The sequence below is a fragment of the Sturnira hondurensis genome, unplaced genomic scaffold (genome assembly GCF_014824575.4).
Source record: "Sturnira hondurensis isolate 20B ecotype Veracruz unplaced genomic scaffold, ASM1482457v3 Scaffold0022566, whole genome shotgun sequence".
NCBI lineage: Eukaryota > Metazoa > Chordata > Mammalia > Chiroptera > Phyllostomidae > Sturnira > Sturnira hondurensis.
In genome coordinates, this window is record NW_028095197.1 from 160,770 (window position 1) to 304,948 (window position 144,179).

Genomic DNA, 144,179 nt, shown 5'->3' on the forward strand with positions numbered 1-144,179 from the left:
TGTTTTTTAGCACATGATAATATTATCTAACTGGTGATTTATCTTAATGTTTCTCTGCCCCCACAACAGGGGTAAAGGCCAGCAGCAAAATCCATTTCAGCATTTTTCTTATTGAGTCATTCAACCAACTCTTCATCACCTCGCCCTTAGAAAATGCGGTAAGTTACGGCTAGTGGGAAGGCGTCCCCGGCTGTGGATGCTCAGAGGAACACGGCTGACAAAAAAAGGGTGGTGTGGACTCGGGGCTGAGCTCATGCTACAGGGCGTTGTCCTGCAGGTGTGTTTTATCAGAGACTAGGTTTGTGCTAAAACAATTAAGAGCTTATATATTTCATACCACCGTGAATAGGTAGCAGTTGGTATTTACTATGTGTAAATAATTGATTGAGGTTTAAAACTTAAACAGTAAATGTCTACTCTATTTAATACAAATAATTTAAGTCTAACATTAATAGAGGAGCTCAGAGTAGTTGGCATGCTGAATGATACTTCGATTTTAACAAAAGCTGACTACAAAGACAAACACTCATAAAATGAGTGATGTAGCATCTCTAGCAACAGCGAGGATTGAAATCACTTGAAAGCAGTCTGCTCCTGTCTGCAGTCCCTTCTGCTACTAAGTTTTCTACGTTCATCCCATGTTGTAATGTTCGATTGAATTACAGCTGTGACAGGACATGCTTTAACAGTATGGCGCTTACCTGTGGGGGATTCGCTCCGCAGATGCTAGGGACTACCTAGAGCTTTTCAATTATTTAAATGTGAATGTTAAGATTTCCAACTATTACATCCTGAGAGTCCATGCAGGCTGACAGCTGTTGGGGAGAAGAGAGGGGTGCAGGGACTGAGAAACCAAAAGGAAAAAAAGAGAGAAAAAAACTCATGAATACAGACAACAGTGTGGGGATTGCTGAGGGGAGGGGAGGGGCGTGGAGGAGGGTATGGGGTGGATAAACGGTGATGGAAGGAGACTTGACTTGGGGTGGTGAACACACAATACAGTGTACAGGTGATGTGTTGTGGAATTGTGCACCTGAAACCTGTATAATTTTGTTAACCAATGTCACCCCAATAAGTTCAATAAAAAGGAAAATAAAAGATTTCCAACTATTTCATCCTGAGGGTCCATGTCTTCTAGAAAGCAAAACATCTAAAATGGCTAAAAATCAGCAGACAGTGTGATCATCTATTTAGGCACTCCTGCAGAAATTAAAAGCAACACTTACATTTATACTTCTGTATACTAAAGATACAGAAATTCTGAATGTCAAAATATCTGGTATAATAAATTACAGCCCAGAAGAGATGGTTATTGTGCTGCTAAGTATCAGTCCTGAATTTAGAAAGACAAATGTGAAAATCAAGGTTTGCATATTAACAAAGTATCTATTATGAACAGTAATAATAATAAACTGGACCAGATTTCTGAATGATTATTTGTTTGATAAAACATAAAAGGACAGATTCTTGGCCGGGTACATTCTATTTTATTCACTCTTTATGTAAGAGTGTCTTCCAGCCCAATGCTATGTCACAGGATTGTACAAATTGGCATTTGCAGATATCAAAAGGATGCCTACCACCTAGGGAGATAGTGGAGTTTACTGTCAGCTGCTGGCTGTCATCAGCCTTTCTGATCCTGTTTCCATGGAAATTGACATTAGCTAGGTGAGGGGAGAGGGAAGTTACGGGTTGCGTTATTTCATCACTTCAAACAAGAAGTTTGAACCTTTTACCTTCTTTGCACCCATCGGAACCTGGTTTCCCTGGTAACGGAATTAGGGATGCCACCCCCCAATTGCTGACAGCAGGAACTCTTCCTCTGCTGATCTCAGAAGACAGCACTGAAGGAACGAGCCAGCGAGTCCTGGGATTAGCTAAAACGCGCAAGGAAGAAAAGAAATTGGCAGTGACCTAAAACTTCCTAAGGTTTTTAACAAAACGCGAGTTTTTAATTCAGTATCTAGTCATTCAGGTAAAACGAATATACAGGGGCTGATGGTCTGCCAGAGGCCTTAACCCCTGCCATCCTTCCTCTACCTAATATCGCCGGTCCACACGGCTGCTCTGCCCGAGGCTCAGACCACCTACTCGAGCATTTTCCTATGCAACACACTTACTCTTCTCAGAGGGCTAAGACAGAAAGGAACATTCCAGACAAGGGTTCGCTGGGTCATTTTTCCCCCCAGAGATCGATGTTCTCTCATCCCGAGTGATTTGCTTTTCAAGGGACTCTAGTTGTTTTTAAAAGGATTTTCATTGCAGAGAAAATATAGTGAATGGAGACTGTGGTAGCACTAACATGGCTCTCTGCTTAAAAAAATAATAATATACAAGAAACCATAGGGGGAAAAAGAACAGTGGCCATTAAATGGAACTATTAAGAATGGCTGTGCTTTCCATTCCGAACGTGAAGTTATGTATTGGGGCTATTACGGTCTCAGAGCGCTGTGTGCTGGATTCAGTAGAATGGCCATGTAAATTGAAAAGCAAACTAATGTCTCTTCAAGCTCTGGAAATCACAGAAGGAATTTGCTCCCAAGTGGAAAACGCTAGGCAATCAACCAATGAATCACTCAGCCAAAGAACAAGAGCTTTGTCTTTCTCATCCACTGTCCTTTATGCAGAAGTATGATATGGGTCACTTCACACAATATCAGAAAGAAAACCAGAAGGGCATGGGTTTCGGCCCCACAGACCTCACTTGAGGTCTGACGCTTTGTATCACGGAAAGGGAAACCGTGTATTCCTTTCTTTCATTTTGCCATTTAAACATTCCCGAGAAATAAAACACCCAAAATGCTCGATGAAAACAAAACCCTTGACTGAGATGCTGGTGTTTCAGGTGGAGGGAAGAGATTTCACTTCTATGCAAACAAGAAAGCCAACCACAGAAATGAAAAACAGGCGGATGACGCATTCACACCCTGTGCTCTGGCAATCCCATTCTTGAGATTATTCCAAGGATATAGTTCAAAAGAATAAAACAGTTCTGAATCTGAAGATTCTTAACACAGTTTTGGTTATCGGAGTTAAAATGTGGTCATTTTCACCACAGGACGGAGCAGAAGTAGTCTGACAAATGGCGGTGCGTCGTCTGATGGAACCAATAAAAAGAACTGAAGACAGTGCAGAAATACGGGGGGAGGACTTGCAGTAGCTTAAAGTGAAGAGCAGGACACAAAATGAAATGAGTGCTGCACTTACATATGAATACATGTAGAAAGAGGGAACTATATCAACAAATAAGAAATACATCAAACACAGAAATATTAAGATGAAGAAATGTGGTACCTTTTTGTTTTTGTTTCTTTTACACTTCGTAACATCTTCCTTCAGTGATACATAATTTCGTTTCTGGACCCTTCCTGCTTCATTTGTGCCAGTGGCTTTGCTTGACTGTCACTTAACTGCATCAGTTTGGTAGCGTAAAACTGGGTCATTACACCAGTTACTTCTCTAACTAGATGTGGAGTGGAGAAAATAAAGAAAGAGTAGCATGCCCTGCACTCAGCAAGGGCAATGGCTGCGTGCATCAGAAAATGTTGACAACTGACAATGGAACAGGTGAAAATGGTGCAAACCTCACAGCTCACTGCTTTTGAGTAAAATGCATAGTATTGTCTTTAAACTAGCAAGAGATATATGCCATTCAAACTGTAAGGGGTATTGAAACACACATTTCCTCCTGCAGAATAGTCTGAATGAGCAGTGCTCTAAGAAATGAAGGGTACCCTTCCCAACGTAACCTATTAAGTTAAAATCCGCTTACCGACGCCACTGGTATCTTCTTCCGGAGCCAAGAGATGCTCTGCACTAGTAGGCAAAGCCCAGTGGTCAGCGGATGGTGTCAGGACTGAAACACGTCTGCAGCGCCCCTGCAATCTGGGCATGCTGCAAAGAGAGTCCAGGTTTTTTTAGAAATTGCCTTTTTAAATGGTGACAATTTGGTTGGGCCATTTCTAGGCAAAGATGCCAATTTGGAGGGTCCTGGATGCAGAAGGCTGACCCTTCACGATCCAGAGATGCGCATGAACAGGCTAAGCCGGAGCTGCTGACCATGCCAGTTCCCGATGTGCAAGTTCTGCTTCAAGACCACCCTGGGACCATGTCCTCACTGCCCCAGGCAGTCTCGGGTAACGGTGGTCAGCCACACTGGCCCTAAAGGGGCCACTTCTCAAAGAGAAGCGTGACCAGCACCATGCTAAATTTTGAAAACGGTTGATGTTTCAAAAAAATTGAAATATGTCCTTAAAATGTTTAAAAATTGTCAGATCCAATTGGTGAATTCTCAAAAAAGAATGGTATCTCACTGAATCCTTTAACAACTCTGTGAAGTAGGCATTTTTATTCCAAATTTCCCCTTGAAGAGAGATGCTGAGGGCCGAAGGACTGCCCAAGGGCACGAACAAATGGTAACCCTCGCCCCTGGGGGCTGTGCCCCACTGGGTTGGTTCCAAACACAGCACTCTTTTAACACACCGTGGTGCCTGTGGCACTCTCATGACACGTGGGATATTGTTCATGCAAATACAGAAGAACCTTATTTTAAACACAAAAACGATATAGGTCTGAGCTATACAGTTCCTTACTTATAACTCATCACTAAGGTTTACCATCATTAGGGTTTCTAAACTACTCGTTGAGGCAAACAAAGGGTAACGATGGAAAATAACACAATTCCTGAGAACTATAAATCCTCAATATTAAAAATAAAATGCAAGTTGATACAACAAAAACTCCTCCTGAAGAAATGAGACATACCATTTAAGTGTCTAAAGGAAGGTATCAGGGGTCTGTGGAAGGTTTTCTAGGAATTGTTAACAGGGCAAGACGCCTTGAATGTGGAGAAAAGATGATCCGTGAGCTGACCTCTCCAGGATCCTTTCAAAGAATGGATCTGTTAGAGTAAAACTAGATGGGAAGGTATCATTTGTTGCCCGTCACTAGCAGATGGTTTCTAGAGTAAAAACAATGTGATCAGCCCAGGACGAGCTAGTGCCGCTGTGCTTGTCTGGGGGTAGCATCAGTGGACATAGCATCTCTGGAAAGCGATTGGGCAGTGCCTAACAATCAAAGATCTGAAATAACATTCTATCTTCTGATGCAGTCATTCCATTTCTTGGGATTAATTCTAAGAAAAGGAGCAGAAATAAGGAGAGGATATATGAGTATTTTCTTTACAAGGATTGTAATATCTCAATGTTTGAAATAGCCTATATTCCTAACAAATGAGAAATGGGAAAAGTATAGTACACCAAACATTGTAAGTTATTTGTGAATAGATTTTAATCATAAAAATAGCCCTGGGTGGTGTGGCTCAGTGGACTGAGCACTGGACTTCAAAGCAAAAGGTCACCAGTTCAATTCCCAGTCAGGATGCATGCCTGGGTTTTGGGCCAGGTCCCCAGCAGGGATTGTGTGAGTGGCAACCACACATTGATATCCCCCCCTTACCTTCTCTCCCTAAAAAGAAATAAAATCTTTTTAAAAAAGAAAGAAAAATAAAGTGAACTCAATAGCGAAAAAAAAAAAAGCCAAATAATCCAATTTAAAAATTGTCAAGGGACCTAAATCCATGTTTTTCCAAAGACATATAAGTGGCAAATGGGTACATGAAAAGGTGCTCAACATCACTCATCCAAACCTCAAGGAGGTACCACCTCAATACCTGTTAGAATATCTACTACCACAAGGATAAGAGATAAATACTGGCAGGATGTGAAGAAAAGGGAACCCTCATACACGGCTAGTGGGATGTAAATTGCTGCAGCCACGATGGAAACTATGAGGGCTTCTCGAGCAATTAAAGAGAGAACTGCCACAGGATCCAGCAATACCACTTCTGGGTTTATATCCAAAGGAAACAAAGGGATTCTCTCAAAGAAATCTCTGCGTTCCACATTCATTTTAGCACTACTCACAATAATCAAGGTATGGAAACAATCTGTGTCCCCAAACAGATGCATCGGTAAAGAATGTCTCACATATACACGCAGGAATATTATTCAGCCTTTAAAAAGGAAATCCGGCCTTTTGGGACAACAGGGAAAACTTAGAGGGCATTATGCTAAGTGATAAAGCCAGACAGGGAAAGACTACCACAGGGTATCCCTTACAAGTGGATTAAAGGAAAAAGTTGAATTCAGAAACAGTAGAATGGGGATTGCCAGGGCTGGGGGAAAGGGAGATGGGGAGACATTGGGAAAAGGTATAACCTTAGATGAGCAAGATCTGAGTCTAACACTGCAAATCTGTTGTTTAACTGAAATTTGCTGAAACTGGAACTTGTGTTGTCACCAAAAAGGTAGAGATATGAGGTGACAGATTTTATTTCTGTGGAGGAAATCCTTTCATCAGGTATATGTATGGACATATCCAATCATCATGTTGTATGTACTTTTTAAAAATTTTTAACTTATTTTTAGAGGGGAAGGGAGGGACGGAAACATCAATGTGTTGCCTTTCATGCCCCCTACTGGAGATCTGGCCTGCAACCCAGGCATGGGCCCCGACTGGGAATTGAACCAGGGACCCTTTGGTTTGCAGGCCAGCACTCAATCCACTGAGCCACATCAGCCAGGGCTATATATTCACTTTAAATAGTTTAGGATTTTGTGTGTCAACTATAACAAGCTAATTTAAAAAAAGAAAAGAAAAAGAAAGTGTGAAGCAGGTTCTAAACCCATGCAGATGAGGTAGAAAAGTAGAATTAAGACAAGGAGCTTTGGAGCATGACCACCGGGTTAAATCAGACTCCACCAAGTAGCTGTCTCATCTCAGGCTGGTTACTGAATCTCTGTGTGCTTTACTTTCTCATCTGTGAAATGAGTATGAAACCAGTAATGGCCTCATTGGGCTCTTGTAAAGATTCAGTGAGATAAAAGAGCTCAACTGTCCTTGACACATGGTAACACTCAACAAATGCTCACTATTATTAATCATCTGTGTTATNATAACAAGCTAATTTAAAAAAAGAAAGGAAAAAGAAAGTGTGAAGCAGGTTCTAAACCCATGCAGATGAGGTAGAAAAGTAGAATTAAGACAAGGAGCTTTGGAGCATGACCACCGGGTTAAATGAGACTCCACCAAGTAGCTGTCTCATCTCAGGCTGGTTACTGAATCTCTGTGTGCTTTACTTTCTCATCTGTGAAATGAGTATGAAACCAGTAATGGCCTCATTGGGCTCTTGTAAAGATTCAGTGAGATAAAAGAGCTCAACTGTCCTTGACACATGGTAACACTCAACAAATGCTCACTATTATTAATCATCTGTGTTATGCTTGATGTAATTGGCATAAACTACCTAATTTTTCCTAGATGGTAAAATTGTGGGTTTTTGTTTTCTTCTTCATACCTTGCCATATTTTCCTAACTGGGAACTAAGAGGTATATGAGACTCTTATGGAATAAAAAAGTAGTTTCATGGAATACAAAAAAACCCCAACAGAGAACACCTGGAAGCCCTTGGCGGAGGGCCGGGCACACAACAGCTCTTTCAGCCACTTGTTGGAATGGCATCGTTGGTTGTCCTACCCAGCTAATGTCGACTCAGAAGCTCACACTCAAGACTGCTGAGAGCTGCCTGCCCTCACTGGTGGCTTCCTCGGGGCAGTGCCTTACCCACATCCTCCCATTACTGTGCGCAGATTCTTCCCCAGTCCCCCGCACGGGAGTAATTCCACCTTAGTCACCAGCTAGTGGCCACCTTGGCACATACTGAGTGAGATTACATCCTGCATAAATGCTGGCTGATAGAATGTTGTATGACAATTTCAATAAAAAAACAGTCTATGAAAGTCAGCAGCTTATTGTTCTATACACAGTAAGTGTTCCAACTTTTCAAAGAACAATTTCTAACTTTTAATTACGCACCATCACTCCCATTAAACACTGTTTATTCTCAAGGCTTCCACGTGAGGTCATCACTATAGGTTTCCCAAGCCGTATAAGACACACAACTCACACCAAATTATGGCAAAGTTAAAAAGCAACATTTTTTAAAAAACTCAAGTTTTTGTTTTAGATCTAATATAATATTCAGCTTCAAAAGTTGGTTTTGGGTACAAGAACCACATGGTTTCACTCATATGCAGGATATAAAACAAAAAGCAACAAACAGACAAAACAAACACACAGAGACGACAGAACGGTGGTTACTGGAGGAGGTGGGGTGCAGCAGGATGAAGAGGGTAAAGGGGTCAAACGCACGACTAGACCAGGGTCAAGACTAGACTCGGGGCGATGAGCAAACAGGGCAATAGACAGATGATGTGTGATACAAGTGCACACCTGAAATTTACATAATGTTAACCAATGGTACCACCCCCCACCCCCAAATTTAATTTAAGAGGTTCTGGAAACAGACTAATGCAAGAACAGCAACTTCAAAACAGTATGCCTTGTGTTTTATTGTCGTTTTACTTTTAATCATCAGGCCCAAAGTGTAAACTATGATAGGGTTCTAGTATTAAAATATGGATATACTCAAACACCTTCTGATGCCACGGAGAGCTCGACTGACAAGATCACTGCCCCGGGTCAGCAGTTCGCACTGACCCCTGACCAGGCGCCTCAGCACCACCTGGCAACTGGGTTGAGAAGTGCAAATTGCTGGCTTCCACCATGGCCTACTGAATCAAAACGGAGATTGGGGCCTAGAAGTTGGACTTTTAACTGGTCTTCCTTGTGATTTGGATGCAGATGAAAAGTTTGAGAAAAACTCCTCTAGAAACACGAACCCAATTAAAATCACTGAACTGTTTAAGTGTTACAAGTCTGGGGAGTAAGTTCCCCTGGGCAGAAGATGACCCTTCAATCCATGCTTCGTCGTGCTCAGGGAAGCCCGAAACTGGTGATCTGTCGATTTCATTGCTGAGCGAAGAGTGAAGAGACGACGTCCTTGAGGAGCAAACCACCCGTGAACCTAGAGCAGCGGGGAGGGTCTGAAATGTCACACGCAAGCTGCAGCTGGCGACAGAGGCAGCAGTCTCTGGAAGGAATTAAACAGTACGCTGAAATTAAGAATCTGATCCCTAGGTCTGATTTGCTGGGAAACTTCTGGGAGAGTCACAACCTCGGTGCGCCATTAGCAAAAATGCAATTTTTAAAATCCCTGTTCTTAACACTCCACAGCTTTGGAGCCAGCTGCTGCCTGCCAGTCGTGAAAGCTGAAAATAATCAACCCATCAGAAGTCCCATCTCTTGGCCATTGTGGGGATTATTACAATTTGACAAACATTTCCTTATCACCTCTGGTAAATCACAGGAACTTAATAATTGTTAATGGTCACACTGATGAAATATTTTGTCATTTTTATAAGAGGTAGAAACATTTAGTTATGAAAAAGGCTTTGCAGAAGCATATCATACTAGAAGAAAACTTCAATTTTTACCCAATGAACTTCAATTCCATAGAAGAACTACATGGCAGAAACCTACACTCAAGGTGTAAGTAAACACTAAGAAATCAAAAAAAAATAGATATAAATCTGTGAGGAATGGAGAAAACAATTACTTGCATCAATCAAGTTATAAATTATCAGACACAAACCTATCTACACTTATAATATTGCACCGACTAGGAAGCATATGAGTTATAAATGTTTCAAACGAAGTGGAGAGGAACTTTGGCTAGCTAGGAAAAGTCACAACCCACTCTGAGATCCGAAAGAACACAGATGGGACTCATGGTAAACCTGAACTTGGTTGTACCTCCTACGAAGCCATGGAGTCAGTTCCCCAGAGCCCTGGTTACTTAGTTAAGGATAATGACAATTACCTCACATTTTCATATGCAAAACTGCCTAGCATGGCTCCTGGCCAACACTGGTGAGGTCTAGCTGCACCTGAATTTATTGAACCCTAATTTGTAATCCATACTCAAGGCAAGATGTACAACACTGGTGAGGTCTAGCTGCACCTGAATTTATTGAACCCTAATTTGTAATCCATACTCAAGGCAAGAGGTACAACACTGGTGAGGTCTAGCTGCACCTGAATTTATCGAACCCTAATTTGTAATCCATACTCAAGGCAAGAGGTATACAAACATTTTGCTTACCTGGGTTTCAATGATCATGATTTCCACCTCTTAGAGCAGAGTACAAATTCAGTTACTTCCTAAATTCACAGCTTAAAAAAGCAATCTCCATTCACAGTCCTGCTTCACATACTCACTTCTGATCCTCAAGACCCCGAAAGGCAGGCACAGTAATTTCATCATTCTCATTTTTTTTTCTTTTTAGAATTTATTTATTTATTTATCTTTAGAGGGGAAGGAGAGAGGAAGAGAAACATCAATGTATGGTTGCCTTTTGTGCGTCCCCTGCTGGGAGTTGGCCTGCAGGGAACCTGCCTGCAACCCAGGCATGTGCCCTGACTGGGAACTGAACCGCGATCCTGTGGTTCGCAGGCTCGCGCTCAATCCACTGAGCTACACCAGCCAGGGCTTCATCATTCTCATTTTATGAGTGGCAGTTCTCCAAGATTCCAACCCCCCCTGAGCAGAGGGACTAGTTCTGGCATGCCTCTCCAGGACCAAACTAGTGTCTCATCCAAAAGCAAATGGAAGTGGTTTCATCACACTTAAAGATAATCCTTCCGTTGATTAGGAAGGTCTAGCCCCAGACCCTCAGAAAACCCCATTACAGAAAGACTATCAGAGGCTTGAGAACCTATAAAGCATGAAGGGAGAAAATGCACAACAAAAAATGGGACTATTTCTTTAACTCAGAATTCTTTCAACTGTGTCCACCCTCTTCATAGACACGTGGCCGTCCAGCTAGAGGCCACATTTTCCCTCCTGGGAAGGAAAGTAGTCCCTGCTATGCACTGGGAAAGAGAGAGACTAACCAATTCCCAGTCGCCTGATTGAAAGCACATCCCTTCCCGACTTCCTCGCTTTCCCCATTGGATGGGACTGGGGACAACGAAGCCACCAGGGCAGCACAGAACTGCGCTGCTGGCCTGGGTCTCTGGGTTTCCCACGGGAGAGACACAGGCCTTCGTGGTCTCTGAGCTGCTGCATAGTCGGGTCTCTGTTCTGGGAACTTAACCTCTACCTGTTATTACACAAAAAGGGAAGCCAGGGAAGGAGAGAGAACAGAAAAGGTCAACATTACGTTACTAAGTCATCAGGGTCTGTAGTATAGAAACCCGCTTCATTACACAAGGAAAGGATGAGAGAAATTAGCTTTAGTAATGAGGGCCTTGCCGTTTGCTTAATGAGAAGAGAAAATATTTAACAAACTGTACACAAACGAGCATGATTTTGGCAAAAAGCAAAACAAAACAATGTTGTTAAATGTGTAAAAATAAGGTCTGGATAACCAATGAAAAAATATTAAGACAAACTGCCAACAGCGCACTGGATCATAAGAAAATTAAAAAGCCCTTAGATGCTATTTTTAAATAGCCAGGAGACTTGGCTTAAAATTATTATTCATTATCTTCTAAAATATCACAGTAAACAACAGGTATATCAGGGATGAGCCTTTTTGTCTTCAGGAGGAAACATGCATGGCAACTTATTACAAGCCCAGGGTTAGATTTCATCTAATCGAATTGTAAAAGCTTGTCCACAAAGACCAGGCCAAACTAATGACAGAGCGCGATGGCTGGAGCTTCAGGGGCAGCCTTAACGAGGAGAATGAGGCTAAGTGCTGGGTGTGGCTGGCTTAAGTACAGTAAATTCATATAAGAGATCAAGTAAGTACTAATGAAGACAAAACCAGCTGAGAGACCGTCTTTCTTTTTACAGGTTAATAAACTCTACAGCTTTGTGAACATCATCAGTCTTAACACTAAACCCAAGTCATCTTCATTTCTTGAGTCGTGAAGCTGGTGAAGGACAGTGTAGATTTGAAAAGGCCAAGCCTTTTCTGTTTCCCAATGAATCACCGAGAGCAAGCAGAGCTTAACTCTGAGACCTCAAATTACAAGAGAACCCTAACAAAAGAATGCATGTGGGCCAAGTTATTTTAGCTTTCCAAATAAAACTTATTAATATACCTTTGATTCACCCACAATTCCTAGTCCCGAGCATCCAGTAACTCACAAGTGTTGATGAGGTTCTAGTGCAGCAGAGGCCTGTGACCGAACATACTTACAAAATCAGAAGTGCATTTTAAAACCCTCTACAATGTTTGGGCTTTGCTCATAAAACCCACATCAATGATCCCAAAGTGTTGAGAAAAACAAAAAAGAATGAAAAGGAAAACCACTTATTGGTACTAAAGCCTTTACTGTAATAAACCAAATATATTTACAATTTATACAAATGTTTAACCTTCAACAAAAATACAAAAAAACATTTCACAAGATGCAAAACCAGGAAACAAGTTCATTGGAGACACCACTGCGCTACCAAGGACGGAACGTGAGGGGAACGGCGAGGAACAGGAAGGTACTGTGGGCAGATCACACGGAAAGAACAGGCCGGCTCTGCCCAGGTCAGCAGGCTCTGCTCTTTGAGCCCACGGCCCTTGGCCCCTCTGTCCACCTTGCCTCGGTGCTCCATTTGGTCTAGGCAGATAGGTGCCCTTCTGTTGATGGACTCATAGCCTCCTCTTTAGAGACTCAAAGTAGTTTTGTGTCAAGGTTTAAAAACAGGTTTTCTTGTTTTTCAAGTTACAACTTTTCTATTTCTACAAATTCGAAACATTTTGGCCCAATTCAACTATAAACATTAAAACACATAATGTTTTCAGTAGATGACTTCGTAGACTGTAGCCTTCTTGTCCCCTGAGCCAGTGACTATATACTTATCATCCACAGAGATGTCACAGCTGAGCACAGATGAGGACTCTTTGGACTGGAAGAGAAAAAAGAGTTGGGGGCATAAATAACGTGGGACAGAGACACTCAGCGGCCCCGCTCCCTCCAAGGTACCTTCGCTCTGGTGTCACTCTAATACCACGGTCAAAATGTCACTCTCAGCAGGGAGCACTGACTTACCTGGAATATGCTAGCTCCGTAGGGGGTCCGCCAAGCGTTGAGGAGGTTATCTTTTCCCGTACTCACAAACCATTTACCTAGAATTATCCAAGGAAGATGAAGTTTAATAAGATTAAAACCCCTACTATACTTTTAGCTACATGGACCTAATCAAACTTAGAGACATTTTCAATCATGAACCATTTTGTCCAAGGGTTGGGCTATGACACAAGTAGAGAAAGCAGGTTTTAAATCCAGGTTCTGCTGTGAACCACCTGTGAACCCCGAGTTTAATGAAAGCAGCAACAGGGACCAAGTCAGCCCCCTGAGCCATGACAGGTAGCATCACACCCAAGCATACAGTGGGTCTTCAAACGGTGCATCATGAAATTGTTTTCCTGGTTAGCCTCCCCATGACAAAATGGGGCTAGGAAGGATTAAATAACAAAACAAAGTAAAATGCCAGACACAGTAACATGGCACACAGAGTGTGGTCAGTAAGCCATGGCTACTCATTTGGCCAGCACCAGCCCGGTGAACATTTGATTGCCTGTGAATTTCTTCCCTCTTTAGCCTCACCGAGCGTGACAAGTCAGGTGCAGCGAGAGTCCATTCTCTGACTGTGGGCTCCTCGTGCTGGCCCATCCCTAAGGACTTCCTCTGCTCCTGCCCAGTCTTCAATAAAGCCCACCACCCCTCTTCCACTCATCGTGCCCCACCCTCACCCCAGACTCTCCCCAGTAAAAACAAATGTGTCAAAACTTTGTATGAGGCAATTTCACCACCTGCTGACTTTTCTCAAATTAGGAAAACAGACCAAAACAGACCTCACTGTGCTCTGAAGGACATATTAAGACAAGAGAATTACTGCATGCAGCTGCTCAGAGAACAACATTTTTTCCAGATACAATTTCTACTGTATTTTTTTAGATGTCTTTCCCATTTAGGCCATCGGTGTCCTCAGGTTTCCTTTCAGCTGGACTCACCACAATAAGCAAATTTGAGGGACAGCACGCAGCTCTCGTGCAGATGCAGCTGGTACTTGTCGGGCTTGTTCACATGGAGAACTTCCACGTTGCTGCTTTCCATGCCCACAGCTAGCCACTCCCCCGTGGGGCAGTACCCAAGGGAGAAAATCTGCGAGAAGCAGAGAGGCTCACTGATGATTCTGCCTGGTAAACTGAGGAAGGAAGACGGCAACGAGAAGGGGGGGAAGAAACAGCAAGAGGAGGAGTACGGAGGCAGCAAGCTCCAGGCTGTGGTCCAATCCACAGGACAAGCGACCCAACCCAGACGAGCCAAGCGTCAAAAATCGTTATGAAGACAACCAGGAAAACTGGAACACAGGCATGTGACGACGTTAAGAAGTTATTCTTAATATAAGGGTATTTATTCATGTGCTTTGTTTTAAAGGGATCCTTGTCTTTTACAGATACTGAGAGACTTCTGGCTGAAATGACAGAATGTCTGGGGTGTGCTATAAAATAATCCCGTGCGTGGGGGCAGAATGACAGACAAGACTGGTCACGTGTCACTGTGAAAGCTGGGTGATGGGCAGGTGTGGTTTACTGTACGACCCTCTGTGCTTTCATATGTGTCTGAGCATCCTCTGTGCTCCTATATGCACTTGAGAATTTACATAGGAAGTTTTATTTTTTTAAAAGGCGGATCAAAAATAGTATTCTACTCATACTGGGAAAAGGGTTAAAACAGAAAAAACTGTAAGAAACTCAAAATTTTAACAGGGACACAAAATTTAGAAGTATGTAGAAGTAAATTTAGAAGTTATTTTTCCTATTTTTTCTGAGTAGAATTATTTCCACTACAAACAAATAAGTAAAGGAGTAATGATGAAAAGAACAATTCTGTCATCAGAAAGCATTCAAAATGGCAGTCTTTCCCAAAACAGGTCGACTCGTCATCTAAATGATCTTCACAATCCACAAAGTTGAGATTTTTATATCATTTCAAAACTCCATAAATGTAGTCAGCCATGAGTCCATTTTCTAAAGGATGAGTAATAAAATGGGCATGCACTGAGATCCTGCTGCAGTTTTTTATGCTCCCTGATGCAAGAAAAATGAATTAACTTTCAGAGCTGTTGTGATTTTTCTCTACTCCTTGTGTTACGCCTGCATGTTTTTCAAGCTCTGTTTATATGTGAGTCAAATAGTCCCTCCTCACCCCCACATCAGATGGGGAGAACACACAGAAAGACCCAACACTGCTGAAGGAAGACGGCGTATTCCGGACTGCGGTGATTCCTTAAACGAACTCATGTATGAATATGAGTTTAACATGGCCTAACCTACAGGAGTTGAGACATCACTCGAAGGGTTTCAGGGATTTTCTGCTTGGGGTTAAAAAAAAATCAGTATCTCAAATTTAAACCCGGTTTGTCTGTATAGCTGCCACTACTGTGGGGGTGGGATGGGAGGGAGAGCACGCACATGCACACGCACACACCACACACCACTGCACAGACTCTGGGCAGGAAGAAGCCAGGCACCTGTGACGTGAAGTCGTGCTGCTGCAGCTGCCGCCCTTCGCGCAGGTCCCAGGAGCGGACCGTGTTGTCCAGGCCGCCCGTCCAGAGCTTGGTGCCATCGTTAGAAATGTCAATACAGCTGGCCCCGTCTGTGTGGCCCTGGAATTGCCTGATAAAACAAACCAGATTGAATAATGATTTCCTGCCAGAGCTCAAGGTAAACACTGATGTGTTGTTAGTTTTGGACTCAGGGTGTGTGTGTCAGTGTCTGCTGATGTGCAAGATCAAACTAACCTTCCCCCGAGAAGGAAGAGAGCACACCTGCATTTTCTCTCTTTCTTTTTTCACGATCCAAGTGCTAAAGAAATGGAATGCCATTTCAGGTCACTACACAGGAGTTAAATGTGCTCCTATAGCTGGCCTTACAAGCCCATTTGGAAGGTAAAATTTCTCCCAGATCTGGAAAAGTGTTTAAGTTAGGGGGAAAACAAAAGAGACAAACACACAAAATCCTAACCGTATTCTTTAAAGAAAAATGGAGGCACAGCCTTGAACCGCACGGGCCTGTATCACCACATTACAAACTCCGGGTCTAGAAGCACTCAGGTTTCCACGAGTGTGTCAGCACAATGATGGCCTTCGTGCCAACGGCACGAGCTCACGTAGGTGCTCAACCTTGCTTTCTGTGTTAGAAGGAGCCTTGCATTCGAAAATCTGGACCCCCAGGGTCAACAGGTCATGCCTACCTTCTGACTCGGAGGTGCTGAGCACAGACAAAGCTAACTGCTGAGGTCCAGGACCTGGTTCTGCTGGCCAAGAGGGAGCTGGCAGGACAGTGACCAGAACAGGTGAGAGACCCAATCACCATGATAACAAGCAGGGCCCATTAGAGAGCTGCTTGGGAATTTCAACACCGAGAGGAGAGTTTTAACACCCGTCCTTCCCGTCACCTTATTATTCTCACAGAGCTCCATACTCTCACGCTGAGCTCAGAATTCAGTGGGTGTGTTAAGAGAAGAAAAACGCCCCACGGCCGTGCTCCCTTCAAAAATCTCCCCTCTGCACGAAATTTCCAACTTCTGCCTCGGTCCTCTGCCCCCACACCCCAGTTCTTCCACACTCCGTCACCACGCACGCGCACCCAGCCACCCGTGTGCCTCTGAGTCCTCCCGTGGGCCACACAGGCCAAGCAGACCCTGCTTCAGCCGCTGCAAGTGCGGCTTCCCTTTCCTCCAAACACTCTTGAAACCCAGTAACCACCTCTTCATTCTACCCTCTGACCTCTTTTTACTTCTAGAACATGAAGTACGTCCACTCCTGGACTATAAATAAACGTCTTTGCTGACTTACAGTGATCCACTGGTACTCCTCCATCCTCTGTGCACACGTCTCTGCCCAGAGCCCAGGACGGTTTGGAATGTGCCGGGTCACAGCAGATACAAAGATACTAGACAGACTCTAGACTGCCCTGTCACACAGAGGAGCTGCTATCCACGTGTGGCTGGTCCAACATGAGGGAGAAATTTATAAAACACCCTACGATATATCCGACAGGGATGCACTTACAGGGGGCTGGCCCAGAGCAGGAGTTCAGAACACCAAATCAAAATGCCTGCACCCCGACCCCCGCTCCACCACACCCAGCTGTGTGACCCCCAGCAGGTAAACTGAACCTCCCTGAACCTCAGGCTCCTCATCTACAAAATCGATGGAGTAATGACAGGGCAGACACTATGAGGATTAAAAACTGAAAAGCACTGAGAACTGGTATATTAAAAGTGCTATTTCCAAAGTTAAAAAGAATGGGGGAAAAAAGGGAAAAATCATGAATCCTTGCTAGGTTGAAAGTCTGAAGTAGGTGTCAGCTCCAGCTTCCCTAGGTGTCCATTTTGCTCAATCTGAGCTGCCCAGTGAGTGGCAAGAGAAAAGCAACCACCACACTGTCATGTACACACAGGAACAGGCTCGGAGACACTTACTGAAGGGGCAGTGATGGCGTCCACAGTCTGTCTGCCCTGGCCCCTGGCACACAGGCCCGAAAGCCTGAGGCGGTGGCCTGCTAAACAATCCATGAGACTGAAGTCACACCGTAAACAGTGTTTCCGAGTGACACTGTGAATGATGAACTGTGAAACCAAAGGGCGAAAGACATTCTAATTCTGCCTTGGATGTTTCCTTAGTGCTTACATTTTCAAAAACTTTTCTGTGACATCACAGAATCGGGTACAGGGAGCAAACTGCTGGAACCAAGGAGAGACACAAAAGCAGCAGAATGCAGCTCTTCCTGCGGTTAGTGGGGCAGGTCCCAGGAAGCCAGCTCACTCCTGGGCGAATGACCCCTTAGCTAGTTACTGAGAAACACGGATACTTGGAAACCACTGTGCGTGAAATTCGTGAAATCTTCTCTTCTAATGTTCTTTTTCCTGATGTTGTTATCCTTTATTAGCTGACTCCTGTTTGCACAAACAAGGATCTAGCAAAAGCCAAAAATATCTAGCACTGGGGACCCTTCGTACTACTATGTGACACGATCCATAATGTGCTGCCACTTGGCAAAAACCAGGAATATTTTTTAAACAGGTCTGGCATCTATCTGTGCCTGAAGAATGATAATTGGAACACAAGAGAGTTAACTATAAAGTCTAGGGGACACCGAGCACTCAGTCAACATGGTGAGCACCTCGAGGGAAGTGACACAACTCTGTCTTTGTACTCCCAGTATCCAGCTCCAAGCCTGGCACACAGTAGGGTCTTAATGTGTGGGCTGAGTGACTGGGGCAGCTGGAGAAGCAAGGGTGAGAGGAGGCCTTCTACCCCCCACCACGGGAAACCACCTGCGCTCACCTCACCAGCGTCTGGTTGTGCAGGTCCCACACGGCGATGTTGCCGTCGCTGCAGCAGGAGAAGCAGACCTTGGAGTCGGGGCTGATGGCCAGGGCGTAGCAGGCGGGGGCCGAGGACGTCAGCTCTGCCTTGATGCGCGGGGTCGGAGCGGCCAGGTCCCAAATGGACAGAGTGCTGGCTTCCCCTCCCACTATCAGAGTGCAACCATCAGGGAGCAATTTGCAGGAACGGATGTAGTTATCTCTATTCTGTGAAATGAACATAATTCAATTATTGTAATGCATTACACCAAGCAGTAACAATGCCATGTTTTCTAACTGCTGCTATCTTGGTTTTTGACTTGAAAAAGTGGTACTTCACAGACACTAACGAGCAAGAGTTCTGTAGTAAAAATCAGGATCCGATTGCAGAGATCTCTTTTGAAACAGTAAACAAGACAAACTCCTAGGATCGCATGCTTAGACACAACTGCACCTCCTGTCCAGTTCTCCACTGAGTAGACAGAACAAAAGTACTGGCCCATGTAAGTTAGGTAAATACATGTACTTCTCTTTGAAGAAACCACTGTTCAAAGCTAGTTTATAAATCTTTGATCTCATCATTCTCCACTACTTACTTTATGGAACTGTAGAACCCCTGCCTACGTTGTTTCGGTTTTCAATACTCTTAACGGCACCTAATATGCAGCACAGGGTCTCTCTTCATTAGCCAGATGGATCCTCGTCTAAGAATTTCACAGAGCTGCTTTCTCTGGAATATGGCTTCTGTCATTATTTACATTTCTCAATCCAAAGGTCAAATAAACTGACAAAAGAGGGCATTTCTCCATCAAAATCAACACATCTTCAAAAGGGAGGTGGGACCTAAAGTGACCCCCCCACCACCAAGAGAAGTGACTGCTATGCTTCAACCCAAATAGATAGAGCTCAAATTTTTTACTATGCTTTAACCACGTCCCATCACTCAATGATTAGAGAAAATTTAAGCAATAATTTTTTTTTAAAAGGTGATGAATGTCACAAAACACTTCTACAGAATTCTGGGCTGCCTGTAAGTATGTTGAAGTTTTATTAATGGAACTAATTTTAAGTTTTTTCATTAAAAAATAAGCCAATGACGACACTCCCAAAAGTCTCAAAAATACTGCCATTCTTTTTAGAAGCACTCTCTTCAGAATCCAGATAGGCAGTGGTGAACCACACCATCTGCGATTCCCACTCGTGGCGGACACCGCACCCCAGTCAGGGTGGCCTTTCGTTGGCCTCAGAACAATGGCATGTGGTCTGTAAACCCTGGGGTTGAATTTTGAGACTGAAACATATCTCAGTGTGTTCCATGATCCTCAAAAATGCGCGGCGGTGTTCTTGTACTCTGGGAGGTGGACTGGGTACCTTGGGAAAGCATTCTCACCAGCCCTGGTTTCTGCCTGATTTCTTGCAGTGGGATCCATTAACCCTTTCCTGAAGTTAAGGTAATAAAACATAGCTAGCTCCCCTAGGCCTCTCTGAAAACACAGACCCTGTTCAAAATGGTTTTAATGCCATGTTATCAAATGTTTACTATTCAATATTTATCCGAAGGCTGCAGGGAAATTAAAAGTTGAGTGGATTGCCGGGCTCAGAGTCCAGGGCTAGCTGAGCTTTCATCCATTAGCTGGGAAACCCCCTTTGAATACACACTCAAACAACGACAGCTTCTGTAAACGACTCTAAAATACTTTTTTAAAAGAAATCCATCAGGGGATTTAACCACAGAAAGAGCAACAAATGAAACCTTCACGTTTAAGGGAGAGGGTGGGGGAGCTAAACAGCTAACACAGGAAACAGAATGGGCTTCCATTTCCTCATAATGGGAATAAAACCCAGGCCCGGACAGCTATTTCCTTATTGAGTCTCCAGGGAGAAATTACCCTTGTGCACCAGTTCCTGTTCACTCACCAGACAGTCGAGCTGAGAGACAGGGCTCTTATTGCCGGGGTGGCTGATGTCCCAGACCTTGACACAGCCCTTCCCCCCCGTGTACACGTGTCGCGTGGGGTTGCTGATGGTCACGGCGCACACCACCTCCCCGTGGTTCAGGGTGTTGATCTGGCGAGCGTGTCGGGGGATGCCGGGTCCAATGAGGGCGTCGGGGGGGAAGGGGACCGGCTGCATCTGGCCATCGGCCGTCACGTGGAAGGAGTATGCACTTGTGGACAGGGAATGAGTGGAGAGAAGATAATGACATGCGAGGAAACAGAAAAAAACATTTATCATAGAGCAATTAGTCACAGCCTCAGCACACTTCTATGAGAAGGACAAAAGGAAATATTTGCTTGTTAGGATTTCCTTTTAAAATCACATATAAGTTGAAGTATTTACTGATGAAATAAATTTAAAAGAGTAATAGAAACCTAAGGTGTACCAAAAGACACATACATTGAATTGCATTTAAAGTTTTTAAAATTGTGTTTATCCATTCCATAAAGATTCCCTCCAAATCCCACGATGAAAAACTAAATGTGCCTCCAAATCAACATAAAATACCTCCTTCAAAGTACCTTATATAACTATATCATTTCTTTGTATAACTTGAAATGATTACTTTTTTAAAAACATTTTATTTATTTATTTTTAAAGAGAGGGGAAGGGAGGAAAAAAGACAGAGGGCAAAACATGGAATCAAGAGAGAACTATCAATCAGCTGCCTCCCACACCCACATGTGTCCCAACGGGAGACTGAACCCACAACCCAGGCATGTGCTCTGACTGGGAATTGAACCGGCGACCTTTCGGTCTGCAGGATGACATCCAACCAACCAGAAGCACATGGGTCAGGGCAAAATGATTATTACTGATGACTATGACTAGAGCTTAAGAACTCATAATAATTACAAACAGCAACAGTATATCGCAACACTAACAAAGAGAAACAGCTTTCTCAAAGTTCCAGTTTAAGACTTGAATTTAAGCTCTGTTTTGCATAACCAGGAGAAAAGATCCCATTAGGTCAAATGGCTTTGTGACAGAAGTTGGAAGTGTCTTCCTCCACACTCTCCCTGTCTGCCCTGCCCATGAACTCCAGCAAAGCTCCCAGCTTTCCAGCCAGGCTCTGCTCTGCTCTAACCAAAGAGACCCAGCAGAAGCTGCTGGTCCTGAGAGGAACTTCCTAACCTAATATAAAGGAGACCCTGTGGAAGACATGAGAATTATCTGTACTTTCCACTCAATTTTGCTCTGAACCTCAAACTGCTCTAAGAAGTAAGTTTATTAATTAAAGACACAAAAGAAAGAGAAAGAATTTTAAAAGGGGGAGGGGAATGTGCCTGCCCCCTTCTCTTCCTCCTTGCTCCACCTGAAATACAAGCAAAATGACTGGAGCTCCAGCAGCCTTTTGGGGCCAAAACGTAACTCTGAAGACGGAAATCAGTTACTGAGGGAAGCAGAGCAGAAAGGTGGATGCAGAGGCCTTGGTGACACTAGGGGAGAGAAATAAACTGTATCTTTGCCCTACATCCAAAGTGATGGAATTATGCACGTGGCACTGAAGACCACTTTCACTTTCTTCTTGTCAGAAGCACCCCTAGGTGATCCAGAAGTTCAACACTAAACCTTTTCTATACCGTCTACACGCATAAATAAATGAAGTATGCAATTTCCTCTTTCCCATAATCCTCTGTGATAAATCTGGGCACTCTCGGAAACTTGTCATTGGCACCTTGCAGTCCTTTTACAGATCTAAAGACCATAGGTGTTAATCTATCAAGTCCACACAATATTTCAATACATGCACGTTACATAGTTAATTGAACCTATGCCATTTACTATATTTGAATCAAATAGCATTGTCTTGCCCTTGAAGATGAGACCACAAGAACTGGGTTTTAAGTGGAGTCATGTCCTGGGAGAATTGTTCAAGTTCCAGTATCAAGTTATGTAACTCAGACATTAGGCACCCTAACCGGAGTCTGAAAACCACAAATAACCAGGAGAAGCTGGAGAAATGACCGATCGAATGAATAATATTGCAATAACTATGTATGGTGCCAGGTGGGTACTGGAAACATTGGAAGGGAGCACTTTGTTAAGTATATGACTGTCTGACTGAAACTAATATAAAATAATATTGCATATAAGCTGTGTTTTTTTTTTTAAAAGATTGCAATTGAATGTATTTTGGGAGGAGTGTCTGACAGAGAGAACCTGCCTCTGCAGGCTCTCTGTGCCATGAGATAACGGCAGGTGTGAAGGCTCGTTTCTGTTTGCCATAAATCAACTTCCACACAGGTGAAATTTCCACCAGGAGCACTTACAGCAATTCTGGATTTTCAAAAGGGAAGGAAACGTTTCCTTGCTTCCACTGGACTCCTGCTTATTTTAGAGCTCAATGTTCCAGATCAAAATAGATGCACACAGCACAGATGGGGAGCTGTACTGTCATCTCTGGAAGACACCACCTGTCTCCCAGGTGTCCTCTTCTTTTAAACTGCTGCAGGAGGTCTGTGATCATCATTCTGAGGCAATTTAAAATTGACTCACAGTGCGCTGAACTGCTGCCAGGAGCTGTGAACACTCATCCGCCCCAGGGGAGACTCGTATGGATGTTAATACATAAGTCCTACGAGGCCTTGGAGGGAGCTGGCACTGCCCGCTGTGCTGGGAGCCTAATCGAGTGGACAATCCATGTAAAGGGTGAACAGGTCTCAAAAGAGGACTAAACTGGAAGCAAAACCAGGGGAGCAAACGAGATGGTTTGGAATTAGTTATTCTCCTACAGGTAGAACAAGACTGTCTTTGAGAAGAGGCTGCACTGATGGTGCACCATGACAATGTTAAAGAGATCCAGAAGGAAGATTCCTTCGCTACAGACTGAAAAACTAAAAAAGGTCAAAGCAGCCAGGAAGGGGCATTGACAAAACAGAGTATATTTATAAATATCTCTCAAACCTGAATTTGGAATGAGGCCAGTCACAAAGGAATGCATATGCTGTGACTGCACGCACAGAAGTTCAGCCCTAGGCAAAACCCAAGGTCTGAGTGCTGGGTACCCTGGGCAACCAGAAGGGACACACGGCAGGCTTCTGGGGTGCTTTTGGTGAAAAGCCACTGAGCTACAGACATATGGATCATGCACTTTCCTCTATGTCCATATCAAAAATTAAAATCTTATGTTTACTTGTTTATTCACAAAAAAAGTTGAGGGGAGGGCTCCCGACAGATGAACATGTTAGACCAGGTCCACAGCCAAGTAGAGATCCCAGCTTTGGTTTAAACGGACCTAAGACATGAAGCCCTGGCTCACTGGACTCACTAACTGGGTCTTCCTAGTCAGCCCAACAACCTGAGGGCTGTCGTGTGTCTGTTTTGCTAATCTATAAGGTACAAATAGTAATAAAACATAAGGGTCAAAGGGGTTGTTGTAAGGATTAAAAGGGGTAACAGCTGCAAAACTGCAGAACACTGACACAGTGCTCGACACCTGCAGGGGCCTGCGGGCGATGACAGTGCCGACATTAAACACCAGTGACTTTAAAGAGGAAAGAGGATATGTTGAAACAAGGGTTCTTATCTGGACCAGCGGACAAGTGTGAGGGTCAGGAAGCACAGGACAATGAACAGGCACGAAAAGTCAGGAAATTCAAAGGCATGGGAGAGTGGCACTTGGCAAAGAGAGGAGGAGAACAGTTGGACAGGATTGTGTCAAACTGCAGGGCAGAAAGAACAGTCCCTGGAGCCCTCATTAGGGCAATTCTGCTCGGGCCCCCCTCCTGTGCCCAAGAGAGAGAACAGAGTCCCAGACCCACCCAGCTTTTTGAACCCAGCACCTGCAGATCCGGATCTTAATGTGAAATCTGGTTGTAGAACTGAAAAGAATAAAGCCCAATGGACATCATAGACTTAAAAACTGAATGAAATCACACGTGTTCGGAGCAGGAGACTCTTCATTTGCTGGGTACACAGCAGAGGAGAAAGGACTCAGAGTTCCTGCCCCACAGGGGTTCCTCGCAGAGGCTGTGGCAAACTGGAAAACAAGACTGCGTTCAGGGAAGCAGGCTGTTTTTTCCTGGCAGGCTGGCTCCTGTTAATAAAACTATGCTGTGTTCTATGGCCAAAGGAAAACAGGTGTTTACAGAGTTATTGGTTTGCTGTAAATAGACAGGAACAGCAGCAGCAGAATCTAGTAACCAGTAATGAAGGACCACGGACCCCGGAGGTAATGGCTGTGGCCAAGACTCCGCTGCCTGTGGACTTGGCACGCTTGATGTGCGATTTCTTGCTGTGTTAACAGGCATCAAAAATTTGATCGTGTCAAACACCCTCACCCACTCTTTAAGCTCTTTAGAGACCAAGCCCTTCACAACTGAACCTCATTCCATACAACTGTCTTGTATCCCAAACTCCCCACCGTGTGGAAGGGGCCATCTCATCTCCACATTGTGCACAGACAGTTCCCTCCCGGCTAGAACAGCACCGCCTTCCCGTGAGGTGCACTCCTTCCCTCCCGTCCTCCTTGCCTGCACAACCTCCCAGCAGGACGACTCTTTCGCTATCAGTTTTGACTACGGCACAGCTCACACTGTGGACTATTGACTGCACGTGTTCACGTCTCTGTCTTTCTCATTCAGGAGTTCATCAGGGAGAGGTGGATGACGTCACCAGCTAGCATAGAGCTGGCACTCAGTAAATGAATCCAAACACCCTGAGTTGCTTACTGCTATCTCATCACCTGCAAATTGAGGCATGAAAGGTTGCTCTGGCAAGGAAAGTCAGCTAGGACAAGAACGTGGGGAGTCCTCTGACCCCCCCGGGTTATGCCAGCCAACTTTTCCCAAGGAATTTCTAGTAGTTCCCCTCAGTATCACTAAGAGATGGTATCAACTTTCCTAAGGGGGTGAAAAGCAGCTCCCTGAGAGCTGAGCTGAACCAAAGGGCAATGAAAGCAACTACACTAAAGGAGTGGAATCCCAGCCAGCAGAACCCAGTGGACGTGGGAGCCTTCCAAAGCCAGCTGAGGCAGGAGCAGCCACGGGTCACGCACAGCAAGCTCGATCCCGCAGCTGGTCGCTGAAAAGCATGCAGTGAACTACAACAAGTGAGGAGACACAGAGGCTCAGTTTAGTCACTAGTAAGATGAGGGGATCGAATACAACTTATTTAGGCATCACTTCCTTACTTTTACAGTGTGCCATGACAACACTTACCCTATGATCCTGACTGCTGAGGTGCAGAGTAAATGAAGTTACGTGGGGAAGTACTTCCAAGACAGGTATGAAGTAGAACGCAGATTCGACCTCAGGTTGCCATGCCCCAGGAGGTAGCTCCCTCTCCCTTCTCACGCAGAGAGGAGGGGGAGCAGCACAGGAGAGGGTGAAGGCCCGATTACCCTGCTAGTAAACGGGAGGGCCGAGATTCAAGTCCAAGGCCAGCCAGTTGCAAAAGTGGAGCTCTAACCTTTACCTTAGCTCCCACATCAGCACTGCCTTTGACATTTTTGCCTCTAGAGGGATAATGCGGGCCCCACAGGACAGAAACACCTACCCCGCACAAAAAAAGACATCAGGCAAGCCAACACGTCAGTGCCCTTCTGTACAGAGCTCTGGGCACAGGAAGCTTTGAGGGCTGGGGCGTCTGACTCATCCTAAGGCAGATGGGAATAATGTAACTTATGACTCTAAGGAGACTCGTCGCCTCAAGAACTAGAACAGTGAAGGTGGTAGCTGGGGCTGACAGGGTGTGAGGAGGGGTCAAAAGAAAATAAGAGCCATGTTCTTCTAAGATTTCAGCGAAAGAAAACAGGTCCTCAGAAATTTAATTCACCTACTATGGTAAAATCCTCCTCTCTGACAATATAACAGGCTTTATCTCTAATACTTCTTAAGGGTCTGCATATCTAACCTGTGACATCAATCAAGTCCTTTACTTCTTTCACAGGATTTTTCCAGTTTGGTGTCTCCCAACAGGACAGAGAGCTTTGGTAACAATTAAATTACAAGTTAAGGACTTCAAAGCATTAGGATAGAAAATTTTTTGTTTCCTTGCGGACTCGACTATACTGCTCTTCTCATTTTTTTAAGCAAATGCAGAAAAAGTAAATGGACATGGAAAATAGTAAACTACTACACAAAGAAAACAAAAAGAAATGTGGTAGTCAACTAACTGGGAGGCTCTCTGGCCCAAATGAGCCTTTATAACCCTGAGTTCCAGGCCCTCCTTCCTGCATTAGTTAAATTATTTCCAAATTTGTTGCTGTGCTGAGGCAGCAACAAGGCTCCAATGCAGGACAAAGATACAAGCCAAGAGATTCCTGGACAAGTGAGATAAACAGAAGTTTGAAATACAGCTATTTCAAAGCTCAATTCAAAATTCTAGCCAAGATTCCAAACACTATAGGCAAATAGCACTATCTATACAAGAAGTGTACAGACTACACTTACAGATGACGAGCTGAAAGCCATTCCTGAAGAAGGGAAGAGGTAGAGAAGTAAAAGGAGAGATAGTTGTCCAGCAGGTAAACACATCTGACATCAAAAAAAGGCCTCAGATGTCAATATAATCTCAAGAAGTTAGCTACACATTCCCAGATCATCAAATGGTAGAAAAAGCAGAAGTTAAAATAAACCCACACGGTGACAATAAAGCACAAAAGAGGCATGTTACTTTTACTATTTAATAGACCAAAAACACCCAAATGTCATAACAGATTAAAAGGGGGTGGGGGGAAGGGGCTGAATTAATTCTCAAATCCACTAAACAAACCAGCTGTGGAATCTAGACAGGGTCAACAGAAGAATCACAAGCAATTCCAGAGAAAAAAAGGGTAGGGAGCGGGATGGAGTGTGGGCCACTGAAGTGTCTCCTTGGCTAGAAGCCAGGGGTGGCCTCTCTTCACTGCTGCAAAACATGTTTTCCTAAGAGGTGATTCTACCCCAAACATAGTTAACATTTTCTTTTCCCTTTAGCTCCGACTCCAAAAGGTACTTTAAAGATTTATTTAAACACTAAACGAGTGGGTGGAAGATTTCTCAATTACATGTCTGGCACTAAAACATAGGGTGAAGGAACCTGGAACGAAGCTGGAATCTTCAGCCCAACTATTATTAGTCTGAGTTATTACTGACCTCTAGGTCCTACAACAGGAGGCAGGCAGCGCACAGGAGGAAAGCACAGCTCCATGGCTAGAAAAACGTGTTGTGGGGTGGAGGGTGCACATGAAGCACAGCTAAGACATCAATCTGACTAAACTTCCAAATCTCTTTCACCGGTGATCTACACGGAGCTCAGAGGGATACATTTCCTTACAACTAAAAATGAGTTCAAGATGAGCCAACCAAACAGTATCAAATAAATTTCACCTCGAAGATCTAGAAACAGTCCCAGTTACCACTTACAAATCTCCTTTACCACTTACAAATCTCCTTTGGGAGGGAAGAATCTCAGGGTCTCTCATGGTCCTGGGTTCATTTCCCACCCAGTCAACACAGCAAACATTTGCTTATGGGCATTTATGTTCCAGGGGACAAGGGGACCTCAGAAGCTTCAGTTCTAGTGGGGAAGAAGCAGACAGAAATGACATGTCGACACAAATTTACTTGAGGCCAAAGTGTGAGAAAGTGTTACAACATGTTACAAGGTGCTACCAGAGAGATCATGTATGAAAAGTTCTGAGCAAAGGCCTTGTGGAGAAGGCAGAAACTGAAGTGGTCTTTGAACAGAAAGTATTTCCGCAGGAAGAAGAGAAGGACGGTAAGACGGGAAGTTGCTTGGCGTAGAATGAGGAACCTTTAGGGAGTAAGTGGCTGGTCTGGCCAGAGCACGAGACACAAACACAGACATGAGGCTGGGAGAGGAGGCTGGAGCGGTAATATTATTACCAGAGGGGCCTTGAATGCTGCATCGGGAGCTTCTATGCAACTTCTGAAGGCTTCTGAGCAAGAAACAGATCCGATCAGATAAATACTTTAGAAAAGATAAAATTCATCTAGGATCCTATTGACAAAAGTAGGTATAAAATAAGTGAGAATTTTAACAAATAAAAAGACTGGGTAAAATGGGAATTAAATAAGGAAAAATCAAAAGCTAAAGTTTAGCATACGGGGGATATGCTTTTAACAAAGAGAAGTTAGGAGAGACTGGTGTGGGAGAGGGAAAACAACCGTGTAAACTGAAAAACCCTACTGAGCTCTTAGATGACTTTAACACCAAAGGCTAGTACGGAACAGTGGCAACATGAGTCATCTAGTCCACTCTGATACTAAGAATGGAGGGACAGGGCCTGTTGCATATGTTGCTTCCTCCGTATGCAGAAACCTCAAGGTTCGGTCCTGCTCCTGTGGGGTTAAGGCAGCTTGGAAAACCCTTCTGAGAATTCTTCCTTGACCCTTTCCCCAGATGGAATCAGCCTGTCACAGGTTTCACAGAAGAGTTCCTCTCTGTCATAGCTCCTATCTCAATTATAATTAGGCATTTATTTTCTGTGATTATTTGATTAGTGCTGTCTCTCCATCACTAGGCTGTGAGCTCCCAAAGGGTAGCCCATGCATGCATGTGCAGCAAGTCTTGGTGAAACCTGTGGAAGAGAGGAGGCCGGTGACTATGATTTCAGTGAGCAGATGGTGGAGGAACCCGACATCCCATCCTATGAGATAGGGCTGAAGCATGGACATATTCAGCCCGAAGAGACGCCTCGTGGCAGATGGTGGTCTCCACACATATCTGAAAAGCTGTCATGAGGATGATGGATGAGTGGTGTGCTGTGTGGTCTCCGGGGGTAGGAAAGAACCAGGATTGATGGGTAGAAGTTCCAGGGAGACAGATCTCGGCTTAAAGCCTGGGAGAGTTTTCACACAGCTGGAGAAAATGGACTGCTCTAGGCAGCAGCAAGTCCCGTCATAGATATGCCTCGCTCGGTCAGAGGCCCTGGCCGCTTGGTGAGGCTATTGCAGGAGACCTAAGCCACAGATGAGCATTTACTACAGTAGAGGCATTTCGAGGTCCCTCCAGCACCAACGGAACTCTTCTGGCTGTGTCACTTTTAAGAGGCAGTGATCCATCTGCACTCAGTCCCTCAAGCTCCCTGTGCTACAGGAGCTTATCTCACGCTGTCCCCTTTGCCCCAGGGGTTTATTCCTTCCTGCACATGTTTCAGCTTTCAGTGTGTCAGCCTCATTCCGAGGAAGCTCCGCCCTTCCAAACTTTGGTCATCCTTTCCATGCCTGCCGGTAACCCACTGCTCTGTCTTCACAGCACTTATCATGAATCACAAACAAAACTAAAGAATTCCTCATTCCTATGCCACCCGCTCTGGCCCCAGGCAGGAAAGGCAGAACATTCTCTTGCCTGAGGCATGTCCAGCAGCCAGCACAAAGCCTGACACACAATTCTTGCTCGAACATCCATGAATAGCCATCCATGTATGTCAACTGGTATTTCTCCAAGAATGACAAGTTCGAAGCCTTTACTACCTTGTTCACCCAACTCTGAAGATACTGGTTTGTGACCCTTTCTCTTAAGTGCCTTAGACCAGTGCTGTTCACAGTATGGTGCTATTCACGCTGCTTTTGTGAACTCGTTAAGAAACCTTTATGTAACAGTCAGTTCATGACTCTTGTACTAAAAAGTTGGAATACTGTTACTCCCCGCCCCATTCATCACGTGTGCAACGAGAGCATCAATCTGCCGTACTAGGAGAAAACTGGTCTGTCACCACCTTGGGGTGAGAAGCAATGCCTCAGGCAGTTACCTCACTAACCAGAAAGAACAGTTACTAATCAGTGGACTGACAGAGGGAGGAAGACTATAGCGCAGATCCTGGTGACAGCGGGGAAGTTCATTTTGCCTTCTGATATTGACTCCATCTTGCTCACATTAAGTGCAAAACATAAAAAATATATTTTCACTGTTTTAGACAGCGATAACCACCCTGGTCCAGAAACCAACAGCCAATGTCCTCCTGACCAAGAGGAGAAGAGCACCCTCACATATGAGAACCTTATAACTTTGTCACTGTGCCCAATGTCCTTGTCTGGAGCACCTCATATCCTGTTTACACCGTAAACAAAATCCAAGATGCTCATAAGCCAAGCGCATGAATACTTTGGCTCTAATAAGCATGACATCAGTACTGTCACTCACTGAAGGTTTAAACTTTGTGTCTAACCATGCTATTGACACATACAATGTTGTACACACACACATACACACACACATCCCGTTATAAAGAACCGGGTCTCTCGCCTTTGAGCACAGTGAGAGTGAAGCTCCGCCCACCTTCCCCTTCACACATCATGTTCAAGGTGGGGTCCTGGCAGTGGGGCACACCTCCATACCGATGACTCTTGAAACTGGCTTTCCTTAATGGCTGGTTAAATTGGCTCTATTTGCTCATTACTTCCCCAAAGATTCATCAGTGTTTATTAACTATTGCCTTTTATCACAGCATTACTTGTCATTTACCCACTTACCAGTCAGTAGGATACACAACGGCCACCCTGTCAAAAACACGTATTTAAAAGCACCCTGGGTGTTCTGGGACATCGCAGGCTGGACAAAAGACAGCATACCCCAGAAAACACACAACATCGGAGGGGTTCATGGGTATTTAGTCGGAAGGAAGCTACCAGCTAAGTAAACATCTGCAACATTGCCCCCCTCCTCAGTCCCACTCTTCCCTGGGCCTTGATGTTGCCTAAATTCTTAACACCTCTCCTAGTTCTTAGCGTAGAGAAAAGCCTCGTATTATCATCAATCAAATCACTATGAGACAGATATTGTAATGCATTAAAAGTGGAATGACAGAAATCTGCTTGCCTAAAAGCAGGTGATGAGGATAAAGAATTCTATTTTTCCTCATGCTCCTAGTGTAGTTGAAACAAGGCTTCAATCAAAACCACACAAGGATGACCAGGTAGTTGAATGGACCACTCAAAATAACGCGATAATAACATCTGCTTTCAACTTCGTGTGTCCCTTGCAAACACAAAGGTAACGGTACAACAAGAACAAACTGAAGGCCTATGACACGTACCTCTATTAGGAAAAGCAGCGAAGGTGGAGCAGGCTTTCTGCCACCTCCCGTCCCAGGGGCAGGACTCCTAACCCACAGCACTTGCTGAGAAGAACGATATGCTTCCATTTTGCTTTGTACAAAAACTGAAAACTTTAGGAATTTTTTTGAAACCACATTTCTTACTACTAACATTATGGAAAGCAAGCGATTTCAAGTGACTCTGGAAGAATAATCAACAGGGCTTTTCAAATTCTGAATGTTCCTTGCCCTTAACCTCTCTTCCTTGCTTCCCCACACAGCCATGCTGCGCTGTGTAATTCTGGGCCTCTCAGCAGATCTTCACTTGGGGATCAAACTACCCCTAACACAACTCTCATCTCCACCAAAATAAGGAAAAGGGAGCACTGAGCTGGGTAAAAGAGACAACACATTTCAAATTCCCGAGATTTCAGGAGTTCCTGAGAGCTTCTGCCCATGACACGCCCTGCTGGAAACCGCTGCCGCTGCCCCTTGGCCCCACAGCCCAGCAGAGAAGTTTTCTGAAGACCGGTCAGGGAGGAGGGCCAGCCGCCTGTGGTTCGTGCATCCCTCCTCACCCTGTCTCCAACAGTTTCTCTCCAGAAATAACTAAATGCATGAGCTCACCCACAGTGAGAAGACAGAGGCATGACACCTACAAGGTGCCTATTTATAGAAAGTGTTAACACTCCTCAGGAAAAGACACTAGAAATCTCCTTGGAAACGCCCAGGCCTGTGCTCCCGTAGGAATTCTAGTCTGCTAATAACCATGACTAAGTAACCGCCTTGAAAATAAAACTGAGGAGTTGGAGGTACTTACGGTTTTCCCCCAGGGATTCCTGCCAGGTTGGGAGGGATCGTAGGTACTCGCATGTGAGGGGGAGGATCAAATCCAACCTAGAAACAAAGTGAGGCGGACTGAGTTTATACAGGGCAGGCACTTTGTGAACATCTCTAAACACTGCTCGCTGGAAACTCGGAGATCTCCAAAGCAGCATGAACAGGAACAGTAACATGTGCTGACAGTTTCCAAAGGAAACATTGTAACAGAAGAAGTGATACAACCACCTCTAACCACTGCAAGACATACTCCTTTTTGCTGAGGTGGAATGGACGATGATTCCTCGTGTCCTGGGCACCAGCCTCCCATGGCCAACAGAGTCGAGTCTCGGTTCTCGAACTTAATTCATTCTGGAGAAGTGCTCAAGAAGCGATCTGTTCAAAGCCCAAATCTCCTTTATTGCCTGAGAAACGTGCGACTGATCACACAGGCATCGGCAGGAAAGGGCTGTCGGTTGAGGACCCAGAACCCAAGCTTTACTTGGCAACCAAGTTTTATTGACAACCGAGACGTTTTTATCATGAACAACTTGGTCAAGAACTTAACTGCTTGAAAGGGGAGACGCTGCAAACCGAGGTTTGGCTGTACTTGCTGCAGACTCAGGACGGTCTGCCTTGTCCAGGCAAGTACACCGAGCAGTATGTTGTCTCGGTATTTCTTAACCTTGACATTATCGATGTTTTGGGCCTGACAGTTTTTTTGTTGGGGGCTGTACTGGAGAAGGTGGGATGAGGTTTAGCAGCATCCCCAGACTCTTCCCTCTAAGTGCCAATCTCCAGGCACAACCAAATGTCCCTGGGAGGCAAGAATCATACCTCGTTTCACACCACTGGTCTAAGTTAATCCTTAAGAATTCATACATGATGTTGTGTACCTTAATGGCAATACCTAGTCCCTCGGCTGTCCATTTTGCTTTGAACTATCCTGTTCTGTAACACACAGCCTTTCCTGCTAGAAGAACCAATGAACTTGGCTCTCAGTCCAAGTTATTTGAAGAGAGAGGAGAAATGCACATGATATATTTCAAACAACCAGGAGAAAATATTTACAGACTTTTCTTTGCTATGGGTTATAATCTAACCCCTCTTCCTTATTTTCATTCCTTTTTTTTCTGTTTCTGCCTGCTGCACTAAGATCACTTCTTACAACTAAGCCATGCTATTGGGTTTAAAGGATAATACAGGCATGGAAAGAGAAAGTTACAGCTTCTCAAATATTTTTTTCTAAGAATTAAAGAGGGGGAAAAAAACCTTTCAAGAAAACGAATGAAAAGGCTTCTGTACGCTACTTGAGCCATTTCATCGCCTTCCAAAAAAAAAAAATCTACTTTGGTGGGAGAAAACCAGATGTCCCCTGAACCGCTAAAGCGGCTCCTAAACACTGCCTTTCTTCATCCACAAAAACAGTAAAGCAAAAAGCGTTTGGCTGTAACTGAATGAGCGGCATGTGGATGAAGGCGCACAAGACGAAGGTGGCAGGCGAGGACAGTGGGTCTTTGTTTCCAAGGCGTGGGGACTGCCACCCCATGCTCCCCTGCCCGCTAAGTTCCGCAGTCACCTACCATGGGGGAGCGCCCATAGGCCACCACGGCAGCGGCAGCAGCAGCCGCACTCATCTGCGGGGACATGTTGTGGAGGCTGGCATAGGCGGCACCGGGGCTGGTCAGCTCGCCGTTCATGCCAGCATGGGGGACCATCCCAAACGGGGCGGGGTACGGGCCAGGCACTGCCAGGGGCGTCCTCAGGCCAGCCGCTGCAAAGAAGCACAAGCCGCATGTGACTGCAGGATCACTTTTAGTGCCACTCATTGGGGGAACGGAGAAGGAGGGGATGCTGTGGGCGTGGTTAACCCCCTTCAGTTCTATACAGCATCCCTTCCTCCCCAGAGCCGATTTCATCTCCGGAAAGAGCAGACCCCAGGGGAAGCACTGCCCACGTTTCCTCCTTGGTAGCACGGGGTATCACGAGGAACCAGGCAGTATTATTGCACCCGATTCGCACAAGGCAAACTGAGGCACAGATACTACCTACTCATCTGACAAAAGGTGTTCTTGATAAAATTCAAGACTTCTGTCCAATCCTTTCATTCTCTGGGACCAATTTCAAACGGCAACCCGATCCTGGACGTAGGTAAACCAAAGCATGGGTTTACAAGGAATATGTGCTGGTGCCTCTTTTCCTTTGGGCCCCGGGTGTTACTTTTTTCCTTTCCCAGTGAGGAAGATCAAGTTGAAAGTTATGAGTATATTCATAGCCTGGGGTCTCAGTGAAACTACCCCAATTTCTACTGAAGGAGAGGTCCTTGATTTCTGATGGACTGGCAGAAAACCGGCCAACAAAAGTAAGCCAGATGCACACTTGAGCCAGCCAGACAGGCCGTTTCGGTCAATATTAGCAAACTTGAAACACACAATGACAGTTTGGGAAGGAGCTTACATTCAGAATAATTATCAGAAATGTTATTGAAGTCCCTAGGATTTGTATTATTTGGAAATAAAAGAAAAGCCAACGTAAACAGTTGGAGATAGAACAGGGTACAGCTGCTGAAACCCAAGGATGAACATCTGTTTCTTATCATGGCTTTTCAGAGATAGGAAGGAGGGAGGGAGGCAGTGACTACATTCCACGTTCAAGGGGAAATTGCGTCACAACATGAACAGATGACGAATCAAGCTGGGAAAAGAAAAACAACACAAAGCACAACAAGAGGCGAGGCTCTACCCGCTTGGTTAACGAGGGGGTCCATGGCTGGAGGCTTGCCGAGGCCTGGACGGAGTCCTGGAGTGGCGCTGGTGCCCGGCGTTGGCATGTCGCTCCGAGGTGTCGGTGTGCTGGATTTCAAAACAGGCGTGCTGGCTTTTTCATGCTGGTATCATTAAACAAATTAAATGAGTATTATTTTTAATCCAAGCCATATTACACAATTTATCACAACAGCAGCTGGGACACTGGGCACCTTCTAGCTACTCCCTCAGCCAATTTTCATCAATCCACACAATGTTGACAGCATTAACTTGTGGGCGAGAAATGCTGACCTTTCCTCTTCCTGCCAGAAGCAAAACTCTAGCTGGAGACACAGGACACAGTCACACTCCTTCCTCCGCAGATTTTATTTTAAAAAGTATTTTTCCACCAGGCTGGTAGACTTTGGATCTGGGCCAAGTTAGAAAGGTGACCAGCCACCAGAGGAAAGCTCCTGGTCACTAGGAAACAAATGCTCGGTCACCAGGAATGTCAGAGGGATGACCCTCTTTCTAATCTCGCCTTCGGTGGCGGGGGAGTGAGAGTCACGGTGGGAGATAGCGGGGCTGTTGATTCTGTGAGATGCAAACCACATCCCAGAGGCAAGAGCCCTTGACTAATCCCATCACAGTGTTTGAGAAATATGCCTAAAATGGACAGTCCTCTGGAATTAAGCATCATTGCTAACTTGCCTATAAAACCAGTGTGAACCATCAGCGCATGAGTCAAGACAGTAACAGGGCCACAGAGCATCTTCTTTTGCCTCTCAACCTCTCACGTCCTTTAAGTCAGTCTGAGAAGAGCTGTGGTGCAGTAATGAAGAACATGGGCTAGACAGAGACCCCAGCTCTGCCTGGCTTTGGATCCAAAGGGCTGCACAAACTGGCAAGTTCCTCAGGCTTTCCTCCCCATCGGTGAAATGGCATGAGGACAGACACTGTGTAAGGATTAACTGGAGAGTTGTTGTTATGGCTCAGTTACTGTGAGTTAGGAGATGACACACTCCACAGTGTTTGCTAAATGACTGTGAGCATGACAGGCTCTGCTACAGCCCCCGCCACCAGTTCCAGGCTTCCCCCAGGGACGCCTTGTGTACACCACCAAACTGACCAGCCAACCACAGCATGCTCTAACAAGATGACTCAAGTCTCAAACCAGGTAAAAATGGACCCCCGAAGAAAACAAGGGCTTCTCAGGACATAAGAGGTTGGAGCTATATGCTAATTGGGAAATTTCAGAGAGCCCGTGTTGGGAGAATATCCCCTACGTAAGAAGGCAGTGGGTATGGAAGCTTATCTCTCCCTTGTCATGGCCCAAGAGACAACTGAGAGGGAAAAATAACACTGTCTAGGAACAAAGCGCAGAAGAATGAGTGTCACTTTTAGACACTTTTTTTCACAATCAGTGAAAACCCCACATATGAAATACGTTACAGTCCTCTGGTCCACAAAAAAAAAAAAAAAAAGAAGAAGAAGAAGAAGAAAATAAAAAAACAAACAATAATTGAACTGCTAAAGAGGCAAGTATAGGCAAGTAAGAGTTCTTATTACGTACCAAGGTCATTTCTTTGGATTTCAGAGAAGTGGAACTTCCCGAAGAGGCCGTGGACGCTGGGCTGCTGGAAGCATCTTTCTTGAGCAGGCGGTTTTTGTCGATCCCATTTTCCCTGGGTGAGTGGGCGGGGCTTGCTCTCGGGGAAGAAGGGTCCTCAACAAGCACAAGCAAAGTTTCCGTGATTTGCTTATAACAGACAGTTCTTTCCCTTACACACTTATCTCCACACTAATTCTCTAAAGTAAAGGAAATGCTGATAGTCCTTTAGATTTAGGAGACTCAAAGGTACACACAGTAACACTGTTCTAATTTAAAAAATGATGTTTGCAAGTACACCCAATTACACACCACAAAGAAGAAAAAAAACTATAGGAATAATCATATCCCTGGCTCATGCTCAAATACCTGGCCTAGAGGGCACGGGAAGAAAATGAGCACCAGACACCCAAGTTAGGAATCCAAAATGATTAGGGAAACCAACTTTATTTTTTTAAGGAAGCAGAAGTTTGGGTCCGTTAGAGCGCTACCGCTCTATCCATGAACAACCATTAAGGTCTTAGTGTATAACGGTGCAAGAAACCAAACACTGCGGCTCCACCCTTCCTCACAAGTCACTCCGAACATAAAGTTTGATAAAGAGAACAGTTACCTCATTAGACACATCCACAACTAAATTGTCATCACTTTTGTCACCATCACTGTCCTGGAAAAACAAAAGTTTTAATGCCATTTATTTAAGGTTTGAGGCTCAGTTAAATTTCTGTAGTTCTGGGTATCAGGCAGACTAAAACACTGCCTGGGGTATACCTAAGGGCTCCCTCCCAGATTGCCAGCCCTGGAATTAATCTCCTTCTCCCCTTCTCATCTGACCTGAGGCTACACAAAACCCCAGGCAGGAATTCTGTTTCAACAGCACACCACTTAATGTAATCACAGCCTGTAAATGGGGCTTGGCACATCTGAAGGGCTCAATAAATAAATGTTTGCAAGCTGAATCTCCCTTATAATCTGAAATTCACATTATATCAGAGGCCTTTTCCCATTGGATGTCAAATTAAAAACACGATTTCATGTCACTGCTTTTCACCTTGCATATAACCAACAAATCTAATGTTTAGACAATTCATAGTTATAAAGACAGACAAACCATTATTCCTGAGGGTTGACTAATTATTGCAAAAAATAAGATCAAGCAAGCAAAAAACTAATAAAAAGCAAAGGTAGTTAGTTACTGGCTTGAATAACATGCCAAGCTCTGACCTCATGTTCAGATTAGATCTCTTAGCAATCAGCTGGGAATATTTTTGGAGATGGGAGGAACACAGGATGGTAATCACAGGGCACCAGCATCCTGCAGTAGGGCTTTCACTGTCTCTTCACAAAGCCATACATTTTGGTCACCAGAGGGAACTCCAAGGTTGAACTGAGTTTGAAAAAGCGTCAGAGGAGTTGTCCAGTTTGATGCGAGGCAGTGATGTGATCACTCAGGCTGAAAAAGGCTACTTACTTTCTTAGCCAAAAGGGCTGAGGTCCTTTAGTGCAGAGTAACACAAGTGAGCATGTGGAAAAGCAGGCTATCGCAACAGGTCCTAATTCCCAAAAAGACGCAGACTCGTAGTTTATGATCTAAACTGTCCTTTTACTGAGGTCACTTATCAATTAAGAATGTACAAATATTAGAGAAATATTAGTACAGTGCAAACATTACCCATATTTACCTTCTGTGGGATACAAATCCAGGCTAGAAGGTTAGCCCCGACTTTAAAGTTATGTCTTAAATGGTTTTTTCTCACCATACCTAGCGCATTACATACGGGAGACCTAACATACCTTCTTCAATAATGTCGTACTTTAGACATTGTTATAAAGGCACCAGGCAGTTCACTAGCAACCACATAAATGGCAACCAATTAGGAAGCCTAGGTAATTCAAAATAGTACGCTGAAAGAGATATTTTCATGTAATAAAAGAATAATTAATACTAAAGAAAAAATTTTTACGCTCAGTAAAGCCCACAGAAACACATAAATGTTTTTTAGGTGTGCAGAACCCAAGGATGGTATAGTAAAACTATAAGCTAAAAGTGCTTCCCTTTTAGAAAAAAATATTTTATACAAATGGTTAATGTATAGCAGTATATAAGCCAAACTGGCAAAAGGGGACAAACAATTAATTTATTACAACAGACCTTTGAAGTGAGTCCTTAAGTGTTCTGTAACTTAAACCTTAGCTCTGTATCGAACACTTCCACAAACATAAACCTTGATGGCACAGTATATGCCTGTCACAGGTCTGAGGCCTCCGCCCCAGATTCTTCAACATCACCTGAATACATCACTCTCAACCACCTCAACCACAACTAGACCTATACGGATGTTACAAAACAGTCATGCAGATATATATATGGATTGCAGCTCACTCGCTATTAAATAACTTACACACGAGTGCAACAACTTGGAATTGTAACCAAATTTCTGCATATAATGGACCATATCGCCAGTTTATTAACCGCTAATGTTGTACATAATAAAGCACCTGCACAGGATGTTGGCTCTGGGAAAAAGGGACAAACAGTATGTGCTGAAAAGCTTGGGCTGGTGAGGACCAAAACCCTAGGTCCTTAGGATATTTTTGTAAGGCCTCTGACACAATACCTATCCTGAGCCCTCGGCTGGAGAATCTTAGCATAATGATTAAGAGATAGATGCTTGAGTCAGAACGCCTCCAGGCTCAGCCACTAACTCTGACCTCGGGCAAATCACTTACAAGCTTTGTGCATCAGTTTCTTTACAAAATGAATGTGGTGGTACTAAACTCACAGGGTTGTTTCCACAGTTAAATGAAACATTCTGTGCACAATAAAAGCACCTAGTAGCTGACACTAACTTGAGCTGTTGCTTAAGAAATGTTACCCATTGTCAGCGACAGGCTTGAGCCAGCTAGAAAGAGATAAAGGGGCCTCACACAGAAACCTCTGCACAGCGTGCACACCAGCCAGCCAGAGGTAGACCCTTCTTCCTCCAGGAGCAACAGGAAGTGGCCTAATTCAGCTTTCTCCTCCCATACTCTTCCTGAGAATGTGTTTATCCTGAAATAGACACTGAGGGACACATAAGGAAACTCCAAATTATCCGTCAGCTGCAGTGTTCATGACACCAAGAACACAGCCAACGGCCATGTGGCTTGTGTGCTCCAACGTTCCTTCCATTTTTCCCACTTAATTGCTTGCTGTAGAACAGAACGAACTCTGCCTCAAGACCTAATGCAAACTTGAATATACTATCCGAATGGCATCCAAAAAGGTGTTTTGTGTCACCACAAAGCTTCCCCTGATCATGTTAGCAGCACGGACTGCCAAACCTGCAAAGCCCAGGACGAAATAATAATGCAGGCCCCTGTTCGAAACATGAGAGTTTGAAGATAGCTAGGGCACAGCATTAAAGCCAAGGGAGAGACAGGGTCCTCTTACAACCAGGGCCCTGTGGAACGGCACAGACTGCATGCCAGTGAAGCCAGCCCTGCCTTCGACCCCGGCTTGAGTAACTAAGGCAGAAAGACTAAAATTTAATCCCAAGCCTGGCAGAGGCATAATTTACAGCTCTAGAGGAAAATAAAATCCTGCAATGTAAGGATATATCCTGTTCCTAGTACTATTTTAAGGGATATGGATTATCCCTAAGATCATACGGTATGCTTGTATACTCACTTAGAAAATAAGTAAGCAACAAATTATTATTTCAAGTCCTTTATTCACTTACATAGTGGCTGGAGTCCTTATCATCCACCTTTCTTTTTTTGATGTCATTGGAAAATTCAGGCCCATTTCTGCGTTTATCTGTACCTCTTAGACTGTCTGGGACCAAGAGGGAATTACTCTGCAAGACAAAAAATTAATCAAAAATTTCTTCCCAGGTCTCTTTGCACACGTGAAAACCCAACCTGAATGTGATAGCTGTTTTAGAAAGGTGATACCTACACGGCCTTTCAGTCCATTTAATTCATCTCATCTGAAGACTTGGCTGGCAAACACTTATAGAACTTTAAACACTTAGAAGGGAGACCCTGCCTACGCAATCAAACCATTCTTGAGGCCCTACTCACTTAAAATGTGCTGTTGTGTTAACTGTCGGAGAAATGGGAGCTTGCTGTTTATACGAGGATACGTTTTTATTCTTTCCCACAGCGAGTTCCTGCTCAGGAACATGAATGGTCTGTGAGTAAAACCTGAGGTTATTCTATTAGACTTACTCTGTGATGGCAAGAGTCAGTGTGTTTCTTAAAAGAGAAAGAAAGAAAGAAAAAAGCAAAGACAATAGGTGGGATTAATAGCAATGGTTTCCTAAAAGACAAATCAACACTTTCCACAGCAACAATGAAGAAAGTCCTTTGAATTCTTTTAATTTATTGTTGAAAATACGAGTTGATGTTCCTCGCCAAAAGCACTGAAATTTAAGACCCAGAGGGAATTTCACCCAGTGAATCAACAGCCAGGCCGGTTCCCACACATAAAAGCAGAAACAAGGACTAATCTTTTCCACACACCACACAGGATACTTTCATTCGCATGTGCTGGAGTATGAACTGTTGACCCAAAGAAAAGAGGTATTTAGTTATTTGGGGGTCACACGGCATGATCTGACAGCCTGTCAATTCCCATCTCCTCTGGCGCTAAAGCATCAGAACTTGTTACAATGAGTTATTTTAAGTGCCGGATTAGCATATGCAAGGGGGCAATTTGTTCAGTGATGTGTTACTGCCTTGAATGCTGAGCGAGCTGTGCAAAAACCTTTCACAAAGCACACATAACCCATTTCTGAAAGATGTTGGAGAACTAAGGGGAGGATGCCCAGGGCCAACAGACAACTGTTACCTTTTTCCAGCAAAATTTAGAAGAGAAAGGTTTGAGGAAAACCTTTAAATTAGACCACCTCTCTCTAAAACCACCCTATGTACCAGAAGCAAATCTTTTGCTCACATTTTTAACAACCGTTAGTATTCATTCCTAACTAGTCTGCAGTAAACAGCCAGGTGGCTGGCTCTCAAAACTCCCCAGTGACAACTGTGGACCCCACCACAGGGGCATACACAGCTCAGCCACATCCTGGAGGAACCAGAAGGCAATCTGAAACCTCTCTGCCCCTTCAGGGAATGACTGACATGAGCTGAGCTTTTCATTTATGACTGCTCAAGCTACACAAATGCCAGGAGGCTTACAGAAAAACAGGGGAAAGGACCAATGCCATTCAATATAAAGAAGCTCAGAGTAGTGTCTTTAGCACAGGATGGGAGGCTGAAAGGTGAGCTAGTTAGATCCCAGAACTAATTACCTTGGCAGATGTCTGCTAAAAACAAACTCTTCCAAGCCAGGCCCTCCCCGCCACCCCCACAAGATGCAGAGGCTTGATAAAAGTTTGGCAAAGTGCTAACACGCACTCAGAAAAGCTGAGCCAAGGAGGGGAGCAACAGCTCGTGCTTGAGTATAAAAAGTGCACAAATACACCCGTGTTGGAGACTGTATGGCCTCAAAGTCTCCTCCTCCAGACTCTGAGGAGATACATTTAAGGACAGAGCTGCATCGATTGTACGTCTGCCCACGTGCCCAGAAGTCCACTGGCAATTTCAAAGTCTCTCATCAGAGTGTCCAGAGTGTCACCTTCGTTGTCCTTCTGTACCTATCACAGGGCAACCAAACCACTACGCCATTCCAAAACAGATTTTAATCATCTTATTTTTTTCATTATGTCAAGTGGTATTAAGAACAAAGAAGTAAATGACACTCCTGTTACGAACAATAGAATTTTTGTTAGAAGAAAACAGCATTCCCACAGCTAGACCTGTAATAGAAGAACGTCGAGTTTTCAGGCCTCCCTGTCTGTGTTAGAAGTTACTACTGTGATTCCTGCTTGAGCAGCTTCAATGAGGCTTATGACCTGAATGTATTTTTGAGAAAGCTCTGAAAAGTTCCTCTTCATTTGTACAGGGCTAGCAATTAGCACCCCTGCTTATATGAAAACTGGCCCCACTCAAATGGCAGATTTAGACAAGTTACAAAACAAAACATCTCATCGTACCCTTGGTGCGGTAAAACTGATGCAAAACAAGGCAGCGAAGAGTATGGGCTGGAAAGGCTGGAGAGCCACAGTTAGGAGCCAGGGGGTTCCTGGCTCACACTGCAGCCCCACCAAAACGGACACACTTGCCTTTGCCCTGTCCCCACAAACCCAGTTTTCTGTGTGAGATCGGCCCTGACATCCTCCCAGCTCTGAGCTGCCCTGTTCTTGATTTAAGCAAACAGTTCCAGTCTAATGAACTTCACGACAGCAACAACTTTTTGGTTAACTACTGCCTAAGTGACCCCGAGCTTCATGGTTCCTACATTTGCTCCCCAGGAACACAACCAAAAGTGATTTCATGGGTATTACTTACTAGATGTCTCATGTTACGGTAAATCTGTTTCTCTCATGCTGTGTTTTTCCCCATGCACCATCGAATGGCTCAGAGGTGGAATATAGTCGTTTTGATGGTCACTCTAAGCCATTTTATACATATTTTAAGTATGAAGGCATTATACACGGGGACTGACTGAATGTGAGTATCCTCTGGATCCTTCAAAATTCAGGGCTCTATCTTGATTTGTTAGATTCGGACTAGGATAAAAAGGTAAAATCACATTTCACACTAACAGTCAACATTTAAGAAGAGGCTCTGGCAACAGAATAAAACTGAGGCTGCTTCACTTTGTCATTATTCAAAAAGTCACGCACTGTAAACACAGATCTGCCCAAAGTCAAGACGCTCTTCCCATTAAATCAAAGGGCCATCACCCCCATAAGAGTGATTTCTAAACTCAATTTATGTACTTGAATACTTGTACCCAAATACTTGGCCTCAAATACTTATCACTTACTTATAGCTCTTTAGCCTAGGAAGCTTAATTAACATTCTAATGGGCAGAATAGTGTGTAATACATACTGCACGCCTTCTCTGTTCCCCTCTTCTAAACACAAAACACACACCCTGATTCACTCAGTCATTTGTCCACAATACCAGGAATGTGAACATTAAATAAAAAATGAACATTTCACAGTCTACTTTAAAATGACTCTGAAAATGACCCAAATTTCTACATTTGCTTTCATGAGGTCTGCCATTTATAACCCAAGATTCACACACACACAAAGAACTCAGCAGAGAACAAAGCAGCCCAGGGGGGCCCACGGGGCCAGTTTCACGTGGTGGTGACCATGGCTGGTAGTAATTCCACAGATCCATTTACACCAAAGTCCTCTCTTCCTAGAGTCCATATTTTGAAAGATTTTAATCTCCCAAACAGCACTCTTCAAGTACAACTCCTTTTTCCAAGAGTTATTTGCCAAATAAATATTTAATCATGAACCAGTTTTTTTGATCAGCATGAGAACTGGTGTTACCACATTGACTGACATACTCTAATTCCAGCCAAGAAGCTCAATGTTTTATTTCACCTCACAGCTGGTAAAATTTAAATATCTGCCAGAATTTTTTCAAACACTATAATTATCAAGCAGACTTCTACAAAAAATGTCCTGAAGGCTGGGATTTCCAAACTGTATATATGTTTTTAAATTTCTTTAAGAACAAAAAATCATCTTATTTACCTTAGATCTTCTATAAGAACTCAAAATGGGAGTTTTATGCAGCCCAGCAGGGGATATTCAAATCTGAGCAAATCAAGATCAGGAAACACATTATGATTTCAAAACAAAAATTCTAAAACCGTGATGCTTTTCTGCACCTTTTGTGTTGCACGCATGGGTATAGAGCCAAATAAAATGATAAAGGGAGATACATATCCAACCCATCGCTAAAGAAAAATGAACGCCCCGGAATGCTCAGTACCAGAGACATAAACAGGGTTCAGAAGACCTACTCTCCCAACTGGTATGACTTTCTCCGTTTTTTGCTGAAACCATACGTGAAATGAATACATGAGGTGCCCGGACAGAGAAAACATGCCCCACAAGAAGCATGTTTTCCTCTCCCTCTGAAGAATCACCTGTGATTCTTTTAGAACATACAATCTCAGTGGGTCTCTTCACTGGGAACAGGGAAGTCAAATTGTTCACTCTGACTAATCTGTGCTTCCCGAGGGTCACATTTTGCACTACAAGTGATATGATGGTGGAGACCACTAATGAGAGCAAAGGACCTACTCAGAGAGAAAAGAAAAAGTAGCAGATCTCCCAACATTTACAACCAGTGTGCACTCCTTAAATCCAGAGCACATTTTCCTAATTGGTTGAATGTGTTTTATAAAAACACACACCAGGAACACTCTCTGCTACAGTTCAATGGAATCGCATTAACTAGACAGTTGGTAGAGAGTCTGAACCTAGTGGGTAGAAGTAGACAATATAGTCTCTTCAAATAGAGCCAAAGCAAACATTATTAAACCATACCTTCATGTAAGAACTTACCATGTAAGCAAAAGAGTCTGCTAAACCTCAGAGAGCTTGCAGTTGAATCAAAAGAAATGTCAAAATTTGGACTTTGTGTTTGGTGCCTTTATTCGGACCATTCAGGATACTGTTTTTATTTCATGCTCCGATTACCCACGCAAGACTAAGATAGGACCCAGCCGCTTCAATATGCATAAAACCAGTCTTTAGAGTTTTATTCCAATAACTTTTCTTTTAGCAGTTTAACCGTAACAGTTGTTCATGTAAGCTGAGATATTTTGGAAGGGAGACTCCAGAAAATACAAAAGAAATCAAGTTTAATGAAACGTTACATTCTCAGTGCTATCAGAACACTTGTTACAAAGCCTTCATATATCCCTCATCCGCTCAGACCTCAGAGCAACTCTTCTGCCTCCCAAATCTCAGCCTTGGAGCCACCAGCCACAGATCTGACAGGAAAAACCACTCATGGATACGGCAAAGCTAGACAGGTTTCCCTAACTCGAAAATAATGTACATTATTCAAATGGATTTCTTTAGCTGCCATGCTGATTCCCCTAGGGAACTTTCTCCCCCTGCAGGACAAGTGCTTGTGTCAGAGGTACAGATTGGAAACTCATGACACCTCATTTATCCTCAGTTACACTGAGGCAGTGGGAACCTAATTTGCCAGCACACTCTACAGTGACAATTAACTTCTCGGCGAACATTAAAACAATTAGGTGACGACGCACCCCGTCACATCTGTGTGTCTTCTCAACCAACACCTGGCACCAATTAAGTTATCACCCCATGCTGTGCTTTTTGTTGAAGTCCAATTGGTCATACGCGTATTCTGCCTGATATTTCGACAAATGGATTTACCCATAAAACTAACAAGATTCCCCCTTGTCAATGGCAGAAAAGTGGAGGTGTGCTTGGCAACCACATCACATCTCAGAAGCCCTGGTGGTGAAGCGGTCTGCTGAAGGGTATACATTTACTTTTCACAGTTAAAATGCAAACTACAAAAAGAACCAATGTGCTCCTGGACCTTGATTTGGAACTCAGTGCTGTTGGATGCAGAAGGGGAACCGTCAGGAGGACTCCTGGAAAGGGACGCAGCCTTGCAGGAGACAGACAGACCCAGTCAGTATTTGGACTGGAAGAGTAAGTCAAAGTAATGACACGATGCGCCCTAGGCATCACCTTTTATGCCCTAGGCATCACCTTTTATGTCCCCAGCTTGCTCTCTACCCCACTTCTCCAGGGAAAGCAAAATAAATAAAAACTTAGGAGCTGACAATAAATATAATTACTTTAAAATAATTTTTAAATGAACTCAGAATGCCTTCATTCCTCTAATCGGGACCTTGGTCACAGCAAAAATCAAATCCGTACTTCAATCTTTTTATAAAAACATGTTTTTGAAGGGTTACTTAGGGGTTATACTGTTCTTTCTGCAGCCTCTAATGAGGTACGTTTGTTGCAAGACCAGGCCCTAAAACTAGAAAGCGCTGGGTCAGGACCTGACTGAGTTATTTGGACATGCAATGGCTCTTACACTCAGCTCTCCTTATCTGAAAGATGGGAAAACCAGAGTTTGTTGCCCACTGCATTCCAGAGGGAATGAAAAGGTTATGGGGCCAAGATGAAAATAAAATTTAGGAAAAGCTGCTCCAAATGATGGGTATCAAGTTATCTAATTACAGAATACAAACCAAGTCTAAAAAGGTTTTAGAGAAATAGTCTCTATCTGCTCTTTTTTGTTTGTTTGTTAGACTAAAGATGCCCTATACACACTATAATCACAAAGAGATAAACCCTAAACCATCTCCAGTCACACACAGGCTCCAACATCCACCTGGTGAGATACGGCATCCACAATAAACAGACAGCTCACCTGTTACAGGTACAGACCACTACCACCAACCTAGAAACAGCTGGGCTTTCCTTTCTTCAGGGGGCGCCCTGCTCCTGACAGTGATGCCAGTTTACCCATAGAGTCCATTTTTTTTAAAGCACGTGGTTTCAAATTCTATCAAAAGGGAAATCTGCTTAAGAAAACGTTAGTGTTTTCTACTGTGCCTAAATATTGAAATTTTAGGTGACTCATCTGTTTCATCCTTTATTTCCAGGCAATTTCTTGACATGCACCAGGTCAAGATAAAGTCATACACACTTAAATAAAACTACTTTCTCCTAGACCCATTTACGAGACGGTTTGATGGATGATAATCATGAGACTGATCAAGTTCGTAAGAAGCTGAGGTCAGTTTCATGGTCCTACCACACTAAGAAACACCAGTAACCGCCACCGTGTCACTCGGGCACTCCACATTTGAAAAAGGCAAGGAAACCAGTAACTGCGTTAAGCACGACTAATAACGCATTTATTGTCTTGCTACCAAGTACTCAGGGGGAGGATGCTCCTAAAGGCTGGCTATGTTAGGACCGATGACTTGGTATTTCTGGTTCCTCAACCCCTGGGCCTGTGAGGCAGCCACCATCACCACCTTGTAGAGGAAGCCTGCCTGCTGGGTCAGAACCCCCCCCCCCCCCACATGTGCCTTTGTCTAAGCACGTTGCTGTTGCCTCACCCCATCGCTACCATGCTCCTAAGAGCCCACTGGGAGATAAAGCCTCACACTTCGTTTTCTCTTGTGCTCTTCAACATGCTGCGTGTCCTTCTGAGCAAAAAAGTGAAGTGATGGGTGGTCCTGAACTAGGATCTGGTCCTGCCCTACCTCAGCCAATTAACTAAGCAAACAGAACAAGTAGAGAAGAAAAACAAAATAAAGATACCGTCTTACACTAAACACAGCGATGGCTGGCATAAGTACTTTTAAGTAAGTTCTAAATATGAGACCAATAACTTTTGAAGCCCGTTACAGGAGTGACAACACAGTCCCTCAGAGACAGGATCTAATTCTCAACTGCCATTAACTAAATAAGTATGTGATACGAGGCACCCAACCTCCTTGAGCTTGGTGCCTTATTGATAAAATGGTAACTGTACCATTATGATTTCTAATGTAGAGATGAACAGTGCTTATGACTTTTCTGAACCAGGAACTGCTTTTGAGAATTTAATGAAAGTTATGACCTCTCCCCAGAATATGGTAACAAGAACACTGACCCAGAACACTACATGCAATTGTTACGGGTTCAAGAACCCTCTGAAACCCATCTACGAACTCTGCCTAAGTCCACAGACCCTCTGTGCTCTGGAATCTCCCCCAAATATCACCTCCAAGGCTCCTCCCTTTTCTAAATGTTCCAAACAGTATCACATGGGTCAGGAATTTCAGTATGTTCATTCAAAAAGTATTTGACTGCAACATTAAAAGATATCACTGCAAAATGGCAACAAGTGACTCAAACAGTGCTTGGCCCATAGTAAGTGCTCCACAAATATTTTTTTAAACAAATGAGTGTTTAAACAAATATTCTATCCTATTTTTAATAGCCATACAACTTTGAGTTGACTAAAATTCTAGGTCTTCTAAGCAGGCTTAAGTGATATTCCCTTCAGCCAAAATTTAATGCAACTCATCTCTAATTCCAAGATCTGATATGTTCATAGCTACTGAAATAACCTTTCTAGGTCACTTCATTATTTCTTTGTTCAACAGTAAATAGCATTCTGACAGAAGGCTTATGTTAAAAACCACCACCACTACCACGTTTTGCAAATTAGAAAAACACTAGTCAAATCTTAATTTATAAACAACTCAAACAGCAAAAGAAACCTCCTGTGTTACTGGCTTTATCACTCATCCTTTCAGACACAAGAAACTTAAAATTTTGACTCTCCGAGTTTTCATTCTAAGTGTCTTCATTTCCTGGGTATTACATTAAAACAGGTTACGTGAAGTCTCGTTGTTTTCCTACCATAAACCTTCAACTAGCAAACAGAATAATTTTGTCACTAAAAATAAACAAACATGTCCTACAAACTAGTTTCAGACTTACAGATACAAATCCATACACATCCACATTCTTCCTGGATCTATGTAAGTTTCTGGTTTCTGCACTTAATATAGATAATGGTTGTTCACTACAGAAAGAACAGACAAATATAAGACTAGAGGCTCGCCTGGAAGTTTTCAGAACAGGACCCTCAGCCTTATGGCAGAGGTTTTAAGAATTTGGTCCAAGAACCAGCCTGATGTTCCCAGCCCCTTACACATCTCTTTTGAGGGCAGACTTTCTTCCTATATCATAATGTTTCACAACCAAAAGAATGCATAAGGTGATGAGAATCCAGCTATCTTCTTTTACACCAAGCACTAAAGACATTTGCAAACATGTAAGACAAAACCACTCTTTCCACTACAATTATTTTGGAAAATAGTTATTTTGTTAAATAATGTTAACACAAATTAAGTAGCTCTTTATCTGCTTAAGTGATTTTAAACGTGTTTTATTTCTAATCCAGCAAAATTTCAAAATATATAACCCACATAAACCAATCTTTCCTTGGGGTCATCAATAATTTTACTTTATGGGTATAAAGATTCTGAGACCACAAGCTTTGAAAACCTCTACCCTGTACAAATGACCTTAACCCCCCTCATTGAGTGGAAAAAAAAAAATGCATTAAAGAGCAATTGACTAACTTTACCTGCCAAGTAAAATTCAACTTCATAATTCAAATCACTTTAGATAAGTTCTGTAACATTTTTTAGGCTAACAGTACACATCATCTTAGTACCCACTGCTGCTCATGTTCAATTTTACACAAAGTTTGAAGAGCTACTTATTTACATAACTACAGCAGAAGCCATTTATGTGGACAGCAAACAATTTAATTCCTCTCTACAGACCTAATTAAATGTTTATGTTACAAATTAGTGTAGTTTTTCCATTTTATATCATCATCACCTAGAGTTTTCTGTAATGATTAGGTAGGAAACACACTACATATTCTGAAAACACTATGAATATTATATTATAAAATATTCTGAAATTATCATTACTTATCAAAAATTTGATATGAAAAAGGCAACATGCAAATAACACATTAAGTAACCATTTATTTTATATTATTTTACAGATTGCTTTATGCAATATACCCACATTTTGAGTTGAATATTCACTAACTCAGCATGTGTCCACTCAACACGAGACTTAAAAGCACAGCCCTGCCTGGTGTGGCTCAGTGGTCAATTGCAGGCCTGAGAATCAAAGGGTCACCGGTTCAATTCCCAGTCAGGGCACATGCCAGGGTTGCAGGCCAGGTCCCCAGGAGGGGGGACACAAGAGGCAACCACACATTGATGTTTCTCTCCCTTTCTCCCTTCCCTCTCTAAAAATAAATAAATAAAATCTTTAAAAAAAAAGCAAACTGCAGCTGCCTGAAATTCAAGAACTAGTTTGATCTTTTTTAAGGATATAACTCATCATCCTTCCTCTATCCCACCCTCACTTCCACAATAAATTAAGTTCTTGCTTACATTTTTCAGTCAAAAATACAAACAGGACATTAGACTCCTTGTATATTCACAAATATACAAGGAGGTCTGAAAAACGCCTCTACCAGCTTAAGCATACAAACCTCTACCCACTCCTGCCACTCGCTGGCATTTCAGGGAGGCATATGCCAAGGTGCACCTTCCACGACTGCCTAGAAACTGTTACTGAAACTTTCTACGGTCTACTTTTTACAGCATTTTAGTCTCCTTTCCATGGTTCCGTGAGAAACGCCTATGCTAAGTGTGCCTATGAATCCCATACAGGTGCACTTCCCATTTGCCTTACATAGAGTAAACGCTCAGTAAATACACATGCAGTGGTATGTGGTGAAATAACAAATTCAGTAAATTTAAGCCTACAGCAGACTAAAGGACACGGGTGTGCTCTCTCAGCACCTGAGTCTGTTCTCTGGTCCAGAATCTGGTTTTCAATTTGATACTCTCCTGAATAGACATGGCAGGAAGAGGATAATCCACAGGGGCACTGAAACATCAAACGCAAAGGGCGCCTCCAGAAACCCAAGTCAGTTTACCTGGGTGTGTACTTTGCAAGGAGAATATTTTATTCCCTGGCTATATTTTTCTCTCCCCAACATTTTCCAGAGAAAACTTACATCAAAATTTTTAAACTAGGTACCCTCTCCTTTCACCATTATCCATTCTCCTCCAACACAGCCTGATACATCAAGTATTTCAAGATTTGTCCCCCGCCCCCAATTTTAAAGTCTCTATTATTCTACACAGAAAATAGAGGGGGAAAGAGACAAACATTTCACAATGAAAAGAATTACATATCTTCCCTATAAACCCATACAAATTTTTTTCAGAATGACTTAAAAGTTCAGTACCTCTTTTTTTCTGACCACAGTTAAGATTTAAGATGGTCAAAATAACGCCATATTCAAAAAGAAAGGCAAAAACCATAGGTTATTGTAACTGAAAAGGGGCCAATTTCTCATCCAGGTGATCATATCCAAGAGATGCATTTTAGATACAGATCTCCCCACAGCTAACTGGCAGGTATATGCACAGATCAAACATGCATTATGCAAAATGAGAAAGATTTAGGCTGGTGAAAGGATGAACTCTCCGAGCACAGAACACCTGTCCGCTGGATTTGTTTTTTTAAGAACTTAGACTCAATTCTTTAGTCTAAAATAAATTTAAGTTCAAGTTCACTCTCCAAGGACAATTATGAAAACAAAACTAGATATGGAAACCTAGCAACTAAGATGCATTTGCAGAGGATAATAAATGGTTCAGGGAGAAATAACACACTACTAACCAATTTCACATATAGATTGTGACCTCTTGCCTGTAAAACCGATTTAAGATACAAATGAATACTCTTTTAAACTACAGGCAACCTAGACTCAAAATGCAACAGGAAACATTTCTGAAGTGGGTCTGTGGCACACACAGATCATAGCAGACAGCTCTGCCCCAAAACCACATTGCTCTCATCTAACAAAAGTTTTATAAAAAAGACGGGGGGTGGGGGGGTGGGGAGAAGAGGAATAGTCTTATTTAAAAAAATAATACAAAACCTGGTACTGAGAGAAACAGGGAAGAATCTGTGTGTCTGCGCCTGTGTTTAAAGAAAGGTGGCTTGGGATGCACTGCAGGGAGGGGGCGTGTTCATGTGCAGCAGGCGTAAGAGTACTTACTGTGCCCGGTTCTCTCTCTGCTCCCGAGGTTACCAAGAAACGCACAGACATGCCCGTTCAGACACAGAGGCAAGAACAGAAATAAAAAAAAGGGGGGAATAATTAGAACACAAGCCCCAAACAGTTTTAAAAATGGCTTTTATTTATATAAGTCATTGCACATTCCTAATACAGTGATTTCCTGAAAATTACAGTATTTTGTAAACAAGATTTACAGTTTAACCATACACAAAGCCTATTTTTTTTATTTCTTGACAGAATAAATTACTTTTCTTCAAAAAATTAGTCAAGTGCAATTTTGCCCAATATTTAACGCATACTAGACTTAAAGCCTATGAAACTAAGTAGTAACAGATGCAATTATCAAACCTCTCATTTGAACACATTCACTTTCAAATTTAACTTCTTATTTCGCCCCATTTAACAACATTACTTTCTTTGAAAATTACCCAATTAAGCAGTTAACAGTTTTCCATAATATGGTACAGGCCACTGGCATTAACTAGGCAGTTGCCAAGATGTCAAGATGCCTGTAATCTAACGAGATCGAGAAATCTACAGATGCCCATGTTAAACCCTGAGAACTTCCAGGGTGAGCTGTATTTCAGTGGCCAAGCTTTGTGACAGTTCCTTAGCTCATTGTTTGCTCTCTGAATAGGCTGGGGCTTTCTTTAGCGGTGCACACAACTTTGCAGCACTGTATGAGTGTGGGGACAAAGTCCTAATCTGGCTTGCCCGGCCTCTCACCTCTGTGGTGCTCTGCATCGTGGTGCTTCTTGTCATCTTTTATTGCCAAGTGAGACTGCCCACTCAGAGCACTAGACAGTGCCAGAAGGCCGGCACTGCCGCCCAGGGGTGGGATTCCAGGAGGCTGAAGTCCCGAAGGGTGAGGCGTTAAGGGGACTGGGGGTCCGTGGCCATGAGAAAGATGCTGAGCTTGCAACTGCTGCTGCTGTTGGTGGTGGTGAAGGAGGAGGAGGAGGAGGTAGTGGTGGGGGTGGTGGTGGCGGCGTTGGCAGCGTCCAGGGAAAAGTAAACATGACATGACAGGATGGAGGGGAACAGCACAGGAGGACGACACGCACATGAAGGGAGTGAAGAGAGAGACAGAGGGAGGAAAAAAGGAAAAATGTGATTAGCGCTTTCAGTTCATCAGAAGCTTTTACCTGATGAGTTGTCATCTTCCCAAAATACAGTCCTCAGATCTATACTGTCCTTTCTGGCATAACCAACCCCTGGGAATATGGCTGTTTATTATCATCAGGAAACCAAAGTTTGTACGCAACTCACATATCAGAGTTCTATCTCTATGTGCCTTGAGGGATGAAATCCAGTATGTCATTGAATCTAAGATGCCACAGATTCAACAGTCATCCTGATTTCAGAAAGGTTGAAATTGGGGAAGCACAGATATGCATCCTACAACACAGTAACTGAGTAGTCATCAGTTACTAAGTGACTCCATTTTACCCCAACATGCTTGCTTGAACTTATTGCAAGGGTATGACGAAACAAAACCAAAATATTATCTTTCATTAACAGAACCCAGAAAGTAGAACACCCAGCATTTCCTATGTACCCCATCTCCAAGGACTACATGTCTTTATTTCACTAAGCCCTCACTGTTGAGGAGGTACTGACATTCCCATTTCACAAAAGGAACCAAGGCTCAAAGCAATGCAGAAATTGCAGAGGGTCTCCCAGCAGGAGGGAGCGGAGTGGGGAGGTCAATTCTCAATATGGGAATGACCCTAATGGCTGCAATGGTCACTGGGCTACAGCATACAAAGGGAGGTCACAGGGAGCCATGCGTGTGACATATGGAAGAATCTTAGCTAAGGAGAAACCTTGTTTACCCCTTACTTTTTCTGAGCTCCATGCCCCAAACCCAGTCCTTCAATGTCATAAGGAAAACAATGAGACCCAGAGAAGCCAACTACCTTGATGGGAAAAACACTCTCACCAGTCCTGTGGGACACCAGGCACAGTGACCCAAGTCCCCATTCCCAAATGACATTGCCTCAACCATTTAACCCACTCCAGAGATTATAAATCTCTTCATATTAAAAAGTATTATTGCTCTCATCTATTATATTTAAGAGTGTGTTGTAGACATAGAAAAGTATCCAAGAAATGGTCCTTGTACCATAAATCTGGCCACTTTTCAGCTGTCCAACATAAAACTTGTTTTTGACGAGACAGTAAAAACGATTAAAGCTCAATTTCTAAGGTGTAATGTTAGGAAATTCTTAAGATTCTGATTTGTGCTCACTTCTCTGGGACTCAATTGCCCGTTTTATTTATTACCCCCTTGCGTGTACTGAATATATTAAATCTTCACTCCAGATCTTCAGTAACTTCCACCTAGGATACTGATCTTTAATTGAATCCCAAACAAGCTCCCTGCCCTCAAGAGCAAGAGAAAGCAGCATCTTAAAAGCAGAAGTCAGTGTCCAAAATCATTTTATAGTAAATCTTCAACTACTACCAGCATCTTTTTAAAAATGTTTAGGAGCCAATGTTCTCTCTCAATTTCTATTCCTTCCAAAGAGAGCACGTTTCTAATTAGAGGGAAATGGAAAAGGGGGAGAGGTCTGAGCAGACAGCACTAATAGCATTCTGGGAAAGTATTTATAAACTACTCATTCGCCATTTGAGATCATAATAACAATTTCTTTACACATAAAATCACCTTCCTGTCATCCAAAAGACACTAATTCTTGCTCTGTCACCTTTTAAGAGCTCGGCAACAGCAAGACATAAAACTGAAGAAGCTGGCAGCGGCGTCATGGTCCACTAGGCATGCTCATTAGCACTTAATTAGGAACTAGACACCTGCCATAAGAAATGTGCTTGGAGAAGGATGAGGACCAGGTCTGCCCTACCAGCAATTACTATCATTACTTGGAGAGTAAGAGCTATGTCCGGCTTCTGGGGGGGAAATGCAGTGATGCATACACAAGCAAGAGCAGCGGGGTAATTAAGCACAGCACTGATTAAAAGATGAGAAAGGCTAAGCAGAGAGGAAGGCAAGAAACCACAGTGTTGAGAACACCACCCTACCACCCCTCCCTGCACAGCCCTACTACCCCAAAATCCAGAATCGCGTCACCAAAAGACCATTTCAGAAGTGGAATTTTATGTCAGAGCAAAAGTAAAATTTGGATATGCAAGGACAACAACAGATTTCCTGCCAAACCCAAGTGAATTTTTAGAAAAATGAACTGGAGAGTATTCTCTGATATGTTACTAAAAAGAAAGGTTACCTTCCATAATCAAGGGGCTTTGCCCCCGCAGCTGAGTAGATCTGCGTGGTTACACCCAGCATCCAGGCTGGTAACTCCATGGGGATGTCCAAGAGATTAACTGGCCATGGGCTACCCCACCTCTACCCCACCTCTGCTCTAAGCTTTCCCCTTATAGAAATAGCTCACTGTCCATGATCAAAGGTAGTTGGATTCCTCCACCCTTAACTTGGCCATCTTGAAAGTTTCTTCTCTCTCTTTTTTAAAGCAAAATCTTATCAAAATGGAAGGCGTACTACGGTAGCAAAAAGATGGGTCCACTGTTGAAGATACTGTAAACCCAGGTAACACAGACCCATCAGTGTCTCACATTTATCCTGCCACATAAAGGTCCCAGATATTTTTGTTTTCAGTATCTGGCCTCAGCTCAGAACACACAGGAGGCAGGGAGGGTGGTGCCACTTCACAGATGACAGAGTGGCTTGCCTTGGGGCTCACAGCCAGAACGATGAATGCAAAGCTTTTGTTCCCCAGAAAAGCATTTCTCCTGGACCACAGCAGCCTAGTCATATTCACAAAGACCTCATGTTTTTCTCTTTCCCAGGTAATGAGAACCTAAGGGTGTGCATCACTATGAACATACCACTGGACACTGACTCACAGAGATAAACGCACCTGCACCGTGCATACTTAGCAGTGGCAGAAGGTAATTTGTTCTTAGGTTTCTGACTCAAGAGTGCCAACTCTCCAGCTCCCACTTCCCAATACCCTGTTATCCTGTCCCTACACCTGAAAAAGATATCTTTTGCTCCACCATTTTTCCAAGGAAGCTTATAAAGAGGAATTGAGCCTAAACAGAGAAAGCTCTGTTTAGAGTCTCTCAGGAAATGCTTATGAGGTAATAAGTATTGTTTCTAAGGTAAAACATTTACCAAAAGGAATAGAGGGCCCACATCCTGGAGAGTGAAACAAGACCAAAAGGGCAGCCCACCTGTCCCATGTGTCCTTGGAAAAACATTTTTTTCTCAACAAGGCTTCCGGAGACAAGCAACCCAGTGCCTATCACTTACACCAAAGAAAAACCATGAATACTACTTAAGAATATGTTTTAGAACAAAAGAACTACTCACACTGCTATATGGCCAGGGGGGGAAAATACCTAAAAAAGAAAAACAACTCAACAAACCAACAAAAAACAATGGCTCTGCCTATTAGGGGAATCTGCATGCACCATCCTCTACAGACCCAAACCTGAGCTCATCACCAGGGAAACCAGAAAATGTTTCTCAACGTGACAGCTAAGGTAGGAAAATGCAACCATCTACTCACTTATTATAGTTCACACTAATTAGTAAACTTCTGTCTTAAGTTAATGCTTGTAAATTTATACAGCACAGAATACAAGCAAAGCAATTAATAAGTCTATCAGAAAAGGCATTTTTGATGAGCAATGGTGGTTTTTAGCGATACAGTTGGTAACTGAAGCTATCAAGCTAGACCAGTGCGTTCTCAAACAGAGCCTATCTGGACACTACTCTTTCCCCATCCCAGGGACATCTGCCAACGTCTGCAGACATTCATGGCTGTCACAGCTGGGGGTCTAAGGGGATAGAATGCTACTGCAATCAGTCAGGAATACTGTTAGACATCCTATAATACACAAGACAGCCCCACACTACACAGAACTATCAAGTCCAAAATGTTAATAATGCTGAGGTTGAGAAATTTTGGTCTAGATCTAAACTGGAATTCTGTCCCATCGCATTAGAATCCAGGTTCTCGAACACCCCGGGACACGCCCAATTGTTGCTTAAAATATAAAAACACTTTTTAACATTCAATTGTTCACTTTCATCACCATTGAATACTGTCACGACTCAAAAAAAAAAAAAAGAGCATTTACTTCCCAGAGCCGATACCACTAACAATTTTAGAACAAAACAAACAAAAAACTTCCTATTTTAGAAACTATTCAGGAAATACCTACACAGGTAACTTTTACATATTAGTGTTTCTGGTGCATTACCAAAAGGTTTACGTTGGGGGAGTGGTAACGTGATGAATGTACTTCCTCTCACCCAAACAATCTGAACAGGCTGAGAATGAAACAAAACAAACACCAAACCCTGGGTTAATGATACTGAAAACCACAAGGAACAAAGTAACCTCATCCATGTCAAACAACAGCCACATATTTAGAACTTCAATTCACCTTCTACCTAGAGCAGCCTGGGTCAATTACGTTACTATAATGAAAATGACTTTACTGTTTACACTCAGAGCTGTAATGTAATAGCGCGCAGCGTTTCTACGTTTTTGTTCTCAGCCAGGTGTAGCACATGCTTGCTTCCTCATCAGAGTTGCCTATGCAACTGGAAAAGACACCACAATGCAAGTGAAGGCCAATGCCAACCTCGCCCTCACTAGAGGCTAAGTCTAACCACTGAATCAACTTGAATTTAATCCCATTTATAACAGCAGGAAAAACAACATCGCAGAGATCACAAACTGAACCCAATCTGAACTAAAACTATGTCCCAAAAGAACATCTCTAAAGCTAAAAGCGTGACAGTAAGTAGCATTTATAGCACTTGGTATGTAAACACTTTTGAAGGGAAAAAAATGTGAAAAGTAGTATTTGTTGACAGTTCTCTCCAAATCACTTACTAGATTTCTATTTCCCTGTTCTTTAAAACACTCAATTCTCGTCTTGGGAGAGTGCAGGAGAGGGAAACTGGTATGCTCTGGCAACGGCAGGGAGAGCTGTGAGAGCAGGAAAGTCAAGGACTCTGCTGCAGGAGAGATCCGAAACCCCCCCCACTGCGTGAATGGCCTCTTGTGTGGGGAGGGGCAAGGGTGATAAACAAGCAGAAAGTGCTTTCTGGGGCCAAGAATTCTCAAGACACTTGAAGACAATTAAAAAAAAAACCCACAACAACAATCCATTGAGAGGCCCCTCTCAACACAACAGTAGCGCAGAGAGAATGACACACAGAAAAAAAATGATGGCCTATATGTAGGCAGGCAACAGGATGAAGGCCTAAACTTCTGAAAAGGAATGCACTCGTCTTTATTCTTTCTGCACTGCAGCTAATCCACACAGGCCAACTCAGCCCTCATCACTTGCTCATCTAACCTGCCCTAAATGACTGTTACAGGTATGACAGGGACCAGAACTCTGGGACTTAAAGAGGCCTGAATTACAGTAAGTTTTTAAAAGTCATGTTTATTTAGGTAGAGTCACTTACAAAACCATGTCATGTTTCAGGAAAAAAATGTTCAACATCATTAGCCACCAGGGACATGCAAATTAAAACCACAAACAGGAAACCACTATATGTCCACTAGGATGGCTAGAATCAAAAAGATGGACAATAACAAGTGTTGACTAAGAGGCAGAGAAATTGGAGTTCTCATCTACTACTTTGGAACACAGCCTGGCCATTGCTCAAAACATTACACACAGAGTCACCATAAGACCCAACAATTCCACTCCTAGGTAGAGACCCAAGAGAAATCATGTCCACACAAAAACTTGTACACAAGCACTCGTAGCAGTGGTCAAAAAGGTGAAAAAAAATCTCAATGTCCAGCAACTGATGAGTGGATCAAAAAAAGTGGTCCACTGCCCTAGCCAGTGTGGCTCAGCTGGTTGGAGCATCATCCTGCAATCAAAGTTGCGGGTTCGATTCACGGTCAGGGCACATATCTAGGTTGCAGATCTGATCCCCGGACCCAGCACCTACAATCCTGGTCCAGGTGTGTATGGGAGGCAACCAATCAATGCTTCGTTCTTGTATCAATGTTTCACTCTCTCCCATCCTGTCTCTCTAAAAGCAATGAAAAAGCGTTCTCCGGTGAGGTTAAAAATAGTAATAAAAAAGTAGATATTGATGCAATGAAATATCATTCATCTATAAAATGGATTGAAATACATGCTACAACATGAATAAGCTATGAAAACATTATTCCATGTGAAAGAAGCCAGACACAAAAGGCCACATGTTATGAGATTGCATTTGTATGAACTGTTCAGAATAGACAGATCCAGAGAGGGGCAGGATGACCAAGTGACTTCAGAGACTGAGAGGAAGCAGGGCAGGAAGACTGACTGATAATGGGGGTATGGGATTCCTTTTTGTAGTGTAACAGATGTTTTAGAATTAGGTAGTGGTGATGGTTGTACAAGAATACACTAAAATCCACTAAGCTACATGCCTTAAAATGGTGAATTTTATAGTATATAAATTATAATTTTTAAAAAATACACAGATATAACTCATAAAATTGGGTGCTCTATACTTTCTTAAAGAGAGAAAAAAGTACACCTTTTCCGAGGAATCAAGTACAAATCATATGAAAAAAGTGTGTGGGGACATTTAAAAGTAAACAATGCTTCAACAAGTTCCCTAATAACTAAAAAACACCCTGACTACTCAGAAGAACCTAGGCACTCGAGCCAAACCCTGCATTGTCAGACATCTAGCTGTACTCTCAGCAAAATCTAACTTAAACCAAAGGAGAAGAAGTTAAGGTGTATAAAAGATTTCTTTGCTGCCCTGGCTGGTGTAGCTCAGTGGATTGAGTGTGGGCCTGCGAACCACACGATCGCAGTTCAATTCCCAGTCAGGGCACATGCCTGGGTTGCAGGCCAGTTGCCGGTTCCCGGCAGGGGACGCATGAGAGGGAACCATACATTGATATTTCTCTCCTTCTTTCTCTCCTTCCCTTCCCCTCTAAAGATGAATAAATAAAATCTTTAAAAATAAAAAATAAAATAAAAAATAAAAGATTTCTTTGCAATACTTCTCATAGCCTTTGGAAAATTAATAAAAAGGCTGGACTACTAGAATTTAAATGGACGGTATGTAACTAAACACAAGCTGGCGGAGCTAGAAGATCCTTTTCTGTTGTAGCCATTTCCTTTTCTCTTCTTGGTAGCAGGCTATGCATTATGCTCCTAGGGCAAATTTGTTTCATAAAGAAACTTACAGCTGGGTTATTGATGGGCTTTCCAGGGATTAACGGCATACTCATAAGAATAAGAGGCTAACCTCATCCTCTTAAACTTCACACACTACAATCTTATAGACAGCTGACAGCTACAGCCAGGGGAGAAAAATAATCCAACATTTTGTTAATCCTTAAACCAATCATCTCATGCAACAATGGGAGCCCTTTAGGTCTACAACTCAATCTCTTAAGGAGAGAAAGGCTCCTGCTACAGACACATCAGGCGTTTGTACTCATAGCCATCCTCTACACAAACAAATACAGCCAGACATCACAAAATACCCTACGCTTATTTCATGCTAAGTTATTTTAAAGTGAAGAGTATTACAAATTTGCCTATGAAGTAGAAATATACTGGGTTGGTTGGCCAAAAAGTTTGTTTAGGTTTTTTTTTTTGTAAAATATAAGATACATTTTTCATTCTTACCAGTAACTATTGATTTGGATATTTTGGGTATGTCAGCTATTTCCTGCATGGTTTAACATTGACCGTTCTTAATTAATATCTCAATTTGACTGATATCAACTTCAAATGGTCTACCTACCACAGAGCATCACCCAGCAAAAAATCTCCAGCACGAAACTTCACAAACCACTTTGACACATTCGATCAGTCACAGCACCTTCTCCAGACACCGTACAAATATTTTGTTTTTTGCATTTCAGGTGTGCTTTTAAGTTTCTTGAAATAATAAAACATAATATACTGAAAATGTTGCATATTTTTCCCATCTTCAATATTAAAGAGTCTATACAAAAATTCACCAATTTTAAGTTTTTTTTAAATGCACACTGAAATAACTGTTAGAATACAATCTAACAAAACTGTTCCCAATGAAGTTAAAGGCAACTAAGCACTACTGCAGCCACTTTACAGAAAAAACTGAACAAACTTTTTGATCAACCCCATACAACTCTGACCAATAAATGGAGCCTCAAATCTGAGCCCCATTGGCTTTGACATAAGTTTTATTCATGGAAAATAAGTCAAACATCTAAATAAATGAGAAAGGAAAAAAAAACGAAGTTACCCACATTAACCCCAAATTTCTTGAATTCCTGAAGCTCACAGGCAATTGTTGTAAGAAACTGCTCAAATTCTTATATCTGCAGTTAGTGCAGCAGCTATCAGAAATCGGGCATTTCACGGTATGGGAAAGACAGCCCCCACTAGTCACCTGGACACCTCTCCTTCCAATTCTATCACAACCACCCCTGCCACCTCCCAGGGCCAACAAAGGCCTTGTTCCCTCCTCTCCTCTGTACGGTAAGGAAGCCAACGATGCCTTTCCTCACATTCTTGCTTCTCAATTCTCTCTACATCTATTCCAAAAGTTAACTTTATCCATTTGGTTTTGTACTTTGAGTTTGTTCATCAAAAGATAAATGGTGATTTTTTCCATTGCTGTATCCTTATTAAGGGTCATTCGTGCACAACAACATAAAGGCAGGAACAGAGCATCTGGCTGGGTCCAATCTCAAACACCGGCTTCCGTGTAACCACTAGAGAAGACAAAGGAGGAAGTGACCCGCTGCTTGGAGCTGTTCCTCCTCAGAGAGCGCTTGGCCAACTGGACCCACAGATCTGCTCCAGACACTCAGAGAAACCAGGCAGGCAAAACTGTAGTTCAGGATGTTAGGACCACATGCTGGGTGAAGGCTGCCCACTAGAGTCTTATCTCCACAAAAATCATGCAAGCTACATGATACTATCCCTCTACAGATAGGACACTGATAGAAGTGAACTGGCCAGGCAAGGTGTCACCAAGCCAGAAAGTTGAAGCACCAAGTGTCCTACACTCAAGTCCTTCTGATCCTAGGCCCAAGCACTGTTCCAGGTTACATATTACAAATAAATGTTCCTAGAAAGATGAGCACAAAAACACCATCAAGTCGGGCAGCAGAGACTTATTTAGAAACAGATATACAACTATGCAACTGTTACCTTTAAATAAGAAAACTGCCCTCCACTACTTACTTTTTCATGAAAACCCAACCATTTTTCTTGAGGGAGGGGGGAAACCCGGCTGAGAAGAGGAACCATGAGACCTCCTGGGGTCATGCAACCACCCGCATGGAGAGCACTTCACTACATACAATTACCCCTCAATTCAAAAAGAAAATCTGTGTGTGCATATATATATATATATATATATATATATGCATATCTAAATCTATATGATATCTATTAATTATGTCATGTAAACCAGATAAAAAGATAGGTGGAACCCCAAATTTAGCTTAAATTAATTGTTTAGGATAAGAGCAGGAAGAAGAGAGCTCTTAGTCCCAAACTCCCCAAAACAGTGGGGAATGATCTCAAAGGACCCTTCAGCCAATTTTTCTCTGCCTTCACGTAGCCATTAACTATTCCACAAACTGTTAAATCATTTTGCTATCTATTTTAAGCATTTTTAACAATTCTAGATTTTTTTTAAAAACCAATGAGAGATGCTGCTTAAATTGTGGAGATTACCCTGATACATATATCGCAGTATCATCAGCCCCAACTGAGTAGCTCAATTGGCTAGAGCATCATCCTCATACACCAAGACTGTGGGTTCAATCCCTGGTCAGGGCATGTGCAAAAAGCAACCAATGAATGCATAAAGAGGGAGAACAACATATCGATGCTTCTTTCTCTCTCTGTCTCCCTTCCTCTCACTAAAATGTCAATAAATTTAAAAAATTCAAAGTCTCATGTGAGTATGTTCCCTTTGCACAATGAATTTGTTTCTAAAGCATATGTGATCTATGTCAAAACAAATAAACCCTGTGCCTATGAACATCTCTGCATTATTAAAAACTCCATTGTTACAAGTATATAACATGCTTAGTAGTCAAAGAGCTTATGAAAAGCAAAATTCAAAGAGTAGGGCTGCAGTTACTATTGTTATTATCAATTTGCTACTAAGTGTAAGTTATTTTTTTAAATGTTAAATAAAAACATTTCAATAATTTCTCCAAGTTATCAACTACCTGAGGAACTTACTTTTCTTACATACCAGTAATAATGTAAAGTTGAAGGCAGGTACTATGGCGAAAAAGATTTCAAACTCACTTTTTCTGTCAGAAGAGCAACTTTTCTATGCTGGTGAGAAACGGGCACCATTAATTCACTCAACAAGGAGGGAAAAAATATATCCTCTCTCTTCCTCTTAAAAGAACATCCATAGTTGGAAGACACAAGCTAAACTTGCCTAGAAGCTTGGCGTCCTTGGAAATACTTAACTTTCTCCAGGTTTGCTAAAGAGAAATATCTTTAGCCCTGTCAAGCAAGCAGTGAGCTCCTTGATTGTACCTTAAAGGGAATGAGAATGTTTCGGCTCATTTGCATTTTAAAGGGTACTCTTTCATGATCTTTCACACTTGTAATAGATGTCTAAACCGTTAAATTACTATTTCTTTTCTTAGCCTGAAAGTCGATGCAGATGAAGAGCGTGGCCTCTCCCATTGTTCTTTACCCTAAATCGGTCCCTGAACAATACTGACAGCTGCTATCAAACGGGGCTGCATTTACTCTGCACGCAGCTGCTGCTTGTAGGAACAGACAGCCTCCTGGAACCTCCTCCTCTCTGGGGAGACAGGTTGACACACTGCATGTTCAATGAAAGGGTTCAAAGGTCCACTGAATTGTCAACCCAATTTTATGCTACTTCGATTTTCCAGGACGCACGCAATTCCTTTCAAGCAAAAATCAAGCATATGCCAGTGCATGAAACTCATGGTGTGGGATAATTATTGACCACCACGAACTTTAAAAGTGTCTGACACAAATTAATATACTGATTCAAAAATTACAATTATAAAAACGGCACATGCCAGTATGCTGAAGACATGCCATTGGCATTGAGTCTTGTGCTGGGCCCAATTCACCGATTTGGGTTATTGTTGCTAGCTAGCAGAGCTAATCTGCCTTTCTAATCTCCACAACATGTTTCCTGGACTAAAGCCATTCATAAAATTAGCAATTCATCTGCCCTTCTAAAACTACCTGCTATTTTTGTTTTCTGATTCTGCTCAAAATGAGTATTACCTATCAACATCTGGTTAATACAATTTCCTCCTTCCTAAAATGTGTCTGACTGGGCAGTGCCTTTGCGAATTAAAAATAAACCTTTTGCCATCAAGAAACAATATGTAAAAATTTAGAACCTATCAGAAAACAAACATGTTCCGCAAAGTTTAGCTGGGTACTTGAGAACTGCTTCGCATATGTTTTCTTTTAATCAAAACAGGCTTTTCCAACCTCATTCATTAGGGTTAAAAAATTCTGTGCTCAAGCTACAAGTACAATTTGCTATTAGTCTTTGCTAATCAAACACGGTACATGCAGAAGTACCAGTGAATATTTGATTTGATCTCTGAAATAAAGCAATTCATTACACGAGAAAAGGGTACAGAAGGCAGCAGACAAATGCAGATGTAATTGTGTTTTTTGTTGAATGTGATTAGAGAGCCCACTAAGTAACAGTCAAAAATGTGATACTAAAGGGGGAGAAATGCAGAGCCTGGACCTGGGGGGAGTAGGAAAAGGGGAGAATTGTTTATGCAGAGCTAAGCTGTCAAGTGTAATAAAGCAGCTTGAATAAAATTTAAGCTGAAAATCCACTGAAGCTCCCCATTTCAGGGAGGAAAAAGCTATTAAAAGGAAATGAAGGTCACCCTCCCAGTTTATTTCACCTAATTGACTGCCAATAGCTTACCACAGGCAACCCGACTGCAGATCTGCAATTGAGAAACTGATGAAAGGAGAGTTTTCAAGCTGAGGCTCATTCTTTAATCCTCCTTGGCTCTTATGTTTTTTCTCCATCTCCAGTTGGGATGTAATTTTAAACCCTGATGGATTAACTGGTTCCATTGTCTGTGGCCTCATTGGACTATAGCACTCTTAATCCGTTCGGCAGCATGTCTAATTATCATTACAAAGTGTCTGAGAGAACTATCAAGACCAGCAGGGCATCTTCTCACAAGCAATTAACATAAATTGATAAATGAGTGATTTGAATCTGCTCAAGGCACTCACATATGAATAAAATCAGAAAGGACTGCCCCTTGTTTCAGCTACTTTCACTTAGTCTGGAAAGGCAGAAAACCTGAGAACCATCCTGGATACTAAAGGGAGGGGGCGGGGTGAACTCAGAGAGGGGATGGGCCACAGGGTTCACCAGGCTCATTAATGCTGAGCAAATGACTTGTGACTGACAACCAGTAGACAGCGAGAGGCACACTAACTGAACTCAACATCGGAGAGCAGACACCTGGTGAAAGGCTAGAGGGCACTAGGGCAGACAATTATCACTTCTTCAGCATCAAGACAGAGTTCTTTTCATTGGGGTGCCACTTAAAACTTCATAAAAGAGGCACAAGATAGAAAGACCAAATAGTTATATAGGTTCCAATACCCTAGGAAAGCAAAAGGCAAAAGCAAAAATAGCGAAATGAAATGGTCATTAGGAAACATGCCTTGATCTCACTGTGATCTGAAGTTACAGAACAGAATAAACAAGAGTTTAAACAAGAGTTTAAAAATCTAATTTAAAGCTTTTTTAAAACCTGGCAACTGGAGCAAAGACAGTTAAGTGTCACAGGATAAACAATATTTATTTTCCCATTTAAATGTAGATGGACTTTTCTTCTTCTATAAATGTTTATTCTGTCATCTCCCTCATGCTAATCTCTCTTCCCCTACACACCTCAGGCATAACTGAAGCCCCTCTCACTCCCACCCACCCTTATCAAATGGGTGAATGTTAAGCTATACAATATTTTAGATATACAGATTAAGCCATCAAATTAGTAAGAAATGAAAGCTGGTTATACACACTGTAGGAGGTAGACCTGGTAGGCCACGTACCCCGATGATGGCATTCAACTCTGCCATGGTCACCTGCTTGGCACGTTCGACAGCCTGCGCCACCTGTTGTTGGTGCTTTAAAAACATGAGAGGAAAGTGTTAGCAAGGCACTGTACCTTCCAATGATAACAAGAAGACAAACGCCACATGCAATGCATATTGTAGGATCTAGATTATATGCAAGCTTTCTCCAGCACACACTTCACACATGTAGAAAAGGGAAAGAAAAACAGAACAGTACTTCCCTTGTTTCTAACCAACACCAGTCACCACTGAACTTCTGATGGAAAAATTAGACTTGGAATAGCGGAAAGTCAAAAAGGGCATCGAAAATGGTGACCCGAAGCTTCGGAACATAAACAGTATGGAAGGTGGAAGCACCCTGGTTTGCAGAAGGGGTTCTGAAAGTTTAGGCAGGTAAACTTTACAGCTGTTTTACAATGCCCATTTCGATACTTAAAATTTAAACATTAGATCTTCTATCCCTTCTCTGGGCAACCAATCTCAGCCCACAAGTAGTGTTTGCAAACTCTGGGAAATCCTCTCTGTTAGCCTTTAGATATTTCACCCTCACACAAAGGAAAGGAAGACATCCACTCTTAGTCCACAGGCTGGAAATACTCTGCACACCNTTGCAGAAGGGGTTCTGAAAGTTTAGGCAGGTAAACTTTACAGCTGTTTTACAATGCCCATTTCGATACTTAAAATTTAAACATTAGATCTTTATCCCTTCTCTGGGCAACCAATCTCAGCCCACAAGTAGTGTTTGCAAACTCTGGGAAATCCTCTCTGTTAGCCTTTAGATATTTCACCCTCACACAAAGGAAAGGAAGACATCCACTCTTAGTCCACAGGCTGGAAATACTCTGCACACCTCCCAACTTCCACCATTAAAGAAAAGAAAGCCACACCTGTGCTTAAGGAGGCATGAGACAGACTACAGCAGAGACCAGGATTACTAAAGTCTAACAAACAACATGATTCAAAAGGCCAACAAATCTAAACTGTAACATCAGGTAAAAGTTATGCTGAATGAGGCTGCTATAATAGCAGAGATGGCACTACACAGCACAGAGCAGTAGATGCCAATAATAGACACTCAGTATTTCAGCTCCAAGTCCAGTAAGTTTTCCACTCTGACTCAAGACATACACACACACACACACACACACACTCTTAAAAACAGTTTAGCATTTATGAGCTTGTATCCAAAAGCAAGGTAAAATTTAAAGCCAGAACCAAAATATGCTGGGGTTTTGAGTCAATCTCATAGATTACCAATATATAGAGCTTTTCCCTCTTGAAATATTAAAGTTAAACCTGGGGGGCTTTGTAAATTAATAAAACTGATTATGTACGTACATAACTCTGTAAGTTAAGATAACATGAACACTCAGTCCATCTGTAAGAGTGTAGCATCCTTTCCCTCCACGGACAGCACTAGATCAACATTACACAAATAAAAACCTGCTTCCATGGTCAAGTCAACCCCGATGGAACCATTTTTAAAACTCATTATAATAAAAGCTTTCTAGAGAAAAGGGCACTTGGAATCATTAGTAGCTCTTACCCTTATACTCCTCCTCAAAGAAAAGAAAAGCTTTAAGTCTGATATAGTCATTTTGCAGTTTTCCAAAGGAAAAAATTAATTTGAGGTTGAGCTATTGCCACCATTTCTACAGTGTGCCTTGCGATCTGTTAGATGGAATAGCAGGGGGTTTACACACCACAGCTGTAACAGATGTTCTTCACACTTGTTCCTTGTGATAAAATTAACATCTTAAAACTAGCTAATTTGCAAACAGAGAAGCAACATAATTGCACTTTAACAGCTGAACAGTTTTACTTACTTCCTGAGACAGAAATGGGATGACTTGTGCACAAATCGTATTCAATCTCTTGGCGATTTCAGTCTATAAAGAACAAAGCCGTATAAATGTTTAGTATACACTCCATAATCAGTTCAGAAAGATAAAACTTCATACCCAACACTTGAGCCTTCCACTGCCTCACACTTGAGGGCATGAAATTGCTTCCCCAGGCTACCTTACTAATATTTATCTTGAGATAAACAGTAGATATTAATCCCACTTGCAAAGTAAGACATAACTGCACGCTTTAGTGGTCACTTAAATAGGAGATAATGAGCAGTTTAATTGAATTGGAAAATCTACGTGGTTTAAGGCTATATAATCATTTAACCTGGTGATTGCAAACCCCTTCATAGACTTATTCGATTATGGCGTTCCATGGTACATTTATGTAGTTAGAGCAAGTTCATTCAAACGGGTGTCAGAAACCAGGAGAGCAGGAGCCCCATCAAAGCAGTGTAGCTTCCAAGGTACAGTCTAGAGGGAGTCCAGAAGAAAGACAGCATGGACCTCTTTCCACCTGTCCCAACTCTAAACAAGCCAAGAAAATAATGCTAAAACAGAACTCAAAGAGAGACGAGACTTAAGTCAAGTCAAGATGTTCTGAGTATCTATAAAGTTTCAACACAAGTCAGCATCAAATGTGAAGACCTCAGTGACAGGGCCCATATTTTAGCTGAACAGATAACAAAACATGTCCTGAGTGTCCGCAGCTTGGGCTGTTCTGAAGCAAGTAGGAAATGTCTCTGCTCAACTCCAAATCCACAAGATCCTTCTGATACAAGGAACAAACTGGCAAGGGAGAGAAAAAAAGGTGCCTGCTTCCAGCACAGGGTAGGATCCACCTACTTGCCCCACCTCCAACAACCTCCGGCAAGGCAAAACAGCTCCACCTTTCTCTAACTCTGAAAACAGTTCAACCCTTAAAAGAAAAAAGTCATCTAAAGAGTGCCAGCATTGACCTTACTTATTTCATTGTTTTCTGTCAATGTTGGTGAAGTTGGTAATGAAAAGGATCACAAACAACAGAAAATTATGAAGCACACAGCCATCCCTGTGAGAAATAGAGAATAAAGTAAGATAAAGTAGAATCCTCAGAAACCATATATTTAAATATATAAAAGAGAGTTGCCTTTTGTCCTCTAAGATGATTCCATTTAACTGAGCAACAAGGTCTTTGGTTTGATGGGACTGGATTTGGGCCAACCCAACTCAATTTTCCCCCACTACCAGAGATAGGGTTCCAGCCTGGAAGAAATGTAGTATTAGACGGGGAAATGTCTGGTATAGAAAGCCAACTCATGACCTTGCTTTAACCTGCAGGGCAAACATATATGGAAAAGGATGCAGCTGTACCAGGTGCAAAAACAGAACTGGGCAGCCCCACCCAATTCAACTGATTATAGCCACTCACGCAACCTAACTCAAGGTCATAGCTCTCCTTTAAAGCACTAGCAGGCTTCCTTTTCCTTTGCAACAGGGTTTGGCACTATGTATTTGGTTCCATGAGGGGAAACCTAAAAGAAACCAGAATTATCTTCTGGAAGAAAGTCCTTGTAGAACAGGCTTCCCCCACTAGGTGAATGTTCTAAGAACCCATCTGTGTCAGTGTACCAGCTGGCGTGCTATGAGAGGCTGTGTCCAACTTCAGAGATTTTTTTGAAGGCTCTCAACGCGCTTGCCCATTTCATGATGAATGATTTACCAGTGCACCTGCCCCCACCATGCTGAGTATTCAGCAATTTTTGTCCAAAAAACAGTGTGACCCTCTGTGCCCCACCCTCCCTATTCGTCTGCTTTTGCCCCAATTGACTTTTTTTTGTTTCCCAGGATAAAGGGCTTCAAAAGGAAACATTCTGCTGATGTTGAAAAGGTGAAACAAAAAAACATCAGAAGCACTAAAAGGCATCAAAATGAACAAGTTCAAAAACTGTTTTGAGCAGTGGGAAAAAAGTCTCACAGACAATTATTTTACAAATAAATTCCAGGGTGGGGGATTTGGTTGCCCCTTATGCAAAGGAGTAGGGATGCCCTTTGTGGACTTAGACCCTTGTCCTCCAACTCTCTACCTACCATACATCCCAACAACATTTAAATAAATAAATAAAAGATTTTATTTATTTATTTTTAGAGAGGGGAAGGGATGAAGGGAGGGAACCTCCATGTGTGGTTGCCTCTTGAGCGCCCCCCCCACTGGGGACCTGGCCCACAACCCAGGCATGTCCCCTGCCTAGGAACTGAACTGGTGACCCTTTGGTTCACAGGCTGGCATTCAATCCACTGAGCCTTATCAGCCAGGGCCCAACAACATTCTACACTTTCCCTTTGTCCAAAATTCAAACTTATGGTTCCCAATCTTAAAAATGATTACTGCTCACTTTAAGCAGACATCTAGGTCTATCATCAAAGGATAACCTTGAGCAACATTTTGGTGATTCTGAGAAGCACCATTTGAGCACTCACAAATCAAGAGTGGAGAGAACACTTTTATACCGAGAGGACCCATTACACACACTGCCTTCCTATAACTTTTTATTTCCACTATAAAGTGTCTCATGGATACCCTCAAAATCAATAAATGATATGAATGAGGACATCCTCAATGTATCCCACAATACAAGCCTACTGGTGTTTAAGCACCCCAGATATTTATGTCTCATCTACTTCTCCACATTTACAAATTCTATGTCAAATAACCCTCTACACAGATTTCTAAAAGAAACCCCTAGGAGAGAAACTGCCAGGTCAAAGTGCATACATATTTTAAACTGAAATGCATGCTGATAAACTGCCCAGCAGTAAAGCTCACCAATTTATATTATCACCAGTCTATAAGGGTGTATGCTCTCCCACAGTGTCAATATTGGGTTTTGCTGACCTTTTAAAAAATCTTTACCCATCTAATAGATTTTTAAAAATAACCTCACTGTTATTTGCATCACCCAGATTCTTCCCAAAACTAAACCTTTTCACATACTTATTGGCCCATTGTATTTTTTCCTGTTTCTCCTTTAGTATTTATGCATCACTGTATTTTTGTAGTTCTTTCCATAGGACAAATATTGACTTCCATAGTTTATCCATCTTGCCATTTGTCTACTTTACTTGCTATAGATTTTTTTGCTGTGCATTACTAAGTTTTTATGAGGTCAAATTAAAGAATAATGTTTCTACGTTTCCTGGTCATTGGGTCAGAATTGGAACACTCCAAATATAGATGCCATTCTTAATTTTCTTCTATGGTTGTACTTTCTATGCTTAAGTACTTGACCATTATTCTGGTCAAGAAAAGATGATTCATTTATTTAATAAAAATATGTGGCTTTAAGGTAGAACTGATTTTCACTGTCAGGAGACCCTTAAGACCTGATCTAAATGAAATGAACTTGTAAACCTTTAATAATATTAATTATTTAAAGAAAAAAACACAAAAAGTACATATCAAAACATAGCTCATAGAAATTGGGTTACAGGAGGTTAAGGCAGAAACGGGAGGAGGGTTACAAGCTCAAACTGATGAAGAAACATCCAAAGTCCTACCATCTGTCCTGGGAATTCTAAATGAATGGTCCGGGGAAGAAGCAGAGAGAAGGACAGAGGAGGACCTTTACCCAAGCTGTGTCCTCCCCGTGCCAGGTCTGACGAGTGAGCTTGATTTGGAGCAAGGGAGCCTGAATTCCAGTCTCACCTCTGGTTTACCCAGAATTCTCCGAGCTGCGCTGGCTTCTCTGCAAGGAGACCTCCAACAGGCAGCAGCATGCGTGAGGATGTGACTTGGTTCCCCGACAGTGTTTTCTTAATGAATTCTAAAACACCACTGCCACCCCAGGAGGGTTTCATAAATGTTTTTCCCAGCCCTTAAAAAAACTCTGAAAAGCAGCATGAAAACCGACATTAATTCTTAAGTATCATCTCTTGCTTCAATGCAAGACCTTTAACTGAACACAAATAACAAGCAGTGTTTCCCCACCCATGCCTCTATTCCAATCAGAGTTTACAAGCAGGTTAAGCTGGGTATTTGACCCTGCTGAAGCAGGTATTAAGAAAGTTCTGTAAGCTCTTCACACTGCCTTCTACCTCTTCCAAAGGGTAACAACTCCTGTGAAAAAAAAATTTCAGGCTGCCCTGTCTGGTGTGACTCAGTGGATTGAGCACCGGCTTCTGAACCAAGGGGTCGCCAGTTCAATTCCCAGTCAGGGTGCATGCCTGGGTTGCAGGCCAGGTTCCCCTTTGGGTGCATGAAGGGCAACCACACACTGATATTTCTCTCCCTCTCCTTCCCTTCCCCTCTCTCTAAAAAGTAAATAATTAAAATCTATTTAAAAAGACAACAATAGTGCCCCATACCAGAGCACCCTGGCCTGGAACCACCACAGGCACTGAAGCGGGCCACATGGCAGAAAACACTGACAAAACTTCAGGCCGACTGTACTTTCCACCTGGAAATCATTTTCCTGATGAAAGGCGAAGACGTACGTGGTACCTACTAATAGTCATAAATGCTTATAAATAAACCTTCCTTGTGCCTGTATTTCTGACACCAAGTAAGGCAACACATTTAGTCAGTGTTCAAGAACTATGCACAAACCAGATTTGCATGGAACCTTTGTGCCCAGAGACTTAAGCAGCTGGGTAAAGGCCCTAGCAACAAGCCTCACCATCATGGATAGCCTCCAGCCACTGAGGCAACAGGAAGCAGATGTCAAATTACCTGTTCAGAACCATCTTTTATTCTAACCAACACCAACTCTCCCCACTGACTTGCTTATAATAGAGTTAGCACTCACAACCAAAAAACTTGGGTTTGCATCTCAACAAACCAGTACTAAGTGTCCCTAAGTCATTTCAACTGGCTGGCCACAGGTCTCTTACTACCAATCTATTTCAGTGTTTCATTAAAATTGATTTTCATCAAAATCTAATAAGCATATGTAAACTATAGCTGAACTATTACAATGACCTATTCTCTTACCCCAACCCTTCAAGGCCTACCTCACATCCACTTGAAAGCTGCCTTTCTTCCCCAAAACCCAGAAAATATAATCTCTTGGCCCTTTAAGATCCTCCACAGCATGTGCTGTGTTTGGGTACACTTAGTCTATTGGTTTGAAATCACATCTTACATACAGTTTCCATAAGGATTCTTAACAGCTTCCAGCACAGAAGTCTTCCCCGCAGGATGAGCTGGGAAGCATGAGAACAAGACTCCTACTAAACACTGAGATGCAGCTCCTTGTGGTCCCCTCGGCCACTAACACTGTCCTCGGGGCACACGGTCCACATGTTTACTGGTCAGTGAACCATTCCTTAAAATCTCCACATACCCAATGATCGGGAGGTAACAAGATAAACTACTACCAAACAGTGTTTGTTAGAGAACAAGGCTCTGTTTACAATAACAAATTACATCTTATGTTAAAAAACAAAATTCAACCGAGTAAATCTGAAGATCTAATAGGCTTTATTCAATGAGTCATGAATCAGACTGCATGTGATCTAGCAAACAGAAAGGACCTCCAAAGAGCTACAAAAGGAAAGGTGTTTAAAGGCACAAAGGAGAAGGGAAAAGCCAATTATTAGCAAAGAATGTACTGTTTCAGGAAAGTTTGTCTTGGTTTGCCAATGTGAGGCTTAGCACAAGCAACTCCATTTTGGGCCTGTTGTTTCTTTTTAACGGTAGGTGTAAGACTCACATATTTTAACTACATTAAATATGGACAAATATCTCAAAAGCTAGCTTTTGAAGCAAACCCTGGTATATTTTGCAGGGCTCTTAAACTGAAGACATGTTCTGGCATGTGAATTTAAGTTTTAGGATTTATAATTCCTAAAAGCTCAACTCTCCACCTTTTCATGCTGCTTACACCTAGTCTAATTACAAGACTGAGGAGGCCACTCCCTCATGTCTGCTAACTTCTCCACTACAAAGTAACGTATAATGAATGCTGTTTGAAGCTCAAAACAGGGTGAGGACTGCTTAAGAGTAATTGCCCATGGTCTCAAAGCAATGCAGTGGCACCTTGCCCAAAGTCAGATTAGGGAGGGGAAACTCCACCACCATTAAACTGCAAATTGATGGATCATAAAAAGTGCCGCTGATGCTAAGGGCTGGCAGACTGATTTTTGGTTTCCTAGAGCCAAGCAGGAAGCCCAGAGAAAAACACAGTGGAGTGTTGGTAAGAAGTATCTGGCAACAGATAGATGGGCAAGAACATGAGAACAAAGCACACCAAAGAAAATAGATAATATCTAAATCCCTTCTGACCAGAAGTTTCCACATCTGTGAAGTGACAACAGGTAAATACAGAAAAATGTTCAACTTCACCAGCAACTGCACAAGCACAAATTTTGTTGTGAAGGTCAGTCATTCTGCACCAGTTGTTCGTTTATTTTTTAAAACTAATAAACTATGGCAAATAATGAGTCCTCTGGGAAACTGAAACAATCACAATATTACTGATGACAGAATAAATTGGTAGTCGCCTTGGAGAGCAACTGGCCAATGTGTTTTAAAAGCATGAAATTATTCAAACTCTTTGGTAAGGCTTCCTATAGCTATGAATTTATCCTAAGGAAAGAGTTCAAATGGAAAGCATTCTATGCATAAAGCTGTTTGCTGTAGCACTAGTTTCGAAGCAAAAAAGACAAAAACAGGTAAAGATGTAACAGATCCACACATCAGAACCATTTTCAGAGTTTCTGAAAAAATTTAACACTTGTCCTCCTGAGAAATCAGTTGTCTAATCAGCTGCCTAACACTGGGAGAACAGTCAAATGCACCGCATCCACCTAAAGGCAGAACAAGTAACCATTAAGGTCATATTTATGGTAATGATGCTTAAGTGACCAACATTTTACCAGATAAAGCAGAAAATGAACAAAGATATGATGTTAGTATGACTTTTTTTTAACACAACATGCATGCAGCCAAGTACTGTTGATACCCAAAATAAAAATGGAGATTATGCTGGGGGGTAGGGTTACTGGTGACTTTTTCTTTTTTTTGCCAGTGACCTTGTGAACACTACCCTTGATCTACTACCTAAATGTATGATTAAACTGGAAAGAGAGAAAAGGGTGGTCAGGCCCACCACACCAGTGATAGACGGTGGCACTGAGTGACAACAATGCTGGCAAACCCTAAAACCATTTGGATGCCTGGCCCTCTTACAGTCCTCAAATCACACACAGAGAAATCAATGTCTAAAGGAAATGACCTGCCCAGGATCATAAAGCAAGCTTAAAAGCCATACTCTTTGCTTAGTCCTTTCTTCAGGGAGTGAAAGTAGAAAACTGGGAAATACTCAAGATCAGAAATAAAGTTAATCAACTCAGCCTTGTTTTGCAAAGCATTACAGCCCAAACAGGAGTGCAAGAGGTTAAGGCCAAGGCCTATCATCTCTCAGTCAACCACAGGAAGCGACTCCTGTCTGTCAATGACAGGGGCACTGCACCCTTGCTGCTCTGGTGACAGTGCTCTGCAAAGCTGAGCAGGCATTTTACAAGTGAACTCAGTTATAAATTGTGAATCTCAGGTAAGCAAGTTGCAGCCAAACTGCACTTTAGCCCTCTTCTCAGGCAGGCGGTGTCAGTGTATCAGCCCTAACACCAATCTGGCTCACCACTAGAGAGCAAAATCCACAAAAACACATCTTCAAATACATCCCTATTTCTTGAAGATGGTGTCCAAAGATACCTAGAGAAAATTCAAGATGTTTGGATAAAAAACCACATACCCAAAAAGACCTACGCAAAACACTACAAATAACCTCCTAACCCACTGCTCGCTCTCCTTTGGGGGGTGAGGGTCTTTGGCCTAGAGACTTCCTTCAGAACATCCAATATTCACCAGATTTACTATCTCTCACCACAGCACTTCATGAAAAGGTGAATTTTTCCTGAAGTTCTAATACATCAGAGTGGCTTTCTGTTTAAAATATATTTGTGTCAATAAAATAACTAATCACATTTTGGAGAAATCCAAATGAAAAGGACTTGGGGGATCATTAAGTTGAGGCTGTGATGAGGTCATGAGTGATTCTCAAACTCAAGAGTGTTTTGGAATCACCTGAAAGACCTGTTAAAACGTGACATCTGGGTCCCACTCCCAGAGTTTCTGTGGCCCCAGCACTGCACTGCTATCAAGTCTCCAGGTGATCTGCAGTTACTGGACTAAGAACCACAGTTTGAGAAGCTCATCATCCCATCCCTAACCACAACAGTGGCAGTCTACTGCTTAGCACAGCAGGTCCTCTTCCACCTCCTACTCTCCACTCTTCAGTCTGAGCAGATCCCCTATAATGAGCGTCAAAAACAAGTGGGCAGGGAAGTCAGGCCTGCCTCTCCCCACAGCCTTGCCACAATGCCATGGCAGCCTTCTGCACACATTTGTACCAAAACAAGGCCAACCCAAGAATACAAACCGGGGGTGTCGGAACACATTTGCCTACTATAGGAAACAACCTCAAACAATATTCATTTAAATGATTCCACCCATGGCAATGTAATCTCGCCCGTTCTTAAACTCTATGATTAGAAGAAAACAAAGAGTACCAGATGACAGAAACCCTTTAGTGGCTCAATTAATCAGAACATAAGTCACCAATTACTGGCAGATAATAACTTTTGTGTTCCATCTCCCCCTCACTTGGCAGCTCTTACAACATTCTCAATCTGAGTCCTTTCCAACTGGGCACAGACTCTATCCTTTCCTTGCTCGTCGCTCACTGCAGTCGCTCACTGCAGCTTCTCGGGGAAACAAGGAGGGGTTAAAGGAAAGAGGGGAAAAACCTGCTGAAGGCTGCTGGGCGGAGATAGCAACACTAATTGCTCCCATTCTCCGGCTCCTCCGGAGACAGATTGCAGGGGCCTGCATCTCCGGAGAAAGCTCTTGCTCTTGTATCTTCTTCATGGCAGCTCTCAGCAGAGCAACTCAAGTGCCCTTAATTGTTTATGTTCTTAATGCAGAGTCTCTTGAATGCATTCATTTTTAATAGCAGGCTTGAGTATGGGGCCCATCAAAGAATGACAAAGCAACTCTATTCATTGGTTCTCCTTCCTACAATGATGGTCTTTTGATTTATTTGCAAATGACAAGCTTGGCAGGCCCCACTTGAGGGTTGCCCTCATTTTTGTTTTGTTGTTTTTTTTTTAAGAATTCAGTTGCATTTCCAAAATGAAGTTGAGTCTGCAACACTGTGTATTTGTGTAAATTTCTCCCCCCTTCAGTTCCTTCTAATTAATGACTTAAATGTTTTGACCCAACTGTTGCCAAGCAGAGCATTTGGGCTTTAATTTGTCATTTTGGTAAAGATGCATCCTTGACAAAAGCATAGCAGCTGTTTCAGTGCCTAACCGGCAGATTTCCATTATTCAGAAGCGCCTTGTTATGGGGTTCAGAAAGTGCTGTTCACATAAAATAGCACTGACTTGTCTTATGATGGAAAAGGACAGCTTTTGGTGGTCTTAAAGGAAAATGCACTCTATTGCACCACAGGTTTTGAACACAAACTCCGTAGGGTGAATGACAGAACATTACTGTGAAGTCAACACCTATTGTTCTCAGAAGGGAAAGAGAACAAGCCTCCGCTGAACTACACCCCAGCAAATACACATCTTTCACCCTCTTCAAAGGTCTTAATCATGAAGGAGAGCGTAAGAAATTAGATGATATCATACAACAGCAGAATTAGTGGGAGGAAAAACCAACTACATCATCATCACAGGAAGACTAAAATTGCAATTATAAAAATAAAATAGGCCCTATGTAAAGTAAAGACAAAGGCTGCCTGGGAATGTGCAAAATCAAGTTACCTCTGAAAATTAGGTTTTTGAGAAGGTTCTTTCTTCAAAACGTGTAACGTTATTTTTTTTCTCATTACAATTGAAAACACTCTCCAGTGTAGCTACCTTTTAGGCCTGTGTTACCCGTCTTTGGTCGGTAGTGACTTCCCCCAGTCTGTGATCACTCTCTCTATGCCTTCCATGATGACAAAGCACTACAACCAAATACTACTGATGCCTGACTTGAGCATTTCCCATCCTCGCTCCCCACATCTTGTTTGGAGATCACTGGATCAGCAGTTTGGTGTGAATATTTCCCTAACAGGCTGGAATCTTTAGCCAATCCAGAGAGAAGGAGAAGAATGTCCTGCCTGAGGTGACCATGGGATGGTGCTCCTTAATTTGAAAAGCATGCTACGCAAGAATGACACTCTTCTTCCAGAGTGACTTCTTAGGGAAAGCAACTATTCCTCCAGGAGGCCTACACCACCAGTGCCACGTGACCCAGCAGCAGAATGCCCACAAGGTTATATATGTATGTGATGGAAAAGCCCCAGAGCAAAGCCACTGAGCCCCCAGCTCGGTCTCAGCCTGGAAGGCCCACTCCCCGGCCTTACTCCCCCCACAGGCTCTGTTACTGGAGAGGTGGTACCTTGGGAAGGAAGACAAGGTTCTTGGCCTTTCCAGTTCAAACCCGAGATTCTCTTTTCAATCAATATCATGTCCCAAGAAACCTGCAAAGCTCCAAAATTAAATTTACCCTCAAGGTGGCCATAAGACAGATTTTAAGGGAGGGGCCTCTACTTCAAATTGGGAGACCGCCTTCTCCTTAGGGACAGTGCACTGCTGTACCCACCAAGTGCAGGGAACCTCAGGTTGGGAGCTACCGATGTAGAAAAACACTGTGCATAGCAAAGCCAACATTTAAAAAAGATTATTTCCTCAAAAGCATCTTAGCTCATCATTAAAATGAAATGTGGAATGCTGGTATGAATTTTCAAAGCATAACCTTTTGGAAAAGCTTTTAACTATTTAAGAAGATGCTAAGTACAAGGATCCTAGATGACAGACTTCACTAGTATATTCAAGATTCACAGAATATTAATGCAGCTATGCAGGCGGCGGCAAGCAGGAATATCATTTTAAATACAAATTAAGTTATTCTTTTAAAAACACTGGTCATCACATCACAGTACAATACACAGAGAACTCTAAGTGAGAGAAAAATAATCATCATTTCTCCAAGATAATATTCAAACCACTTTTCAGGGAGAAAAGCATACTGTATGAGAGAAAATTTATTTGGGGTTACATGGAGTGACCAAAAATATATATAATTAAAAGTATGCTAAAGAAAAGCCCTGGGTCCCCTTATGCCCAGCCATGTCAATTTATTATTTTAATATGATACAGCGTTACAATGTATTGTCTAAGATATACGGGGGAAGTGTTAAATAGGAAGAGAGAACAACTAAATTATGAAAGTGAGAACAACTTACAAATGAGGGGCCACCAGAAGTTACCACTCCTATAATTTGCCAGTTATTTTACCAGTAGACAAATCAATTTCTGTGCTCATGTGTGTTTTTAGAAAGCATCCCAGATATTCTTCCATTAATTATGTGGGTTCAGGACATGTCAATTCTTGTTTCCCAGAGCAGCAGAAACCAAATTTAACCCACATATCCTGTTACACTGGTCTGCCCTCACAGGGTTCCCACAGGGCTGGGCTGGTTCAATAATGCTGAGCTCCTCCTGGAAGAACAGCATACACTTCCTGCCATTTGGACTATGAAACACAGGAATCCACCAGGGAATAAAGGTCAAGGTTGCACTTTTGGTCATTACTGAATCATTTGAGATGATCTGTGGTGAGGATGAGAGGAAAATCGAAGGCTGTGAGAACGCTGCAAATGGCTTGACCTCAGACCAATTTTCATCTCCATCTGTCTAATAGACATGTGGATAAAAGCCCTCCCTCCTTCTGGGCCACTTGGCTGTTTTCAAATCTGTGGCACAAGCCAGGAACCAGTTAAACAATAAATGCGTTAATAGGGAGAAATAACCTTCTAAGCCCTGGGGCGACGCATACTCAGGTTTTGGGTCATCGGCTAAAGTTTGGAAGGCGATTTTTCCAATCTGTAAGCAGTCCTGCAGCTAAATCAAAATTTTAACAAATACAGAGAATCATCTGCAGTGCAGGAGCCTGTGCCAAAATCTCCTTACTCGTACATGCAAATATGTGCATACTTACACCTCCACCCCCCACACCAAAAGACACCCAACGATTTTCTTTTATGTCTGTTAACACACACAATGAGAGCAGCAACTCCAGAAACTGCAGGCTGCTGAAAAGTCAATTTTTTTTCAAGTGTCCAATTAATGATGCTTAAGCGTTATTAAGGCATTTCAATCCTTAAATACAAAATATTCCCGGGAACCCAGAGCCTAATTATCATTTAAGCCATGGAATCAATGTAATATCCTGATTTTTACTAATATTCACCTGTAGTTGTTGGGCCAACCTACTTTTTTAAGGGAATGCTGAGCCATATATAAGTTTAGGCACCCACAGTATATCAATGTCAAACAACATCGTGTCAAGCTAAGATTCAATTCAGGTAAGTGCCACTGCCAAATTTTCTTGTTCCCAGACGGGCTTTAAGATTATTTTATTGCTTAAAATTTAATTTGTTCCAACTCGTGTCTCCATGACAACGTTGGCTAACCCTGCAAATCATTTGGGTAATTGGATATCTTATCTTTCTATTGCTCTCAAATCGAATGATTCTGCTAGAATTGTAACAGCCAATCAAATTTACAGTCCTCCTGAGTAATAGACTTGGAGAAGTAGCCACATTCATCTCCTCTGTACAGCCATATTAACCAGTATGCGACAAACAGCAGAATCTGGTCTTCAAACTATACTCCAAATTATAAACAGTGTCAATACCAATATCCTCATAGTGCAAAGTCTACTCAAAAGCCCCTTTCCTTTTATAGGGTTTTGAGAAGCAACACTTGGTACTCGCTCATTCCGCATAAACCTTGAGCAAGTTCAGTACCTTGAAGGAAACTGACAAGAATATAATTCCAGTAGCTAATAAAAACTAAAAAAGAAACCACAGCTTTCTGGGGATATTTGAACTTGTGATAAAATAATGACCAAAACAATGGCTGCCCAAGATCACAGTGTATGCTGACATTTATGTTTCTGGGGTTCTTTACATGGGTAAGCCATATTTAATCCATTAGTCAAGAAATAAGAAGGATACAGATTTAACAACCAGTTCGAAAAACCCTGTACCCTTAGAGAAATCCAAGCAGTCAAAATATGACACCTCTTTATACGTCATTTAACTAACGAATATCACAGCATCCAATGTAGTCTATTATGGAATACAGATTTCTCATAAGATTCTAAGGTTAGCAGTTCCCTTAAGTGACTGATAGAATTTTGGTCTTTGGTCAGCTAAAAAATAAATACAGACCTTGGATCCATTTAGGTGGTCCAAGTCCAATCTTCCTGGTAGCCCTGCAAGGAGAACGGCTGTGCAGGAGCTCACAATCAGGCACTGTGAAAGACCCAGCCAGCTCACAAATGAAAAAGGCTCCAGAACCTAGGCCAACCCGCAGGCTGAGGTGGGTATGAAGAACCTCACGCTTTCCCTACACATACTCAGGACTTCAGGACCTACTCAGGCTAAACACAAAGAGACAGACACATGCAGCTTCTCAGCACACAGATGTCAGAAGGCAGCTGAACTTTTAAACAATTGTGAGAACAGGCATGGTGAGAATTTGCCTCAGCTGTGCTCTCCTTTATCCCCAGTACTTACAAAGACACCTAAGATGTTTCTGCTGCATCCTGCTGGGCAATAAGAGACAACAGCCACAGCTTCCAGTGTGTCCAATCCTAATGGCCCTTTCCTCCCTGGTGCATTTCTGTTCCTGCTCTCCAAATATCAGCACACAGCAGAACTGTGAATGTGAGTGGCAGTCCACTAAAACCTCAAGCCCATGATGCACACTGGAGAGCATTACACAATTACCTCCTCAAACTTCTGCACAGCATGTCAGATATTGTCATAGCCAAAGGCATACCTCACTAAAAGGTGTACTCACTCATCAAGGGTGAAGACTTCTTTCTCTAACTGAGTAACAAGTTGGTCTTGTAATTCATTACTGCCCTTCTCACCAACAAAGTCTCTTCAAATTAAAAGTTGGATTTTCTACACTGAAAAAAAAAAATCTGAAATGCACCTCCCATCCTTTTTTCTGCCAAAACTCACTTAGTAAAATGAACCAAATCCTCTTTGTTGTTCATCTATCCTCTTGAAAAAACTCAACACAACTCTACTTTCACTGTTAGCTTGTATTAACCACTTAAGCCTGATGCCTTCCAAAGGCACATTTTACTGTTTGGCCTAAATAAGGCACTTTAATTCCTCTAGATTCCTTAGACAACAGGCTGCCAACAAGGCCTTCAATTAAAAAAAAAAAAGTTCCTCTTCAGCTTTAAGATAAATGCTTCTGATCTTAAGAAAGAAACAATTAATAAACTTAGTCGTTGAGGGAGAAAAAATGAAAAGTGAACAATTCACATGGAGGGAGGAAGGAAACTAGTCTTGGAAAAACAAGATGGGAGTGTGGCCTAAAATTCCAACAACAGGGTACAGTTTTAAAGGGATCAATAACAGATTTCAAGAACAGCTATCCTCAGAGTGCCCACATAACAAGCACCATTGTATAATTGCTTCTGTATAAAGAAACTCACTCGATCCTGGTTAACTACCCTCTGGGGTAGGTCCTGTCTTCATCCCCTACCAGCCTGTTAATTCTTTTGTTAAAGAGGAATAATTAGCCCCCACACAAAGGACAGGGAACTGGAAGGATTTACAGAGAACTGCTACAGCACAATTTCTAGGGCGTGTGGGGGCTCAATGGATGAGGACTATGACTACTCACTCTATGCACCAAATAAGCTTACTGGACAATACTAAACCTACCAGGCTGATTTCTGAAAACCAAAGCTGAAAAAGACAACCCCTAAGGACCAAGAGGGCACCTGTAGCTGCAGGCTGCACGGGGCCGGCTGCCCTCCCTCCATCCTGGTGGCCCATCCTTTATTCTCTCTATACCAGACCAACATGCAGATCAATGTTTAGGCCCCCTTTCCTAAATGGAAAGCGACCTTTTTATTTTCACTCACTAATCCATAGAAGCCTTTCAAATGGCACAAATAAAGGCGGCTGCATTTTGTTCTCTAAATCAATTTTCTCCCCAACCATCAAGTAGATGTTCCCGCACAGAGAAAGAACAGCCCTTCCCTTCTAATTCAAAAATCCATACTGTCATTGCCCTTGCAAACTGCTAAACAAGCAGTATCGGCAAGTCACTTGTGTTCTGTAATATATTTACTGCAAATCCCAACGGCTGGCCTCCTAATGCAGTTTTCTATTGTGTCTGTGCTTGTCAATACACTGGCTGGTCACCTTACTCATAAGAGGCTCTGATCCGCTGTTTGCTCAAGGCATCGAGAGGGGACAGAGGCTGCACTCTCGGAAGCTCCCTGCCCTGGAGAGCCTCCTCCACACACAGGCCTACTCAAAGGGGTTTTGTTTTCTGGTATTTCACACCTCTCTACCACCCCAAGCTTCTGAGGCCAACTTAACTTCTCCATTAGGACAGTTTCTAGCCACACAAAGTCCAAGGTCAGAGTCTTTTTGCACAATTATTCCTCAGTTTCCCACCTATTAACACAAAAGCTATTTCCCCCAGCAAATACACTGATTTCATCTTAAAGGTGCAATACACAGGGCCAAAAGGCATTAGGTCTGGGGAAGGAAAATTGGCTTTCTCCTGTAAGTACCAATTCCCACTTTCATGTGCCAGGTGAAAAACAAAGTACCCTCTCACCATATAATTGTGGATCACTTAATACAGCCACCCCAAAACAAGTCCAGGAGGAAAAACAAAGGACAAGTCCAGGAGGAAAAACACCTGTTAAGATGGGACTCTTAAAATGTACTGGGAGAAAACTCCTCCTCCATGTTATCCGTTTAAAATAGTATTGGTAGCTAAAGAAAGGCCCAGCCCTCTAACAAACCCTTCAAGTTTTCCAGAATTATTCTTTTATACATTAAGGGGGTGGGGGTGCTAAAGCTCCATGTAAGATACTTGACAAGCACATATTACAAAATGTTTACTTTTGGTATCATGTAAGTGAGTATGACTATTCGCTGTATATTTTTTCTCCTTTTCTGTATCTTTGAAATTCTTAATAAGATGTTTGGAGGGTGAAAGGACTATGTAAAGACTCTGAGTAAATAATCAATAAGTATAATCATTATTATTAAGAAACAAGTCAAGTTCAATGCCTTCAGCAAACCTTATAATTCAACTTATCCTCAACACTATCAGGACTGTGGTCTACCTTAGGAAATATGCAGTGGTCCAGGGACAGTCACTGATGCAAACACTCAACTCATAAGCCTCAGCAACGTGCTGCTTCTCTTTCCTCTCCTTCTTTACTACAAACCCAAGTCTATTACTATAATTAAACTCCCCAAGAGAAAGCCTCAGTGGATATTCTGACTATAAATCACTTTTCCAAAAGGAAAACTGAGCAAACACGGTTAGATGAGATTATTAGAACTAAAATCCTTTAAAACATCTACTGAAATCAGAGTTCGTTCTGAATTTTAGCATAAGGGCCCACACTCTGGATTCATTTTTACTCTGGGTTCCACAGACTTGAAGAACCCTAACATATTTGGAAAGAGCCAAAACTGTTACCAAAGCTATGGTGTACGGTTTTGCCAAGCAGCTTTCACCTGATCGTCATACAGGTTCAGGATCCAAATAACACCTCCAGAAGGAGCATATTAAATGCTACCTAACAAGGGCCTGCTGTGCCTGACTCATGGGGAAGGGCAGATGTAAGTCTCAAACCCAAGCTTTGAGCAGACTGCAACCTACCTACCTGGAGTAACAAAAGAGGCACATGAAAAAAGTATTATTACAGACATCAGAGTAAAAACAGGTAGTGTGACAGCCTCCTGTTGGAGCAGTCATGGAACACCTTGAAAAAAACAGGCAGTGTTGTTACTGGAACTGGACCTTGGAAGATACCGAGGAAAACAGAAAACACATTTGAGGCATGAAGAAGAGACCCATTTGGCTGGATTAAAGGACCTGGAGGGAATGGAAGGAGGTGGCCAAGTGAGACTGGCAGGGACACTAATCAGGGGCAGACACAGCCGCTGTGAGTGACAGGCAGAGGCAATTACTGGAGTAGGAAGTCAAAATTAGAAAGAACAGACACACCAAGGAGGTCAAAAGACCCGAGCCCCTAAAGGTGTGTTGCATTCATTATCCTAAAAATGGTCCCTTTCAGGGCTACAGTTCCAGTGTTTGAAATGCATGGCTAGTGGTCTGTAGAGTGGGCGCACCCTAGGGCCACACAGGACAAGCTGATGTGGTGCTCTGAGAAGGAGAAATTTATTTTAACCTCTCCACTTAATTTCTCCAGTCATTAAAAAGGTATATTTATACAGCTTATAAATGTATTAAGAAGTCTGGCGGTATGTTTTCAAACTTTTTACTGGTAGGCTGCACAAAATACCAGACTAATAATAATAGATCAGTAATGGTGCTAACATCAAACCTAGCCTAGTACTGAAAATGTGTGAAAAGAGGGCAAACAATGAGCTCAAGGTTACGACTTCATGTTGTTTAAAGGCAGGCAAATGGACTTAAACTTAAAAATGATTTAAAAACTGAATGATAGCGCTGGCTGGTGTGGCTCAGCAGATTGAGCACCGGCCTGCAAACAGAAAGGTTGCCATTTCCATTCCCAGTCAAGGCACATGCCTGGGTTGTAGGCCAAGTCTCCCGGCACATCGATGTTTCTCTCCCTCCTTCTCCCTCCCTCCTCCCCTCTAAAAATAAATTAAAATCTTTTTTAAAAACTTTAAAAAAAACTGAATTATAAAATAATATAATATAGATTTATACAAAACCACAGGGCTTTTTTATTTTTTAGTTTAAGATTTTATTTATTTTTTAGACAGAGGGGAAGGGAGGGAGAAAGAACAAAACATCAGTGTGTGAAAAAAACATCGAATGGTTGCCTCTCTCATGCCCCAACCTGGGACCTGTTCAGTAACCCAAGCATGTGCACTGACTGGGAATCAAACCTTCGACCTTTGGGTTCACAGGCCAGCGCTCAATCCACTGAGCCACACCAGCAAGGGCAATCACAGGTTATTTGATATTCTGTGTCAACATTTCTTGGAGTTTCATAAAAAGCATTATGGTGACTGAGTGGTCTACCAACTACTTGTAAAACAGTTTTACAAACCATTTTTTTAACCAAGTGAATTTTATTTCAAATTTGCAGTGTAAATTTTTTTCACTTTTCAGGTCAAACCATGCCTCAGAAAATTAGAAAAGTCTCTCCCACACCTGAATGCCTACGCCCGCACTTTCTACTTAAAACACCAAACCATATACATAACATACAAAAGTCCTATGGCACGTTTCTTACTACAGTCCAGTGAGGACTATGTTGAAGGTACAAATGGCTAATCGTGTCAAATAAGCTGGCAAACCAAAACAGCTAGCTAAAATTTAATTGTAAACCATATACTCAATATTTCACATTAAAGGTACTAGTCCTGAGAATTTAAATATTAAAATAATCTGAAGCAACAGTAAGCAACAGGGACTATAGGGAATTGGGTGACCGAGTTAACCAAAGCCTTAATAAAGAGGACCCAGTCAGTTTCTTAGTTTCCTCCAATTTAATCCACTTCTGGAGACCAAAACAGTTTAATAACTGAAGAACAAAGACTCAGATCTATAGAAACTTTAAATGGTTCCGTGAGTCAATAACTGAATATGCATATATCTTTAGTTTAACTACCACACAAGATGACTTACATATTTGCTAAGGGAACAGATTTTTTCCTCATGTTTCTTTTTTTTAAAAGATTTTTATTTATTTATTTATCTTTAGAGGGGAAGGAGAGAGGGAGAGAAACATCAACGTATGGTTGCCTTTTGTGCTTCCCCTGCTGGTAGTTAGCCTGCAAGGAACTGGCCTGCAACCCAGGCATGTGCCCTGACTGGGAATCGAACCGCGATCATCTGGTTCGCAGGCCCGCGCTCAATCCACTGAGCTACGCCAGCCAGGGCTTCCCCCTGTGTTTCTTAACAAATACTATTTGGAGGAACACCTTAAATCCTCTGACCAAAGACTCTCCTCCACAGACACACTAGCGGTGCTGGGTTCCAGTGGGGGAGTGATGTAACTCCCTATCATGAAATGAACCCAACTCTAGAACCTGCCTTGCTAAACAAACCCTCCTTTTTCAGACAGGAAAACCAAGGCCCAGGCAACAAGTTCATGACTTGCCCAGTAACTAAATGAAATTCCCTAATTAAGGCAACTCGAAGTGTTTTGCACCAAAGCAGATCCTGTAGGTCACCACAGCTCCGCATGGGCCCTTCATTCTACCTCTTCTCTGCTGTCTCTGAACTTCCCTCCCTCGACTCACCCAACCCTGTTGGGTCCTGACTTTACATATTTTGTTCCCCTTGGAGTTTTGGCATCAATTTTGAATTTTAAAAATAGTACTTTTTTTATCTTGAGTACAAAGTTTTTTAGTATCTCCCTTAAATTCTGTGCCTAAGACAAATGCGTCACTCACCTCACCCTAGTAAGCCTTGGACAGAAACCAGCAACTAGCCCAACTGCTGAAGAGGTGGGTAGGTGCCGGTTAACTTAGTAAGGACGCATCCTGCTTGCTGATAAAAACAAAGGTGAATCTTGCAGCTCAGAATCTGTACTCTCGACACACAGGAAGCTTTATCTCCTTTACTTATGCTTATAAAGGACAGGCCTGGGTAATGAAAATGAGGTTGGGGACCACTCCAATCCTGATGACAGCTACCCTCTTTGTACTACAAGATTAACACCTGGTGAAGCTTAACTCTAAGTGCCGGCACTCCATCTAGTCATTTTCCATTTGGGGGACACTGACTTAGGAAAAATAAAAATCTCAGTGTGAGAAACTGCAGACAGAGGACACAATGGGTTAAAAAACAGGAAAAGGGTAAAACTTGCAGACAAACACCAAGAGAATCACATCTATGGAATTAGTCTACAGGGAAATCCCTAACAGTTCTACCTAAACACTTAAAAAACTACTAAAGAACAACTTATTTTTTTGAGACACTTGAAAGCACACATTGAAATTGTGAGAGCCGTTCTCCAAAATGTACACGGTCTGAGGCACTATACTTGCTGAAATACTGCATGGCACTGGAAACGTTAAGCTCTCGTCTGGTTTTTCGGTCCTCTTCTTTCCACCCCAAGACCAGGACTGTAGGATACTCTTCCCTCCCTTCCAGAGCTGCTCCTTCCACCAAATTCACTACTGCCCTGGAAAGCCCCATGTACTCATTCTGCCTGCTCTTCAGAAGAATACAGGCCCAGTGAGACAAAGGGACCGACCAAATTCACTGCATCACTGGGTCTCAACCAGGAGGCCTGGCCACAAGTTTCAAATATTCTTTTATCCTTAGGCGTTATTTTAACCTGCAGACAGTGTTGCCAGGTTGGTTACCACTTTCTACATACTCATACCTGTACCCCCACAGATCAATCAATACTGCTAATTTTCTTAACTTTTAGAACATATATCTAGCCCCAACGTGTCTTGTAAATCATAAAGATGGTCAGCACACACAACGAAGTGAGTGGGTGAGACCTGCAGCTAGGCAGACTTGGGTCACTACACAGAGGCCAAAGGATGATTCTGCCCCTGGCCTCATCCTCAGGAAACAAACACTGAATTGAGGACCAGGTGACCCAAACTCAAGCTTCAATAGGTACTCAGCCTGACAAGGCCCAGACGCTGAACACGCACCCACAGCTGCAGGCAGAGCAAAACACCCACCCCCAAGCTACTCCACAGAATGAGGCAAATCACTTTTGAAAACTGTTGAGTGCTATAAAAATTCAGGCCACTAATGACTACTTATGGCATGCTTCATCAGCCTGCTGAAAAGATACACAAGTGGAATAAATAAGGTTTATACATATATATATTTACAATGCACACTTCCCAAAAATATCAAGTGAGGTAATATGCCACATGACAGGGGAGAAAAACCCTTTAAAATTCACATGGCTAAACACAACACAAACCTCAAAACAACCAGACTCACATTAACCTGCTGGTTTTTATTGTACCCTAACACTTTAGTGGTATCAGAATTGCTTCAATTTTTCATGAGAAGTTTCTACCTCTCTTATATAGACAGCCAAAATGTTAAGATCTACCCAGAGAGATGGACAGGCAGAGATTTATAAAAGTTTCAAGAGAAAAAAAAAATTGACTTGATGCTATAATAAAAGACTTAAGTATCCATTACCATCTCTACGCCACTGCCTTCTCAGTAACCAGCCACAAATGGGAGCAGAACAAGTAAGGGGAAGACTTATCAGGAAGTGTTGACACAACATAAACAGAGACTGTGGGCACCACACCAAGTAAGGAAACCACAATTATACCATTCTTGATTTGGACGCACTTCCACTTTTTTTTTCCCACACAGAAAAGTCTGGCGAGACTCGACACTGAAATCTCTAAAACTCACTTCTTCAACAAACTTGCTGAAAGGTGGGAAGGGAGAGCAGTAGTCACACTGGAGATAAATCTTAGTAACATTAAAGCTCTAACCAAGGAAATTTCCCCATCACTGCATTTTTTCAGTAACAAAGATGTTGTCAGAAATGACAATTTTTTTGTGTCCCCTGATGATGCCTTGCTAGCATTTGGTTATAAGCCATAAAGCAGGACTAATTTCAGCCTGTCAGGAGTCTCGCTAATGCCCAGTTTCCCCCTAGAGAGAATTCCTGTCAAATCTAATGAGAGCTCCAAAGGCCCTCTCTACAATATAATGAGCACTTAGGCCATGCTGGTGATCAGGCGGCAAAAAGCATCAATTTGAGCCTGGCTACACCCTGGGGGCCAAACGTCACCAGTTTTAATAAGAATTATGATTACTAGCTGCACCAAATGTCTCCTCAGAACTTATTATTAATGTGTGACATTCAGAAGGATGTTTTTCAAATGTAAGGCCACTTTAAACTGAATTACAGTACTGCTTTGCATACCACTCTAGTTAAGGGTCTGTCAGCATTTACAATATAAACTAAATTTCAGGGGGCTGAATACCCTACTATGAAGACTATGGCATCTCTCAGCTAGTCACATTTTTCAAATTACTGAGCCAATTGCAACCATCAAACGCCTGATGAAGTATAGACACTTATTAGAAAACTACTTTTGCACCATGGGGATTCCTGGCTCTTTTCTCCCCTTTTTCTTTCTTCCTGAATGATAAAGAAAAGAACACTCCACACGAAACCTACAAGAACCCAAAAGAATGACACACCTCCTTAGCTCCCCCGATAAACCCAACACCAGCATATAGTACACACAACTGGCATTCCCCTGTAAGAGTCACTCCTTTGAGTATATGAATTTAAGAAAATGCTTAGTCACCTCTTACTCTTGCAGAATATTTGTTAACCAAAAGAAAAGGGTGGGGGAGGCCTTAGGGTTGGGCAGGTTAGAACTTCTTGACCAAGCTTATTTGCATAATGTACTTAAATGACCATGTATCTTCCAGGCCAATTAAGATCAACCAACAAGTTACAAGTGCCTCAATCAGGCACTGGCCACTTAAACACACAAAAACAAAGGCACAAACCCAACATAAACTAAGCTATCAACTCTGCAAATCAGAATAAAATCAGCATTTTTATAGGCCCAATTATATTATCAATGAAAGGACCCACACGTCACTACCTCTTTCCAACCACATATTTGAGATCGGATCTAATGTACAAGATGATAATTTAACATTATGAAACCTATGATGAATTAAAAATCAAAGAGTGCAGAGTTACAAAAGCAGAATTCAACTCTGAAACACACTTGCTTAATCAAAGTCTTTGAATATAAGGAAGATCTGAAGGCTGAACTAATCAATTTCTCCACTGTGCCCCAGCCGGTCAGCCATGCTCTTTAATTTAATGAAACAAGGGTTTGAAATGAAATAGCACATATACATCAAGTAAGAATTGTATTGTTGCACTTTGAAATGTGTCCAACTGTGCAACTTCATCTGATGATAATTTTTTAAGAGGCAATCGATTTCTAAAAGACTTATTGTACCAGCGTCTTGATGAAAAAGTGAATGTCAGCATATCTCCAGAATACTTACACCCTGCCATTAATGCTTTCTTTGGCAGACAATGACTACTCAATCGAGGGTCCTCTGGGCTGAGCAATCATTTAGCTTTTCTTCTCTTATGAGGTCCTTAGTGCCTTGTTCCAGCTCAATACTCTTTTTATACACCATTATAGTAGCCATAAGTGTGAATTTTATGGGAACTTGCAAACTCATAGTCATAGCTAGAGCTTTCCAGTCACTCATCTTTTCATGCTTTTAAAACCACTACGACTGAAGTAACTCCCAACACATGCTGTGGCCATAAAGAAAGGCTTTTCCTCACCTCCAAACCTGCACCAACTGAGAAATTTCCCAAGAACATGTATGTTATTAGCCACTAATCCTGAGAATCACTTTATGCAGCCCCAAAGCATAAAGAAAATTCCACAGTTAGTCATACACCTTGTTTAACCTGATTTGAGGATGGGAGTGTCTCACAGGTCCACACTTCTTTCCAAACCTGAGCAAAGACATTAGCTCTTCTCAATTTCAACAACTCTACACATTGCCCATATCTTTCAAGGAGAGTTTATCTCTCCAGGTGGAAAGTCTAGAGCCTCAATTCCTAACTGCCTGTAAACACGGTAGTTGACAATTCCAAAGCAACTCTCACCCATTCATTTAAACACTTTGCAACTGTCAAGACGCAACCCTTGCTGCAGAATACTACCACCAGTTTGTAGGAAGGGAAACCAAGGCAGAACAATGGCACACAAACTCCCCCCGACTGGAGGACAAAGCCAGTATGAAAAAATCGTCACTCATTTGTCACTTCAGCTTGAGATTTAACCAAAGCTTACCTGTTTATGCATTTCTATGTTTAATCCATATGACATTTCATAATACTGTAAAAAAAAACAAGCATTTCATTAACTCTTGTTTTATAATGCTAAACACACATAATTGCTCATATTACATGAAAAGGATACCTACCATCACATAGTGCCTCTGCATTTCTGTCTTTTCACTCGCCAGTTTCTCACATTCCAATTTAAGGCTACGAAAACAAAACAGGCAACTTAATGTAAACATTATGTCACTTGTTTTAACATCTGCCTCACATATTTGCACTTCAAGTAAAAACACAGACCAATTTGGAAAAGCCATAAACTATCTAGATAAACACCAAAAACTTTGTCCTTGCATTGAACAGAAAAAAGAAGTGGGGTATTTATATACAGAGTATCCATTCAGCTACTATCTTTTTTCTTCTTGGTGCATACCTGGTGAGATGACGAGAAGGAACAATCTGTCAAAACCAATTTACCCAGAAGACTGATTCCTCCTGGTGGTCATCGGTGCACTCCTCCCACTTCCCTGCAACAAAGTTCGCTTCTCTGGACTCCACCAAAATCTGGCCTTTGCACAACCTTCAGTCTCATGCATAGGCTGGACTGTCTCTGCCAACTCAAACAGTCCCTCGGTTTGAAAATAACTGTAAAGTTACTTCTACAATTGTTGATCCCTTTTAAAACCTTTGTTTTTTAAATCCATGCCAAAATATGTCAAGCAGGTAACGCAATAAAGTGGGCTGAAGTCCCCTCCTGCTTGGTTAAACACACTGTACGCAGGAATGCCTCAAGCTTGAGATTGTTACCTTCGAGTAGATATTATTATTGTCAAGTAGAAAAAAGGTCAATAATCAGAAAGCCTCTGACAAAATAAGAACATTCACACTGAAGCATCTGTGTGCTTTTTCTCAAGCATGACAAAAATAAAAACTGTCATTATACAGTTATTTCTTAGCTCTAAAGAGTTAAGACTTCAGAGAAACAAGAGAAGAAACTAACATTTCTGGAAATGTACGATGAATGGGTTACTTTACAAACAGTTCTCACTTACGAACTTTTGAAGTTGGTCTCACTAGACAAAAAACTAAAGCTGAGATGGGTATAAATATGACTCCAATCCCCCTCCTATCCAAACCAACCCAGGACACCAAAGCAAGGGAGCTTTCCCTTGCACACACATCCACCTCCCCCCACCTTCGCTACCAACGCTGGGCACAGCTAAAAAGCATCTGGCTTTCAATAATGGACTTTGCCTCAGACCACCCAACTCTCTAGCATGGCAAACAGTGATTTCAACACTGGCTTTGCCTCCCTGAACTCGCACTCCAAGGGCTGGGTCACCAACTGAACCAAGGTTTTAGCTCAGCCTGTTGCAAAATAAATAAATGAAGTGCAAATATTGATGGTTCTCATGCAACTCCTAAATAGACTCCCTGGAACAGCAGCAAACGGGTAAAAGGGAAACAATGGGAGGAGAAGACAAGAGAAGGGGCTGCTCCGGAAGAGCCAGGAAAGGGGGTAACATGAATGACAGGTCTTTACTGTGACTCCACACGCCACCGCCTGGACGCCTGTACTAAGTACAGACGTCGCCGCCACTTCCATCGGGCTAGACAACGAGGGGCACCGGATTAGCCGGGTGACCATTCACCTGGCATGGCTGGACACGCACCTGTGATACTGAGCCTGCAGAAACTGGAATTCCTCTTTAATGCGGTCCAGGGACTCCGGAATAGTGAACTTGAAGGGCTGGCCTGCAGCCTGGTGCGGCGTCTGAGGGCGATCGGCAAGGGGGACCGAGGGTCGGGGATGCGGGTGGATGGATAAAGCAGTAAGTCAGAGGACACAGAAATGGGTTGGACATAAACGAGAAATAAAGTTAGAAATGGCAAAAAAAAAAAAAAACCCGGAGTTCCAAGCTCGAGTTTGAGCTTTCCCTTGGGAAGGGAGAAATTGGACCCTCCTCCAACCCCCGGCTACTATAGAGGCTCGGAGCCTCCTCCAGCCTCCAGGAAAAGGGGCTCCCCGGCAGCCGCAAAGAACCCGGCCAGATTGACGATAACGCCGCCCCCTCCCAGGAGGGGCAATAATGACCCAGGGGACCAGGGGAGCAAAACAACTCCCAAACGCTCTCCGTTCCCAGAGTCGACGGGGCCACCTCCAGGCATGCCCGACCGGGGCCTCATTGACATGCAAATAGGCGAGACAAGAAACAAAAGGGGGGGCGCCCTACCCGCCCCGGGGAAGGGGATGTGGCTGCGGGAGCGAAACTCCAGCCTCTGCGGGCGCCCCCGCCCTACTCCTACTCGAGTCTAGACGTCAAGTAGGAGGGGGCCCAGAGAAAAAGGGAGAAATTAGGAGTTTAAACCCACAACCCACTCCAAAAGGCATGGGCCTCGGACCGCCCAGCTTTACACTCCCAGAGAGGAGGGGGATCCGCCAAAATGTAGCAGCCACCCACTCCCTACAGCGAGGAAGACAGTCTCCTCTCCCACCACAACCGGGACTGCCCGCCTCCCCCCCCCCCCGCCAGCCGCGCCTCACCGGGTGCCGGCTCTGCGGGAACATCGCTCTGGCGGCGGCCGCGGCTCTGTTCCCGGGTAACTCAATTCTCCGCTCAATTTCCAACTTTAATCCCGCCGAGTAAAATTAAGCCGGGAAGCCAAGCAAAAGCGGGACGTGCTGGGGGCCCGCTGGCCACGCACGCAGACGCGCTCGGAGGAACAGACTGGCCACTCGGGGCCCGGCTGCTCCTGCCGGTGCGGGATCCTCTGTTCAGGGCCACATCGCGAGGCACCCCAGGCCCGGCTGCACCAAAAACCTCCGCGGCGACGCGCCGTTCTCCAACTCGCAGGCCTCGGCCGCTCGGGCGGGGAGGTGAGAGCGCGGTGATTTCAGCCCGCTCCCGTAGCCGCAACCGTCCCGAACAAACAAATCCAGACGGTCAGCTTTCCTTTGCTCTTCTCCTGGTCTGCCTCCTCCCCGGGTTTTTCCCGCGGCGCGAGCGGCGGGCGAGGTGCAGGTGGTACGGCGCCTCCGACTAACCCTACACAAACCTGGTGACGATCGGAGCCGACCCCCGCAGGCCCGGGCCGCGCCTTCGGCCGGACTGTAACAGGGCCCCGAGAGACTTATTAAGAGAGTGAGAGGGGCCGCGGTGGAGACTCCGCGCCCAGCGCTCCACAGCCTCAATCCCGGCCGAGGAGCGCTAAATGACAGCGAGGCGGGGAATGTGCTGAGAAAGCGTCGGGAAGCTGCTCCGATCGGTCCGTGCAACCCGCAGTCGACGTTCTCCGCGATTGCACAAACCTCCCAGGCCCGACGCGGCTACTCTGCGGAGAGTAGTCCCGCGGCCACCCACTGCTCCTCGAAGCTGGAGCGCATCCGGGCGCGGTGCCCGGTGAACACTCGCTCCGCACGACCGGACGCTCCGGGCCGGACGCTTCGGACCCTTCCTCCGAGCCCCTTCCTCGGTCCTCTCTCCTTCCCTTCGTCTGCCTTTCTGTAAAAGGAGCTCCAGCCCGCTGCAAAGTTCTCTCACTACCCGGGGTATGACATCCACGAGATGGTGGCGAGGAGAGCAGGAGTGAGCTCCGCCGCCCCGCCTCCCTCCCGGCCGGCAAACTCCGCAAGCGAGTGCGGAGTAGTCGCGACAATCGGCAGCCGGCGGGACTTAGGTCGCCGCCGGCCGGCGGACGTCCGGGCTGGTGGCACGGGTCCCGCCCGGCCGTGAAAGGGTGGGGGTGGTGTAGTCCGCTGCCTGTGGGACGCAGGGCACAGGGAACCCGCCGACGCTGCTCCTGCTGCTACTCCAGCAGCCGCCGCTCCTACCCCTGCCGCCGCCGCCCGCGTCTCTCGCGCCGGTTACATTAACACGCGGTTTCACACTCCGGAGCTAACCAGCGCGGGCTCCGCCCAGCCCCGCGCGAGCCCCGCCCAGCCCTTCGCAGGCGGGGGGCGAGAGCACCAAGCCGGCCAGCTACGCGGCCGGGAAGGTTGGGAGGGGGAGCAGAAGTCCGGCGTCAGCCAATAGCGTACGTCGTGCCCAACGTGGGGCACAGACGCGACGCCTCTCAGGAGCCTATAGCGGCGCACAACTGGACGGGCCGCCCCCACTTCGCTCCCCCTCCTCTTCAACGCCACTCGCTTCCACCGCCGCCGTCTCCCTTGTCTCCCCTCCCATCCTCCCAACCCTTCTCAGCCAGCCGCGTCCTCCCGGCTCGCTGAGGAACAGTTCCTGGAGGAACCGCGGGACGCCGAAGCCAGCCAATGGGAAGCGGCGAGACGCGGAGATTGGCACTGTAGATGGGAAGGTCGGTGGGAAGGAGAGCGGCGGAGTCTGGCTGTCAATCAAAGTAACGTGGGGCCTGTGAGGGAGCGCGCGGGCGCGCGCGAGAGGGACAGATCCTTAAGCTTGTAGTCGCAGAAGCTGGGGGCTTGAGTTTGCAAAAATCCTGCCACTTGTTCACTTTTCCTTTTAATTAAAATCCTGACATCTCAGTGAAAGTACTTCAGAGATAAACAGCGTAGTTTCTTGGCTGGGGTGGGGTAGGGAGGGGAGGGGAGTAGACTTTTTGTTAGTCGGAACCAAACGCATCTTGGGGTGCTGACCCCTTGTTTGAAGCTACTCTTTTGAAAGTGAGGTCGCATTCACAAATTTGTCTGAGGTTTGTTTTTCCTTAAGCTGCCTTTTCGCGGGTGCAACGAGAAGAAGTGGACTGTGCACTTGGTGGAAAATGCATAAATGGGCAAAGCATCGGCTGTCACATGTACACCAGCCGCCTAAGACTGGGCTTTTAATGCCTACGCCCGCTTTGTACCCGAGCTGGTAGGATTTGGTTTTTGTCGGAGGGTTTCCAACCACTTTGCAAAAAAAGTTGCTCTGCCTTCGTTTGGCGACAAGTGTACCCAGAGTGGTACCAGGGTAAGGCACGCGCAGACCAGTCACAGATAACAATGCTTTGCCCCGCGGCTCGAAATCTAGGGTCCTTGTCTTAAAAGTCCCAACTTCGCTGTGTTGGGGAATAAGGGGATACTGAGAATTTTGAGGGCCTCAGCAACACGACCAGGAGTCTGTTTCCAATTCCTGGAAACAAAGGGAGACAATGGGATAAACCAGCATTGAGACCTGAATAACCAGTCCTGCTCACAATTTGGGTGGTACCCCAGGGCTGAGCCTAGTAAGGAGCTAAGTGGGAAGCGCTGGGTAAATGACGTGGCAAAAATTATTAAGAACTGGAACTTAAAAGGGGTTTTGAGATTTTCAATAAACGGGTGCACTGTATAAATTTCCAGAGGATTTTTTTTCTGTTTCCCTGAATATACCACATAGCAGAAAACCTTCAATATTGCTACATTTGTACTTTTGTTTAAAGAACAGTTCAGTGGAGCTATTTTCACATGATTAGTAAGTAAATAATGCTATTTTAGCCAAATGATGGTGAGTTCTTTCATAAAAAAGAGACATTTTTGACAAGCATTTATCTTACTTACACTGGAATGTACTTACCAAGTTTTTAGTACTAATAACCCTGCGGTCCAATTATTCTACTTTCAAGAAACTTATGGATAGACATTTATTTAAACAGAAATACATTTTATTCCAAGATTTGCTTTTACAGAGATCTTTTTTCTTGAAATATTAAAAGCATTATTGTAGGTGATACATTTTACTGCTGGAGTTGTTTTTAAATATGCATGATATTGATTATAATTGCAGCGATCTCAAATATCAATTATAAATAAAAAATTAAAGGAGCAATTTTAGCATGTCTTTACAAGACCATGGCATATTCTTAAACAAGTTTGGCATTGTGGCTTTGGGGTGTTCTTATTAATTTATTAAGTAGGATTAGGATGGGGTCGTATTACTCACTTTGATAAAATGGAGAACACAAAGGAAGGAAGCACTGCCTTTCTTTTCTTGGTTAAATTTGGTGATGACCAGAACAGGCTTGTTCCACATACAGGACTTCTTAAAATCATATGATCCATGAGCAACTAAGTTTGTCCTTTGGCAACCTGTGTGCATTGTCATCTTCATCTAGGGATTGGGCCACATGTGCCAGGCTGTGCTCAGTGCATCCCATGATCAGCTCCAGGACACTGTAGAAAGTGGTTGGATGTCACAGATATGCCCATGTATGCTGCAACCACTGGAGCCACTGAGACTTCTCCCTTGCTTACCTAAGGCTGACTTTGATTTTACTGGCATAGTCTGGTTAATTAAGTTTAAAGAGAAAAATTAAAACTCTATATTTTGGGACAGGAGCAAAAGTGTTGCTGCTTCTACTCCCCACTTTCCATTCCCTTCAAAATCTTTTCTAACACAGTGTCTTTAAGTGTTCTCTAGTACAGCTACAAGAACCAAACATGTCTGCTCACTGTATTTCCCAGTTCACCATGGGCAAAAATTGGAAGTTGTCTTTTGACCAGTGCTTTCTGACTAGTAGAGTTTGAAACCAGACCTTCTGATTTCCTTATAATGTAGTAATGGGGGGGGAAAAAGAGAAATGATTTTAAAATTGGAAGGAAGGCCTTTAGTTGTGTGCATAAAGATGGTGGGTTTTCTATGGCTTCTTTCTCAGGCATCCTCCTTGAGAGAGGGAGAAGGCTGGGCCCCCTTTCAAGGTCGTACTTTCTCTGTGATTGTCATGCTGTAATAATTATACTACAAAACTCTCATCAAACTGCATTACAAATGATGGTGTTTAAACAATCAAGTAGCTTTAATCTTATGTTTTAAATAAATAATATATGTGCAGATTGCCTACAGCCTGCTTGAGTCCTCATGAAATCTATAATTTTGATCTTCTATTTAAAGTCTGTTAAACATAATCTTCTTTACCTTTAACATATTCATATGTTGATGATGTTTTTTACATGAAATAATGCTAAGTATTCTGCTTCCATAGGAAAAAATTGTCTCTGAAAAACCTTCCTTTTTTATCCTCTGCAAATAAAAATATATATAGTTTATTTTATCACTAATGTATATATGGGTATATTTACATTCATTTGTTGCTGATTGTCAAATGTTAACTCACCAGTAACATAAGTAATTATAAAAACTAGATGCTATATATAGTAGCAGTAAGAAAAATTATGGCTGCTAGTCATAGAAATTACACATCTTTTAAATCTATTTTTAAAATTTGAAATAAATAATTATGTCAATTTTTAAAACATCAGTTTTATCATTTTCTCTTCCTTTTAACTGTGAGTTTGACTTTTTTTTAAACTGGGAATTTCTTAAACCTAAGAATGTAGGGTCCAAAAAAAGTTTTCCTACAATTGCTTTATAACCTTTCTTCCCACCCCTTTACCAAAGAAAAGAACAGGATGGGCAGGGGGGTGAGGGGGAGAAAGCAGAGATGAAAAAAATCGGTAGCAGATCCATGCAGCAGTAAAACCTCAAATAAAATCACATCCAAAGAATCTCTTGTGGTTTCACACAATATGGTAAAATTAGAGATTGCAGGAAACCAACTAAATTAAACTGGGAACATTTGAAGAGAAATGAGCAGACTTTATGAAAATGACACGTTGACTGACCAGTATGCTTTTTTATCAACAATTTTTTTGTTAAGGCGCAGATCAAAGGAACCTGCATATGTTTTCATTTTGTTCTAACTAGAAAATTACATCCAGATGTTTAATAGGCATTCAGTTGGTTTTTCAGCATTGATTAGATATGTTGGTTCTGTTTGCTTACAAGTGTAGCCGGATCATTAGCTAATGCAAAGAAATGTTTGCTGTGAGTTGCTAATTAGGGCTTTTGGAAACTCTCCATGCTCAAGAACAATTTGTACAGTGGCCAGAAGAACTTGTGGGACTCCGGGAAGTTGTTTTCCCTTTTCTGTCAGGGTGGGGAGAAGCAGACGATCCTGTTCCCTAATCTCCCCTTTGCCTACGGGGATTGCGTTGCTATCCATGAAGATTGGAGTGCAAATAAATTAGGAAGGGACCACACAGGCACTCCCAAACACAGAGATAAATGCGCTCTTTCTGGAACAGCCACCATGCTGTCTTTGGGGGGGGGGGGGGAGCGAACATCTAAAACACCGAACATTAACATGTAGAAGATGCTTGGTGCTAATGTTATCAAATACACAGCATTTTTAAGTATACTTTAGAGACAGATGGGAAAGCCCTTTATGATAAATGAGTGTACTTGAATTCATTACTGTAGTACTTATAATTAAAAATGTCTCCTTTGCAATTTCAGTACTTTAACAGAGTACAAGAGACTAAGCTTGAGAAGGGAAGGGCTGGGGCTAGTGAAAGGAGTGAGGGAGTGGAATTTTGTAGTGGAGGATGAGCCTGGGAGGAAATGCAGTGTTTACTTTCACAGCCCATCCATTTGTTTACCTTGTTAAAGCCCCAAAACTTGTAGGAGATTAACCATTCACACAGCATTCAAATAAACTGTTTGAGAATTTGAGGCACCAGGCAGATAAACATCTTGGCTGGCCAATCACGTTTTTTAAAAACACTTGGCCTGCAGAAGAACACCACCTCTACTGGGGTCAAACTTCTGTTTATTTAAGTCTGTATTTCTAGAGAGGTATCGGGCCAAAATAGCCAGTGTTTATAAGCTATCACAGAAGCGCAGATACAAATGCCATCGTATCATGTTCTTCTGCGTTTAGGTGCCCTTTCTAAGCCTGTTTACAGCTGGTGCACATGTATGACACACTCCTATGTTTTTAAATGTAGATTAATTAAGTTGGGGTTTTCGCACCCGGGGAATAGATTCATTAATTTTTCTTGAAATATGGCAAGCAGGGGGCCTTTCTGTCAGAGTTTTCCAAGTCCACTTAGGGAGATGCCCTTGAAAAGCAAGGACAGTTATCTGGGGATCAGAATCAGATACTGCCTGGAGCTCAGGCCATAATCATGGATCTCAGTGAATTTAGCTATCCACTGCCCCCGCGCCCGTCCCCCTTAACTCAGTTTAAGTCTGACAACAAAAGTTACGATCATACACTTCTTTATTCTTTCAGTTTAGCATTTACCTCCAAAGAGGCTAAAAGGCATTTGGTAGACAAAGGACAAAAGCAGTTAAAGGAAGCACCTTTGATGCTCCTTCCTACACATTCGCATAACAAGAGCAGACATTAGCCCTCCTTACAAGCTCTATGCCTTGACCCGCCTCTTTACTGGCCCTGCACTTGCTCGGAAATCAACATTCAACTGAGACACCTTTCCTTTTAGGTTAAAAACTTTTCATTTGGCAGTACCATTTAAATAGCTTTCTTCCTGAAGCCACAATTTCTTTGAAGGGTTAAAGTTTGAGCTCAGCTAATCTGCGATCTCTTTGTGTTCTTGGTTGAAGGCAGGTGAGCTCTAGGGTTGGAAAAGGGGCTAGAGGTCAAGGAAATATTCCAGATACCACCATGGATTCTAGAAAGGCAGCAAGTCTAGGCCTGGGCAAACAAGTCCAGTGACATAAATACAGAATGTTAGGGCTAGAAGGCAAGTAAATATGCCAAATACCTCCATGGATTCTAGAATGGCAAGTTGAGGCCAAGACGAACAAGTCAAATGACATAAATTCTGAATGTTGGGGCATTCCACAAGACAGCCATCCTGGGCTCTTTAAAAAGGCACTGTCGGGAAGAGGGGAGGCAAAAAGTGGGAGGGCAATTCCATAAAAACAGACATAATGAAATTGCAGTAAGTGAATTTTTATTGCTTCTTGGTCCCCAAAACCCACCAGCAATTATGAAAGACGTTCTTGGACAATTTTAATGTAGACTGCATCTCAGGTAATAAAGAATTATTGTTAATGTTTTTGACATGAGAATACTGTGTTTCTGTAGGAGGATGTTATTATGAGAAGATGCGTGGTAAGACTTGCAACTTCAAATGATACCAGCAACTACAAATAAGTGTGTGTAGAGTAAAAGAAAGCAAGTTTAGCAAAAAAACTACAGTCATAGAATTTAGGGATAAAGTCTGTGGCTACTCATTTACTATTCTTTCAACTTTTCTGTATACTTGAATTGTTTCATGATAAAAAGCTTGGGAAAATAATTTCAGTTTCATTTTCTTCTTATAGTAAATGGACATTCCTTTTGGAGTTAAAAGATTGATTTACAGTGTTTCCAGTTTTAAAAAGTACCTAAAAAAGTGATTTTTTTTTTTTTATCGTAGAAAAGCTGTCATGTTAATAACCAAAGTGTTACTCACTGTTTTTGCTCTGGATCTTTAAATTGTTTTGCTTTATTTTGTTACTTATACTATTTTGTTTTTGTTTCTTTTTTCCTGCCATTTCAAATATCCATTAGTTATCAATTAATATAAAATGAAAATCTTTATACAATTAGGGCATTACATTAGCAATCCTTTAATGCATCATTTTGTGGGCAATCGAGCTCAGAATCACCAGAAATCCTATCAAATAGACTGTTTATATGTTCAGAATAAGGTAATAGCAAGTAAATTTTATTTTAATTTCTTAGTTCTCATTATAAATAGTTCTGCTGGCCTTGTCATCATTTGAGCCTAGAGTAAGACTTATACGTATGATTTGGAAATTTCCTTAACATTTTGAAATATAATACTGAAACAGATTATTTCCATGTACTAAGCTTTAAATATTAATTTTGCAAAGAAATGAGAATAGCACTGAATCTTGGATGATGCTGTTATGCTCGCCTGTAATCACCAAGACACATGTTTATGATATGCTAATAGTTTTCTAGAAAAGTCCAGAAAAGTGATGAGGCATAATCTGAGAGGTGAGAGTTGGGATGTGATATCCATGATGTTTTTCTTTAATGTTAGCTATTTAGCAATTTTTTTTTTGCTTTTCCTATCACCATTTTGTTTACTGAGAGGAAACATTTCTTGTGACAATGGTAAACAGATTCTAGTTTGCATGTGAACGGCTTAAATCCACAACTTCCAATGAAAAACTTGCTTTAAAGAGACAAATATGAAAATACAGGGAAACCAGGACTTTTCAAACAGTGACTAATCAGTGGGCCTAATATTTGCAGCCACCATCCACATAAGCAATGCATATGTAAAATGAAAATGTTAAAAATAAATGTTTCACCATGACAGAAAAAGCCCCATGGGGACAGTTACCGTTCTGGTTTCTCCTATTGGCAGCCTCCACACTTCAGCAGAACTGGCAAGCTACAATTGACACTTGAAAAAGTGTTACACAAAACATGACGAGTATTAGAGAAATGTTGATTAATGTAAACAGCCCGCCTCAAGGAATAATACCTTTCTTAAGAAAACTAGTTTTCTAATTAACATTTCTTTTTTTTTTTAAACATTGTACTTAATTTACTTTTAGAGAGAGGGGAAGGGAGGGAGAAAGGGAGAAAGAGAAACATCGATAGGTTGACTCTCACATAGCCCCAACCGGGGTCCTAGTCTGCAACCCAGGCCTGTGCTCTGAGTGTCCTGACTGGGAATCAAACCAGCGACCTTTTGGCGAGACCTTTCAGTTCGAAGGCTGGTGCTCAGTCCACAGTGTCACACCAGCCATGGCCAAGTTAGCATTTTTACAGACAGGGATCTTCAGGTAACTCCATAGAAGTTATTTGCCTTTGCCAGAGAGAAGAGGGTATGTGATAATATCTGCATGTTTGATTTCTGAAAATTATAAAAAACAAATTAAAAAAAGCTGATAGGTTGAAAAGCCAATAGGACCTAAAAAGAAAGGAAATCTTGACCATTGCAACATAGACAAACCTCAAGGACATTATGCTGAGTGAAATAAACCAGAAATAAAAGGGCAAATACTTAGTGATTTTATTTATAGTGAGGTAGCTAGAGTAGTCGAATTCAGAGATAGAAGGGGAAAGAATAAGGGTTGCCAGGGGGTGGGGAGAAGGAGGAATGGTGATTATTGCTCTGCAGGTGCCGAGTGTCAGTTTTGCAAGATGGAACGATGGTGGATGGGTGGTGATGGTGGTACCACAACAATGCGAATGTCCTTAATGACACTGCACTGTGAACTGTACAGTTAAAATTGGTTAAAATGATAATTGTATATTATGCATATGTTAACCAAATTTTTAGGTTAATTAGGGGTCTTTATTTTTTTCTGTCTTGCACCAGTTTTACTGAGGATCCTCAGCCTTTTTGTTTCCTGAATTTGCTTATTGAGCAAGTAAGCAAAACATTATTCCTGTTTGCTTATTGAGCACTTGTTGTGTCAGATAGGTTCTCAGTGCTTTACTTGTTGGTATTACCTCATTTGAGACTCATATCACTTCTATTATCATCCCTGTTATCATCCCTGTTTTACCAGCAAGAAACCTGAGGCCTAGCACTTTCCCAGAGGGGCATGTACTGGCACTCCAGAGACCCCCTAGCAGCCACGAACCAGAGCTGACTACTAAGTTACCCTTCACAGTGCCATTTCCCCACTCCGCCCTCCCTAGATCACATCCCTCCCTGATCTTCTGGTAGGAAAACATGTGTTTTCCTATATGTGTTTTGCCCACAAGCTTGGTAGGATTTCTCTTGGTACTTTTGAGGTGAGGTTGATGCCTATAAACAGATCTAACAACTCCCTTAGGACTCTAGAATTGTGCCTGCCCTCAGAGAAATGCTGCCACCTTCACTTGTATACTTTCTGGCAGTACCCAATCCATACACCAAATTGCAGTGCAGGGAAAAAAAAAGGAAGAAAGAAAGAAAGAAAAAGGTGGGCTCAGTAGCCCACTAAAGCAGAAGATTGAGGGAGACTGACTGCAGGTCTTTTTTTTTTTTAAATATTTTATTTATTTATCTTTTTAGAGGGGAAGGGAAGGAGAGAGGAAAGAAACATCAATGTATGGTTGCTTCTCGTGCACCCCCTGCAGGGAACTGGCTCCTGCCGGAAAGTGGCCTGCAACCCAGGAATGTGCCCTGACTGGGAATCGAACCGCGATCGTCTGGTTCGAAGGCCCGCGCTCAATCCACTGAGCTACACCAGCCAGGTCTTAATTTCGTCTAGGACAGCAAAGCAACTGTCTTTATTACCAGTTCACCGATGATAACATTAAAAATATAAAAAATAAAAACCAGAGGACCATATATAGTTCTGTGATTACTGATGGTTTGGGATGTCTTGGGAATAGTAGACATACACTCTGGGTCCTGACAATGTTTGGAAACATTCAAGTTGTTGAATGTAAATGGATTTGTTTCTAGCCTCCAAAACCCTCTGGGAATCAGTGGCTTTCAAATATCTTTGTGAAGCATACCAGAAAACACATTTTAAAAATCTCAGTCTAGTTCTTGCCCTCTTTTACATATACATGCACAGGTCACATCCACAGGTTGCAACACATACTTTAAAAGCACTGCTTTAAATTATGCTGTTGTATTAGTTAGGATTCTCCAGAGAAGTAGAACAAACGGGAGATATATATAGAGAGATTTCTTATCATTTATTAAAAGAATTAGCTCACATGGTTATGGAGGCCACAGAGTCTCACAATCTGCCACCTACAAGCTGGAGAACCAGGAAAGCCAGTGGTGTGATTCATTCCAAGTCCAAGTCCAAGTTGCCACTTGTATAAGTCCCAGGGTGGTGTGAAGTGAGGAAAATCAGGAGCTAGATGCCCCAGGTCAAGAAAAGAAGAGAGTTCACCCAAAAGGAGTTTACCCTTCTCCCCTTTTCTGTTCTGTTTGGGGCGTGAGCCTAATGTATTGGATGACTCCCACCCGCAGTGGTGAGGGTGATTTTCCTCAGTGTACTAAATCAAATGCTGATCTCCAGAAACACCCAGAAAGGTTTCACCAGCTCTCTGAGCGTCCCTTAGCCCTGTCAGGTTGACACATAAAACGAACCATTACTGTTATAGGGATTTTCAATTTGAGTATTAACACCTCCAGTTTATTCGAAGTCATTAACCCCAAAACCGTGTTCATGAAAAATGTCAACACCAGTCTACTCAGTATGTTAAGGAGAGGTGGCCCTTTCCTTTACATTTAATTTTTGTAATGTTAAATCATAACCCCTGCCTTAAACAAAGTTTTAGTCTAAGTTCCAGATCAGTAGGATTCAGAACTCTTCAGAGAATTTCCTGAATAATTATGTTGTCACTTCTTCCTCTGAGGTCCCTTTTCTGCCTCCCCGCCCCCTTCTCAAGCATCCCCGGCCCATCCCCCATATCTCATTGCATCCCTCATTCATCTCTCTCCAGGGCCCACTCAAGGTTCCTGGAATGGAATTTCTGTCTTACTCTGTTACCTTGTGCAAATCATTTCTCTCTGGGCCTCAGTTTCCTCACCTATAAAATCCTGGTAATAGTACAAGCCTCTAGGGTGGTTGCCTGAATTGAAAGAGATTAGCTGAGATTACACAGTATAGTGCTTAACACAATGGTTGGCCCCCACAACCTTGTTTTCTTTATGTGTTTTGCCTGGGGCTTGAGGAAGGCTTTGCCTCAGGTTTCCAGGAGCTGGGAAAGTGCCACCCCAGCTACTACGAATCCTGGAAAATCAGACTAGACTACAGTGGGATTCCAAACGTGTGTTCTGTCCTGGCCTAATACTCAGGCTTAGGAACTACATCACGATTGTTTCTCTCTGGCAGGATAAATGGATCTCAGGGAAAGGCCAAGCCACTGACCTTAAGACCTTTAATAAATGCCCTACCACCCCATGCCCATTCATAGGCTGTTTGATCCTAATGAAAACACACAGTATACATTTGTCTTTGGAAGTAAAGATGCAATTTGGGGAGGCAAGGCTATGAAGAGAAATCATGAACAATATCAGTTATTTTTGGTGGCTAACTGCCCTGAATTGCCCATTTAGATAATATAAGAAGAAAAAAAAAGGGTGGCTAAGCAGCAAAAGGTTAATGGAATTAGGTCTCAAATATGCTCTTCTTGAATGTCATGCCATCTCACCCATTCAATATGAAGTCGTACATTGGAAAGACCTTGAGAAACACATATAGAAATTAGGAAGTCAATTAGACATTAACTGAACTCTTGAGGAATGTGATCTGGTCTAGGATTATTTCTGAACTGGAACTTCCACTCTCCTCTCAGAGACTTTTCTTTTACATCAGCTATTTTATTAGCGATGGCCAAGGTCTCAAATCTGTGAGTATGGTTTAGTGAGAATTGATGAGGCCTAGCTAAATAAGAATCCTAATGGCTGTGGGTTGCTATTATGTGGTAGAAGTCAAACTCAATTATCTTTAAATTCAACAATTCTCTGTCTACTGAGAGACTCTTTAGGACCTCTTCCATGTGTCTTTCTTCATTTCAAACCTTCATGAGGGAGTGAGAAAAAAAGATATTGGTCTCTCTAGATCTGGCTTTTTCTAGTAAGAAGATGAGACTATTAGGTAAACAGTCTTGGCTACTCAGATCAGACTTAAAACAAAAACTCATGATTATAAATTCATGATAAGTATGCTTAGCTTCTGCATACATAGACCAATTCTACCAGCTTTTATATCAAGAGTACTTCCCTCCCCCACTGCAACCATTTAAGGAAAAGTTCCACAAAGCCTATGTTTGTGCAGTGAACAGTGCAGTGAGCTCCAGGGTTGGAAGAGGAGAGAAGAGGAGAGCATGGTACTTTTTGTTCTTAAATTTCACTCAATGAGAATTTCTTCCATGTCCGATGGGAAGGCATCTCTAGATTTGCCATCTGTCAGCTGTTATGGAATGTCTTCAAACAAATCTTCAGAAACACACCTCACTTTTTCATTGAGTGTGTTCACATAGTAATACATTAGCAGACATTACACAGGTGGTGGCCCTTTGAAGGCAACCGCAGGGCTGATGTGGCCCCCAGTGAAAAAGAGTTTGACACCCTTGCATTAGAAGCAGCATGGACTGGAAAGTTCACCATTGTGCTGGGCTAGAACTAGGAGATTCTTTTTTAGGAATGAAATATTCTTCTTACCGTCATATTTGGGGGTTGAGTATGGAAGACAAGATGGTTTGGGAGAGAGATGGTGGTGGTAGGGAGGGGGTGTTGGTTGTATGTGGAAGATGTTAATGCTGGGAATTTTTATTAACAGTGCAAAAAGAGCCTAAAAATGTTCCTTCTATGAACCCTGTTATTCACACTTTGAAAACACCTAGGCTCAGTTTTGATACCCAGGTTGTTCCTGAAAAACAGAGAAGAAGAGACCTTTCTAGCCACAGTACTGTCAGTTCTGGACCTGGAGCTGGGCCTAGTAGCCTGGTTATTCATTCATTCATTCATTCATTCATTCATTTTTCTGTTGCTTTTTAAATGCTTCTTTGCTTTTGACAACCTTGCACTCCTCCCCATCACCAAGAAGTTTTGGGAAGTGTGAGCCAGTAAAAGTTTAGCCATTCTAAGTTTTGAAAAAAGTTTTGTTTCTTTATACTTATAGATGTGCACTTTAATGAAGAGAACTATATAAATATATAATATCGGTTCAAGACCTGGTAGCTTTATTGGTCTAAATAGCACAAATCCGTGGACTATATACTTCAGTTGTTCGATGTTCTTGAAGAACAGTCATGAAGAAGTAGCTGTTCTCACAGGCATAAGGGCAGTCTTAAGCAATAGTAAGTTGGCTGTTTTCCCCTGAGCTTCAGAACAGCTGCGGATCTTCACTTAGAAAGTCAGGCCAACAAATCTAGAGAGAATGCAAATAGAGTTAGAAACCTGTGAAAGCTTTTATTCCCTTCCCCAGACTTATATTGCAAAGTGAATTGCTTTACAAATGTAAAGGGAAAGAAAAGAATAATGCTTTGAGTATAGGGTGATTTTTTTTTTTTTGGATGAAAAGTGGGATTTTAATGGGTGCTCGAAGTCGGTTTAGTCAGCCTCTGAAAGCTCTTCTTGTCAGACAGTACCCTAGATAGAAGGACCCATTGTTTTCTAAATCTGAGGTTATCATTCTTCCCTTTATCTTTTGTGCTGGACCTTTTACTGTTTGCTTTATCAGAGTATTTTAATCCCTAGTATAGTGAGTTGGTGTAATTTATCTCATTAAGCCTCTCCTATTTTATTCTGTTTACAGGACTAATATTATTGTGTTTTATAGAGCTTATAACAACAAGCTACTCTTTTGTTCCATTGTTTCATCTCTAGGCCAAGAATCAACAAATGAAGTTTTTATCTTTCCAATCTTGAACCTCACCTACTTGTCATTCAGTTTGTATAGATTGCATAAAGAACATGTTCCTTTGAAAACAAAGCAAGGATTCATGTTTATGACCTAAAAACACACACAATTACCATTCTCAAAAGGTCCTGGTCATTTCTTTTATGAGTAGTCTGGCAAAGACTCACTTTATGGGGTGGGGGGAGCATATATACACTTCCTTGTGGGTTGAAAGCCCAAAGTCCCCTAGCAACAGTACCTACTCCCTAACATGTATTTCTTCATAAAGTACAGAGTATCCTAGAAGCAGATAACCTGAGCACTGGAAGTCACCTGGTGAGGTTATCTTCTCCAAATCTCTGCCCTTCGGCAAGACCACACCCAAGCCAGAGAGGAAAATCCGTCTTGTTTTCAAAACTCTCTGAAGGAGTCAGGTATTTGAAATGTCATGTCAGAACATTCCTTTCCTAAAGATTCGGCCTAATAAAATCTTTGTTACTTCCTCAATTACTCTTTTTCTTCTCCAGATGGAAAATAACCAAGTACCATCCTTGGGGAATCACCAGTTTTATGAGTGGGAACCTCCTGTAGGGCCGTGGTCCTCCAACCTCAGGATACATGGGAATCACCTGTGGGCTTATTAAAACCATTTTGCTGGACCCCAGTGCCCAGGGTTTCTGATTTCAGAGGTGGAGGAAGGCTTGAGAATTTGCATTTCTAGCAAATTCCCATCTGATGCAGATGCTATTGAACCACGGACCCCACTTTGAGAACTGCCAATTTAGGAACTTTAAAGAAGAAATATGAGGATAATTAAGAGGCAGAAACAAGAGGATTAACAATAAATTAAACAAGTTGACCTCTATATGGAAAATGGAGTTAAGCTGTCCCCGAGCTCACCAGCTCAGAGACCACTGGGGGAGGCTGACCTGCCTGAACAGCAGGTTAGGGTATTAGCCTGTTAACACAGGGAACTGTGTGAGTACACACAGGGAACTCAGTGTTCAGGATAGGAGGGGAAGGGGCCTGGAAAGCTTCCCACAGAACTGGAAGCCTGAGGAGTGATTCCTGCTTTGCTTCTTTAAGAAGGGAAGTTACCCAAACGAAGGGGCAGGGTTAGGCAGGGGCTCTTCCAGCAGAAGGAACAGTTTGGAATTAAAGAGGAGATGTGGAATTTTCATGGGGCAGCAAATCATCCAATTTTCCCAAAGGGGAGACAAGGCAAATAAAGTGGTGATGATAGAGCTGAGAGGTCGGCAAGGAGGGGCTGGATCTGCAAGGAACGTCAGAGTGGGTGTAAGGAGTTGGGCAATAATAATCTGAAGATCATTACGTGAAGGAGTGTAAAGAACAATTTTTTTGGCATCTGGAGGGGAGGACAATTTATTTCTCAGCTTTTCTATTATATAAAGAACAATTTAATGTGGTCCCATAAAAGAGGACATCGGAGATGAAAAGAGGACAGAGTACAGCTATGCTTGTCCGTCCTCCTCGGTAACCATTAAATGGGTTTACTCTGGCTGTTCAGCTGATGTCCGCCCTTGCTAGCCTTAGGGCCTAGGCGTAGACAAAATTTCCCCTTAATTTAGTTGAGAGATTTTGGAATTCCCTGGAGGGAAATTGATAAAGACACTAGGCAAACATAAAACCAAAGTAAACAAAGAATGCAGAAGTTTCGTCTGGAAGTAAACAGGCTCAGTTTTAGCTCCATCTTTTACTTGCTATACGGCCTTGAACATGCTACTTACTTGTGCTACGGCTTCTATATTTCAACAGAGGCCTACCGTATTTTGCTGTATATAATGTCCCCCCCCCCCCCACGTTTTTGGCCTGAACTTTCAGGAATAAAATCTTTCCTTTTAACTTTTAAATTTAATTAATTATTTCTTTATATTCAGATACTTGCTTTTTTGTATTATGAAGGAATTTTAGCATTTTTAAACGTATTATGGCATAAGAAATTTTACGTAACAAATAATTACAAAACACAAGAACAGATACAAGGTGTTTCAGGTACTATGCACATATAAAGTGCATCCTTATTTTTCCCTCAAAAATTTGGGCAGAAAGTATGCATTACACAATGCAAAATACAGTAATTCCTTAATAAGAGTCACATGATTTTGCATGGGCTGGCCCCTACCTGCCTTCTTCTTTTCTTCACCCCTGATATTTCACCATACTTCTTTAAAGAATAAGGAGAATCTGTTATTAGCTACAATCCTCTTAGTACATATAGAAAAAATAATACTTATTATTTTATAAGGAATATTTTCTATTTTCTCCTTTTTCTAGAAGATTTCATTGATGCTTTGATGTTTTACTTTTACATGCACTAGAGTTGGAGCTTCGTGTGTGACTTCTTTTAATCTTCTCTGCTTAGCATTTAAGCAGGCTCTTGCAGTCTTCCACCAAGGCCTTTTCAGTTCTAGGACATTTTCCTCTTTTATCTTCTTTTATTTATTTGATACACCATCCCCTCCATTTATTATCTGTGCTGTCTTCCTCTGTAACTGCCTCTGGAACCTCTGGATGGTCATGCTGCGTCTCCTACCCTTCTTTTGTGTTTCGTGTTTTGAAACTCATTTGGGAAGAAATTCCTTAGTTTGATCTTTCAGCTCGCTAATTTGTGTTTTAGCTTGTTCATTTTACTCTTTATCAAAGATCTAGAGAATTTTTAAATTAATAATCAATATTTAAATGTACATCTTTTGAGTTTTTGATGGATACAAAATCCATCAAAAGAGGTTCTTCTGGACTTCTGCCAAGATGGAGGCATAGGTGGAAACACTGTGCCTTCTCCCACAACCAAGTTTGGATACAACAAAAGTTTTGGAGAACTAACACACACCCAGAGGCCAGAAAACCGAATTATACGGAAGTCCGACAGCTACGAACCGTCCAACGATCAACGAGGACGGTAAGAGGTGGAGCCAGCAGTGGAGCTGGGTCAGGCAGGGCAGACCTAGGAGCGCAGGCAGCCCAGAACTAGTCGGGGTGCAGGGCAGACTGACCAAGGTCGCACATTCTCGTGCAGTGAGACGGACCACACAGGCCCCAGGGGGCAAAACCAGTGGTGGAGGGCTGACAGCGGTGGCACACTCGAGTGCCGAGGAGCAGGGCATGTGGCTCTGGTGACGGTGGTGGCTGCGGTGCTGGTGGGGGTCGCGGCGGCGGAGGGAAGCCATTGACCCTCTTTGACCCCGCCCCCACATACAGCATCACAACCCAGCGACTGAGTTGCCCTGCTCTGGTGAAAACCTAGGGCTCCGTTCCTGCTATTTAACAGGCACAAACAGCCCAAAGGATGGCTCAAGAAGAACTCAAAGTCCCAGAGCCAATAACTCTAAGTGACCAACAGATTGCCAGGCTCTCAGAAGTCCAATTTAAAACACTATTTATCAGGATGCTCACAGAATTGGTAGAGTACAGTCACAAATTGGAGGAACATATGAAGGCTAAACTAATTGAAATGAAGGGAGATGTCCAGGAAACCAATAGCGATGGAAAGGAAACTGGGACTCAAATCAATGGAATGGACCAGAAGGAAGAACAAAACATCCCACCAGAAAGGAATGAAGAAATGAGAATTCAAAAAAATGAGGAGAGGCTTAGGAACCTCCAGGACATCTTTAAACGTTCCAACATCCGGATTATAGGGGTACCAGAAGGGGGAAAGAAACAGCCACGAGTGGAAAACGTATTTGAACAAATAATAAAGGAGAACTTCCCCAGTCTGGCAAAGGAAATAGACTTCCAGGAAATCCAGGAAGCTCAGAGAGTGCCAAAGAAGTTGGACCCAAGAAGGAACACACCAAGGCACATCATAATTACATTAGCCAAGACTAAAATGAAGGAGAGAATCCTAGAAGCAGCAAGGGATAAGGGGACAGTCACCTACAAAGGAGTACCCATCAGACTGTCAGCGGATTTCTCAAAAGAGACCTTACAGGCAAGAAGGGGCTGGAAAGAAGTATTCCAAGTCATGAAATCCAAAGACCTACAGCCAAGATTGCTTTATCCAGCAAAACTTTCATTTAGAATGGAAGGACAGATAAAGTGCTTCTCAGATAAGGTCAAGTTCAAGGAGTTCATCATCACCAAGCCCTTATTATATGAAATGCTAAAGGGACTTATATAAGAAAGAGATGATGAAAAATATGAACAGTGAAAGGACAGCAAACACACAGTTATTAACAACCACACCTAAAACAAAAGCAAACCAAGGGGACAGCTAGATCAGGAGTGGAACCATAGAAATGAAGAACACATGGAGGGTTAGAAACAGGGGGGTGGGAGGAGGAGAAGAGGGGAGAAGGCACAGAAAATAGCATAGATGGTAGGTAGAAAATAGATAGGGGGAGGGTGAGAATAGTGGGGGAAATATAGAACCTAAAGAACTTAAGACACGTGGTTATAAACTAAGGTGGGGAGAAGGGTGGGGGAGGGAGTGTGCGGGTGGAGGGGAAAGAAGGGGGGGAATAGAACAACTGTAATGGTATAATCAATAAAATATATTTAAAAAAAAAAGAGATTCTTCTGGAACCTCTCTGTGGAGATCTCACTGTCTCCATTTATACATTTCCTTTTTTTTTTATGTGTTGATTTTTTTAGAGAGAGAGGAGGGGCCAGAGTGGGGGACAGAGAGGGAGAGAGACATCAAGTTGTTATTTATGCATTCATTGGTTGGTTGTAGTATGTGCCCTGACTGAGGATTGAACCAGCAACCTTGGTGTACACCAACTGAGCTACCTGGCCAAGGCTTCCATCTATAAATTTTCTAAAGTTTCCTTTAGTTTTCTTTATTATCCCTACTACTTTGTTTTGTTTTTTCCTGAAGTGTATTGTGAGTTCCCATATGTTCATTTTTATTTGTTTCCCTGTCAGCCCTCTGTGGACATAGTATGTTTTTACAGCTCTTTCCCTTTTGATTATGAAAAAGGGATGGAATGTGTTGATTGGTGGGGTGGCTGACAGCTAGTTTTCTTCATGTGCGCTTTTCCCCATTGTTCTTGTTTTGTCAACATGGTATCAACCTGATACTTAGCAGAAGTCTCCACCACTCTGTTTTGCTGGGTACAGATATTACCATTGCCTTCTCATACGGAGCAGATCATCTCCATGAATTACTGGGCTGGATCCCTAAGGAGTGTGTCCATCCTTGTTAGCTAATAAAAGTGCAAGTAGGAACCGCTGATGATTCCCTGAAGCTGGAGACTCACAGTTAGGTTTCATCAATTTTCAGGATCATGTGACTTTCTCCAGTGGGGCTCAGTCCTCTGAATAGAGAAGCCCCAGTCCGTCTTTTTCAGCCCCATCTTTTATCCTCTGATCCTTACTTCGCTCCAACGACATAAAGCTTTCAGTCTTGTGTTTGTCATGCTCCCTTCTACCCCAGGGCCTTTGCACATACTCGTTCCTCTGTAGGAAATAGTCTCCTCTTCAGCAATTTAGATCCAGGACTACTCCCTCTGGAGCAGGGAGTAGTCATCTCTGGAAATCTCTGATCTCCCTGAGTAGGTAAATTCCATCCTATTACAGGCTTTTGAAGTATCAGGAACTTTATTTGATAGTACTTCATGATTTTTTGTGTAATTATTTACTTAATGTTTGTCTCTCCTGCTAGTTCAGCAAACTAGTTCACCAGGTCATCTAAATGACAGCAGTTTTGTCTTATTTGACAGTTGCTCCTTTCAGGTATAGCAGACAGCTGCTTTTCCTGTGGTTCAGTAGGAGAAGCTGGAGGACTGGAGTAGGGCTCCTAATGAGAGAGCAGCGAACAGAACAGCGGCTCAGGAACTGAGCTGGTGTGGTTTCCTGGGCAAGCGGAAGGAGGGGTTAAAGCCCAGCCCAGAGTCCGTCCAGCCTGACGCAGCCCCTGCTGGATGCAGACCCCCAAAGGAGGGAGGGTTCAATAAAGCTGGGGGCCAAATCCAGCCTGCCTCTGGTTTTAGGTCTCTCTCACACTAAGAATGGCTTTTACTATTTAAGTAGTTGGGGGGAAATCAAAAGAAGAATATTTTGTGACATGTAAAAATTATATAAAATTGAAATTTCAGTGTCCATAAATAAAGCCTTATTGGAACCCAGCTGAGCTCATTCATTTTTGCCTGTTTGCTTTCATGTTACAACAGCAGAGTTAAGAGTTGGCATCGGAGAGCATGAGGCCCATAAAGCCAAAAACATTTACTGTCTGGTCCCTTAGAGAAAAGGTTGGCCAACCCTTCCAGTTAGGTTTCACTAACAGTGTAACTGTTACACTGTTAGTTACACTGTTAGTCTCAGCTGTGACAGTGACTTTGACCTGAGCCCCCGAGAGCATCTTCTGTGTTCAGTGTTTCATGACCTCCACAAACCACATCAGGACCCATCTCAGGGTGCAGCCCAGGGTGCTGCAGGGAGAGAAGGGGTTCATTAAATGGATTAATTAGGAGAATCATTCTTGAATGAGGTGGGAGGGGATGAGATGAGAAAATACAGTGGTCTGGTTCAAATGCTGGTTTCACCGCTTACAGCAGTAGGATCTTGAGCGAGTGTCTTAACTTCTCTAAGCCACAGTTCCCATGTTCTGAAATCTATGTAATTACACTCTCAAAAATAGTGGTGTGGGGAGGACGGCTGAGCTGATGGATGCAGCGATGCTTGGCATATAGTAGGTGCTCAATAAATAGTCACTACTATTTAACTACAATTTATTGTACAATCATATGGAGCACACCACTGGAAAAGTTGGTCTTAGAGAGGGGAGAAAGCATTCTCGCTGTCCAGCATGTGGAACAGAGTAAAGACAATGGACATTGGAGGTAAACAGCCCTGGGTTCAGTCTGTCTCTGCGAGTGATTCGTGTATGCATCCCTGCAGCATGGTCTAGTAAAGTTGACGAACTTCTCCGAGCCTCAGTCGCCCCTCCCCTATCCTTTATATAACCCCGATGCCAAGTGTGGGAAAACACCTGTTACCATCTCAGTGAAACACATGGGGCCTGTTTCCCCCTATACCAACCAGCCCATTCAGAACATTCTTTCAGCAAGCATTTCATGAGTTTAGTAAGTTTATGGGCCATTTGAAGAGTTACACTTTTGAGACAGGAGCATATTGTGCCCCGCACAGTGTTTTTCTAAACCTCCTGCTTTCTTCTTGCTTCTGTGTCTCTTCTTTCTGAGTGAGGAAGCCAACACCCTCCCCACTCAGAAGTTCTCCACACATTTCCCCATAGTCCCCCCCACCCATGTAGCCCAAAGGGCTGATCAAGGCATTTTCCCACAAAGACAGTTCTGTCCCCAGGAGGAATTCTCCTACCAACTGCTAAAAGAATAAGTTTTCTCTCTCCCCTAAACAAGGAAAACAGGAATAATTATGCCTACCTCACAAGGCATTTGTGGGAATTAAATGAGGTAATGTACCTGCCGCTCGTGGCTTACAATAAAGGTTACTCGAAGGCATTATGCTCGAAGGCATTCAATAAAGGTTACTTCCCTCCCCTCTTAATTCTTTGAGATTTGAGCAAAGAGAGAAGCTAGGACATATTTTGAGGTGGGCATGAGGGTAGATAAGGCAGCCAGGAAGGTCATCTCCTTGACCATCACCCTCCAGTAAGTAGAAGAGATATTTGCCAAGAGAAACTGCAAGAGGTGGAGGGGCCAGGGCAGAAGCCAGACAAGTCTGGTTGATCTTGGAGTCCATCCAAAAGGATTTAGTTACTAAAACAGCACTTCCTCTACATAAATCCTTCAGGTTCTTGAAAAATATTATTAAACACTCCTGCATCATAAATAATCCTAATTTGATTAATCTTGCCTCTAGGCCAACACAAGGCCCCCTGTCTTCGTGAGCACACAGCTGAATGGGGAAGGTCCTCGGCCTGAGTGGCATTAGGTGGCCTGCAGTTTACACTGGCAATCTCTGATGTTTTCCAGGCCCCTTCGATTTGGGCTCTTCTTAGCAGTAATCTTTCCTTAGCTGTAGGACACAGGCAGGAGGGTTATTAACAAGGTTCTGTGGCAGAGGTCTGGGAATTTGGGAACTCTGTTACTTCTCTGTTTGGACATGTGTGGCATCCCGTTTGCATTAGTATTCTTCTCTTTTAACCACAGACTGTTTTTCAACTCCTTCCAAAAAAACCTCTCTTCCATGTTGCTGAGAGCTGAGGATGTTTCTACCCAATGTTGTGCAAACAAATAGTTGTATTAGTCAATGTCCCTACCCCATCTCTATCTCTCTCCCTCTCTCTTTTTCAGACCAGAGATTTCTTGTAGCTGTTTCTTCCAAAGCAAAGACAAGGGAAGAGCAGTAACACATGTGTCTGTTATGTGGCATTGCTTGGGGCTAAAAAAGAAACTAGGCACGTAGGGACACATGTTTTCAGTTCCTGCGTGCCCACTGTGTGTCTTGTGAAGGATTCTTTATGAAATGTTTTGGTTTCACGACTTCATGTTTCTCCTGATTATGAAGATAAGTTGTACTCACGTGTAAAAACATGAAGACACCAAAAAAATATTAAGAAATATAAACACAATCCATGGGGGAAGTCCTTCCACCCTACTGTTAATATCTTGAGGTATTTTACTAGTTTTATTTTCTCTGCAAATGTGTGTGCATAGTTGCCAAATGTGATCTTGGTGTACACAGAGTTGCGAACCTGCTTCTCTGCTTACATTCATTTCATCAGCATTTCCTAGTCATTAAAAAATTTTCAAATCACTCCCTTGATGGCTGCATACTACTTGCAGTATTGCCCTAATTTATTTAATCACTTAAACATTATTGCACCCGTAGGCTACAATAATCTTCAGTTTTTCACCATGTAATAATGCAGTGAGCCTGTTGGTACTGCAGTGAGCCTGTTGGTACCTTGTCCTTGCATATCTGAAAATTCCTGAAGAAGGTATTTCTAGAAGTAGGATTATAGGCGAAATAGAAGCCTGGAACCTCACTTTTGTCCTCATTGACTTGCATCAGCCCAAGGTGTTTCATCTTGGACATCATAACAAAATAGAAAAGGACTGACTGAATTTTGCCTATACATTGTTTCATGGTTAGCAACTGGAGGACGATAAAAATTAATGGTGTTGCATCATAATTATGATTTGGTAATATTCCAAGGTGATAATAATAATAGGAGCTGCCCTGGCCAGGTGGTTCAGTTGGTTGGAGCATTGTTCCGTGCACCAAAATGTTGTGGGTTCAATTCCCTATCAGAGCAAATGCCTAAATTGCCAGTTCAATCCCCGCTCAGGGCAGGTGCTGGAGGCAGCAAATCAATGTCTGTCCCTCTCCCTTCCTCTCTGCCTAAAATCAAGAAATGTATCCTCAAGTGAGGATTACAAATCATAATAATAGCTCACATTTATTAGATTGTCAATATGTGCTAGCCCTCTTTTAAGAGTTGTGTAGATATTAGCTCATTTAATCTCACCGCAGCTCCAGAAGGTAGATATTATTATCCTGCCTTTTTACAGACAGGAAAGCTGAGGCACCGAAGGGTTAAACTGCCAGGTAAGTGGAGGAGTCAGGATTCCAACCCAAGCAATTTGGCAATGAGCCCCAGCCCTTAAAGCACTGGATGATCTCACCTGAAAATAATCAGGTGGGTAAGATTCCTCACACACCAAGGTTGCAGTGCGTGGGGCTACCTAAGCTGGACGGGGGCTCGTGACCACTGCTCACTGATGAGGTGTGGCCCTTCTTTCCCCCAACTCTTCTCGCCTTCGCTAGCCCTGTGCCTGCCTGGCCGGGAGCAGGAGAGAAACCCTGTGGCGAGCACCCAGTTCTGTGTCTGAAATGGAAGAGGAACGTAGGGCATGGTGGTCTCAGGAAGCAGCCCATTCAGGAAGGGCTCTAGGAAATAAATGGAAAAGCTGCTTTAGGGATTGGGGTTTCTGTTCCGTTTTCATTTTTGTTTTTGACAATTGTTAGTGAATCAGGCTTGCCTAGTGAGAAGCAATATTTCCCTTGCATTTATCACCAGTTCCATTTCAGTGGGTCCTCAGCTCATCTGTTGCTGCAGTGAATGTAAAACGGAAGGTCCTGGAGATGGCAGTGACTGAATTCTGAAGGAGGTAACTAATCACTTATGCTCCTGTCCACCACAGATCTCTTGGTCACAATGACCTCCAAGCGGCTGCTCAGCTTGGGTGGTTCTAAAGGTACCTCATTGTGAAGGGTGCTGCTCTGGACTGAAGTTCTGCTTAGGTCGCTTTCTCTAGTTCTGCCTCCTTAGGCTCCCTTAACACAACACTGGTGTGACAAAAGCCTACACAGGGCGCTGCTGTGTCCTAAAGTCCAGCGGTGCTGCGGTGAAACAAAGCACAACAGAACCACTGCAGCAAAACCCAAGGCAGCAGCCAATCCATCCTGCTTCTCCTCCCTACCTTGCCAGGTTCCTCTAGGAAAACCCAACCAGGGGGTTTGCTCCTGGCCACGCTGGCTCGGGGTTGACACGTGTAGAACTTCGAGCTGCACCACAAATGAGCTGGGGGAGCAGTGAACCACAGAGCTGCCTGCATAGAAATTCTCCCAGGGTCCCTGCTGTGAGGGACTCAGAAGAGCCAGAAATTTGCTTTAAGTGTCTATTCTTCCCGGCCAGCACAGAGAGATGTTGAATTATTGTGTGCTGAGTTGCCGTGGGTCCTGCTGAGTTACAGTGGATGGAGTCATAAAAGGTAGGATAGAGACACTTTCTCCTTTTACTTTATCATAATAACAATTAATAACATGATAATAACATAAGAAAATTAATAGTAGGTGCGTATTACCAGCCAGGCCCTGTTTCATGTACTTTACATTTGTTATTTCCTTCTAATTCTTGCAACATTCCTATGAGGTGGGTGTTTTTATTTTGTTTGTTTTGTTTTCTTTTTTTAGGACTTCATTTTTTAGAGCACTTGCAAGTGCACGGCAAAATTGAGGTGAAGGCACAGAGATTTTCCGTGTCCCCAACCCCACACTCATGCATAGCCTCCCGTATCATGAATACCCCCCCACAAAGGGGAGCCTAGATTACAACGGATGGACCTGTGCTGACATAATCACCCACAATCCACAGTTTACATTACAGTTGCTTCTTGGTGGTGTAATTCTGTGGGTTTGGACAAATGTAGAGTGGTGTGTGTCCACAATTATGGTACCATACAGAGTAGTTTCACTGCTCTAAAAATCCTCTGTGCTCTGCCTGTTCATTCGTCTTCACCTCCCCATAGGCATTGTTGATATTTCTATTTTACAGATAAAGCTGAACTTCAACAAATTCCCCGAGGTCACAAAGGTACACGTGGCAGGATGGGAACCTGGACCATCTGACTGAGCCATTTACCACTGCACTGCGCCAAAAATTGAGTATTTTAGGAACCTAACATTCTATGAGAGGTTAACTATGTAGCTATGATACCTGTGTAGCATCCTAAACAAATGTTACAGTGGATCTCCCGCCCTAACATACACATGTATATTTATACATGATAGCATTTGTACCATTAAATCAAATATATATAATTTCTTTATTTCTTTATTTTCAGGGTGGGGTAAAAGTGCGTTTACAGTTGTTGGTATGCAAAATAATACAATCATAAAATATAAGAAGAAACTTTTGCATATTTTCAACTGTAAACCTACTTTTTGTCCTACTCTGTATATATATATATATGTATATATATATATATATTTCCTCAGACTGATCAACATACAGTGAAGCTAGTTCAAACAATGTTTTTTCCTTTTTTTCTTCTNATATTTATTTCTTTATTTCTTTATTTTCAGGGTGGGGTAAAAGTGCATTTACAGTTGTTGGTATGCAAAATAATACAATCATAAAATATAAGAAGAAACTTTTGCATATTTTCAACTGTAAACCTACTTTTTGTCCTACTCTGTATATATATATATATGTATATATATATATATATTTCCTCAGACTGATCAACATACAGTGAAGCTAGTTCAAACAATGTTTTTTCCTTTTTTTCTTCTAAACATATGATTACCTCTCATGCGTCTCGACTGAGGACCTCACCCACAACCCAGACATTCCCTCCAACTGGGAATTGAACCGCAGACCCCTTGGTTCGCAGGCCGGCACTCAATCCACTGAGCCACACCAGCCAGGGCAAATGAACAATGTCTTATAATTAGTGAAACATTTTGAAACATTTTTAAGGATAACATTACATGGAAATCTACAGCTTCATGAACTTTCATGAACTAGAAACTCATGCATCCACCTCTCAGAACAAAAGACGCATTACCAGGACCTAAGACACCCCATCCAGCCTCTTCCTCCTCCAGGGGTAACTTTTATTCTGACTTCTAACAAAATAGATTAGTTAGCAAAGGGGAATTTTTAATAGTGGGAAAATTCAAAATTCATCAAGAATCCTCAGCTTCTCTGAGTGCCTCTGATTTCTAGTTAGCCCAGGTACTCAGAAGCTCTAACATCTAAAAGGTAATTAAAATAAAGAGTCAAGTTCACATTAGAAGTTAGACCTCAAAAAATAAAAATGAAATATAAAAGATTCATCATCTAGTTCAGTGACTTGAGGGCACATCAGTCTGCTCCAATCCCCTTGTCGTTGTACAGAATCCAGAATCACCCTTTCAGATAATCGAAAGGATGGGATGGGAATGGGGATGAGGTTAGTATGCTCTTATCTAAACATATTTGTAAGCAAAATGACAAGCAAATTAAAAGGGGGGCAGTCTATGGTAGTGTATAGATAAAAACATCCAAAGTGCATTCTAACATTCAAGAATTGTATTAGGCATAGGTCCTGGCCAGGTGTCCAGGTAGCTCAGGTGGATGGAGTGTCATCCCAATTTGCCAAGGTTGTGGGTTTGAGCCCTGTCAAGGCACATGCAAAATCAATCACAATGAATGCATAAATAAGTGGAACAACAGATTGATGTTTCTCTGTCTCTCAAATGAATAAATAAAAATTTAAAAAGAATTATTTTTATACTGTCATCTTTGGAAGCCTCTGAGCCCACTTACCTTGTAAGAATTCCCACAGGAAGCTGGAGGTGGGAGTAACAGCCATGGCAGTGTGGCCCTTCCCTGTGCTGACTGATTAGACCAGAAGCAGACATCTGACTCAAGGCTAACCAATAAGATCCTCTCTCCCAGGAACCCGGGAATTTATCATTGGAGTGAAAGGGTGCTACTAGTGTGGTCTTTTAAACCAGGGGCACATAAACTCTCTGACTGCAGAGACAGGAATTACATGTGCTGAGAGACAGAGATGAGGGCTGTGGGTGGAGTGAGAGTAGAGAAAAAGACAGAGGAGAAAAAAAGATGACCTGGTGGCAAATGAGCTAATTGGCTTCTGCTGAGTTTCTAATTTTGTTCTTGTTCAAGCCGTCATGAGACCCAGCTTTGCCTCTTCTTCTGGGGTGCTGGAAGATATTCAGATAACTTTAACTTCTATACTCTCACCTTGACTTTTTTGATAATGCTAGCTTGAAGAGCTTATGATATTCGCTATTCTAGCTATAATGGCTATGTAACATATCACCCCCAAATTTAGTGGCTTAAAATAAGAACACATATTTTGCTTACAAATCTGCATACTGAGCAGGGCTTAACATGATGGTTTATTTCTGCTCCAACTTGGTTCCAACTGGGGCAGTTTGCAGCCAGAGGCTGAAATTGCCTGAACTCTTACTCACAGGTGCCTGGTATCTGGCTGCAGAAGGTTCAAGCACCTCGTCTGGGGCCTGTCAGAGATGGAGCCACGTGGAAATCTCTCTCTCGCTTTTCGGTCTCTTGGTCACTGTGGCTTCCTGGGTAGATATACTTTTACCTGATGGCCCAAGGCTCCAAAGGCACAGGTCCCAAGGAAAGAGGGCCAGGTGGAAGCCATATCCACCTTTTGTGACCTAGCCTCCGATGCCATGTGGTGTTGTTTACACCTCATCCTATTTGTGGAGGCAGTTGCAGAGACCCACCCATGTTCAAGGGCACCCTGCATATCAGTGAAGGAATGCCAGCACATGTGAGAAGAACCCGTGGCTGGAATGTGTATCAGTGTAGACACTTTTAGAAAATGGAATTGGTCACTCTTATAAACAAGCCCCTGAGTAGCACATGGATTCATCTCTAAAACTCAGAAAGGTATCAGAGTTCCCAGAGAATTATTAACATTGTGATGAAAAATGTCCTGGTTGGTGGGTACAATGAGCAGTCTTTCTCTTCCTGCTCTGAGTTAATGAACATTAAATTTACTCATAGGTGCTCTCACTGGGTCCGACTCAGGAAACAGTATTTTAAAGATGACTTTTCTCCTTGATTCCAGAACCATCTTATATTTCTATGTTACCATATAATTAGGAATAGATGAATTCAAATCCCATGTTGTTTATAGCCAAAGATTTCTGGCCAGTTTATTTTCAAATGGCATTTCCAAGCATATCCTTTCTTACTTGGTGAATGAGATTTTCCCTCCAACTGGACCCTTCTCATGCTTTTAATAAATAATGATCCATATTTTTAGGGTCCAAAATATTCCATAGCTGTAAAGTAGGCACTACTGAAAGATATATTAACTCCTTCAGGCCTCCAAGGTGCTATTTAAAATGTTATGGCTTCATAGCCCATAATAGAAGCGTGGGCTTTATTGATGGCCTATCTCTTGATTGTGTGTGTGTGTGGAGGGGAAAGGCTAGGAGGGGAAGAGTTGTGAACTGGAACAGGAAGCTGAATTAACTCTTTCAAGAAGGCTTTAAGAAAGTTTATCACATAAACTGTCAAGCGTAAAAGATACTGAAGCTTTCAAAGTAAGTCAGTAGCTAAGGTAGTGTTGTTAGATGCAGTAAGTACTGGAAGGATGAAGCCTTTTCGATGCTGGCTAAAAATAGGCATGCTCTGTGGATTGGAGCAACATTTCTAATACTGTACTAAAATGAAGGTAACTGAAAATATGACATTCTGATTACATGTAGAAAACATCAAATTGTCATTTTTAAAAATTAATAAAGATTACTGGGTTTGTATAAACATCTTCAATGCATAGATTCACCCTGTTATTTGAAACATGGGAAAGAAAGTTAAGACTATTGATGGAGTTTTAAAAAATTCTACCTATAATAATGAATGATTATGCATGAAACTAGGGGCAGCCTCAATCATTGTTATTGCGTCCTGGTAAATATTTAACAACCAGCTCCAGGGAGGGGCTGGAGCTACCAACATGGTGTCACAGAATACAGAATTGGGAGGAGATGTGCTTAGTGGGTTCTTATGAGCTACCTGTGCTGGTCCTGCACACCACTATTTACAGCTATTGGAAAACTAGTCCGATGATTCTTTTTTTCTTTTTTTTTTTTGTTTTTTTTAGAAAATATTTATTGACTTTAGAGAAAGACCTGAAGGGGGGAGGGAGACACTGAGCTGTTGTTCCCTCACTCGTGCATTTGTAGGTTGATTCTTGCATGTGCCCTGACCAGGATCACACCTGTAACTGGGGCGTATCAGGACACGCGCTGACCAGCTAAGCTACCTGGCCAGGGCCCTAAGTATGTGGTTTTTTTAAAAATATTTTATTTATTTATCTTTAGAGGGAAGGGAAGGAGAGAGGGAGAGAAACATCAATGTATGGTTGCCTTTCGTGCGTCCCCTGCTGGGAGTTGGCCTGCAGGGAAGTGGCCTGCAACCCAGGCATGTGCCCTGACTGGGAATCAAACCGCGATCATCTGGTTCGCAGGTCCACGCTCAATCCACTGAGCTACACCAGCCAGGGCCTAGTCCGATGATTCTTAAATAAACCTTCTTATGATACTAGTTGGGGAAAAGACGGATTTTAGGTTGCAGGCTCTGTGGCAGAGACATTTAGTGCTTACTGGATCTTCACTCACTTCCTGACATTTCTCATTGGCCAGTGGACTGGGAGAAGAGGCAGACGCATTCAGAAGCTGGTATGCAGCCCTCAGGCCTCTCTGCCCTTGGCACTACAATAAAAGAAGTCACAAGCTCCCAGTGGTGCACATACAAGACCGAGGAACCAGGATCAATCAATGCGATTCCCTGAATGACTGTGTGGAGCCCAGGCCCCATACACCAATATTGATTGGAGGTTGCCTAACAAACCATCCCATACAGAATGGCTTAAAGCAATTTATTGTTGCACCTCACAATTCTGTGAATTAGCTGAGCTCCATGGGGCAGTTCTCTGGGACTTCCTACCTAGGCTTTCATGAGGTTGTAGTTAGATGGCAGCTGGTTCTGGAAAGCTTGACTGGGATTGAATTAAGGATGTCTCTGCTCAGGTCTGGCAAGCCAGTACTCTTCCACACAGAGTCTCATTCCCTAGGCATCTGTGCGTGGCCTTGTTTTGCAATAGGATGGTCAGACTTATGTCATGAGTGACTTCAAATGCAGAGGCTTTCAGGATTTCCTAAGATTTAGGCTGGGAACCATCGCAGTGTTGCCTCTGCGACATTTTCCTGGGTACACCAGTCGTGAAATCAGTGCAGAGACCCGGTGGGAGGTGACTATGCAAGAGTGAGACTACCAAGAGGTAAGAGTCATTGGCAGCTTTCTTTAAAGATTAGCTATCACATACCACAGATAAGAAACAAACCTTTGTTATGTTAAACCACTTAACTTTCAGGTTAATGTGTTCACTGGGCAAAACCTAGCATAATCTAACTAATCCAGAAACTGGTACTGTGTGAGTGGAGATAAGGTAGATTGTGCTGCAAAAACAAACCTCAAAATAACAGGGGCTTAACACATGGTCCTCTGAGCGGTTTGATGGCTCTCCAGGACAACTGCCTTCCATGTGTGACTTAGGGGTCCACTTGCACTCTGTGGATACTTTGACTGAAACATCGCTTCCAGCTCATCAGGGCAGGAGGAAAGAAGGCAAGGGGAACACAGGCTCTTAAGCACCTACTGACCAGAACTGGTCAGATGTTTCTTGCCCCAACTCTAAGCAGGCTGGGAACTTTGCGGTGAGGGGCGGGGGGTGGTATTTGGTGATTAATGAATATCTCTGTCATAAAGTTGTGTGTAGCTCTTTCCCTCTTGTGTTTTTCCTCTCTTTTCCACTCTAAGAAATTTAATAAAGAGAGAGAGAGAGGAAGGCAGGCAGGCAGGAAGGAAGGATACTAGAAAAAATTTATAGAATGCAAACCACAACTATAAACTGTTAACAAAACAAAACTATTAACAAGTACTGCTAAACAAAAGTTATGAACAGAAGTTAATTATAGTTATTAACAAATAACTGTAATAGCAGAGGCTTTCACAGTTTTTAATGTTTTTTTTTTCTTTTAATCATTATTGGTAAGGAAACTAAACCAGATTAAATGCTATCTTATTGGAGGTACCAAAGCAAACAAGGTGAGAGAAGTGATTGGAGAGCACTTTGGAAAGCTCAATCCATTCAAATCAGTGGGGCTTGATTACTTGTGTCCCAGAGCACTTACCGGAATCAGCAAATGTGATTGCAAGACCACCAGCCTTTATTTTAGAAAAGGAGGGTTGGAAGGAGAAGGTCCTGACACGTGGAATCTGCAGATGGAGTACGTGTTCTTGTGTGTGGGCTTTTTTTTTTTAACTGGGAAAAGCACAACCACAGTAATTACAGACTATTCAGCTTATCTTGGATACCTGGGAAGATTCAAGAACAAATCATCAAACAATCAATTTGCATCCACCTAGAAGAGCACAGGGTACTGAGGAGTAATCAACACGGTTTTGTGAAGTACAAATTATGCCAGTTTAATTTCATCTGTGAGAGAATGATGAGCCTAGCAGAAGAGGAGGAAAGCAAGACCTACAGTTGGATTTCAGTAAGTTTGCTTTTCCTTTTTCTTTGCATCCCCTGACATTTTCAGCATCAGCTCTCCAAAAGGATGTTACCTAGAATGACAGTTGGGTGGGCATGACTCGGGGTGAGGCACTCAAAGTGGGAAAAACAGGCTGACGTGGATATGAATAATAATTATTATTTCAATCAGTTGGTGTGGACAAAGAAGATGACAGACAGTAGTGAAGAGGTTGAGGTACAAATAGCATTTTCCACCACTGACAGCAGATATGAGAGAAAAGAAGAGATGCAAAAACTAGTCTAAGAAATCCAACAGCTAAGTAATGTGAGATCCTGAAAGGGAATGGTGAAAGGGAAATCACTGGCGAAATTATGTAAGAAAATTTCCCAGAAAAGGAGTTACATCTTTCCATTAAAAGAGCCCCATAAAGGCCAACTGCTAAAAAGAGAAAATAACCCACTTGGACACAGCTTGGTAAAATTTATTTGCAGAACTCTGCGAATAAATAAAACTTTCTAAAAGCTTCTGGAGAGAAAAATTAGGCCATATAGAGTAATGACTATAGAGAGATGTTAAATTCTCATTAACATCTTTGAGTGCAGCAGATAATAAATTTTTTTAATTCTGGGGAAATTGAAATTGATACTAATTTTCATGTTTGGCCAACCTATCAATCTGTAAGAGTAGAATATGGGCATTTTACATAAACCAATAGTCAGAAAGTTTGTGTCTCAGGATTCTTTTCTTAAGAAGTTACCAGAATATGAGGTCTGTCCAGAAGGTATCCAGCCATGTAATATGAAAAATAGAGCCATTTACTGAAGGGGAGACAAGAAACATTGTACATAAGACAATGACACCTCAGTCCCCTTCAAAGTAGGCACCTTGGGATCTCACATAGTTCTCCCAGTCGCCATCAGCTGCCCCATTGTATTTTCCTGAATTTCATCAATGGCCTGAAATCCCTTCTCTTTCAAATGTGATTTTAGTGTTGGGAAAAGCCAGAAGTTGCAGGGTGCCAAATCTGGGTTGTAGGGGGGCTCAGTCACCGGGGTGATTTGATGTTTCACCAAAAAACTCTGCATTAGACCTGATGCATGGGGAGGTGCGTTGTCGTGATGAAGCTGCCAATCATTAGTTGCTTATAGCTGCAGCCTTCTGAATCATCCGAATAGTTTCTGAGAAGGAGTGTTCAAGCTTAATGCAAAATCTGTTGCAGATTTGTTGCTTTGCTTGCTCAGTCATTATGCATGTGACAGCCACACAGTACACATGCTCACTCAACAGTGTCTACTGCCCCCACTGACTAGTACAGTGAAGTTGCTCACACATGTGCATTCCAGTCCACTCTCCTTGGCTACCAGGTTAATGGATGTGGCACAAACTGTTCTTGTTGTATTAACGATGGTTGGACTTTTTCCAGACAGACCTCATATATACTCTAGCAGAGTGAGGAGGTTATTCGAGAAGGAAGAAGGCTAGAGATCTAATGAAGGAATAATATAACTATCCAAAACTGGGAGGAGTTGGGAGGAAGAAGATAATACAAATGAGCTAAATTTTTATCTGTGGTAACGGGTGGCCATTCATAATCAAGACATAGAAAGAGTAATGATTTTTAAAACACTCCATATAGTCAAAGAATGCATAGTTCATGAGTGATTTTTTGTAGGCAGGTAGGTAAGGCAGTGGGGTACCACCTCACAAGTACCAACAATCTCGATAGCGTAAGGACATACTGTGTTGCTGATGATCCTGCAGTCAGTGGCATTTTTCCCATTCCATTATTTATGCCCGATTATAAGATTATATTCCTATCTGCTTTAGTGCTCTTCTACATTTTCTCAGAATTATGTCTAATAGTTTACAAAGTGCTCTCTGCAAACTTAATAGCATGGTACATGGCCCTGTGGCCACTTTAGTGTTTTATTACAACTAACTTGTGTTTCACAAGAATGTATTCTCAGAATTGTGTTTTTTTTCTCCTACTGAATAAAAGCTTAGATGACCTTGCCATAGGATAAACGCTATTTTAAAATTATAGTTCTAAAAATTAAAAGTCACTTGAATCACTTCTAGATGTCTTATGCATTTCAATAACAGCATGGTTCACAAGCATCTCTTAAGTGATGGCAGGTGCAGGTAAAACTGCTGTTGGCTTCCTAAGTGAGGCCCCCAAAACTCAATTGCATCAACCTGTAGAACCAACTTAGTGCAAGTTAATGAAATGACCAAGGTGAGCCAGCTGCAAGAGGAAAGGAGCCACTCCCCGAACTTGTCATATCCTAATTCCCATTATCCAGGAGTGTGTAATTACAAGTTCCACTGTACTTCTGATTGCTGGCTAAAGTGGCATGCCACATAGCCACACAGATAAACACAGTTGCCGTACACAGTGCCTGCTAATGCAATTCTTGATTGCTCTTGGCAGGAGTTAGACTATTTCAAATTTTGCACAAAATTGGTACTTACCTAATAGGCCAATTACACTACTTCAAATATTAATTATTCTGATGTATCTAAAATGTGAGCATATGGTAAAAGTAGTATTTATATCTGAAAAGTAAGAGAATGGAGGGGGCGGAGCTGTCTATAACCAGAAGAACTAACAGCAGAAATGTTTAAAACAGTATTCACAAGAGATGGGACTGCGGTTGGGGAGCTATCATCAAAATCTCCAAAGTGCTATCCCAGCTACACCACAGGTGGCAAACACAAGGCCTGCAGGCTGAATCCGGCCCTCCACCTCATTTTATCCAGCTTGGCACCTTTTTTCTATCCAGGGGCAGTGCCGAGCTCTCACTTAACCGTTAAAGAGTAACTTTTATACAGTCCTTAAAATTATATTCGGCCCTTTGAAGGCAATCTTGAGGCTGATGTGGCCCCCAGTGAAAATGAGTTTGACAGCCCGATCTACAGTTTAATTTATTATATTGTGCATTTACTACTCTAATACAAGTACAATATAGTAATCAAATTCATAAAAACAATAGCAGTTGCCTCTAATATTTCTCAGAGTGACTTGTTAAAAATGCAGAACTCCTGGGTCCAAATACAATCCTGTTCAATTTGATCCTATCTCTTGGGGCCCAGGAATCTGCATTGGAACCATAGGTCTAGTCATGAATTTCAATAAAGTCTTGTTTGTACATCCTTTTTAAGTCCATGTGGGGACTGACTTTGTTGTGAGACTGTCATGTGCTGTATTGCCTTCCGTGGTGTTTACCATATCACACAGCGTCTTTCATTTCTTTACCACCAAGATGAAAAAAAAAAAAAAAGACAATGACCTCTCTTTCTGTCTCTTGTTGCATATGGTCTTTTTTAGGGAACAGCAGTTCTTGTTAAGATCCTTTAAGCTGTGCCATCTCTTGCACATAGAACAGGTAAGGAAATCCGTTAAGCTTTAAAATTCATGACAATGATTGGTTTTTTAACCATGTAGGGAGAAACATTTTGCAACTATCTTTGTACCGTATTTCGGTGCTCTTCATTTTTTTTCATCCCTATGACTGCAGGAATATTGATCTCAGACTGACTTTGACCGCTGAGGAATTCTGAGGGCGATAAACAGAGACACACACCTTCAGCTTCCCGAGAGCTTAATCTTCTGCTACAACATTTGCATTTGTAAGTGAGCACCTGTGTAATCTACATTCTAACTCTGTCATTCTTCTTTAATTACATATTGGTGGTGGTCTATTTGCGGCAGAGAACAACCAACTGGAGAGTCAAAGAGATTATTAAAATATTGACTTTAAATTAGAAGGCCAAGAGGAAACAGCTGGGTTTGTTCCTACCCATTCCAATATGGCGGTTCAGGGACATCATCACTCCCTTTCCTGGAAAGGGGAGTTGGGTCTAAAAAATTAGTACAGTACTTTTACTTTAAAAGGACTTTTAACCTTAAATATTTCCTGTGACACCAATATTTCTGGTAGCTTTGGCCTTACCTCATCTGGAGAACACCATTTTGTTTGGCAGGTGATACATTTTTACATCCTTTATTTCCTACTTGGTGCTGATCTGTCTCTCAAGTTTGGGTTTAGGACTTTGTGGATGGCCCAGCCAGTCCCAGAAAGCTCTTCCTTTTAGCATTTTGTAACTTTTTAACATAATTTCAACTTACACAAAAGTTTGAAGAATTATACAAAAACCCATATGTCCTTTATTAAGATTCATATTTATCTCTTGTGTAAAGAGATAAGTAATAGCCATTCGCTATTTCTCTTTCTATGAGTCAGCGTACTTCACACACAGTCTTTCTTTCCTGAACCACTTGAGAGTAAGTTGGAGACATTGTGTACTTTTTCCCCAAAATATTTTGGTGTTTTCCAAAGAATAGCATTCCCTTTAATAACCATGGTTGTTATCAAAACCAGGTCCAAACTTAACTTCGGATTTTCTCAGTTATCCCAGTGCTGTCCCAATAATTGGTTATAAGCTAATTTTTCCCTGGGCCAGGACCTGATCCAGGGTCATACATTGTACTGAGTTGTCATATCGTCTTTGTTTCCTTTAATTTGGAAAATGTTCTCAGCCTTTGTCTTCTTGTCATCTTTAAAATAACAGACAGATCAGTACTTGTTTTGTTTTGTAGAAGGCCCTTCATTTTGAATTTGACTGGAGTTTCCTCATGTTTAGACTTGGGTTATGTATTTTTTGGCAGAGAAAGCACTGAGGTGATGTCATGTCCTTGTCGATGGATCAAATCACTGATGTCCTTTTGTCTCAGTGTTTGATCACTAGGATGTTTTCTCCACCATAAAGCTAAAGCATTTCTCTTTGTAAATTATAACTAATTTGTGGAGAGATGATTTGAAACTGTGTCAATATCCTGTTTCTAAATTTTTTTGTGACTACTTTGGCATCTATCCATTCAAGATGTTCTGACTCCATCGTTCCTTCTAGATTTATTAGTTGGCGTTTTGCTGTAAGGAAGAGCTTTCCCTTCTCATCATTCACTTACTTATTTAAGTATGAACTCATGGATTTTCATGGTATTCAGTGGGTTATAATCTATTCATGTCAGTTTTTATGATGATTCTCAGATTTTCCCAGATTTGGCCAGTGGGCAGCTTCTTCAACCTGCCTCGTCTTTCCCACGTCTTTCCCTGATGCTTCAGAGCACCACCTGACTTTCCGTGGCAGTTGGCTCATCCTCTGTTTCTCTGTCCCTTCCCAGAATTAGGCATTTTTCCATTCAGCCCCCAGGTAAATAAAATCAAATTTATCTTTTATGCCTGCCCCTCCCATTTCTTTTCACCTTGCAGTAACCTCTCCCACGAGTCCCTCCTGTAATCATGATTTTCATTATCTCTAATTAGACGGGAAATTTTGATAAACTCATTTACCTTAAAACTGTTTTGGAATGATTGCATAACCTTTTTTAGAATTGTTTACATTTTAAAAGAAGAAAATAGAAAGCAATACTCAATGAAAAATATTAATCGTAAAATGTCAGTGGTGAAGGAGATATTTTTAATAAAGATATCAGTAAATTTTTCAAGTATAATTCTTAAAACTGCTAGATAACTTGTTTTATTCTTTAAAATGTTTATTTATTGATTTTTAGAGAGAGAGAAACATCAGTTTGTTGTTCCACCCATTTATGCATTCATTGGTTGATTCTTGTATGTGCCCTGACTGGGAATCAAACCCACAAGCTTGGCGTATCTGGATGACACTCTAACCGACTGACTTATCTGACCAGGTAGATTTTTTTTGTTAATCGACAGAATACCAAATGGCATTTCCTCTTCAATTCTTATGAAATCATCCTTTTACTATGATAAAGTTTTTCATTTCTCCAATTAAAATGTATATATTTTAAAGAAAAACCATAAGATTTACTGTAAATCATTATAGAGACATCATAAATCATTTTGAAGAACTATTTTAGTCAATGTTGTGTTCTACTAAAACCTCTAGTTGTATTACAGTATAAAAATTAATAGCTATCAAACTCTTGCTTAGGTAATTCAGTTTTTAAACTTTTAGCCTTTATCTAGGCAAAAATTAAAAACTGAGTAATCATCTGAATACTTCTGCAAGGTCCATTCAAAATTCCTGCATCTTTTCTGTCTTTTGGATGAGAGTGAACTGTATATTCAATTGTCTACTCCATTTGTCCTGGTACAGTAAAAGTAGGAATGACATTTCTCCAACATTGTAAGAGGAAAAATATTTTCAAAACTTATGTTAAGATTTCTGATTGTATCTAACATTCTGAGATGATTAAAGGAGGACGAAGAGGCCAGGGAGCATTCAGCTTGAAGTCCTTGCAGACTAGATTTAAAACACTGTTTATTTAAAATCTAAGATCAAATATGGTTCTAGTCAAATGTAATTTACTGTTGGCAAATGCTAGGTTGTTCTTTAAGAAAGCATTACTTTAATCTCTTGTGGATTATTTTCTTAAATTTAAGCTTTACCATTTTTTTTCACTTTTTATTTTGTCATTCCCTTTTTTCTCGTTTCGGGAAAGGGGAGGTGTTTTTTTAAAGGAAATACTAAACGTAGTGAATGAAAATGTGCACCATCACCTGTTATTACTGAGCCCTACTGAGCCTCATTACCATCAGTGTCTTGCATCTGATGCACTGTGATCCACATGTAGATGCTTTCCTATTATAATCTCTTAACTGGTGGATATTGGATACTTACATTTTAATTATTTTTTAGATTCTTTCCTATCAAATAATTTATCATTGGGTTTGTTATTAATATTTTACTAAGCTAATCTGTTATTGGACATGTGGATTTTCCCTTCTTAAATAATTTTTATCACAAGACTATGTGCATAATTATTGTGTTTTCATCAAGAAACAGTAATTAAATGCTGACAGCGTTCATAGATGTATTCCAGTGGTTTGTTATCCTTTCTTTCCTTTCACTTTTTTAGAAAGATTTTATTTATTTGCTTTTTAGAGAGAGGGGAAGGGAGAAAGAGAGGGAGAGAAACATGGATGTGTGAGAGATACAGCAACCCATTGCCTCTCACACACCCCCAGCTGGGGGTCTGGCCTGCCTGACCGGGATTCAAACTGGCAGCCTTTCAGTTTGAAGGCCAATGCTCAATCCACTGAGCCACACCAGCCAGAGCTCCATTCACTCTTAAATCTTAACTCTGTCTTTACCTTTTAGCCTTGATAGGCAGGTCCTACAGAATAGACTTTATAAAGTATAATGCTCCTTCACAGGGCTATTTGAAGCACTAAATACAGTCATGAATATGAAAGTTCCTAGCACCATGCATGACACCCAGTATTTACTTTTCCTTTTGTGTTCTTTAAAGAATTTTACTCTGACCAGCTTGACAAGTCATCAGAACTGCTGTGTTGGGCACAATTTTACTTTCACAAAAGGAAAGCCTGTGAGTGACTAAACATGGCTCTTTTAGGGTTTATGTTTGAGTTGCCATAGGCAGATTAATAACTTTGCCAAAGGTGGAAGCAAGACAGTGTGTTGGGAAGGAAGGAACCTTCTGCCTGGTACAAAAGACTAGCTCACTCGCTAACCTGCCAGGTGACTCTTAGTCACTTTGCTTTGAGACTTCAATTTCTTCAAATGGCTTAGGGTGTGGCTGGTGAACAGGGTACTTCCAGTATTAAAACCTGAGAATTCTGCAGGTGCAGCACTTTCCAAAATGGATTTATCTGTGTGGTGAAAAAAAGTCCTGGAGGATGTACAACGTGCTCATCCTGCTGGGCATTCCTGGGTGAACAGAGGAGGGATGACCTTCTTTCCTCCCTCCCTCCCTCCCTCTCTCCCTCCCCTTCATCTATCCTTCCATCCCTCCTTCCTCCTTTTCTTCCTCCTCTGCTTCCTTTTTCCTCGTGGATTATTGTTCTTGTTCCGTAAATATCCTATAGTTTTGCAAACAGTTCAGGGCAACAAGTGGTCGTCTATGTGAGTTGTGGTTTCTAAAGCTGGTTTTCCTTCTCTCGTTTCTTCTTTCAGCAATTATTTATAGCTCCTTCCATGAGCATTGTACCTAAGCCCTGGGACACATGAGGGAACAAGGATATCTCAGTCCTGCATTTGTAGGACTTACAGTCTTTTTTATCTGTATCTTTTTTTCCTGAAAAAGTATCATACCTATAGAGAATCTGAAAGAATAGTACCAGGAACATCTGTATCCCCTAGATTCAGCAATTGTGAACAGATTTCCTTCTCTGGGTGTGCTTTTCGGAATTGTTTGAAAGTTACAGACATCATCCTTCACCCTGAGTATATAATTTAACATGCCTCTCCAAGAATCAGTACACCTTTAGAACTCAACATAATACTATTATCACACCTAATTTGGTAAACAAAAAATTAGCACCAATCTCATAAAATTGTATAATGTCTACCCATATTCAGATTTCCTTAACTATCCCAAGAATGCCATTTTATTGCCCTCCTCTGCTCTGCTCCCAAATCAAACTTTACACATTACATATGGCTTTTATGCCTCTGAAGTCACTTTTAGTATAGAAGTGTTTCCCCACCCTTTTTTATTAATGACATTGACTCTGGAAGAGTCCAGGCTCACTATCATGTAGAATATATAAAATTCTGGATTAGTCTGATCGTTTCCTAATGGTGTCATTTAACTTGCTTCTGTATTCCCTGTATTGACTATAATAGGGAAGTTCAATCTAGAGGTGTGACTAGATTCATGTTAAAAGTTTTGGGCAAGACTATTTTATAGATGAAGTTGTGCGATCTAGTTAAGTGTTACTTGAAGATCACTTATTATTTGTGATTATGAAATAGAAAGATATTTAAATTGGTGTTACATGTTACATCATCACAATATAATAGAACAAGCAGAGGTTTGCTGTAGAGGTCTGGATTTGAGTGCAGGTCCTATATCCTCCAGCAGCTCAACCACATTAACCAATTCAGTGGTTTAGCTCTCCACGGAAGACTAGAGCAGACAGCACCTTCCCCCCACCCCCACCCCCTCGCCCGGCATGCTTGTCCCTCCCTTCCAGCTCCTTAGTGTTTTTTTTTTTTTAGACAGAGGGCTCTTTTATACTAACCCTCATTCTTGTCGCCATTCTCAGCTTCACCCCAGGCTTGAATGCCACTGGTTCTCTATGCCAGTGGCCTCATCAGAGAAATTTGAAAAATTTATACCTTGAAGGGTGTTGCAAGAATTAGAGATTAATAATTACAATATGTGTAAAAATACATATTTTACACAGAGTCTGCTGCATTACTTATTATATGCTCAACATACCACCACTGTTGTTAGGGTAGTCTTTGGAGAGAGAGAGAGAACTTGGGACAAGGAAATGGTGTAGTATAGAAGAGAGGGATATTGTTTCTAAGCGGTTACTTCAAAAATTTTCCAAGAGTGTTTGTGCTTATGCCGTGACCTCAATAAATGTTCAGCTGGGACAGGGTTATGACACAATAGTCATCAACATTTAGGTAGCCCTTTACAGTTTACAAAGCACATCCACAGTCAGTATTATGTTTGTCATATACTCTCTTTCAAGGAGATCAGACATGCTTAATGCTTAGCCCAAGGACACAAAGTAATTAGTAGGGGAGCTCAAATTAGGAGTTCTGATGGTAGAACAGACTTCTTTTGCTGAAAATGTGCAGCCTGGAACAGACACCAAATGTCTCTTTTCTAAATTCCTGACCAAGGGACTCTTTCCTTATGGTGTTGGTTACTGAAATGCTTAGTTAAAGCTCTTTGAGTCTATTTCAGACTTGCAGCTCCTCATCTGTCATATTTTATCTGCATTGGGTGACATTTCCTGTACTGTCGTGTGTTGTCAGTCAGCCAGAAAGCCTTAGTTATTTCTTTCTCTCTGCTCTCACAGAGAGAAGTACTGGTTAAAATTAACCTGAGTTAACACCGTCACATGCATATTAAAAATGCATTCGAACCTCTGAGCTGGACTAATTTCATCGGCCAAATTGTATTGCACGGGGCAAGTTCAAGACTCACCCAAACATTGGCCCTTGTTTTCTAAAGGAGTTAGAACATTGAGACTACTTCTTACTGTTGACCTTGATATTTTTTCCTTGTTCATGTGTGGCTCTTTTTTTTTGGATTAGAAAAGTATTGCTATTTTAAACAAAAACTGACTATCTTTGGTTTAGCAAACTAGTATAGCATAAGACATCTTAGAGGAGATGACTAAATTCCTTATTACTCAATTCAAGATGTTTTCTAGTTTCTTGTCTGATATCCTCTTTGTACCACAAGATATTTAGAACTAAGCAGGGGTGGGAAAAAATAGGCTTATAGTTGTTATGGAGAATAATACAATAATTAATAAGTAATACAAAAATAAACTGTTTCATATGCTCACAGCCATAAACCTACATTTGCCCACCCTGTATTTTTTAATTTCCAAATATTTGTGAACTTTCTAATTATCTTTTTGCAGTGTTATAGCATGATTCTGTGATGTACAAGGAATTGATTCTATGTGACTTCAGCCACATGAGAGTTGCTGAGACTTGCCTTGCTGTCCAGCGCACGTCAGTTTTGTAAATGTTCCAAATGCACTTGAAGAAGAGTTTCCTGTAGTTGTTGATGGTAATATTTCTTGTATATCAGTTATGTCAAGAGTATTAATCTTGTTCAAATCATCTGTACTTTTACTTATTTGATTTTTTTCTAATATTGACTGTTTGCTTACCCTATTATTTTCTGAGAACTATATTAAAATCTCTCCCTAATATATAAATTTATTTTTTCCAGCTTTTCCTACATCTATATTTTGAAACAAAGTTACTAGATAAAGACAAATTCAAAATTGTTCTACCTCCTGGTAAGTGAAACCTTTTCAGTGTCCCTATTTATCTCTAGCGATGCTCTCTGCTTCAAAGACTACTTTGATGTTCATATAACTAGACCTTGTTTCTTCTGCTTAATGTGTGCATCCTTTTAATAATCCTTCTCCTTTTTGTAGCCAGTTACTCTGTCTTTTTAATATTTTGAGTGTGCCTCTCCTTAACATTTTGCCATATTTCCTTTATATATTTTTGGTGACCTCTTAAATTAAACTCTGGACATTGTGAGTGTTCAAAGTAGCCTTTTAGTATATATCCTCCTGCCAGATAATCCTCTAATATCATGTCTTACCCAGTCTCACATACTTACCATCGTCCTGAAGGTGACATCTGTGAGTGTGTGAGTCCTTGCATTTGACTGTATGGCTCTTAGTTTCCTAAAGTCTAGAATAAGCTAACTTAATTCATACCCTATTGTCTCAAGAGTGACTATAAGGAAATGAAATAGATATTATAAAAATTACTCTTAAAATATATGTAAGAAATATAGAAAAGAAAAAAGAAATACAGTCAGCAAGAAGTTGAAGTAAGAAGATAACAAATATTTTTACGTCTTCACCAATTTGAGCATGGCCACTTTTCTGGTATACTTACCTATTTCTGTCTACCCACCTATTTGTCAATATTTTCACATAGTTGAGACCATTCCGTACATGATTTCTTTCCTTTAATATAAGCAGTTTTGCCCTTTTTTAAAAAGTTTTTATTTATTTATTTTTAGAATTAGGGGAAGGGAAGGAGAAAGAAAGGGAAACATTAATCATTGCCTCTTGAACACCCCTAACTGGGACTCATCCTGGCCCGCAACCCAAGCATGTGTCCTGAGCGAGAATCGAACCCAGGACCTTTTGGCTTGTAGGATAATGCCCAGTCCATGGAGCCACATCAGTCAGGGCTGTAATTATAATTTTCCATGGCTGCACCATTTACTATTAAGTGAATGTACCATAATTTTGCAAACAATCACCTTCTATTGAACATGTAGTCTGTAATAGTTAATAATAATGCTATAAACCTGTTTTTAAAGAATTATTAGTCTGGCTCACATTACATCCATCATATTCATATTATAAGGCTGAGAAGTGAAATTTCTGAGTCCAAAGTCTATCCATAAAAAATCCCAATGTGCCAAACTTATTACATTGGAAAAAATATTCTCTTCAAAGCAGACACAACATGGTTCATTAGTTATTGCAGATATTTAATTATGTGGATAATTAGTGGTCATGGGCCTATAATGGATACTTGGTTTTTGCCCACCTGCTGTAAAAGCTGAAAATACTGGATATTTTCTCGGGCTCCCTCAAAGCTAGGGCATTGGCATGTGACCTGGGATAGACCAAGTCAGCTCCCTCCAGATTTTGAGGCTGAAACTATTTATGCAAAGAAACAGGCACAGCGAAGAATCCCACTGGGGTTGTGTGCAGTGGCAACAGCCATGGGGTGGGGGGCAGCATCTGACGTCATTCAAGCCATTAGGTCCAGCAGTTGCTGGTGGTGGCAGCAGTGTCCTCAACAGAAGGGCTCTGGCATGATTTGGGTTCTGGCCCTAGCTGATGTCTGAGGTCTCTTCTTTACTGAGCCTGGTTGTCCAGTCTCCCTCCGTCCTCTGTCAAGTCCCAATACCCTTTAGTGAAGTACTTCTCTATTGAAACCAGCCAGCTTGCAAAACAGAACCTGACTAATTTTCTGTGCCAGAATTCTCTCCCTGTGTAGCAAGGCGTATTTCAAATAGCAGGAGAACTGGCATGCACGAAAGCGATTTGGGGGAATAGAGAAGGTTCAGGAAAGTAGCTTGTCAGGACTTGGTGAGTTGAGAAGAGTGAGGGTACATGGACTGGGCTCATATTGAAAGCTGAAGAGAGCAGCTTCTTAAGAAGCTAACATTTATCATTCTTGGGCACCTGAATCTGGTTTGTCAGCAGAGTGATTCAGGGGCTGATTCAGGAGTCCAACCCTTGTAAATGTGATGCCAGAAACCAGATCTGGGAAGTTGACTAAATGTTAAGCCAGCAGATAGACAGTGAGCCAAGCAGCCTTATTTGGCCCTGACTGTGGATGTGAGACTAGGTGGGTCAGAGGGGCTGTAGCAGACGAAGTTGTCGACTTGAAGTGGGAGCTAGTGATCACCATGGAAGGCCATGTGACTGCTTTTGGAAATTGTCTTTGGTAGTTTCTTCAGAACCGATTTTCAAGCAACGCAACCAGAGCAGCCTCATCCCATAGGAGGTCTGCTTTATGACCGACCCAAACCAGTATTGCCCCAGCTTGATCCCCTTCCCCATGGGGATGGGCTTTGAGTAAATTCTGGCCATTTCAAAAATCCAGGAAATCAGGGTTGTTTCTGCTGCGGATATTTAGAGGCACAGTGACAGCTGTAAGTGCTGTCTCTAGAATGACTATTGGCGTCTCCCTTTCAGAGCACAGAGAACCCAGGAGCCTTTCCTGCCCCCTTCTTCTCCCCCAGGTGTGTTACCTTTGCTTTTCTCTCTCCTCGGGTCTCAGGGCCCTTCTTTTGCTTCTGTAGCTTGCTTCCTGAACCTGCACAGCCCAGCTGACTCAATTCTGTTACCTCTGTAACTTTCTAAATAAACTTTCTCTTATAATTTGAAAAAACCCCACCTATTTGTTTAGGCTTTATTTGTTTCCAAAGTTATAACATTGCTTCACAGCAACTATCTTCTTTAAATCTCTCCACCATCCTGAAAGGTAGGTATTAGTAACCTGTTTTCTGGATAAAAGTACAGGCTGAAAAGTTGATGATCAGATAAGACAGCAAAGGAGTGGTAAGGCAAGAATTCAAACCCATATCTGGTTCTCTCTGAAGCACATGCTCTTTCTGTAGGTAGTGCTTCGGCAGGTTCCAGAAATACTTTAAATAATTTCAGCATTACTGTTGTCTTTCCAGGACACTGCTCTCAAGGGAATGATATACATCTGACTCTATAAATGCTAGATTTTAAAAGTCACAGTTAACATACACAGAAGTCCATTTGCAAAACAACCCACAGGATTCTGCAAAAAGGCTGTGAAACCTTTAAGGGCTTAAAAACCGTGAAAACTCATAAACAGTAGATGTTGTGAATACAGCTCAAGTAATGCAACCCCTTTGTTGATTTTTATACTCAGCAAAAGTATTTTTAATGATGAAAAAAATACTCCTCACTCTGCTAACTCAATGACACATTGAAACACTGGCCTAACTCGTGTCACCTTAAAAGAGGCTGCTCCCTGCGCGTGCACATCCCTTTCTGTCAAGGGACAGAGGGACGAGTCCACTTGGGGAGGGGTTCGTTTGGGGGCATTTCTTTTCGAAATTCTTAATATGTATTTGTTAAGTACCACACACGGGTCATTCACTTGGCTAACAGCAGACCAGTCTTGGGACTGATGCTACTGCCCAGGTAAGAGGAGAAGGGGCAGCAATCACTTAAATGGCACCGCCTTTCACCCTTCTTCCCCCTGAAATACTGAGGGAGGGACTGTTGCGTGGTGGATTGTGTGTGTGTGTGTGTGTGTGTGTGTCAGTGGGGGTGGAGTGAGGGTGGGCAAGTGGTCAAGATTTCAGATTTTCTTTTTTAAAATAATAGTTTGCTGCCTGGGCAACGGCTGGTGGTAGGAGCGGTGCCTGTCCTGCCTGCAGGCCTCACTGAGGAGTCATCTTTGTGTTGTTAGGAGCCGGAATGGGGGCTTGGGTAGGGGCTGCTAGGGTGTCAAGTCTTAATTTGTCTTTGCTCACCTTGGGTGGTGCTCTGTCCTCTTTACCTCCAATCACTGACATGGTGGGAGATGTTGATGGTGGTGCTGTATTAAGATTTTCTTTTAAAAAATTAATTAAATGAACCAATCAATCAAACACACAAAAACGTTTTACTTCCCAAATCTGCCCCTGAAGGGAAAAGTCAAAGGCTGTTCTGAACCAGCCCAGCACTGATGTCTCTGCTGTCATTTGGAAGTGGGTTTGGTGGGTTTGGTGGGTTTGGTGGGTTTGGTGGGTTTGGTGGGGGAGGTGGGAAAGAGGAGGCAGAGGGAACTTCTTTACCATTCCCATCCTGCTACAGTTGTTTCAGATGTGCCAGCTTCTAGCCAGACTGTCCCAGAATGTCCCTGCACAGAATACAAAATAAACATGTTTTGTAAAAGTAATGCTTTGACATTTCCCAGCCTTGTATGTGGCTTAGTTAAGGGTGATGACCGTGAGGCACATCGTTTCAGGCTGTCCCGGTTGTGTGAGAAGGAGACTACTCATGGCTTCCCAATTCTGCTGACTGTGCGGCAAAGGGTTTGGAAGAAAAGAATTTTTTTAAAACAGTGAGAAAAAAAAAGAATGAAAGACCTCTTCGAAAACCCTTACATATTCCCAGTATCTCTTACAGCGAGCTATTGCCTTCTCATTAGTGTGGCCCAACAGTGTGGAGATTTTTTTTCCCCACTTTGGTATCAACCTAACCCTTGAGGTTTAACTCATGGTAAGCCACCTTCCAAGGTTAACTAAAAGAAAGTTGTAACCTGGAATGCCACCTAGTCCTTTAGCTATTGTACCTTTTCATGTATATTCTTTGAGGAGTAAGAGAATAACAACATACTGTTTTATTATTCAGAATCCTCTTGGTTGCTGACAACTGAAATTCAAACTGAATTTTTTTAGGGCAAAGAGAAGCATTTATTGGAAGGGTATTGGGATATTTTAAATAACTGAAGATAGGGTTAAAAGCCAATCTATGGGAAAGAGAAGGAAACAGCCAAACATTTAATGCAAAAGAAAATAAGACTGAAGCCAGAAACCAGACTGCTTTCAGGATTCTCTGTCTCTCTTCATCTCTACTTCTGATTGTCCAAGTCATCCTCTTTCATTGCAGATCTTGAGTTTCTCATATTGTGGGTTAAAACACCAAAAAGGGACTGACTTTATTTCTCAATTCCAGATAGAAAAGTCTTGGGGAAGGCCCTGATTGTCCTGGCTTTAGACAGGGGCGCCAGCCTGGTCCAGTCAATTGTGTCAGTGGGGTGGTGTCATCTGAGAGCATGGTAGGTCGTCCAACCCCCTTGCGCTGCGTGTTTGGAGTGTGGAAATAAGCCATTCCAAAAAGAGAGTCTCTTTCTTAGAAGGAGGGAGGAGTTCTAGTCAAACAAAATACCAGATACCCACAATAAGTATATAAAATACACCTGCACATAGACCTGAGAAATGTTTCTTATGTGGCAACTGAAGTTTTGATAAAAGTCAGAAATCAAAAACCTAATCTAGATATGAATATATGTCAGGAACATGGGATTCACTCATTTATTCACTCATTTTTAACTTGGGACTTCAAAGAACACAAAATATATTGAGAATGACTGGGCCCACACTCTAAAGAAAGCCAAGTATAAGTAGTAGTTTACACTCAAATTTACATGCATCACATACATATACACTGCAGATTCCTGTGGATGGGGCATTTTTCTGCTCCTTTGGACTGTATTCTCTTCTGCATGCTCTCCGTTGTTTTTGCCTTTCTTAATTTGGTCCGAGCTGAGTGTCCACTTTTTAACCTGGGGCTCTTCTTTCTGAGAAGAGCGTTGCCTGTGCCAATCCACTGAAAGAGCTGCGTTCACTGCAGCCCCCGACCAGAGTGACTTCCCTCTGCACACTCTCAGGGGGGTCCGTTGTCATTCTGCTCAGGAGGCTGGCTCCCCGGGTGCTGAGAGTGGGTGGAGTGTTCAAAGCCTGCTAGGCAGGACAAACCTTCTCCTGACTGGTGTCTGCGAGCACAAAGAATATTCCTTTAATCAACTCCATGGTGTAATCTTGTGGAAGATCACAAAACACTTTTCTCCACCACCCATGTCGCCTGACTCTCCCTGCCACAATCCGTTGCCACCCCACAGATATTACTGTTCATTAACTCATGTCTAACATGTAGTGGCTTATACTAGGTGTTAGTGAGTGTCTAAAAATAGATACAGAGCCTGGAAGTGAGAAATGAAAATTGCAAAATGGCTGGGTGTGGAAAATGATGCGACATGAAACAGGCCTTTTGATATTTTGCCCTGTGGTTATATTTTACAGGTTAAATAAGATTAATATTCTCGATCAACCAAGGGCATATAGGCACTTCAGACATTTTACTTCTTTTTAGCCTATAGCAATATCTGTTTAGTTTAACAGGACTTTATCTTGATCTGGACCATTCATATCAGATGCTTTGCTTAATGCATTTACAATCATGTATGTGTGTTTGCATTTCTAAAGTTTTACATTTCAAATTAGGCAACTAGGTTCAGGAAATGTACTCCCATGTACACGTGGTCCTAATTGGGACAGAAGACTATATGTAAACAAGCCCCCAAGGTAGTCATTAGGAATAAAAGGTTTTATGTTTTCTATTTATAGGAAGAATTTGGAGGAAAAAAAATTAAAGGTTTGCCTTTATTTTAGAAAACAGTATAATTGATTGTATACTTTAAATACAAAATTGTAGGCTAGCATCTTTCTCATTGCATTAATAACCTGAAGACCCTGACAGGGGCGAAGGAAGGTTGCAATATTGCTATCTGCGATGATTATTGCTCAGCAGACATTTCTGCTTTCCTTGACTCCTGCATCCCTGGAACAGCACGGCCATCAGGTATGGACGCACTGCTTACTGTCCTTCTCTGTTCTCTAGGAAGCCTGGCTAACACAGCTTCTAACATGCTTTAAAGATGACTTCACAAATAA

The 144,179-nt window shown here is 42.3% G+C and overlaps 1 protein-coding gene across 2 annotated transcripts; it reads right to left on the reverse strand.

Moving 5' to 3' along the window:
* Positions 1-12,230: 12,230 nt before the first annotated feature.
* Positions 12,231-95,748, reverse strand: TLE1 (TLE family member 1, transcriptional corepressor). 2 transcript variants are annotated; one of them, XM_037036148.1, is made up of 20 exons: positions 94,387-95,748; positions 93,515-93,615; positions 91,985-92,048; positions 91,852-91,896; positions 67,934-67,996; positions 66,054-66,158; positions 52,716-52,920; positions 51,969-51,985; positions 40,165-40,281; positions 37,056-37,109; positions 36,407-36,559; positions 34,832-34,976; positions 33,673-33,863; positions 32,091-32,167; positions 20,206-20,455; positions 18,269-18,516; positions 15,446-15,593; positions 13,923-14,073; positions 12,958-13,034; positions 12,231-12,814 (listed from the first exon to the last, which is right to left on the reverse strand). In XM_037036148.1, the coding sequence occupies exons 1-20, from the start codon at positions 94,408-94,410 to the stop codon at positions 12,707-12,709; spliced, it is 2,343 nt and encodes a 780-aa protein (XP_036892043.1). In that variant the 5' UTR covers positions 94,411-95,748; the 3' UTR covers positions 12,231-12,706. The 2 variants fall into 2 exon arrangements, with proteins under 2 accessions (XP_036892043.1, XP_036892044.1); XM_037036149.1 differs by having other exon boundaries at positions 66,084-66,158; positions 94,387-95,747.
* Between the last annotated feature and the right edge of the window lie 48,431 nt (positions 95,749-144,179).

What these genes read in the sequence shown, in the direction of transcription:
- TLE1 (XM_037036148.1), bottom strand. Translation starts at nt 94,410, where the DNA reads ATGTTCCCGCAGAGCCGGCACCCG. An exon ending in TACCAGGTCTACCTCCTACA is followed by an intron (nt 52,921 to 66,053) that starts GTGTGTATAACC and finishes CACCACCAACAG; the next exon opens with CAGCAGCAGTTGCAAGCTCA. An exon ending in TTGTGGATGTGTCTAATGAG is followed by an intron (nt 36,560 to 37,055) that starts GTAACTGTTCTC and finishes GTGCTTGTTGAG; the next exon opens with GACCCTTCTTCCCCGAGAGC.